The sequence below is a fragment of the Salmo salar genome, chromosome ssa20, assembly GCF_905237065.1.
Source record: "Salmo salar chromosome ssa20, Ssal_v3.1, whole genome shotgun sequence".
Classification (NCBI taxonomy): domain Eukaryota; kingdom Metazoa; phylum Chordata; class Actinopteri; order Salmoniformes; family Salmonidae; genus Salmo; species Salmo salar.
The window spans coordinates 60,192,324-60,336,502 of record NC_059461.1 but is presented as its reverse complement, the minus strand read 5'-3'; the positions used below and the strand labels follow the sequence as shown (position 1 = coordinate 60,336,502).

Sequence of the window (144,179 nt, the reverse complement as noted above, 5' to 3'; positions counted from 1 at the left end):
TCTCTCTCTCTCTCTCTGGTGTGTGTTTCTCTCTGCCCCCCCTCTCACTGTGTATGTCTCCCTGGCTCCCTCTATCTCTGTGTTTCTCTCTCTGCCCCCTCCCTTTCTCTCTCTCTCTGTCTGTCTCTGTCTTTCTCTTTGTTTCTCTCTCAACCCCCCCCCTTGCTCTCTCTCTCTCTCTCTCTCTCCCTATGCCTGGTTATATGAAAGGTTTCCACTCCTGCTGTGTTGACTAACTAACACTGAGGTTTCTGACTGATCTAGGAATATAGAATCCATCAAAATGTGCAGCATCACACAACCAATAGCAGTCACACAGCATTGGGACCAACCTGACAAAGACAATCTGACTGATATAGCAGAGAGAGACACACATAATCTCACCACCACAAAGTACTGTATGTCTTGCAGTAGTAAACATAAAATATCAGTAATAGTATGCTGCCTGGTAGTAATACTATGCTGGTGCATAGCCTGGTAGAAATAGTACAGTATGCTGTGACATACAGTAGCTTGGTAGTAACAGTATGCTGGTACATAGCCTGGTAGTAATAGTATGCTGGTACATAGCCTGGTAGTAACAGTATGCTGGGACATAGCCTGGTAGTAACAGTATGCTGGTACATAACCTGGTAGTAATAGTATGCTGGTACATAGCCTGGTAGCAATAGTATGCTGGGACATAGCCTGGTAGTAATAGTATGCTGGTACATAACCTGGTAGTAACAGTATGCTGGTACATAGCCTGGTAGTAATAGTATTCTGGTACATAGCCTGGTAGTAACAGTATGCTGGTACATAGCCTGGTAGTAACAGTATGCTGGTACATAACCTGGTAGTAATAGTATGCTGGTACATAGCCTGGTAGTAATAGTATGCTGGTACATAGCCTGGTAGCAATTGTAAGCTGGTACATAGCCTGGTAGTAATAGTTTGCTGCTCCTGTAGATTTTATTTATTTATTTCATTTTGTATTGTTTTCCTTTATTTAAATAGGCAAGTCAGTTAAGAACAAATTCTTATTTTCAATGACGGCCTAGGAGCGAACGATGAGAACGATGGGAGGATGAGTGGAGGGCAGGAGGGAGGTAGAGAGGGAGGGAGAGGAGGAGATGAGGGAGGGAGGGAGAGGAAGAGTTGAGAGAGGGAGTGGAGGGCTTGAGGAAGGGAGTGGATGGAGGGAGAGAGGGGAGAGAGGGAGAGGAGAGCTGGAGGGAGGGACAGGAGGGCTGGAGAGGAGAGCTGGAGAGAGGGAGAGGTGAGCTGGAGGGAGGGAGAGAAGAGCTGGAGGGAGAGGAGGGCTGGAGGGAGGGACAGGAGGGCTGGATAGAGGGAGAGGTGAGCTGGAGGGAGGGAGAGAAGAGCTGGAGGGAGGGAGAGGAGAGCTGGAGGGAGGGAGAGAAGAGCTGGAGGGAGAGGAGGGCTGGAGGGAGGGACAGGAGGGCTGGATAGAGGGAGAGGTGAGCTGGAGGGAGGGAGAGAAGAGCTGGAGGGAGAGGAGGGCTGGAGGGAGGGACAGGAGGGCTGGATAGAGGGAGAGGAGAGCTGGAGGGAGAGGAGGGCTGGAGGGAGGGACAGGAGGGCTGGATAGAGGGAGAGAAGAGCTGGAGGGAGAGGAGGGCTGGAGGGAGGGACAGGAGGGCTGGATAGAGGGAGAGGAGAGCTGGAGAGAGGGGAAGGAGAGCTGGAGGGAGGGAGAGGAGAGCTGGAGGGAGGGAGAGTAGGGCTGGAGGGAGGGAGAGGAGGGCTAGGGGCCCCTGTAAGTGCATGTAAATGAGATGAAGCTGTCAGTCATTCAGTTCTTTCTTTCTTCGGACTCCCCTTTTTTTATTTCTTCCCCCTCTCCGTCTCTATCACTCTCTTTCCAGATTCTTCTGTATATTTTAAATCAGTTGGAAGAACCGCATTTGGACTGTGCTGCAGTTGGAATAGTTAATGTGATATAATTAGCTCACCACTGGAGCTTCCTCAACCCCCTGTCCCCGTCCTCCCCTACACCCCTCCCTTTAAGCTGGTGTGTATGTGTAAATGTGTGTGTGTGTGTGCGGGCGCGTGCGTGCCTGTGCTTATACGTGTGTCTGATTGAAGGGGGATGGTCGCTTTGTCACCAGCTGACAGGACAGTGACAGCGTTTCATACAGATTTCACACTGCAGTCGTACCAACAGGACTGGACATTCACTGCTCACTATCCTCCTCAAACACACTGCACACTGACGGAGGAGATTGGGAGGGGTAAGTAACCATGATGAGTTACTATATTTGGCAAATTTTACAGCTCTTATTTGCTGAAAAGTTCAATAATTATTTTAATAAATGTTTTAATCTGATGATTTCAACCAAATTAGTTGTTCAGTCTTCTGTTGTCACAGTGAGTACTTCATGTAATTCTGTCTCTCCATCAATCTGTCTACATGTCTGTCTTTGGGTTGTTGGAAGACGACTGCTAGGTCAAGGTCACTGGCTGTCTGGTTTACTGTGGGCCACAAGGCTGTACTTAAAGCCTGGTACTACGGGGTTAAATACAGTAGGTGTGTGTGTGCAGGTGTGTGTGTGTGTGTGTGTGTGTGTGTGTGTGTGTGTGTGTGTGTGTGTGTGTGTGTGTGTGTGTGTGTGTCAGACGGATTATTATGCCTATCCCTGCTGTGGGAGACCGGTGCTCTGGGAAGAGGAGGAGAAAAGAGGGGAGAAGAGGAGAGAGGAGGAGAAAGGACTAAGGAGGAGAGAGAGCTGCATTGCTCTCAGGTGCAGCAGAGTGACAGTCTCATTATACAGAGAGCTGATTAGACAGAATCGATGGCAGAGTTCAGTTCAGGGCTTCATTGAGCAATTCAATTACTGCAGGCCTGTAGGACACAGGGCTTTTAACCTGATCAAGATAACCTCACTATTGATTAATCACATCAGCTTATTGACACAAGCCCATGGCTGTGTCCCAAATGGCACCCTATAGGATGCATGGCTGTGGGCAAGAGGATGGAAATGGCTGACGATTATAAATCATTCTGCTGTGTTGTTTTGTCTTGACACTGACTTACTCTAGTGTAACACCACAACAACAATGGAAGTGGAACAACACCTCGTGGATGTGGACAGTTATCATATACAGTGGATCTGTAGTACACATGGACTATATGGTGTCACAGTGAAACAGGAAGTTCTATTGGCACCAACATGTACAGTAGGATGAGCAGTTGTCCTCTCCTGTGGTGCAGATATTCCAGCCTGACTGCTCCCTGCACTGTGTGTGTGTGTGTGTGTGTGTGTGTGTGTGTGTGTGTGTGTGTGTGTGTGTGTGTGTGTGTGTGTGTGTGTGTGTGTGTGTGTGTGTGTGTGTGTGTGTGTGTGTGTGTGTGTGTGTGTGTGTGTGTGCGTGTGTGCGTGCGTGCATGTCTGGTGTGGTCTGTGTAGTAGCAGAGACAATGGGAGAGACAGGCGTTGAGACAACTGCTCAGCAGCTTGGCATGGTTTCCTTAATCCCATACAAGACACACACATACACACACACTGAACAACAACGTCTCTCCCACTGTGAGGCTACAGAGCTGTCTGGCAAGCCCACACTGCAGCGTGTCAGCATCCCAAATGGCACCCTTTTTCCTATACAGGGCACTACCAGGGGTTCTGGTCAAAAGTAGTGCACTATGTAGGAAATAGGGTGCCATTTGGGATGCAACCTATGACTCACTGTATTGTTCTACAAAACCCTCTGGTCTAGTGATGTGCGGATCAGCTGTTTATTCACCTGCACCCACTCGCAATTGCTATTATAAACTGGGCGGTTCAAGCCCTGAATGCTGATTGGCTGAAAGTCGTGCCATATCAGACCGTATACCACGGGTATGACAAAACATGTATTTTTACTCTTCTAATGCAGTAGGTAACCAGTTTATAATAGCAATAAGGCACCACAGGAGTTTGTTGTATATGGCCAATATACCACGGGTAAGGGCTGTATCCAGGCACTCCGTGTTGCGTCGTACATAAGAACAGCTCTTAGCTGTGGTATATTGGCCATATACCACACCTCCTCGAGCATTATTGCTTAAATAACCCATTCGCAGCTGCCCGACTATATGTGATAAAGTGAAAATCTGAGTCCCGCACCCGACCCTAACCCACAAACATAGACAATGTGCTATAGTCAAAGATGGTGCAACGATTGTTTGCAGGCTTTATATATGTTTCTGCTTGTAATTTCTGATTTCGTAGGCTATTTGTTAGTCAGTTTGCCTATAATTACATACATGCGCAAGCTGTGAAAATGGCCCAACATGTTTCTGATTTTAGTTCGGCTTGGATGAATCTTTTATATGGTTGATAAACACCCGTACAAATGGTATCTAATGGAGCATTTTCATTCTGTCAAGACACTGAATGAAAAAAATCAGTCTCTTTCTCCACTCCTGTTCCCTAGTCAAAATGTTGCCTACATTTTGTGTATAATTTTACTGCAAGAAATGCTTAATTCTGCAGGGGTTAATATTAAGGCTGTGTGAGAGGTTATTGACCGACAGTCAGTGTCCAGATTTCAGTTTCCATTGAACCTATGTGAACAGTAGGCTACCATTCCCTTGACCTGCCATAGTCCTATTTGAAGTCCTTGTCGGAGTGACTGTCGAATTTGCATAGTGCCTCACAATCATCACACATAATATATTATCCTCTTTTACCACTTCACCAAATCTTTCGCTGGTTACATCTAGTCTATGAGACCAGGCTGTTCCCAAACATTACTTTTCTGGTCCTCCCTTCTCTTTATTTTCAACTCTCCTTTAGCAGATTTTCTCTTATTGAACTAAACTCTGACATTGTTCTTTTGGATTGAAGTTAACTATTTCTGCCCGTTTCCAAAAGCATTTGGCAATTGGCGTGTAGGCAATTTGGAGCGTGTACAGTTAGCCAAAAGTATAGATTTTTTATAGATATTGTGTTCTATTCATTCAACCTGCACGCCACTCACCCGCCCTTCATCTTCACAATATTTAATTACCCTAAACCCATCCGCCCCATTGGTATAAGCCTAACTGCGGAAACCGCGGGCTATGAGTCAACTCGCGTCACTACTCTGGTCTTCTCTCTCTCTCTCTGACTCACTGTGACTACATCTACTATTATTGTTCTTCAAAACCTAAGGTCCTCTTCTGTCCTCACCTGGCAGGCAGCGTGACTAAAGGGAATTGTGTTTGTTCCTGTGGTGGTGAGTTGACTTGTGGTTCCTTGTGGTGAACTGTCATACATTGTAAGTCTTTTCTTTTGTTGTTTGACTGTGTTTTTCGTTCTATAAACTTCTGTGTGGTGTGACATATTTATATAATACAGGAACTAGTAGGTTTTTTTTCTCACCTGAGTAGCCTCGTTTCACTGCCAAAAGTAAAATTAAAGCATCTAGTGTTCAGAGAAATAACATCACTATGTCAAATACAGGTAGCCTAGTCAAATAATTAACATCCAATCACATTAACCGTTACTCTCTCGCGGGAATTCCGCTAATGGTCCACCAAACGTAGCTGCTGTTCATGTTGGTATCTGTACTGATGGCGCAAAAGCCATGACAGGGAGACATAGTGCAGTGGTAATGCATGTGCAAGCAGTTGCTCCCACTTGGGTACACTGCAGCATCCACCGAGAGACACTTGCTGTCAAGGGAATGCCTGACAGCTTGAAAGACGTTTTGAACACTACAGTGAAAATGGTTAACTTTGTTAAAGCAAGGCCCCTAAACTCTCATGTGTTTTCTGCACTATGCAATGATATGGGCAGCGGCCATGTAACGCTTTCACAACATACAGAAAGAAGTGCGCTGGTTATCAAGGGGCAAAGTATTGACACGTTTTTTTTTAATTGAGAGACGAGCTTAAAGTTTTCTTTACTAACCATAATTTTCACTTGTCTGACCGCTTGCATGATGACGAGTTTCTCACACGACTGGCCTATCTGGGTGGTGTTTTTTCTCACCTGAATGATCTGAATCTAGGATTACAGGGACTCTCCGCAACTATATTCAATGTGTCTTCCGGTTGAGCAATGTAGAAAGAAGTCGCACAAGGTCTCTTCTATGACAACTTTTGTAAATAATCCTCAATTTTGCCTAAATTCATACTCCTCATGACCTCAAAAGTCATTTTAATTACCCAGTAATAGAGTGTACCTAAGTTAGCATGAGCAAACCAGACACACGCTTTGGAAAATTGACTGAAAAACTTCACATTCCACCAAATGAGCTAAAATGGCTACCACCCCACCTTCATTGAAGGCTTTAATAGCCTCTCCGGGTGATACGGCTAACCCGATAATACTGTAGATCCTTGTCAGAGAGCTGGCGAAATCACGTGAAAGTTTGGCGGCAGAACTCACCGAATTGCTGAATAACTCACTGGCGGCTGCACTTGCTCCAATTCAGGCAACCATGGAAAGCATCCTGGTTCTGTAGCATCTCACACTACCACACTGGCCGAAGTTGAGGCCGGGCTCTCCGGCCACAACAACCAACTCACTACGCTGGAAACCAGGCTTGACGATGTGGCCACTGCCAACAAGTCTCTGCAGCTACAAGTGGAAGATTTGATTTTACGTTCAAAACTCCAGAATATCCTCGTGATTGGACTGCCAGAGGATTCTGAGACAGGATATCCAACCCAGTTCATGGCAGAGCTGTTCAAGGAAGTTTTGGGCGATGAGGCTTTTCCCAATCTCCCTGAACTTGATAGAGCCCACTGCAGCCTTGCACCGAAACCTTGCCCGGGCGGCCGACTGCGTCCCATCATAGTGCGGTTCCATCGATACAAAGAAAAGGAGCTCGTCCTTCGGTGGGCAAGGGAACATGGCGACATAGCTTTCCAAGGCCACAAGATCAAGTTCTACAAGGATTTCAGTTCTAGCCTGGCGAAGAAACTGGCCGCATTCAACGACATCAAGTCCACTCTATACAAGAACGGAATCCGCTTTGGGCGGATTTATCCTGCCAGACTTCGTGTCACCTTTAACGGCGAGGTCAATTTTTAAAAAAATTCTGAAGAAGCTGAGTCCTACCGATAGCACATACATTGAATGCCTGAAATACATTGAATGCTTGAATTGGGATGATTTCTCACCTGCTGTATTATGTGAGAAACATTAGTTCTAGTGACCATGTGGACACTATGGCCATCTATCGATCCATTTCGCATGAAACAATCCTATGCAAAAAATGTGCTAGCTACAGTAGGTATGTTTGAAGCAGCACATTCAGTTGAACGTCGGAAGTTTACATACACTTAGGGTGAAGTCATTAAAACTTGTTTTTCAACTACTCCACAAATTTCTTGTTAACAAACTATAGTTTTGAGAAGTCAGTTAGGACATCTACTTTGTGCATGACACAAGTAATTTTTCCAACAACTGTTTACAGACAGATTATTTCATTTATAATTCACTGTATCACAATTCCAGTGGGTCAGAAGTTTACATACACTAAGTTGACTCTGCCTTTAAACAGCTTGGAAAATTCCAGAAAATTATGTCATGGCTTGAGAAGCTTCTGATAGGCTAATTGACATCATTTGAGTCAATTGGAGGTGTTCCTGTGGATGTATTTCAAGGCCTACCTTCAAACTCAGTGCCTCTTTGCTTGACATCATGGGAAAATCAAAAGAAATCAGCCAAGACCTCAGAAAAAAAATTGTAGACCTCCACAAGTCCGGTTCATCCTTGGGAGCAATTTCCAAACGCCTGAAGGTACAACGTTCATCTGTACAAACAATAGTACGCAAGTATAAACACCATGGGACCATGCAGCCGTCAAACCGCTCAGGAAGGAGACGCGTTCTGTCTCCTAGAGATGAACGTACTTTGGTGCGAAAAGTGCAAGTCAATCCCAGAACAACAGCAAAGGACCTTGTGAAGATGCTGGCGGAAACAGGCACAAAAGTATCTATTTCCACAGCAAAACGAGTCCTATATCGACATAACCTGAAAGGCCGCTCAGCAAGGAAGAAGCCACTGCTCCAAAACCCTCATAAAAAAGCCAGACTACGGTTTGAAACTGCACATGGGGACAAAGATCATACTTTTTTGGAGAAATGTCCTCTGGTCTGATGAAACAAAAATAGAACTGCTTGGCCATAATGACCATTGTTATGTTTGAAGGAAAAAGGGGGAGGCTTGCAAGCCGAAGAACACCATCCCAACCGTGAACCACGGGGGTGGCAGCATCATGTTGTGGAGGTGCTTTGCTGTAGGAGGGACTGGTGCACTTCACAAAATAGATGGCATCATGAGGAAGCAAAATTATGTGGATATATTGAAGCAACATCTCAAGACATCAGTCAGGAAGTTAAAGCTTGGTCACAAACGGGTCTTCCAAATGGACAATGACCCCAAGCATACTTCCAAAGTTGTGGCAAAATGGCTTAAGGACAGCAAAGTCAAGGTATTGGAGTGGCCATCACAAAGCCCTGACCTCAATCCTATAGAACATTTGTGTGCAGAACTGAAAAAGTGTGTGCGAGCAAGGAGGCCTACAAACCTGACCCAGTTACATCAGCTCTGTCAGGCGGAATGGGCCAAAATTCACCCAACTTATTGTGGGAAGCTTGTGGAAGGCTACCCGAAACGATTGACCCAAGTTAAACAATTTAAAGGCAATGCTACCGAATACTAATTGAGTGTATGTAGACTTCTGACCCACTAGGAATGTGATGAAAGAAATAAATGCTGAAATAAATCATTCTCTCTACTATTATTCTGACATTTTACATTCTTAAAATAAAGTGGTGATCCAAACTGATTTAAGACAGGGAATTTTTACTTGGTTTAAATGTCAGGAATTGTGAAAAACTGTGTTTAAATGTAGTTGGCTAAGGTTTATGTAAACTTCAACTGTACACCTTAGCCAAATACATTTTAAACTCCGTTTTTCACAATTCCTGACATTTAAACCTATTAAAAAAAAAACAGGTCAGAATGGCTTCTAGTCAGACTGGTGGCATGGAACATTCGCAGTTGTGGCGGGCAAATTACCGTAATTTCTGGACTATTAAGCGCACCTGAATATAAGCCGCACCCACTGAATAAATGTTTTTTTTAATTTATTTTTTACATAAATAAGCCGCACATGAATATAAGCCGCAGGTGCCTACCCGTACATTGAAACAAATGAACTTTACACAGGCTTTAACAAAACACGGCTTGTAACAAAAATAAATAGGCTTTAACAAAACACGGCTTGTAACAAAAATAAATAGGCTTTAACGAAACACGGCTTGTAACAAAAATAAATAGGCTTTAGCGAAACACGGCTTGTAACAAAAGTAAATAGGCTTTAACGAAACACGGCTTGTAACAAAAAATAAAAAATTAGCAGTAAACAGTAGCCTACCAAGAAAGTCATTGGTCACTATCTTCCTCCTCCTGTGCACTGAAACCATCTCCTTCGGTGTCGGAGTTGAATAGCCTCAGAATTGCTTCATCCGATATTGGATCGTTTTCATTGTCGCTCTCGTCACTTTCATCCGGAGGCAAATCCCCCGCTGAGCCCTCTTCAACACGCAGCAGTCCAGCCTTTCGAAACCCGTTGATGATAGTGGATTTTTTGACAATGCTCCACGCTGTCAGGACCCACTGGCAGACTTGACCATAAGTTGCTCTTCGTATGCGGCCCGTTTTAGTGAAGGATTTCTCCCCACTTGTCATCCAAGCCTCCCACTGAACACGGAGCGCCACCTTAAATGCACGATTTACACTGATGTCGAGTGGCTGCAAATACTTTGTTGTGCCCCCAGGAATCAGGGTGACAAAATGACTACCGTAATCAGAATGATGGGAAGTTTGAGAGCGCTCGATTTAATCTAAACAGTAAACAAAAAAGTTGTTTGACCTTAACCCGTTCGGCAATTTCATTGGTCTAATGAAAGCTTCATGCCGCCAAAAAACTGAGCACGTCACAGAATGTTTTTTTCTTGGAATTTTTTTTTTGAAAGCGGGAACAATCCATATATTAGCCGCGTCATTGTTTAAGCCGCGAGGTTCAAAGCCTGGGAAAAAAGTAGCGGCTTATAGGCCGGAAATTACGGTAAGCGCCCCTGAGTATTTTCACATCTGAAGAGGCTGAATACTGATATCGCATTGCTTCAAGAAATGCACCTACGTGTTAACGACCATACTAGATTGCGAAAAGCATGGGTTGGTTTTTCATTCTAATTTTAATGGCAAAGCCATGGGAACAGCAATAGTGATTCACAAACTAGTACAGTTTTCACCCTCACAAATCATTTCAGATCCTGGAGGACATTATACAGTAGACTGCACCCTCTTCCAAACCCCTGTAGTACTTACAACTGTTTACGCCCCCTAACTGGGATGACACTAGATTTATGACATCTCTTTTAGACTCTCTCCCTAATCTTGACACCCACCGCCTCATCTTTGGCGGGGACCTTAACTGTGTTATTGAACCAAGACTTGACCGGTCTAATTCCAGAACACTTACTCCTACCGGGATGGTAAAAGCTCTTTCTACATTCATGACCCAAATGGGTTGTGTTGATCCTTGGCGCTTCCTCCAGCCGGTCACGAAAGACTTCTCCTACTTTTCTCATGTTCATCAAGCCTACTCGCGCATAGACTACTTTTTTTTAGATAGAGCCCTTCTCCCCTCAGTTAAAACTACAGAATATTCTGCGATAGTGATTTCGGACCATTCCCCCCATATTCTGGACTTAGCACTTACTCCGAATGCAAAAAAACTATCGAATTGGAGATTTAACACGGCCCTATTGTCTAACAAAGAATTCTGTGACTTTATTTCGATTAACATAGATGTATTCAATCAAACGAATAAAAATGAGGACACCTCCCCTTCTCTTCTTTGGGAGACTTTCAAAGCTGTATTACAGGGAAAGATAATTTTTTACAATGTTCATTATGTCAAACAAAGAAAGCTGAAACATCAGGAACTGGTGGACTCAATCCTGGCAATAGACCGGTAATATTCAACTTCACCATCCCCTGAATTATACGCAGGCTGAAACCTCAAACTCAATTTAATCTGCTTTCCACTGATAAAGCAGAGTTTCTGTTGCAACAAACAAAGGGGATGTACTACGAATATGGTGACAAGGCCAGCCGCCTTTTGGCACACCAACTTAAACGCCAGTCAGCATCTCATCTTATCTCTCAGGTAGAACCCAAGCCTCCATCTCACTTATACTTAAGAAAGATAAAAATCCGTCGGAAATGTGGTAGATATCGGCCCATTTCACTTTTGAATGCTGATGTAAAATTATTAGCTAAGGTTCTAGCATGCCGGTTGGAACCCTGCCTTCAGGATGTCATATCTGATGATCGTACATGTTTCATCAAAGGGCAACAACTGTTTTCCAATGTACGACCGCTTTTGAACATTATACTCTCTCCTTCTATCTCTCCAGACCCCGAAATTGTTGTTTCTCTTGATGCGGAGACGGCTTTCAACCGGGTGGAGTGGGATTATTTATTTAAGATTTTGGGAAGATTTGGTTTTGGGTCCAATTTCATCTCATGGATACGTCTGCTCTATTCTGCTCTTATGGATAGCGAACACACCAATTCTCAACATTCAAAATACTTCCCCCTCTCCAGAGGGACCCGTCAAGGGTGCCCTATGTCTCCGCTTCTTTTTGCCATGGAAAGCGATAGAACCGCTTTCCATGGCCTTAAAATTATCACCATCATTTACTGGAATCCACCGAGATGGTGAAGAGCACAAAGTGTCACTGTATGCAGATGATCTGCTATTATATATCACTAACCCTGTGAACGCTGTCTATAACGTAATGGATATTTTAAACACATTTGGCTCATTTTCAGGTTACAAATTGAACATTCAGAAAAGTGAATGTTTTTCCGATCAACCCTGCTGCCAAGCATATTCCCCTTGGAGCCCTGCCTTCCGTCTGTCGCCCTCTGGTTTTTCCTATTTTGGTGTGAATATAACACACTCTCTGGCTACCCTCCATAAAACTAAGTTAAACGAGTTAAAGCAGGCTTACAACGATGGGATAGTCTGCCTCTCTCATTAGCTGGCAGAATCCAATCTGTTAAAATGAACATTTTACCTAGGTTTCTATACCTTTTCAATGTCTTCCGATAATTTTTTACCAAGTTGGATAGGCTCATCAGTCATTTTATCTGGGCAGGCAAATGACCAAGGATACGTAGACCAATACTTCAAAGAAGGAGACAATATGGAGGATTGGCACTTCCAAATTTACTGCTTTACTATTGGGCAGCCAATATTCAAAAGATTATGGTCTGGTGTAATGCTCCAGGTACCAACTGGTGCTCATTACAGGCGCCCTCATGCCTATCATCCTTCCTTTTGCTCTTGCTTGTGCCCCACTGTCCTTGTGTCCTTCAAAGTATACGGGAAACCCCATTGTGCGCTCTACTTTGAAGATCTGCAGACAATTTCATCAACATTTGAGACTTTCTGCCCCTTCTCTTCTAAACCAAATCTGTAACAACCACCTATTTTTACCCTCCAAACTCGACCAGGCTTTTGTTTTGTTGCCTGAGAGAGGTTTGGTTTATTTCAAAGATGTATTTTTAGATGGGAAGTTTGTCAGTTTTAATGATCTCGTAGCTAAATCTAATCTGGCTCATTCTTATATTTTCTGCTATTTTCAAGCCCGTAACATTGTTCGTTCTCATTTTCCCACCTTTCATTTGACATTTTTTACATTTTTAGTCATTTAGCAAACGCTCTTATCCAGAGCGACTTACAGTAGTGAATGCATACATTTCATTTCATGCATTTTTTGGGGTTTTTGTACTTTCCTCAACTACCTCCCAAGATGTTGCTAGAGGAGCTATTGTCCCTCCCGTGGAGTCAGCAAGGTCTGACTTCTAGATTATTTGACATTATGCTGTCCCCTGAACCCTCTCCAATAAACAAAATCAAGACAGACTGGGGTAGTGAACTTGAACTTGACCTTACAGATGACTGGTGGGAGGTGGCCCTTCATAGGGTTAACTCCACATCCTCATGTGCTCGGTTAAGTTTCATTCAGTTCAAAGTCTTGCACAGAATTCACTACACTAAAGAAAAACATAGTAAATTCCTCCCAGACACGAATGACACATGTGATAGATGTTCATTCACTCCGGCAGACCACACCCATATGTTTTATTCGTGTTCTAAGCTGTCTGAGTATTGGTCTTCCTTTTTTAATACTCTCTCTAAAATTCTAGATATTGACCTGCAGCCTTGTCCTCTAATAGCTATATTTGGAGTTCCATCTTTGTTGCATAGTCTCACTAAAAGTTAAACTGTTTTTTGAGCAGTTGCCTTCTATTGATCAGGAGTAAGAATGTTGGTGAATGGGATATGGGAGGGTGTGGGAAAGAAGGGATAGTATGTTGTGATCATTTTTATTTATGGGGTGGCAGGTAGGCTAGTGGTTAGCGCATTGGGCCAGTAACCGAAAGGTTGCTAGAATGAATTCCCGAGCTGGCAGAACGACAGATTGTTACTTTGTCAGCTCAGGGATTCGATTTTGTAACCTTTCGGTTACAAGTCCAACACTCTAACCACTAGGTTACCTGCTGCCCCACATATTTCTATATTATTTCCAATTGTAAATGTATTTTATTTTTGTCTGTATGCTGCTTTTGTTGTTAAAGGTGGTTCAATAAGTATAGGGGGTAAAGGATGTATCTGTTCAATTTGTATTTTGTATTTCTTTATATGTCCAATCAAAATATATATATATACAAATATATATATTCAATGTGCGGGACAAAATTGAGGCTATGATTAAGAAGTTGGAGCTCTTCTCTGTCTGCATTAACAAGGACAACACACAGGTCTTTCCATCATTGTATGATTTTTTTGTGTGCAAATCACCTCAAGCTTACGGACAATGGCAAATGTGAAATAGTGAAGCACCTGAGTGAGTTGGGTGTGCAATTACGCAGGTACTTTCCCAAAACGGATGACACAAACAACTGGATTCGTTATCCCTTTCATGCCCTGCCTCCAGTCCACTTAACGATATCTGAACAAGAGAGCCTCATCGAAATTGCAGCAAGCGGTACTGTGAAAATTTAATTTAATCAGAAGCCACTGCCAGATTTCTGGATTGGGCTGCGCTCAGAGTATCCTGCCTTGGCAAATCACGCTGTTAAGACATTGATCCCCTTTGCAACCACATACCTATGTGAGAGCAGATTCTCGGCTAGCATGAAAACTAGCATGAAAACTAAATACAGGCACAGACTGTGTGTGGAAATGTATTTAAGACTGAGACTCTCTCCAATACAACCCAACATTTCAGAGTTATGTGCATACTTTCAAGCACAACCTTCTCATTAACCTGTGGTGAGTTATTCACAATTTTCAATTAACAAATACAATTTTATATGTAAGATGGTTAAATAAAGAGCAAAATGATTTATTATTATTATTATATTATTATTTGTGCCCTGGTCCTATAAGAACTCTTTGTCACTTCCCACGAGCCGCATTGTGACAAAAACTCTAACTCATTCTTATGTTTAATAAATTTATTGTATAGTGTGTGTGTGGCAGGCTTACAATGATGGCAACAAACAACACCTGGACCCGAGGTCACCAACAACAACAACAACAACAAAAAACTCCCTGATGCTTCGAATATTGGTGTCAGCATTCTGTGAGGACAGACACTGGAGACGAGAAGCAAGTATAGGGAGTGAACATTAATGAAACATAGACAGGAACAGAATACGGACAGCGTCTGGACAGGGGAAAACAAAAACAACAATAATGCTGACACGGGGGATGAAACAGAGGAAACAGACAGATATAGGGAAGTCAATCAAAACGTGAAGGAGTCCAGGTGAGTCCAATGAGCGCAGATGTGCGTAATGAAGGTGACAGGTGTGCGCAATGAAGGGCAGCCTGGCGCCCTCGAGCACCAGAGAGGTAAGGCGGGAGCAGGTGTGACAATAACAGAGAGTAATGTCAACAGCTCCTGCAGACAGACATACTGTGTGTGTGTGTGTGTGTGTCAGTGTGTGCCTGTGCGTGTGCCTATGCATGTTGTGTGTGTGTATGCCTGTCCACAGAGACTATTCAGCCAGTGTTTGAGTTCGATAAGTCTACACACTGAGAGATCATATAACTGCAAAATTAATGTTATCAGGATTTACAGTATGTTTAACACCACAAGCCTGAGATAACTACGCTGTGTAGATAGGAGTAACAGTTGTCTGGGTGAATAGGGAGTGCATCCGAAATAGCACCCTATTGCCTATAGTGCACTACTTTTGACTAGAAATAGAGTGCCATTTGGGATGCAACCTCAAATGTTTGTTGTCTGACCTGTACCGTAGAGGGGTGGGAAGGTGGGATCTGACATCACGCTGAGCATTCAAAAATACCTGTTAATTGCACAGCCGTTATAACATCGATACCCCCCTCTCCCTCCCCCTCTTCCCCCTCCCTTCTCTCCACCTCTCCTCCTCTCTCTCTGTCCCACCTCTCACCTCGGAAGGAAGGAATTTGCCATCTGATTGCAAAGCTGGCAGAGCATGTTGCAGCAGGTGGGACGGAGCTTGTTGTTCAGGTGAATACAGTGCCTTCAGAAAATATTCACAACTCTTGACTTTTTTTCACATTTTGTTGTGTTACAGCCTGAATTTAAAATGGATTAAATTGAGATTGTGTGTCACTGGCCTAGACATAATATCCCATAATGTCAAAGTGGAATTATGTTTTTAGATATGATCACAAATTAATTAAAAATGAAAAGATTAAATGTCTTGAGTCAATAAATATTCAACACCTTTTTTAGGGCAAGCCTAAATAAGTTCAGGAGTAAGAATTTGCTGAAGTCACATAATAAGTTGCATGGACTCACTCTGTAAGCAATAATAGTGTTTAACATGATTTTGGAATGACTACCTCATCTCTGCACCCCACACATACAATTATCTGTAATTTCAAACACAGATTCAACCACAAAGACCAGGGAGGTTTTCCAATGCCTCGCACAAAGAAGGACACTTATTAGTAGATGGATCAAAAATGTAAAAAGCAGACATTGAATATCCCTTTGAGCATGGCTAAGTTATTCATTACACTTTGGATGGTGTATCAATACACCCAGTCACTAAAAGATACAGGCGTCCTTCCTAACTCAATTGCCGGAGAGGAAGAATCCACCCAGGGATTTAACCATGAGGCCAATGGTGACTTTAAAACAGTTACAGAGTTTAATGGCTGTGATAGGAGAATACTGAGGATGGATCAACAACATTGTAGTTACTCCACAATACTAACCTAAATGACAGAGTGAAAAGAAGGAAGCCTGAACAGAAAATAAATATTCCAAAACACGCATGCTGTTGGCAATAAGGCACTAAAGTAAAACTGGCAAAAATGTGTCAATTTTGTTTAATTTTATATCCTGAATAACAAAGCATTATGTTTGGGCCAAATCCAACACAACACATCAATGAGTTCATTCTTCATATTTTCAAGCATGGTGGTGGCTGCATCATGTTATGGGTATGCTTGTCATCAGCAAGGACTAAGGTGTTTTTTAGGATAAAAATAAACGCAATAGAGCTAATCACAGACAAAATCCTAGAGAAAACCTGGTTCAGTCTGCTTTCCAACAGACACTGGGAGACAAATTCACCTTTCCGCAGGACAAAAACCTAAAACACAAGGCAAAATATACACTGTAGTTGCTTACCAAGACAACATTGAACGTTCCTGAGTGGCCTAGTTACAGTTTTGATTTAAATCGTCTTGAAACTCTATGGCAAGACTTGAAAATGGCTGTTTAGCAATGATCAACAACCAACTTGACAGAGCTTGAATAATTTTAAAATAATAATGTGCAAATATTGTATAATACAGGTGTGCAAAGCTCTTAGACTTACCCATGAAGACTCACAGCTGTAATCGCTGCCAAAGGTGATTCAACATGTATTGACTCAGGGGTGTGAATACTTATAAATGAGATACAGTGGCAAGAAAAAGTTTGTGAACCCTTTGGAATTACCTGCATTTCTGCATAAATTGGTCATAACATTTTTTATCTGATCTTCATCTAAGTCACAACAATAGACAAACACAGTCTGCTTAAACTTTTTTTAAATTATTTTTATTTCACCTTTATTTAACCAGGTAGGCTAGTTGAGAACAAGTTTTCATTTACAACTGCGACCTGACACAGACAACAACACAGAGTTACACATGGAATAAACAATAAACAAGCCAATAACACAATAAACAAGTCAATGACACAGTAGACAAAAAAGAAAGTCTATATACAGTGTGTGCAAAAGGCATGAGGAGGTAGGCAATAAATAGGCCATAGTAGCGAAGAATTACAATTTAGCAGATTAATACTGGAGTGATAAATGAGCAGATGATGATGTGCAAGTAGAGATACTGCTGTGCAAAAGAGCCGAAAAGTAAATGAAAACAGTATGGGGATGAGGTAGGTAGAATGTGTGGGCTATTTACAGATGGACTATGTACAGCTGCAGTGATCGGTTAGCTGCTCAGATAGCTGATGTTTAAAATTGGTGAGGGAAATAAAAGTCTCCAGCTTCAGCGATTTATGCAATTCGTTCCACTGGCAGCAGAGAACTGGAAGGAAAGGCGGCCAAATGAGGTGTTGGCTTTGGGGATGATCAGTGAGATATACCTGCTGGAACGTGTTGGGTGTTGTTATCGTGACCAGTGAACTGAGATAAGGCGGAGCTTTACCTAGCAAAGACTTATAGATGACCTGGAGCCAGTGGGTCTGGCGACAAATATGTAGCGAGGGCCAGCCGACTAGAGCATACAGGTCGCAGTGGTGGGTGGAATAAGGTGATTTGGTAACAAAACGGATGGCACTGTGATAGACTGCATCCAGTTTGCTGAGTAGAGTATTGGAAGCTATTTTGTAGATGATATCGCCGAAGTCGAGGATCGGCAGGATAGTCAGTTTTACGAGGGTAAGTTTGGCGGCGTGAGTGAAGGAGGCTTTGTTGTGAAATAGAAAGCCAATTCTAGATTTGATTTTGGATTGGAGATGTTTAATATGAGTCTGGAAGGAGAGTTTACAGTCTAGCCAGACACCTAGGTATTTATAGTTGTCCACATATTCTAGGTCAGAACTGTCCAGGGTGGTGATGCTCGTCGGGCGGGCGGGTGCGGGCAGCGAACGGATGAAATGCATGCATTTGGTTTTACTAGTGTTTAAGAGCAGTTGGAGGCCGTGAAAGGAGTGTTGTATGGCATCGAAGCTCATTTGGAGGTTAGTTAGCACAGTGTCCAAGGAAGAGCCTGAAGTATACAGAATGGTGTTGTCTGCGTTGAGGTGGATCAGGGAATTGCCCGCAGCAAGAGCGACATCATTGATATATACAGAGAAATGAGTCGGCCCGAGAATTGAACCCTGTGGTACCCCCACAGAGACTGCCAGAGGTCCGGACAACAGTCCCTCCGATTTGACACACTGAACTCTGTCTGCAAAGTAGTTGGTGAGTGAGGCAAGGCAATCATTTGACAAACCAAGGCAGTTGAGTCTGCCGATAAGAATGTGGTGATTGACAGAATTGAAAGCCTTGGCCAGGTTGATGAAGAAGGCTGCACAGTACTGTCTTTTATCGATGGCGGTTATGATGTCGTTTAGTACCTTGAGCGTGGCTGAGGTGCACCCGTGATCGGCTCGGAAACCGGATTGCACAGCGGAGAAGGAATGGTGGGATTCGAAATGGTCGGTGATCTGTTTATTAACTTGGCTTTTGAAGACTTTAGAGAGGCAGGGCAGGATAGATATAGGTCTATAGCAGTTTGGGTCTAGAGTGTCACCCCCTTTGAAGAGGGGGATGACCGCGGCAGCTTTCCAATCTTTGGGAATCTTGGACGATACGAAAGAGAGGTTGAACAGGCTGGTAATAGGGGTTGCAACAATGGCGGCAGATAGTTTTAGAAAGAGAGGGTCCAGATTGTCTAGCCCGGCTGATTTGTAGGGGTCCAGATTTTGCAGCTCTTTCAGAACATCAGCTATCTGGATTTGGGTGAAGGAGAAATGGGGGAGGCTTGGGCAAGTTGCTGTGGGGGGTGGAGGGCTGTTGATCGGGGTAGCCAGGTGGAAAGCATGGCCAGCCGTAGAAAAATGCTTATTGAAATTCTCAATTATAGTGGATTTATCGGTAGTGACAGTGTTTCCTAGCCTCAGTGCAGTGGGCAGCTGGGAGAAGCTGCTCTTATTCTCCATGGACTTTACAGTGTCCCAGAACTTTTTTGAGTTTGTACTACAAGATGCAAATTTCTGCTTGAAAAAGCTAGCCTTAGCTTTCCTAACTGCCTGTGTATATTGGTTCCTAACTTCCCTGAAAAGTTGCATATCACGGGGGCTATTCGATGCTAATGCAGAACGCTACAGGATGTTTTTGTGCTGGTCAAGGGCAGTCAGGTCTGGAGAGAACCAAGGGCTATATCTGTTCCTGGTTAAAAAAAAATTTATGGGACATGCTTATTTTAGATGGTGAGGAAGGCACTTTTAAAGAATAACCAGGCATCCTCTACTGACGGGATGAGGTCAATATCCTTCAAGGATACCCGGGCCAGGTCGATTAGAAAGGCCTGCTCGCTGAAATGTTTCAGGGAGCGTTTGACAGTGATGAGGGGTGGTCGTTTGACCGCAGACCCATTACGGATGCAGGCAATGAGGCAGTGATCGCTGAGATCTTGATTGAAAACAGCAGAGGTGTATTTGGAGGGCGAGTTAGTTAGGATGATATCTATGAGGGTGCCCGTGTTTACGGATTTGGGGTTGTACCTGGTGGGTTCATTGATAAGTTTAGGTCACCTAGCAGCACAAGCTCTGAAGATAGATGGGGGGCAATCAAGTCACATATGGTGTCCAGGGCACAGCTTGGGGGCAGAGGGTGGTCTATAGCAAGCGGCAACGGTGAGAGACTTGTTTCTGGAAAGGTGGATTTTTAAAAGTAGAAGCTCGAATTGTTTGGGTACAGACCTGGATAGTAAGACAGAACTCTGCAGGCTATCTCTGCAGTAGATTGCAACACCACCCCCTTTGGCAGTTCTATCTTGTCGGAAAATGTTATAGTTAGGGATGGAAATTTCAGGGTGTTTGGTGGTCTTCCTAAGCCAGGATTCAGACACGGCTAGGACATCCGGGTTGGCAGAGTGTGCTAAAGCAGTGAGTAAAACAAACTTAGGGAGGAGGCTTCTAATGTTAACATGCATGAAACCAAGGCTTTTACGGTTACAGAAGTCAACAAATATGAGCACCTGGGGAGTAGGAGTGGAGCTAGGCACTGCAGGGCCTGGATTAACCTCTACATCACCAGAGGAACAGAGGAGGAGTATGATAAGGGTACGGCTAAAGGCTATCAGAACTGGTCGCCTAGTACGTTCGGAACATACAGTAAAAGGAGCAGGTTTCTGGGCGCGATAGAATAGATTAGGTATAGTGGTAGGTATAGTGGCCCAAAATAGGTATAGTGGCCCAAAATAAGTATAGTGGCCCAAGAAATTGGCCGATGGATCTATTCAGCTAACAGTCCAATATGCTCTAGACAGCTAGCGGGCCGCGGCTAGCAGCTAGTGGGCCGCGGCTAGCAGTCTAGCAGATGGGCATTCAAGGGTCGTCGCGACGTAGGGGCCAGTGGAGTATCCCCTCGGGCAGATTACGTTGTGAAGGATCAGCGGGGTTCCGTGCCCCGTACCGGCAGTAGAAGGGGTCTGGGTATTGTAGCCCAGGAGTGGCTGATGGGCCTCTTCAGCTAGCTGGGAGAATGGGCCTAGCATGGGCTAGCTCCAGGCTAATTGGTGCTTGCTTCGGGACAGACATTAGCCAGGAGTAGTCACTCAGAGAGCAGCTAGCTAGCTGCGATGATCCAGGTGAAAAGGTTCAGAGCTTGCATTAGGAATCCGGGGATATGGAGAGAAAATAGGTCTGGTATGCTCTGGTTTGAGTCGCGTTGTACAAACTATCGAGAGCTTTTCGAGCTAAAGGTTAGCTGATGACCGCTAGCAGTGGTTAGCTGACTACTAGTTAGTAACTAATGAGCTGGCTAGCTTCTGTTGGGGGATTCCGGTTCCGAGGTAAATAAAAATACTTTTGAAAAAAACAGATCCACACCACATTGGGTGAGGCGGGTTGCAGGAGAGTATTTTGAAGTTGAGGTTTAGAAAAATATAAAAAAGAAATGCGAAGAAAAAAATATAAAAAGATATATACATGGGACACGACAAGTCGAAGGACAAAGACGTCTTACTGCTACGCCATCTTGGAATTGTATGATCTCGTCTCATTGATTGGACTCCAGGTTAGCTGACTCCTGACTCCAATTAGCTTTTGGAAAAGTCATTCGCCTAGGGGTCACATACATTTTCCAACCTACACTGTGAATGTTTAAATTATGTATTCAATATAGACAAGAAAAATACAATACTTTGCGTGTTATTAGTTTAAGCACACTGTGTTCATCTATTGTTGTGGCTAAAATGAAGATCAGATAAAATGTTATGACTAATTTATGCAGAAATCCAGGTAATTCCAAAGGGTTCACTTTTTCTTGCCACTGTATTTCTGTATTTCATTTTCAATAAATGTGAAGAGTTTTGTTGAAACAGGTTTTCACTATGTCATTATGAGGTTTTCTGTTAAATCCATTTTGAATTCCGACTGTAACAGAACAAAATGTGGAATAAATCAAGGGGTATAAATATTTTCTGAAAGCACGGTACATTTCCAGTGTATAGTGCCTGTGCATGTGTGTGTGTGCCTATGCATGTGCACATCTGTGTTCCTATGCGTGTGTGTGGGCAGCCAGCTGCTCACCCACTCGCCTGACTCTACCTCACCGTAATCACAGAGCAGCAGCATGGAAATAACATGCTTGATAATGGGACAGACAGACAGTGGTCTAATATAGCAGTATTTCAGGTCATGTTCAACCCCTCTCTTTCCATTGTCATTTCAACTAGCGCCTTGATCATCTCCGCTCACACATACTTCTGGATGTTTGAGAAGTTGTTTGGGAAGTTGTTTAGGTTGTGACTTCAGGGATGGAGGTGTCCTGTTGTTATGGTGTATAACCTATTTACCTATGTGCCCCAAATGGTACCCTATTCCCTATGTAGTGCACTACTTTTGACCAGAGCCAATGTGGTGCACTATATAGGGAATAGGGTGCTATTTGGGATGTAACCTATGTGTAATCTTTGTTCTTCCTTCTCTCCTGACTGGGATAAAGAGTCTGACATTAGACCCCAATGGCTGTAATTATTTGTTCATGTCAGCACTAGTTTATGCACCAGTTTATATGCAAAAGCAGCTCTTATCACAGTGTAATATCTAACACAACACACTAGAACATGTGTGAGTTTTTTCAAGGTCTAGCCTGTTCTCAAAGATAAGGGTGACACATTGCAATAAAGCATAATGAGATTCAATTCTATTTTTCCATCTAAAGATTGAAAGCTAGTCTTCAGTAGTAATCTCTGTTTTAGGCCTGATGCTACCAGCTGCTGTTAGCCACAGATAAACCAAATGAGATGCAGGTCCAGTCTCCTGGGTATTCTAAGGATAACAGTTAACTGCGCTCTGAAGATTAGAACAATTAATTCACTATGGCTCAATTCCAATAGGGCCTGGTCAAAGTAGTGCACTAAATGGGGAATATGGTGCCATTTAGGACGTAACCTGTATTGATAATCTGTGGTCCCTGGGGGAGGAGGAGGAGGGTCTAGCCAAGCCTCTCCTCCATTGTCTTCTGGGGCCCTCCCAAATGGTACCCTACTCTCTATATACATTTTTGACCAGAGTCCTGTAGGTTGGTTAAAAGTAGTGCACTATATACGAAATAGGGTGCCATTTGAGACAGCCTGGTTCTTCTGTATCACATTCACATCCCTCAAAGACTTTCAAATCCTCTCACTTTTCAATTTCACTCTCTCTCTCTCTCTCTCTCTCTCTCTCTCTCTCTCTCTCTCTCTCTCTCTCTCTCTCGCTCTCTCTCTCTCTCTCGCTCTCTCTCTCTCTCAGACCTAAATCAAACGTTTCAGTAAACCATCTGGTTGCCGTGAATTTGACAGTCATTTATAGGCAGTTAATTGGTAAGTACATTTCTGTATTTCATATTGCAGTATATCTACTGTAATCTAAATACAGTATCAAAGCAAGCACTGTGTTGAGGGGAGATGGGGTTTGTATTTCACAGTATTTTGCTGTAATTACATGGTATTGCTGCAAGCAGGTTGCTTGGTAGTACTATGTTTACACATTGCAGCATTACAGCACATTACAGTGAACATTTGGTGTTTTATATCACTTGCACTTCTAGAGACTTAACAAAGGCTTCCAAACTGGCAGCGACCACAGGGCAAAAAATACCAAAAGGACATGGCAAAATTCTCAACCCTGCTGTCATTCCAATCTGTCCCCTATACCTTTGAAGTTGATGGGGCACTTTAACACTCAAGTTAAATTGGTACATCCTTCTCATTAAAGGGTGCAACAAATACAGCCAATTACAAGGCACACCTCAAAATATGTTAATGAGCCAGAAACAACAATACCATGCACCTACTAGTGGTCAAATGGTTTTTGGTGCTCCAGAAATATGATATGGTACCGGAAAGTACTATCATTAAAATCCAGACAGAAAATATTTACACAAGAAGCAACCTAATATCACACAGTCAACCTCTCATTTCATTTAGTAAGTTCACCATTCTGCCGTTCTCACTGTTAAACATCGCACAGTGTTCAACACAACGGCTCTTTATGTCAATCATTTGATCTGATCAGTCAACACCTTCAAATAATATTTTTGCAGGAATCTCCTCGCGAATGATTTTGCCGAAGATTGTTAGATATTAGTTAGATATTTTTAACAATACACAAACTAATAAATTAAAACCGCTAACGTAACAAAAATGGTAATATGAACCTCAACCACAAATACAGACTAAAATAAAATATGACTGAAGAGAATGGGAAAACAACTCAATAACAAAATATTGTTTCTGTGGGGTGGAATTACTGTACCATTCAAAATAAAGCAATTCTTTCCCTGCCAACAACATGTTGCCACAATGGACCATCATTTACAGTATGCTGCAGTAAAATGTTTCACAATATTTTCCTGTTGGTAATACGAATATGAAGATAGCAATTAATGATGCTGGATCAGGATACAGAGGAAATGGCAAAGAGGAGAGAGAGAGAGGGCACAGAAAAGAGAGAGACAGAGAGAGAGATTGAGATGCAGAGATGGGGCAGTGGTGGAAAAAGTACAAAATGTTCATACTTGAGTAAAAGTAAAGATAACTTTTTAAAAAAATGACTCAAGTAAAAGTGAAAGTCATCCAGTAAAATACTACTTGAGTAAAAGTCTAAAAGTATTTGATTTTAAATGTACTCAAGTATCAAAAGTAAAAGTAAAAATTATTTTAAATTCCTTATATTAAGCAAACCAAACGGAACAATTGCATTTTTTATTTACAGGTCGCCAGAGGCACACTACAACCCTAAGATGTAAATTACAAATGAAGCATTTGTGTTTAGTGAGTCTGCCAGATCAGAGGCAGTAGGGATGACCAGGGTTGTTCTCTTGATAAGTGTATGAATTAGGCAATTGTCCTGTCCTGCTAAGCATTCAAAATGTAACGAGTTCTTTTGGTTGTCAGGGAAAATGTAAGGATGTAATGTAATTATTTTCTTTAGGAATGTAGTGGAGTAAAAGTAAAAGTTGTTAAAAATATAAATAGTTAAGTAAAGTACAGATACCCCCAAAAATACTTATGTAGTACTTTCAAGTATTTTACTTAAGTACTTTACACCACTGGATGGGGGGGGGGGGGAGCAGGGAGGAGAGAGACAGACTTTATCATTTTATTTTTAGTTATTGTGACTACTAATTTATTTCAAAACACCACAGAATCCTCTTCTGAGCCCCCCCTCCCAAGAGAGAGAAAGAGAGAGATTGTTGGGAGGGGGCATAACACGGAACATCTGTCCATGCTCTCTGGAATGCTGGGAATCTGCAGGAGAATTTAAAAGGAACGGGAATGGAATCGGAATATTGAGTCAAGGACAGAGGTATTGCTGCAATGTTCTACAAAAGAGTGTTGTCTCATTGTGGTATTTTATTCATTGTCCTTGGGTGGTGTAAATATTGTGACTGTTGCGTAAGAGTATCATTTGAAATGTAATGTCTGACATCCAGCCTGCGTCCCAAATTGCACCCTATTTTGTATATAGTGCACTAATTTTAACCAGAGCCCTATGGATGCAGCACCAGATATGCTTATTGTCTTGTTTGGGTAGGTGATCTTAGAGGTTTTACACAAGTTTGAAGTTAAGTGAAGAGAAGTCTCTCAGACTTGGCTGAGCACAACAGTAACATGTTTTGTTGTCAGGCAGCAGGCCCTCAACCATACAGCCACATGTTGCAGCTGGCTGTATGGTTGAATCCCCCCTCTGTCCCTCTCTGTTCTATAGGAACCACAGTCTTTTGACATTCCTCTCCTGTCCTGACAGTCAGTCTGGTTCATTCCACTGATTAGAGAGAATATAGAGGAAAGGCAATACTCTTGACAGATGAAAATATGCTGTGCAGCCTTGTGGTAATAGCAGTATTTAGCTGGTGGTTAGCATGCAGTGTTAGGAGTGGTGTCCCAGTTTACTGAGAGATTTATTACTGAATGAGCCCTCATATCAGACCCTAAAACCGTCTGCATGCTTCCCATCCGAAACAGTTCAGAACAGTTTGTGCATATATTATGACAACATTTTGTGACGTTTTGTTTTGGTCTTCGGCAAGGTTTTCTTCTGCTGTTCAGGCACACATTTATTCTCAAGGCAAGCTGAAGTCGGTAAGTCGGCCAAGTCTACGCCCCTTCGTCTGTGATTGGTCAACAGTAGAGATTGTTCAATGAAATGTTTGCTGTCATTCCACGAGAGACTAATAGTTTTCGAGCAAATTTATTTCACTTGAAAAATACTGCATTAAACATCGAAGTTAGATATAATATTGCGCTACTAAGATCTTGGCAAAAATATCAAAATGTACAACAGATATCTTCAGTTATCTTAGATTAATTCTGACAATTTTTTCTGGATATAGCGTCTCAAGATGGACAAATAGTACTATATCCGCCTTTTTCTTGTTTTTCAAGCATAGGTATTTTAAGGGCGTATGCGAGCGCACTCGTTCGGTTCGCCTAAGGCGCCAGCCAAACCGAAGCATGCGGATGCCTTAATTTTTCTGTGATTGGGTCATGACCCCTGTCAATCACAACCTTGTCCAATAAGCTCTGTTAGAGGGAGGGAAGTCAGGTTTCCTGTCTATATACTGTACATCAGCAGAAGACGAACAGGTGTGGGGTAAGAAACACATCTTAAAGGAAAATGAAATAGAAATACCCAGTAGAAACATTGTAATCAACTATAGAGAAACAGCAGTCTCCTGTTTCTGGCCCTGGCATGCTTGCATCTGTAGCTGTTGGTTGTTTTTGGCAGCCTCTCCTAGGCCCTCCGACCATGTCTTCACATAGCTGTCGCAGCAGCCTGCGGTATGGGGAAACGGCTCTAGATTGCTCACCGCTCACCAGCAGAGCAATATCCCATCAACCCTGCCTCCTGAATCACACACACACAGACACACACACAGACACACACGCATAAGTACACGCACACACATACACAGCTGTTGTAAGATTATAGTTCACGGCTAGATAATAGGTACTGTCATTACATTAGCCAGTTAGGATTGAGACAATTAAATAAGCTGTTGTGTTTGATGTATTTAGTCCCTAGTGCTCAGTGTGACTGTGACTTTATGTCAGGTCATGTTCAGTTCTCTGACTGACCCTGCAGATTCCATGGCTTCTATGGCAATGTCCCAAATGGCAACCTATTTCCTATTTTGACTATAGCCCAATAGTGTGCAATATGGGACGTAGACAGGGTCTAAACCAAGCTCCGCATAGCACGGCTCGACTCAACTGCTTTTCAGCCCAGGTGCCCTCTTTTCTGTCATTTAGTCTTTCCTCCTCTCTCACTCTCGCTCTCTCTTTCTCTGTGGAAAAAAAACAAGTCTGTTTTCCAGCAGGGCAGCGAGAGCCTCCTTTCGAAACATCCAGATATGTTTGACTAGAGCTGTTCCCACTCCTAACCCTAACCCCTGGTCAGGCAGAACCTGGAACAGACAGACCCCGGTTGTGTGCCATTTTGGACGCAGCCAGGACCTCTTCACCTCAGCAGCTGAGCCAGATGAGACCAGATGAAGATAAAGGCAGCCTTTCACTAAAGCAGCCAATTGTTCAACGTGTTCCTCCAACTGTTGCCCCAATGTTGTTCATAAGAGCTGTCAAAGGGAAGAATGAGTTCCCCCCTCTTCTCCTCTCCTCTCCCTCTCCCTCTTCTACACTTAACAAAAACATAAACGCAACATGTAAAGTGTTGTTCCCATGTTTCATGAGCTGAAATAAAAGATCACAGAAATGTTCCATACACACAAATAGGTTATTTCTCTCAAATGTTGTGCACAAATGTGTTTACATCCCTGTTAGTAACCATTTCTCCTTTGCCAAGATAATCCAATCACCTGACAGGTGTGGCATATCAAGAAGCTGATTATACAGCAGGATCATTACACAGGTGCACCTTGTGCTGGGGACAATAAAAGGCCACTCTAAAATGTGCAGTTTAGTCACACAACACTATGCTACAGATGTTTCAAGTTTTGAGGGAGTGTGCAATTGGCATGCAGATTGCAGGAATGCCCACCAGAGTAGTTGCCAGAGAATTTAATGTTAATTTCTCTACCGTAAGCCGCCTCCAATGTTGTTTTAGAGAATTTGGCAGTTTGTCCAACCAGTCTCACAATTGGAATGCGCAGAGATACTGTGAAGAGATCCTGAGGCCCATTGTCATGCCACTTATCTGCTGCCATCACCTCATGTTTTAGCATAATGCATAATGCACAGCCCCATGTCGCAAGGATCTGTAAACAATTCCTGGAAGCTGAAAATGTCCCAGTTCTTCCATGGCCTGCATACTCACCAGACATGTCACCCATTGTGCATGTTTGAGATGCTCCGGATCGACGTGTACGACAGCGTGTTCCAGTTTCCGCCAATATCCAGTAACTTTGCTCAGCCATTGAAGAGGAGTGGGACAACATTCCACAGGCTACAATCAATATCCTGATCAACTCTATGCAAAGGAGATGTGTCTCGCTGCATGAGGCAAATTGTGGTCACACCAGATACTGACTGGTTTTCTTATCCATCCCTCCACTGTTTTTTTTAAGATATCTGTGACCAACAGATGAATATCTGTATTCCCACTCATGTGAAATCTATAGATTAGGGCCTAATGAATTCATATCTATTGACTGATTTTCTTATGTGAACTGAAACTCAGTACATTTTTTGAAATTTCCTTATATGAAGTGTAACTCAGTAAATTATTTGAAATTGTTGCATTTTACATTCATATTTTTGTTCAGTATAGTTCAGGGAGAGTAGCTCCATTTATTTAGTAGCAGGCTACTGAACTGGTTGGAGTTTTCCTGCTTTTTGTCTCGTTCCAAAGTCGTGCCCTTCTGCACACAGAGGTCAGAACTCAGACGACAGTCTATCATAGCAGTCCGTATAAGACACTGTAGTAAACAAAAGCGATGTATTATGCAGCTTTTTATCGGCTTGTTCAGACAACAACAAAGCCAACGCAAACACAGATAGGACCACCAAGGCCACTAAGGAATGTCATTCAACCTAGCAGCACGCAACAGAACCAAAGGGGACCATTCTATCTAATGTACACTCGCCCCATATCTCTCTAGTTACACTGTATATTTACCAGACACTCTTATCAAGACCGACATACAGCAGTGAATGAATACATTTTCATACTGGTCCCCTGTGGGAATCAAACCCACAACCCCCCATGGCATTGCAAGCACCATGCTCTACCAACTGAGCCACACAGGACTTGTGACTCTTTTCAGTTTCAATCGCCATTGAACACTATTGTATGTGAAACAACCCAGGAAAATCGCTATACAGTGCCATTGGAAAGTATTCAGACCCCTTGACTTTTTCCACATTTTGTTATGTTACAGCCTTGTTCTAAAATGTATTAAATTATTTCCCCCCCTCATCAAGCTACACACAATACCCCATAATAACAAAGCAAAAACAGGTATTTAGACATTTTTGTTAATTTATAAAAAAAATATAAAAAAATATCACATTTACATAAGTATTCAGACCCTTTACTCAGTACTTTGTTGAAGCCCCTTTGGCAGCGATTACAGCCTCGAATCTTCTTGGGTATGACACTACAAGCTTGGCACACCTGTAATTGGGGAGTTTCTCCCATTCTTCTCTGCAGATTCTCTCAAGCTCTGTCAGGTTGGATGGGGAGTTTCGCTGCACAGCTATTTTCAGGTCTCTCCAGAGATGTTCGATTAGGTTCAAGTCCGGGCTCCGGCTTGGCCACTCAAGGACATTTAGAGACTAGTCCCTAAGCCTCCTCTGCATTGTCTTGGCTATATGCTTAGGGTTGTTGTCCTGTTGGAAGGTGAACCTTCGCCCCAGTCTGAGGTCCTGAGCGCTCTGGAGCAGGTTTTCATCAAGGATCTCTCTGTACTTTGCTCCGTTCATCTTTGCCTCGATCCTGACTAGTCTCCCAGTCCCTGCTGCTGACAAACATTCCCACAGCATGATACTGCCACTACCATGCTTCACCTTAGGGATGGTGCCAGGTTTCTTCCAGACATGACGCTTGGCATTCAGGCCAATGAGTTCAATATTGGTTTCATAAGACCAGAGAATCTTGTTTCTCATGGTTTGAGAGTCTTTAGGTGTCTTTTGGCAAACTCCAAGCGGGCTGTCATGTGCCTTTTACTGCGGAGGGGCTTCCGTCTGTCCACTCTGCCATAAAGGCCTGATTGGTGGAGTGCTGCAGAGATGGTTGTCCTTCTGGAAGGTTCTCTCATCTCCACAGAGGAACTCTAGTGCTCTGTCAGAGTGACCATCGGGTTCTTGGTCACCTCCCTGACCCTTCTCCCCCGATTCCTCAATTTGGCCGGGCAGCCATCTCTAGACTGAGTCTTCGTGGTGCCAAACTTTTTCCATTTCAGAATGATGGAGACCACTGTGTTCTTGGGGACCTTCAATGCTGCATAAATGTCTCTGTCTCTCGACAAAATCCTGTCTCGGAGCTCTACGGACAATGCACCTGAGGTCAATTTCGAGTCTCATAGCAAAAGGTCTGAATACTAATGTAAATAAGGTATTTCTGTTTTTTATTTAGAATACTTTGCTTTGTCATTATGGGGTATTGTGTGTAGATTGCTGAGTTTTTTTAATGTATTTAATCAATTTTAGAGTAAGGCTATAACGTAACAGAATTTGGTAAAAGTCAAGGGGTCTGAATACTTTCCAAAGCCACTGTATGAACTATTTTACCCAACGAAAACATCTTAACCTTTACTATGTACTCTTAGAAAAAAAGGTGCTATCTAGAACCTTAAAGGGTTCTTCGGCTGTCCCCATAGGAGAACCTTTTGACAAACCCTTTTTGTTTGCAGGTAGAAACCTTTTGGTTCCGGGTAGAACCCCTTTGGGTTCCATGTAGAACCCTTTCTACAGAGGATTCTACATGGAACTCAAAATGGTTCTACCTGGAATCAAAAAGTGTTCCCCTATGGGGACAGTCGAAGAACCCTTTTGGAACCCTTTTTTCTAAGAGTGTCTTTTTTCCTTACAACTATGGCACATTTCATTTAGATATGACAATACTGTGGAAGCATACAGTAACAGTAGTGTTTCCTGTGTTTATGACTGTTCTCTGATGTTTATATGTACTAGTATGTTAAGGCAGGGCTGGTTGCTCATAAACACCTTAAATTAGATGTACGGAGTGCCGTGACAACAGCAGAGCATAGAACAGCTTTCAAAGAAGATGGCTGGAAACTATTGTTGACAGAGAAAGATGGCCATGGGCGGATAGCAGAGTTTTTTATGAATGAAAGTAAGACTGGGAGGAGGTCAGAGTGCAGCAGGGGCTGATTTCTGATTATGGCTTCGAGAGAGAGGAGGAGAGATGATGGGGGAGGAGGATGGGTTAGGAAGATCAGGGAGAGGGGGTGAGGAGTGGTGAGAAGAGGGGGTGAGGAGTGGTGAGAAGAGGGGGTGAGGAGAGGGTATGAATGAATGAAGCTGCTCTCTCTCTCCCCTCTCTCTCTCTCTCTCTCTCTCTCTCTCTCTCTCTCTCTCTCTCTCTCTCTCTCTCTCTCTCTCTCTCTCTCTCTCTCTGTGGAGTGGATTCCAGGGTGATTTACAGAAAGTGAGCTCCTTTGGTCTACTTCCTTAACTACTGTAGCCTATCAGGAGGCCCCTCATAAATGCAAACAACACACACTCAGCCAATCAGCAGACAGCAGCAGTAGCGTACCCCCCTAATGTGTGAGTGTGTGTTTACTATTCATATCACCCTCTGAGGAGCTCTATATGACAGGCTTCTAGTTAGTTCTAAGAGTGAATCTATATCCTACTGAGTGTAGGCAGAGCTTTGTTCCCCCTGGACTTCTCTGGATCAGAGGTCAGGTTAGTTCAGACTCCTTCCTATGCTAGTCTGATGTCGTGCAGAGCTGCCATCAATGACTCCTGTCTGTCATTCAGTAATGGACAGCATATGGCAGAACTAAAGTAGATTAGTTATGACTAACTTCAAATTTACATTTTTTTTTGGGGGGGGGGCACAAACAAGGCACTATCATTATGGCAAATACTTCACATACCTTATTATATCTCGGTTTGACACTTTTCCCTACAACATAGCAACATATCTTTGACCCTGAGAGGATCCTTTGGAATTCCTTATCTGTGCTATCTGTGTCTTTATATTTTAACCAGCTACAGCAGGATATCAAGGCATGGTGCCGCTCCTCCTCAGTAGTAATCTGCTCTACTGCGCCTCAGGAATGACTGCCATGCTGTTGCGTCCAGATAGGATGACACACACACGCACACACAAAACACACACTCTGAGTCCAGTGACAATACAGCCATGAGGTCACTCTGTCTTCACATCCGAACATGTTGTGTTAGCTGGAACCACATATTACCTTGCTCTCTTACGGTGCCAAATACCGAATACTGCTCCTCTCCATTACTCCCTCTCTCACTCCCACTTCATCTTTCTCCCTCCTACAGTATCTCTTCTCTCCTCCCCTTTCCACCTCCCACACAAATACACACACTCACTCTCACACTCCATGCCCTTACGCATATTCTGAATGGCTTAGTCAGAGCGCTAGCAGCATGCATAGAGGTAGCCAGCGCTAACCTCCACTAGCCCCTGAGGGAGGACAGATAGAGGGATAGTTGAGATGACAGTGTTGCCCTGCAGAGGAAGACCTGCTTGAAATGCTGACTGGAAACACAGTGGCTGCACTTCTGACAAGAGACTCTTCTACTCTCTCTCTTTTCTCTCTCTCTTCTACTCTCTCACTTTTCTCTCTTCTCTCTCTCTTTTACTCTCGCTCCTCTGTCTCTTCTGAGAGAATCTCCTAGTCCTTCACTCTTTCTCCTGCTCTCTCTTGTGTCTTAAGAGAACTTTGGTTCCACTAGGACGCTTTCTCTCTCTAGTGTTTTTGCGATGATCTCAGTTTGTCTGTTTAGACAACAAACATGACTATTTTCCACCTAACAGGTAAGACTCTACTTGCATCTCAAATGGCACCCTATTCCCTATATAGTGCACAACTTTTGACCAATCCCTATCGGCCCGGGTCAAAAGTAGTGCACTATAAAGGGAAGAGGGTTCCATTCTCTGTCTGTTTGTTTTCTGTTTTCATAGCACTTTGAGACAGTTTTTTAAATATATTTTTTTTAATTATTATTATTTATTGCAGATTGATTGTAGCTTCCATCAATGTAATTGTTTGCATCACTTCCAATCCCCCATATATCTTTTTGCAAATATATATATATATATATATATATATATATATATATATATATATATATATATATATATATATATATATATATATATATACAAATATATATATATATATATATATATACAAATATATATATATATATACAGTTGAAGTCGGAAGTTTACATAAACCTTAGCCAAATACATTTAAACTCAGTTTTTCACAATTCCTGACATTTAAACCAAGTAAAAATTGTCTTAAATCAGTTAGGATCACCACTTTATTTTAAGAATGTGAAATGTCAGAATAATAGTAGAGAGAATGATTTATTTCAGCTTTAATTTCTTTCATCACATTCCCAGTGGGTCAGAAGTTTACATACACTCAATTAGTATTTGGTAACATTGCATTTAAATGGTTTAACTTGGGTCAAAATGTTTCGGGTAGCCTTCCACAAGCACCCTACAATAAGTTGGGTGAATTTTGGCCCATTCCTCCTGACAGAGCTGGTGTAACTGAGTCAGGTTTGTAGGCCTCCTTGCTCGCACACACTTTTTCAGTTCTGCCCGCAAATGTTCTATAGGATTGAGGTCAGGGCTTTGTGATGGCCACTCCAATACCTTGACTTTGTTGTCCGTAAGCCATTTTGCCACAACTTTGGAAGTATGCTTGGGGTCAATGGCCATTTGGAAGACCCGTTTGCGACCAAGCTTTAATTTTCTGACTGATGTCTTAGGATGTTGCTTCAATATATCCTACATAATTTACCACCCTCATGATGCCATCTATTTTGTGAAGTGCACCAGTCCCTCCTGCAGCAAAGCACCCCACAACATGATGCTGCCACCCCTGTGCTTCACGGTTTAATAAATAGATATGCCGATAGTGGACAACCTTGTTTTACTCCTCTTGACAGTTTAAAACTTTCTAAGAAGTAGCCATTATTTATTATTTTACACCCAGGGTTACTATACATGACTTTAACCCATTTAATAAGATATCCTCCAAAATTGAAATGTTCCAGGCATTTATATATAAGCTCCAGTCGCACTTTATCAAAAGCCTTTTCAAAGTCAGCTATGAATAGCATGCCTGGTTTCCCAGTTTTTCATAGTGTTCTATTGTTTTCAGTACTTGTGTTATATTATCTCCAATGTATCGTCCATGTGAAAAACCTGACTGATTAGAAATAATAATATCTGACAATACCTTTTTAATTCTATGTACTATACATTTTTTTGTTTAATTTTTGCATCACACACTGAAGTGTAAGGGGCTTCCAATTATTTTCATGGACTGGATCTTTATATTTACCACTTGTATCCTGTTTCAGTAATAACAAAATCAGACCTTCTTGTTGAGTGTACGATAATCTACCATTTACATAGGAGTGGTTATATATACTCCAAAAAAGTTTGGTATACCTCAACTGATATGCCATCCAGCCCTTGGATGTTTCACAGACTTAAAGGCTTTAAATGCATCAACAAGTTCCTCCTCTGTAATTTCACCTTCACATGAGTCTTTCTTTACAGCTGTTCATTTTACATTATTAATAGAAAAAAAATCCATACAATTAGCTTTGGTTAGAGAACATTTACATTACATTTACATCATTTAGCAGACACTCTTATCCAGAGCGACTTACAGTAGTGAACACATACATTTCATACAATTTCATACATTTTTTTTTCTGTGCTGGCCCCCCGTGGGAATCAAACCCACAACCCTGGTGTTGCAAACACCATGCTCTACCAACTGAGCTACAGGGAAGATGCAGGAGACTGAAACAAAAACATATGCTTAAAGTACTTTGCTTCCTCTTTCAAAATATAATTTGGTGAATCATGGGTGACTCCATCATTTGTAACAAGTTTCAGTAAATTATTTTTGGTGGTATTTCTATGTTGAATATTAAAAAATAATTTTGTGAATTTTTCCCAATATTCCATACAGTTTGCTTTACTTTTATAATATATTATGCTTGATCTTTCTTGAATGAGTTCCTCCATTTCTTTTTGTATTTCCTCTAATTTAATCTGGTACAGATTTTATTGCTATCCATCTGTTCTGTTAGACCTTCTATTTCCTTTGCTACTATGGACTCTTTTGACCTAAATAGCTTTTGTTTTAGAGCTGAGTACTGCATTTCATGGCCTCTAAAGGCACATTTAAAAGTGTCCCATACAATAAGGGGATCTGTTGTACCTATGTTATGTCGGAAGAATTCACTTATAAATTCCTCTGTCCTAGATAAAAACAAGTTATCATCCAATAGGATATGATTAAATTTCCAATATACTCGCCAACGTGGAAATTCAGTAAGAGTAATGTATATGCTAATTATCTGATGGTCCAACCACATTCTGTCCCCTATCAACACTTTTAAACTTTTGGTGCCAACGAGAATGACATAAGAAACTAGTCAAGACAACTAGGTTGATTGAGCCTCCGCCATGTATATCTCACTAGGTTAGGATATTTAAGCCTCCATATATCCACTAGTTCCAATACATCCATGACATTTGAGGGTGATCGTTTGTAATGTGATTTCCTTTACGGTCCATAGAGATTTCCTTTACGGTCCATATTTAAAACAGTATTATAATCTCCCACCATAATAATAGAGTCTTGTATTGTTTGTAGGGTTGATAATTTATAATAAATATTTTCAAAGAAATGTGGATCATCATTATTTGGTCCGTAAAGGTTAATGAGCCATATCTGTTTATGGTCCAATAACATATTTAAAATCATCCATCTACCTTGAGTATCTGTTAGGACAATTTGCGCATTCGGATCAAAATTACTGTTAATTAATATCATCCCCCCTTTTGAGTTTCTTTGCCCATGGGAGAAGTATATTTCATCCCCGGGCCTTTTTCCACACAACTTCATCTAAAATTGTTGAATGAGTTTCCGGTAAACAATAGATATTACATTCCTTCTCTTTAAGCCCGGTAAATATTGTTTGTCTTTTCTTATTATCTGCTAAGCCATTACAATTATAACTGGCTATACTTATTTCACCAACTACCATAATGAGATACAAGTTTCAAATATATTTATCATAATATATGTTTGTAAATTTACCATTAAAAAGTATCTTAGTGATTGAGTGTCCATATAGCTGTACCATAATATTTGCATTTCCACTAAGTAACTATCATGTTTCAGGTAAGACCCAGATGCAGACAGTGTCAAAGTAACAAAAGTTTATTACTAGTACAGGGGCAGGCAAAACGACAGGTCAAAGGCAGGCAGAGGTCAGTAATCCAGATAGGGTACACAAGGTACAGAACGGCAGGCAGGCTCAGGGTATGCAGAATGGTCAAAACCGGGAAAACTAAAACAGACAGGAGCAAGGGGGAAAATGCTGGTAGGTTTCACGAAACAAAACGAACTGGCAACAGAAAAACAGAGAACACAGGTATAAATACATTGGGGATAATGGGGAAGATTTGCAACACCTGGAGGGGGGTGGAGACAAGCACAAAGACAGGTGAAACAGATCAGGGTGTGACAGTAACCCTCCAATTGTTCTCCACTATTCCACCCGCTAAAGTCCCTCCCGAACCCAAGTTGGGTTGTCATTCCAGTGACCGGCAGGCCACCCCCGTCCCCCCGGATCCCTAGGCCCCCCAAAAGGCCAAGACCCATCCTTTGAAAAGAGCACACGGTGCCACCCACAGAACAGAAGTAGATCAACTGCTAAAAACATTTCCAATGCTCTCACCTCAATTTGCTTTATATATAGCTATTAAAAACTATATATATTCCAAAATCTTGTGTATCTTAATTTCCATAATGAACTATTAATATGCTTAATAATATCGACAGTTCATGCCCTTTGAGACTGTTTCCCTCTCTGACTTCCAGGTCTGTCTGATTTGTTAGTCCTGGTGTCCTCACCGTGGGTTAATATGAGCTGTAGAGGTAAAATGTTGTAGGTTTCTTAAATCCAGGAAAATAGTTCAGATACAATGAAACAATAGATTTAATTCCTCAGTTGTGGGATCTGTTTCACAGAATAAAAACATGTAGAGACTAGGGTTGAATATTTCCTTGAGAATCAACCAATTTTTCTTCCTGAGAAAATTGCAAGAAATTACTGGGCTTCCCGGTATTCCCGTTCAAATCGGAAGTGCTATTTAAAAGCATATAATACCAGCGAAAAAAAATCTGACATGATTATACCACACATGGCTAAATATAGACTACACATGAATCTAACGATTTCTTGATTTTATAACTCAAAGTTCTCCTAGTCACCACACTATTTTGTTGATGTAGCCTAGCTTTAATGTAGGCCTATGAAGCACTGTTGGCCGACTGGTAAAATATTCTGTTATTACAGTATAGTTATAACTAGGCTACATTCATTTTAGCCTACCTTTGACTGAAATATGCATCTTGGTCATTTTCTCTCCCTTGCACATGGCTATCGGGGCAATTTGGGAAAGTTTTGGCTGTTTATGATAACTCGCTTATCTTATTGTGGTGATTTTGTTAGAGAGAACATATCTGATTCTCCGCTAATCAAACAGATAAGCTCTAGCAGAGATTCAACACCATGGATAGCCATGCGGTTGATCATTGCCCACGAATCTAAACCGGCCGTGCATTGTGTGCCTTTCAAACGTAGAATATATTTGACATAAAAGCTAACATTTTCTTATTGCATTCATTATCATTCGTTAGCCTAAAAATCTATAATATTTCTAGCAATTTCTAGTCAATGGTCAAGGTCTTGTTTTAAAATGTTTGTCACAGAATAAAATGAATCGTGAGACCTCTGGCTACACATACTTGGACTATATAATGAAACTAAATAAAGAAGTCAAGCTCCTGAGATTATTCTTTTCCATTATCATGAACTGAACACCTCCCTCTGCAACTGGATCCTGCACTTCCTGACAGGCTACCCCCAGGTAGTGAGGGTAGGCAACAACACACCTTCATGGCTGTGCACGACTCCAACATCATCATTAATACGTTTGTTGACAACATGACGGTGGTAGGCTTGATCACCGACAACAATGAGACAGCTTATAGGGAGGAGGTCAGTGAACTGGTAGTGTGGTGCCAGGACAACAACCTTTCCCTCAACGTCAGCAAGACAAAGGAGCTGATCATGAATTACAGTAAACAGGAGGGCCGAGCATGCCTCCTTCCACATAAACGGGCCTGTGGAACTGTTTGAGAGCTTCAAGTTCCTCGGTGTCCACATCACTAAGGAATTAACATGGTCCACACTCACCAACACAGTCATGAAGAAGGGACAACAACACCTCTTCCCTCTCAGGAGACTGAAAAGATTTGGCATCGGCACTCAGATCCTCAAAAGTTATACAGCTGCACCATTGAGAGCATCTTGACTGGCTGCATCATCGCTTGGTATGGCAACTGCTTGGCATCCAACCACAAGGCGCTACAGAGGATAGTGGGTACAGCTCAGTACATTACTGGGGCCGAGCTCCTTGCCATCCAGGACCTCTATACCAGGAGGTGTCAGAGGAAGGCCCTAAAAATTGTCAGACTCCAGCCACCCAAGTCATAGACTGATCTCTCTGCTACGGCACAGCAAGCGTTACCGATGCACCATGTCTGGAACCAACAGGACCTTGAACAGCTTCTGCCCCCAAGCCATAAGACTGCTAAATAGTTAACCAAATAGCTACCCGGACAATCTGCACTGAGCCCTTTTGCACTAACACTTTTGACTTATGACATACACTGCTGCTACTGCTTATTACCTAACTGTTGCCTAGTCACTTTACCCCTACCTATATGTACTGTACATATCTACCTCAATTACTGCATACCCCTGCACTTCGACTCTGTACTAATTTCAGTTTATGTGACAAAACAAGCAAGTATAGTGTAGAGAATCATTGTACCATCCAAACCGCTATGAAATATATTGTCTATAACCAAACATATTGTATTTTCAGGTGTTTGAAGCTGGTGTACAAAACTGAAAGTAACAGATGCAAAAATTCAACTTAAAGCGAGAAGCATAGAAATATAACACATAGAACAGATCTACCGCTTCTTAGACTTGCTTTCATTTCTATGTGAATTTTGTCGGTTTAGCCAAAAAGTTCCATATGGCAGTTGTCACGTCCTGACCAGCAGAGGGAGTAGTTGTTTAGTATTTTGGTCAGGACGTGGCAGAGGGATGTTTGTTTTGTATGGTGGGGGTTTTGTGTGTGTTAGAGAGGGGTGTTTGATTTATGTGTTCCTGGGTTTTGGGTGTATGTTCTAGGTTAGTTGTTCTAGGTTGTATTTCTGCGTGTTGTCTAGTTTAGGTTTTCTATGTTTAGGTTTGGGTGCTGGACTCTCAATTGGAGGCAGGTGTTTCTCGTTGCCTCTGATTGAGAGTCCTATATATGGGTAATTGTTTGGTTTAGTGTTTGTGGGAGATTGTTTGTTGTTTTGCCTGTGTGAGCGTTACAAGACTGTTTTGTTGTTCGTTGTTTTGTTATTTTGGTGTTCACTTTGATTTCAAATAAATATCAAGATGAGCATCCACATTCCTGCTGCGTTTTGGTCCTCCATTCCAGACGACAATCGTGACACATGTTAAATTTTCATGCTTAACACAAAAGACCCCTTCACTTTTTCCACATTTTGTTAGGTTACAGCCTTATTCAAAAATAGATTAAATATACACTGCTCAAAAAAATAAAGGGAACACTTAAACAACACAATGTAACTCCAAGTCAATCACACTTCTGTGAAATCAAACTGTCCACTTAGGAAGCAACACTGATTGACAATAAATTTCACATGCTGTTGTGCAAATGGAATAGACAACAGGTGGAAATTATAGGCAGTTAGCAAGACACCCCCAATAAAGGAGTGGTTCTGCAGGTGGTGACCACAGACCACTTCTCAGTTCCTATGCTTCCTGGCTGATGTTTTGGTCACTTTTGAATGCTGGCGGTGCTTTCACTCTAGTGGTAGCATGAGACGGAGTCTACAACCCACACAAGTGGCTCAGGTAGTGCAGCTCATTCAGGATGGCACATCAATGCGAGCTGTGGCAAGAAGGTTTGCTGTATCTGTCAGCGTAGTGTCCAGAGCATGGAGGCGCTACCAGGAGACAGGCCAGTACATCAGGAGACGTGGAGGAGGCCGTAGGAGGGCAACAACCCAGCAGCAAGACCGCTACCTCTGCCTTTGTGCAAGGAGGAGCAGGAGGAGCACTGCCAGAGCCCTGCAAAATGACCTCCAGCAGGCCACAAATGTGCATGTGTCTGCTCAAACGGTCAGAAACAGACTCCATGAGGGTGGTATGAGGGCCCGACGTCCACAGGTGGGGGTTGGGCTTACAGCCCAACACCATGCAGGAATCCAATTGAGCACATCTGGGACATCATGTCTCACTCCATCCACCAATGCCACGTTGCACCACAGACTGTCCAGGAGTTGGCGGATGCTTTAGTCCAGGTCTGGGAGGAGACCCCTCAGGAGACCATCCGCCACCTCATCAGGAGCATGCCCAGGCATTGTAGGGAGGTCATACAGGCACGTGGAGGCCACACACACTACTGAGCCTCATTTTGACTTGTTTTAAGGACATTACATCAAAGTTGGATCAGCCTGTAGTGTGGTTTTCCACTTTAATTTTGAGTGTGACTCCAAATCCAGACCTCCATGGGTTGATAAATTGGATTTCCATTGATTATTTTTGTGTGATTTTGTTGTCAGCACATTCAACTATGTAAAGAAAAAAGTATTTAATAAGATTATTTCATTCATTCAGATCTAGGATGTGTTATTTTAGTGTTCCCTTTATTTTTTGAGCAGTGTATTTTTTCCCTATCAATGTACACACAATTTCCCATAATGACGAAGCGAAAAGCGTTTTTTAGACATTTTAGCAAATGTATTAAACATAAAAAACTGAAATACCTTATTTACATAAGCATTCAGACCCTTTGCTATGAGACTTGACATTTAGTTCAGGTACATCCTGTTTCCATTGATCATCCTTGAGATGTTTCTACAACTTGATTGGAGCCCACCTGTGATTGGACAAGATTTGGAAAGGCACACACCTGTCTATATAAGGTCCCACAGTTGACAATGCCAGAGCAAAAACCAAGCCATGAAGTCGAAGGAATTGTCCGTAGAGTTCCGAGACAGGATTGTGTCGAGGCACAGATCTGGGGAAGTGTACCAAAAACCTTCTGCAGCATTGAAGGTCTCCAAGAACACAGTGGCCACCATCATTCTTAAATGGAAGAAGTTTGGAACCACCAAGACACTTCCTAGAGCTGGCAGCCCGGCCAAACTGAGCAGTCGGAGGAGAATGGCCTTGTTCAGGGAGACTCTGACAGAGCTCCAGAGTTCCTCCATGGAGATGGGAGAACCTTCTAGAAGGACAACCAACTCTGCAGCACCACCATTCAGGCCTTTATGGTAGAGTGGCCAGACGGAAGCCACTCCTCAGTAAAATGCACCTACAGGATTCTCAGACCATGAGAAACCAGATTCTCTGGTCTGATGAAACCAAGTTGAACTCTTTGGCCTGAATGCCAAGCGTCACGTCTGGAGGAAAACTGGTACCATCCCTACGGTGAAGCATAGTAGTGCCACCATCATGCTGTGAGGATGTTTGTAAGCAGCAGGGACTGGGAGAATAGTCAGGATCGAGGGAAAGATGAACTGAACAAAGTACAGAGAGATCCTTGATGAAAACCTGCTCCAGAAAGCCCAGGACCTCAGACTGGGGCAAAGGTTCACCTTCCAACAGGACAACAACCCTAAGCACACAGCCAAGACAACGCAGGAGTGGCTTCAGCTAGAACCCGGACTTGAACCCGATCTAACATCTCTGGAGAGATCTGAAAATAGCTGTGCAGCAATGCTTCCCATCCAACCCGACAAAGCTTGAGAGGATCTGCAGAGAATATTGGGAGAAACTCTCCAAATACATGTGTGCCAAGCTTGCAGCATCATACCCAAGATCACTCAAGGCTGTAATCGCTGCCAAAGGTGCTTCAAGAAAGTACTGAATAAATCCATTTTAGAATAAGGCTATAACGTAACAAAATGTGGAAAAAGTGAAGGGGTCTGAATACTTTCCAAATGCACTGTATTTCCATCGCATTTTCACCACTATTTGTCAAAATGGCAATCAAGCATCGATCATCACGTAACCAGAATAAGACCCTCTGCATTTATTGGAAAGGAGCATGAAGCTTATACCATGCATTTCAAGGTCGCGTTGTCACGTCCTGACCAGTAAAGGGGTTATTTGTTATATTAGTTTGGTCAGGACGTGGCAGAGGGTATTTGTTTAGAGTGTTTCGGGGTTTGTTGGGCTATGTGTTTTGTAGAGGGGTGTTTGATTAGAGTGTTCCGGGGTTTTGGTTTATGTTCTATGTTAGTATATTTCTATGTTCTCGTCTAGTATGTTTAGTTTATTGATTTGGCCTTCAATTGGAAGCAGCTGTTCCTCGTTGCCTCTGATTGAAGGTCCTATGTATAGGGGTGTTTTGGTAATGGGAATTGTGGGTAGTTGTCTCCTGTTTAGTGTCTATGCACCTGATAGGACTGTTAGTGTCGTTCGTTGTGTTTTGTATACATGTTTTGTTTGTTTTTCCTTCTTTTCACAATTAAAGAAGATGAGTATACATTTTCCCGCTGCACCTTGGTCCACTCATTACGACACCCGTTACACGCGTGTACAGTTTCAGTATAAAGAATGCGTGCGCTTTGAATAAATGGCACATTTTTCTGTGGAAGTAATTACGGTAGGCTACAAATACGCACACGTCCTGAGCGTTGATTATTGATCATGCAGATAGTAGAGCAGAAGGCCATAGCCAAGATAGATTTAAACATTGCATATCATTTAACAGTTCCATTCCACATCACGTTATTCATGGTAATAATTTACTATAATTTACCGGTTTCTCGCAGTTATTTATCACAGAAAAAGGGAATGGGTTTTGGCGGTAAATCCTGGTAAATCTCGGTAACCTGGACGTGGCAGGGGTGTGGTAGGGGTCGTGGCAGGAACGCAGTCTGCCTGTCAGCACAGCTGAATTGTAGAGAACATGTTAGAGGCTCTCCATCTTGGCAGTGTAGAGACGTTTTTTAATTTTTAAGCCAATTTCCTGCTATTCTATAAATGTCTCTATGGAGCTGAGAGAAATGTTTGCAGTTTTAAAGATTATTTCCTATCATTCTATGCATTTTGCCATGGCTAATGCTGTGTTATTTTGCTCAAACATAAGAACAAAATCAATACCACAAAATTCATTGTTTGGGGAATTTTCAATTCTCCCTGACTGTCTAGCTTTTATTTTGGTGATTGTTAGTTCTCAAAGATGAAATGATATACAGGTCCATTATCTTTTCTACATACTATATCTGTGTTTAGTTGTTTAACTGATTTTTAATCCCCAAAATTTGTAAAAAATGTAAAGCACTGTTTGGGCGACCTGAAAAACACTTAACGTTAGGCGACCCGCCCAAGGATTTCAATGGCAGAAAAGATCCCTGCACACATGTGTTGGTGTCACTGTGTTCCTCTCCCTCCATGTGAATATACTGTGTATTATTGTGAGTGTGTGTGTCATCCTATTTGTATGAGGCTGTATGGTTTGAGGCTGGATTCATATTGGGTTTAGATCAACCATACGAATAAATAATCATCCATTACACCATACAGATCAACCATACCAATAAATAATCATCCATTACACCATACAGATCAACCATACTAATACATAATCATCCATTACACCATAAAGATCAACCATACTAATACATAATCATCCATTACACCATACAGATCAACCATACTAATAAATAATCATCCATTACACCATACAGATCAACCATACTAATAAATAATCATCCATTACACCATACAGATCAACCATACTAATCAATAATCATCCATTACACCATAAAGATCAACCATACTAATAAATAATCATCCATTACACCATACAGATCAACCATACTAATAGTGGCATTACTATTGTAATGTGGTTGTTCCACTGGATATTATAGGTGAATGCACCAATTTGTAAGTCGCTCTGGATAAGAGCGTCTGCTAAATGACTAAAATGTAAATGTAAAAATGTACATAATCATCCATTACACCATACAGATCAACCATACTAATCAATAATCATTCATACAGATCAACCATACTAATCAATAGACTTCAAGCTGTCCATACATACTGAAGGCAAAGTTCTTCTCCAGGGAATATAAGGACAGTTGCAAAGGCATTCATGACTGTGTTTAAGCTGTACCAAGACCTCACAGTTGGGGTTAGTGTATCTATCTGTGAAATGTAGGGAATGCAGTTACTGATGTAACTTTGTTGTCAGCTTATTTGGAAAGAGCAGTCTGAGAAAAGCCTCCCTTTGTACCCTGAACAGATGTTTATCCCCTACACAGAGTGGAGTGCTTATGGAATGTGCGTGTGTGTGTGTGTGTGTGTGTGTGTGTGTGTGTGTGTGTGTGTGTGTGTGTGTGTGTGTGTGTGTGTGTGTGTGTGTGTGTGTGTGTGTGTGTGTGTGTGTGTATACATCAGCTGCTGGGCAGAATAGCTAGATTCCTGTGTGCAGAGATGTCACTGCTCTAGTGTTTGAAACAGATCCAGACTTGAACGTTGCGACTGCAGCCAGATGTTCAGATTCACAGCTAGCAGCTCCTCTCTGGGGGCTATGTCCCACATGGCACCCTATTCCCTACATAGTGCACAACTTTTGACCAGAGCCCTATGGACCCTGGTCAAAAGTAGTGCAATATATAGGAAATAGGGTGACACTTGGGACACAGCCTGGACATTAGCTCTGCTGGACTCTCTGGCTTCACTCCGGCTGTAGTTAGTTCACTGCTAGTAGGAGAGTCAGAAGGGGAAAGAAGAAACACACTTACAAAATACTAGCTTGGTATATCTGTGCTTAAAGGTAAAGTTATTACTATTCTTTTAGTTGAAATGGATGTGTGTGATGGATCTGAACCTGAGGACAGCAGGCAGTCTTTGAGCAATGTCACTGTGAGATGTTTATGGCTTGGAACTAATGCGTTTTCTTGTCTGTTTGTTTAATGCAGTATTTTCTTTAATCTATTCTGTATCTTCTCTAATGCCATATCTTCTTTGTATCTTCTCTGATGCAGTGTCTTCTCTAATGCAGTATCTTTTCTAATGCAGTATCTTTTCTAATGCAGTATCTTCTCAAATGCAGTATCTTCTCTGTATCCTCTCCAATGCTGTATCTTCTATATTGCTGTATCTTCTCTGTTTGTTTAATGTTGTAACGTTATCTTCTCTCTTTGTTTAATACTGTATTTTCTTAGTTTTTAATGCTGTATCTTGTTTCAGGTGATCTGCTGTTTGATCTGTTTGAAAGTTGGTGTTGCTGATCCAGGTGCTGAGGTGGTCTGAGAGGAACATGGCAAATCCATATAGCTCTTACATCAGACAGCAGTCCCTCTGGATCTACCTGACCACCAGTCACATCACCAGACTACCTGTTCCCTAGTAACACACCGTAACAGACTGTAACAGACTGTAGAGACAACATGGACACAGTTCTGATGGTTACTCTGGAGGAGCGACAGTCTCTGGTCATGTCAGCATCATCTGGTAGGACCATCTCACCACAGACACAGCCACTGGCACAGACACAGGTACAGCAACAGACACAACCAGAGACACAGACACACCAGTCCTCCTCAGAATGTGCTTCAGAGCCTTCTCATCATGACGATAGCTCCACAGAGAGCAGTGAGGATGTTTGTTTGCCTGGACCTCTAAGCCTGGAGCTGTCGAAACTGGAACTAGACCACCAGGACACACCCCAGCAGGATAGGGAGGCTGGTAGTGACTATAACAGGACTGGAGCTCCTGGGATAGAGGGAAAACTAGCTGTTAGTATTGGAGATCCAGGAGGGCCAGCAGGGCCAGCAGAGTATGGTTCTGATGTCTCCCCTCCTGACCCTCTAGACCCTCTCTGGATTGTCTGTCCAGCGGGTCTCCTCGGTGAGCCAGACAGTGTGACATCACCATCGCCTGATGATGCCAATAACAATGGATTGGATTTACACAGCACTTCTCCAGCTGAGGACCCCTGCCTTGCCTCCAATGTTCCTTCTCCTAGGATAGAGGGAGATGTGGATGTTCTTGCTCCTAAGATAGAGGGAAACCTGGAGGTTGAAGACAGTGACAGACCTGTAGAATCAGGGCATTCCCTGGATGCTAACCTCTCTGGTCAGCTAGAGGACATAGAGCTGGGGCATACCTCGCCCAGACAGACCGAGAGCGACATGGAGCTAGAGGAGGAGTCACCCAGATGGACAGAAACAGACAGCCAGCCTGAGGACCACTCAGAGGGGCCTGTGGAGAACAGACATGTCCCTACTGATCTGGAACACACAGAAGACAACCATGTGCCCTTCCCTCTAGGACATATCCATACCCTTCTGGTCCAATCAGAGGCAGAGGTCAGCCATGTCACTATCTCTGTGGTCCAATCAGAGACTTTTATCTCCATTCCTTCTCTAGTGGTCAGTGTGGACAACAACATGGATCCCTTCAGACCTCCCTCCCTCCCCCTGGCCCTCTCTGAGGCCCCCTTGGCGGGGCTAGGCCTCTGCGATCACCCCGACATCATCAAACACAGACCTAGCTCCATCACCTTCTCAGACTACACCTGTAGTCCCTCCACCTGTCATTCTAGCACCGACCACAGTGTCTTCATCAATGACAGCTCCGACTGCAGGGAGTCTTCCTCAGAGGAGGATGATGAAGGTGATGTTGATGAAGATGGGGATGATAACGACATATTCCCAGAGCTGCTTCAGAGCAGGGAGTTCCTGGTCAGTCGGAGGAGAAGGAGCAGCACCAGAGACAAAGTAGTTAAGAAGAGAAGTTCTCTGAATCCCCAGGCTGAGGCACCAGTCAGGTCTACAACCAACACTACAGCCAGCTCCCACCTCTCCTCCTCTTCTTCCTCTAAAAAACAGAACCACGGCGGCTACGAGGCAGAGACTGAGACCAGCAGCACAGAGGTAGGCTACTGTTTGTTCACAGTCATTACAGACATTACAGTATTTTAGAGATACAACTGTCAAGATAGTACCACCTATATTCCTCACATATTGATGTAATATTCATGTCTTTGTTGAATGGTTCAGTAGAGATGTGTTTGAAAGTTTATGTCAGGGTTAGGCACTGTGTACTACCTAGTTTAACACCATTAGATGCAGTATATTAATATACATTGAATATTAATATAATCCAGCCTGTTCTCTCAATGAGGAGATGTGACTGTTGCTCCCCCAGGCTGTGTATTTCCTGCCTCCTGGCCAGGAGCCATATGTATCAAGGGTCTCAGAGTGGGAGTGCTGATCTAGGAGCAGTTATGCCTTATAGATGATAATGAATAAGATTACATGGACAGAGTTCCCCAGGCGCTGAAGACGTGGATATCAATTAAGGCAGCCCCCCCCGCACCTCTCTGATTCAGAGGTGTTGGGTTCGATGTGGAAGACCCAACCCAAGTTGTACAGCTGACTAGGTATTCCCTTTCCTTTACTCTGAGATGCTTGATACAAAAAGGCCCCAGATGTCTTCCATTATTTAATTCCACTTGGGCTCAATACAAACACAGTGCTTTGCTATACAAACACTTTCAATAGTCTGCTCCCTACTAGTTACCAGGCAGTGACTCCATCCCTCCAGGTTTACTAGTTACCAGGCAGTGACTCCATCCCTCCAGGTTTACTAGTTACCAGGCTGTGACTCCATCCCTCCAGGTTTACTAGTTACCAGGCAGTGACTCCATCCCTCCAGGTTTACTAGTTACCAGGCTGTGACGCCATCCCTCCAGGTTTACTAGTAACCAGGCTGTGACTCCATCCCTCCAGGTTTACTAGTTACCAGGCAGTGACTCCATCCCTCCAGGTTTACTAGTTACCAGGCTGTGACTCCATCCCTCCAGGTTTACTAGTTACCAGGCTGTGACTCCATCCCTCCAGGTTTACTAGTTACCAGGCTGTGACTCCATCCCTCCAGGTTTACTAGTTACCAGGCTGTGACTCCATCCCTCCAGGTTTACTAGTTACCAGGCTGTGACTCCATCCCTCCAGGTTTACTAGTTACCAGGCAGTGACTCCATCCCTCCAGGCTTACTAGTTACCAGGCCGTGACTCCACCCCTCCAGGTTTACTAGTTACCAGGCAGTGACTCCATCCCTCCAGGTTTACTAGTTACCAGGCTGTGACTCCACCCCTCCAGGTTTACTAGTTACCAGGCAGTGACTCCATCCCTCCAGGCTTACTAGTTACCAGGCTGTGACTCCACCCCTCCAGGTTTACTAGTTACCAGGCTGTGACTCCATCCCTCCAGGTTTACTAGTTACCAGGCTGTGACTCCACCTCTCCAGGTTTACTAATTACCAGGCTGTGACTCCATCCCTCCAGGTTTACTGGTAACCAGGCTGTGACTCCATCCCTCCAGGTTTACTAGTTACCAGGCAGTGACTCCATCCCTCCAGGTTTACTAGTTACCAAGCTGTGACTCCATCCCTCCAGGTTTACTAGTTACCAGACAGTGACTCTATCCCTCCAGGTTTACTAGTTACCAGGCTGTGACTCCATCCCTCCAGGTTTACTAGTTACCAGGCTGTGACTCCATCCCTCCAGGTTTACTAGTTACCAGGCAGTGGCTCCATCCCTCCAGGTTTACTAGTTACCAGGCAGTGACTCCATCCCTCCAGGTTTACTAGTTACCAGGCAGTGACTCCATCCCTCCAGGTTTACTAGTTACCAGGCAGTGACTCCATCCCTCCAGGTTTACTAGTTACCAGGCTGTGACTCCATCCCTCCAGGTTTACTAGTTACCAAGCAGTAACTCCATCGCTCTAGGTTTGCTAGTTACCAGGCTGTGACTCCATCCCTCCAGGTTTACTAGTTACCAGGCTCTGACTCCATCCCTCCAGGTTTACTAGTTACCAGGCTGTGACTCCATCCCTCCAGGTTTAATGGTAGTTACCAGACTGTGAGTGACCCCATCTTCTAAGGTTTACTGGCCTTTAAAAGTCTCTTCTGGACGTTGATGAATCATGTTCACATCATACACCTATGGTTTACTTGTGTCAGAGACACCAGATCTCTAACAGTGCATAACTGTGTCAGAGACACCAGATCTCTGTCATTCCTCAGCTTATCCCTCTGTAGATAACGACATATAATGTAACCCTAATTTAACTAGGCAAGTCAGTTAAGAACAAATTCTTATTTACAATGATGGCCTACCGGGGAACAGTGGGTTAACTGCCTTGTTCAGGGGCAGAATGACAGATTTTTACCTTGTCAACTCGGGGATTTGATCCAGCAACCTTTCAGTAACTGGCCCAACGCTCTAACCACTAGGCTACCTGCCGCCCCAAGAATAATAAAATACCAACCCTAACCCTGGAGATTAGAACATACAGTAAAACAGAGGGGAAAGGTTAGGTAGGGAACACTCCCACTGACTCTGCTGATAGACCTTGCAGGCTTTACAGGCTGTATGACACAACACTGGGAATGGGCTGTTTGTGAGCATAAAGGTTGTTTGGGGAAAGGGAGGAGGAATGCTTTAAATACCTGGAACTGGTTTAAACTGGGCCTTGGTCTAAATAGGAAACCGGGTGCCATTTGGGACGCAACCAGGGGCTCTGACAGGCAGCACTCCTGTTTGTTTTTCAGACAGTCCATTTGAACTACAGCTTTTCATACTAGCCATCTGAGGGCACCATTGCTACATAGTAATCTTGCGTGGCCTATGCACACGTCTCTCTAGCTCTCTCTCCCACTCTCTCTCTCTGTGCATCAGTCAGTTGGTTATGGTATGTTTGTGTATACTGTAAAAAGACATGTTACTGTGATGTTGTTTATCTTTATCTAGTTTAGAAGTGAAAGGATTCTACTGGTGTGACTCAGTGCAGCGTAGAAGCCTGTTCTCACCAGGCGATAGACCTGGGAACTTAGCAGGTAACTCCTAGAAAGTTAGGAGAGAATGGGTTATAAGTTAGGAGAGAATGGGTTTTAACTATTTTTCAGCTGAGTAGCCTATTAGCCTAGCCGTTGTTCCCTTTCACATGCCCCCTGCTCCATTTCTACCCCAATCATCAATCCAATCCAACCCAATCAACCCTCTCCCTGCCTGGTGATCTATGCCTCTCTCAGTGGGTGGTATGGTCCAGGCACAGTGCCCAGAGCTCACACACTTCATTCCTCATTATCATGTCAAAGACCTGGCCTTGGGGTTTACAATGTGGCCAATTTACCCTGATGAAGATATCTTCCCTCTCACATTAGCTTTCCCCTGAAGATAACACTAGTGTCTGTCTCATGCCGACAGCATTGCCATGGCATCAGTGTTTTTCACTATTTATGGGGCCAGAAAGAGGAGGTAAAAGGAATCATGGCTAGTGTCTCTCTCAGCTTCAAGCCTTCTCTGAAATTCCACTCATTCTGAGGAAAATGTCCGCATTCCGAGGCGGGCAGGCAGCACTGTGTGGCTGTCAGAGAGAAGAGAGACAGTAGGAGACATTGTGTTCTAGTGTGTTCCAGATATAGCACAGAGAGACAGACAGATAGACAGATTGAGGCGTTTCCCCTGTCAGAGGTGAAGCAGCTGACCCGAGGTGGACTGACTTCTGCTCTGATCACTACTAGTAACACCTTTATGTTGTAGGAATTCTCTAGATGCATTACCACCTCTAGTTCCCTGTCTCTACATTGATTATTGTTTGTCCTGAACTGTATTTCCTATATTTTCTTGTCCATTCCCATTTTGTTTTCATTCTGATGAAGGCCGTTGGCGGCCGAAACGTCATGGCTTTAACTTGAACTAGATTAAAAAAGCATCACGATTTTAATTGTGAGGGAAAATCACGCCTATTTACTGTATGTTGTGACTGAGACTCACTGCCTCTACATTGAAGCAGGAAGAACAGGAGGCCAATGGGTGGGTCACACCTATCTCCACCTGAGGAGCCTGTGGCTCAGACACCAGCACTACTACAGTAGGTCCTCTAGAGAACACACTCAATAGGATGATTGTTAGGAGAGGGGTTTTAATGCAGAATGGAGAAAGAGCTGGGCGCACAGGGGCTCCTGGGGGCACTAACAGACAGAACACAGAGCCAGGGGCCAAGGGGCTCCAGGGGGCAGGGGCTCCAACAGACAGACAGACACACTCAGAACACAGACAACAGTTCCGCAGTTTAATTCCAGGAAATTCATGAATGGCTTTGTGTCGGCTGCTTGTCTTCTGAGTCACACTGTTGCGCAACAAGGATCTCAAAGAGAGAGAGAGACCTTAACCTCCAGATCCTCTAACATGTTTGTCTCTGGATGTGTCCCTATATAGTGCCTATGGGCCCTGGTCAAAAGTAGTGCACTATAAAGGGACTAGGGTGTCATTTGGGACACACCCAGAGACAAACATGAGCTGTGTTAGAGAATCTGGACTGTAGGTTAAGATCTGTGTTACTGCGTGATGACTTCTAAGAACTAGGTGGTGAAGATATCACATTTCCCTCTATGCTGGTCTGTACTGTTTTTAGTTGTCACCTGGTGCTCATAACCTTCTCTAACTATCTGAACGATTTCAACGTTATTATCCAGAGAATTAAATCTTACCTCTCTGAATGATCAAACTTGTTTCCTGTCCAACTACGGAGTAGTGATTGTTGTAGTCCTAATTAATTGACCTTTGTACCTGATAACTGCATGCTCCGGTTTAGTACATGGTGACACAATATGAATCTATAGGTTTCTCCAGTGTTGTCTAATAACCGTCTCCCCCCTGCCTTTCTCTTCCCCCAGGATACTCCCCTGGTCCAGCCTCAGACCCCGTGGTGTGAGTCTATGAGCCAGCTGATGAGGAAACTGGACCAGCTCAACCTGGACATAGAGGAGGCTCTGAGTGCATCATCGTCCCCCTCGGACACACCCTGCACAGCACGCAGACAACAGGTCAGTCACACACACACCCTGCACAGCATGCAGACAACAGGTCAGTCACACACACACCCTGCACAGCATGCAGACAACAGGTCAGTCACACACACACCCTGCACAGCACGCAGACAACAGGTCAGTCACACACACACCCTGCACAGCACGCAGACAACAGGTCAGTCACACACACACCCTGCACAGCACGCAGACAACAGGTCAGTCACACACACACACTGCACAGCATGCACACAACAGGCACACACACACACACACACACACACACACACACACACACACACACACACACACACACACACACACACACACACACACACACACACACACACACACACACACACACACACACACACACCCTGCACAGCACGCAGACAACAGGTCAGTTACACACACACCCTGCACAGCACGCAGACAACAGGTCAGTCACACACACACCCTGCACAGCATGCAGACAACAGGTCAGTCACACACACACCCTGCACAGCACGCAGACAACAGGTCAGTCACACACACACCCTGCACAGCACGCAGACAACAGGTCAGTCACACACACACCCTGCACAGCATGCAGACAACAGGTCAGTCACACACACACACACACACACACACACACACACACACACACACACACACACACACACACACACACACACACACACACACACACACACACACACACACACACACACACACACACCCTGCACAGCACGCAGACAACAGGTCAGTTACACACACACCCTGCACAGCACGCAGACAACAGGTCAGTCACACACACACACACACACACACACCCTGCACCACACGCAGACAACAGGTCAGTCACACACACACCCTGAACTGCACGCAGACAACAACTCAGTCACACACACACACCCTGCACAGCACACAGGCAGACAGCAGGTGACATGACCATGTTAATTGAAATGCAAGCCGTGTACTAACTAGTGATACATATGGGAAATCTATACATTCCTCTGCAGCCTATCATGATGGCACATGCTTTTTCATGCTCTCTGCTGTCTATAATCAATTTACTGAGCTTTGTGAATAGGAAATCCTGATGGATTATTGTTATAGTCATTCAACAGGTGTCTAACAGGACTATAAGTCCATGCTGCTATATCATGTACTTTACAATACACATACATTCACCTAGCTAACATACATTTAATCTAGGAACCATACTAGATTCAGGATTGCACCCTATTCCCTTTATAGTGCACTACTTTTGACCAAAGCCCTATAGGCCTTAAGGATAACTGTGATATATGTTGATAATCTGTACATACAGCATGTTGTCATACAGTGGAAGCTGTCTGTCTGGGACACTATGGCCATTGTCAGGCTGTCTTTGATTCTGCTTCTCTGAATGCTGCAGGCGTCCATTTTATGATGTGAGAGGAGGGAGCTGGCTGTTAGAAAAGCTGCTATAGTGTGTAGTGTGTCTAGCAGTAGTCTGGCCAGGGTGGTGGGCCAGGCGGGGCAGAGACAGACAGACAGCCATTGTGTGGAGATGTTGTTACCGGGACCTTGTAGCTCTGGTCCTACATAAGACTCCTCTCATGGAGGCTTGCATCATGAAATACCCCAGCAGTTAGTTAGCAGAGGGCAACAACAGAAAGAGGCCTGTATGGTTCTGTATGTGATCAGCACAGAGGTCTTGTTGTGTGGGTAGAGGAGGTTGTTTGTATGATTGAGCACATTAGGAATGGTTACAGAGTGGTTAGCAGAGGGGCACATGCCTGAAGGGATCACATCAGCAGCCATAACACACATTCAGAGAGACAGCTTTAACTAACGTCAGGAAGCCGCCGGCGGAGGAGACCACACGACATCTTTATTAGAGGGACTTGACAAGGACACACTCTTTGTCCTTTCAGAGGACGATTAACAGGCTGCCTTGTCTCTGTCTGTCACTGTCTGTCCGATAGAACTTTGAACTGAAGACTGCGTTCCCTGCCGCTGACCATCCCAGAGACAGACTGACAGACTGACAGACAAACTGGCAGATAGACAGACAGACAGACAGGTAGGCAAGGATCCAGTGTTAACGGTTGTTATTGTGCTGTTGTTGCAGTGTGGAGCTGTGTCTGGGACGGCAGTAAACCAATCTCTTAATGAGAAGGACAGTACACTGTTGCAGCGAGGGGAACCAGACACAGGAGAATGTCCCAGACAGGACCAACACAAGACCACGGCCCCTCGTATCTCAGCCATAGGAACCAGAGTCAGGACCAAGAAGACAGTCGTAAGTTCCTCAGACTCTCCCTCCTCCTTTCGACTCCTGCTTACTCTGTGCCTGTCTGTCTGGGTCTGGGTGAAACAATGTGATATAGATATCATAAGCGAGCTCTCAGTGCCTTCAGAAAGTATTCATACCCCTTAACTTATTCCACATTTTGTGGTGTTACAGTCTGAATTCAATATAGATTAAATAAAAATAATATCTTACCCATCTACACACAATACCCCATAAAGACAAAATGAAATATGTTTTTAGAATTTCTTTCAAGTATAAAAAATTAAATACAAAAATACAGTATCTCATTTACATAAGTATTCGCACCCCTAAGTCAATGCATGTTAGAATCACTTTTGGCAGCGATTACAGCTGTGAGTCTTTCTGGGTAGGTCTCTAAGAGCTTTGCACATTATAATTTATAAGACAGCCATTTCCAAGTCTTGCCATAGATTTTGAAGCCGATTTAAGTCAAAACTTTAACTAGGCCACTCAGGAACATTCAATGTCATCTTGGTAAGCAACTCCAGTGTATATTTGGCCTTGTCTTTTAGGTTATTGTCCTGCTGAAAGGTGAATTTGTCTCCAAGTGTCTGTTGGAAAGCAGACTGAACCAGGTTTTCCTCTAGGATTTTGCCTGTACTTAGCTCTAATCTGTTTATTTTTATCCTAAAAAACTCCCTAGTCCTTGCCGATGACAAGCATACCCATAACATGATGCAGCACCACCATGCTTGAAAATATGAAGAGTGGTACTCAGTGATGTGTTGTGTACAAAAACTTTGTATTCAGGACATAAAGTAACTTTTTTTGCCACATGTTTTGCAGTTTTACTTTAGTGCCCTGTTGCAAACAGGATGCATATTTTGAAATATGTTATATTCTGTATAGGCATCCTTCTTTTCACTCTGTCATTTAGGTTAGTATTTTGGAGTAACTGCAATGTTGTTGATCCATCCTCAGTTTTCTCCTGTCACAACCATTAAACTCTGTAACTGTTTTAAAGTCACCCTTGGCCTCCTGGTTAAATCTCGGTTTCCTTCCTCTCCGGCAACTGAGTTAGGAAGGACGCCTGTATCTTTATTGTGACTGGGCGTATTGATACACCATCCAAAGTGTACTTAAAAGCTACACCATGCTCAATAGGTGCCCTTCTTTGCGAGATATTGGAAAACCTCCCTGGTCTTTGTGGTTGAATCTGTGTTTTCCCTGCTCAACTGAGAGACCTTGCAGATAATTGTATGTGTGGGGTACAGAGATGAGGTAGTCATTCAAATATCATGTTAAACACTAGTCTTGAACTTATTTAGGCTTGGCATAACAAAGGGGCTGAATAATTATTGACTTAAGTTCCCAAAATATATTTCCACTTTGATATTATGGGGTATTATGTGTAGGCCAGTGACATAAAATCTCAATTTAATTCATTTCATATTCAGGCTGCCTTCAGCTAGCTACAGAAAGTATTTTAAATAGATTTACTCTCTGCTAATTTAAACAACATTCCTCTTATTAGCTGTCCACAGCAGAGCTGTCCGTTGTATCCTCTTCTGTTCCTTGTTTGACACAGTGTGTACACAGGAAGTGTGTGTGTGAGTGTGTGTGTGAGTCCCCAGGTCAGGTGTTAGTCTGCCTATTAGACAGGTTTAGCAAGGGAAACAATGGAGAGGTGGGGCTAGGTATGTTTTGTGGCGGCTCTGTGGAAACCCTGCTAACGGCCTGTGTCTGTATCGGTACCATGTCTGGATGAGGATCAGATTCGATAGGTGAATGACTAATTAGATTGGTGGGAACAGGACGATGTGGCGTTGTGCTCTCCAGTCCTGATGCAGTCTGCTTCTCAGAGTCTCAGAGCAGATTACAGAGTCAGAAAGCTGCGGAACACCACCAAGGTCTGAGTCAGAGACAGCCAGGCTGCATGGAGACCACCTTCACACTGTACACAATGTCCTAACTCTAACCCGCTGTCACACTACTGCACAATGGTTCCAACGTCTGGCCGGGGAACACTGTGTCTCCTTGTGTGTGTGTGTTCGTGTGCACGCCATGCTCTGTAACACTGACCTCAGTCCAGGGTTAATGATAAGCAAAGGATTACTCTTCTATAAGCCCCAGGCTGACTCCAGAATCTAGACCAGCCCTACCGCATGCATGCATACACACACGCATGCACACACCCCTCAGCCTTTTACATGAGAGTTCTGGAGTGGGTGTGAAAGCAGTGGAGAGAGAGAATGTGATGTTAGAGTCTAAGCTGCTGCTGTCATGATGAGGGGCTCAGAATAACCTGACCATGGTAACTAACTACTGCAGCATGTCATGTGACTGGAAGGTTATGAGCTGATAGAGAGGCTACATCCCAAATTACCCCCTATTCTTTATATAGGGCACTACTTTTGACCAAAAGCAGGGCACTATATAGGGAATAAGGTGGCATTAGGAACGCATACAGAATGTTTGAAGTCAGCTTTTGACAGGACGTTGTTATGGCTGTTCCCCCCGACCCTGCCTGTCTCTAGGTTAGGGTCACAATTTTTCGGGTGGTCTTAACATGACCCCTGTTGTATTGACATGCAGATTCCCATCCACAATGGTTTGCTAGATGGAAAGGGTATTTTATCCTTAACATTCTGGTTCCATCTCCACCTGAACCTAATGCATAGTGACTGTGAGGTATGTGTTATTTGTTGGATACGTGACGGTGAGTCCGCCAGGTATGTGGCGGGTTTGACACGTGAGGGTGAGACCGTCAGGTGTTTTGTGTTGGAATGTCCTGCAGCACATGTTGCTGTGTTCCTGTGTGTCTCAACATGACTGCAACTGCAGCATGTCACGTGTGCCCTGAGACCTGACACTTCTAATAGAGACAGATAGTTCTTCCTCAGAACCTGGCAGGATGGAGCTGGTCTGATGGCCCTGGCAGACAGAGGGTCAAAGCATCAAAAGACACACAGACAGACACACACACACACAACCTGAGACAAAAATGGCATAGCCCTGTAATCCCCCAGCTGCCCCCAGCTGCCCCTGATAAGAAGGTCTTCTTATTGGTTGTGACCCATTGAGGCAGTGTTCTAAATATAGCCAGGTGTTTTCCTGTCTGTCCAGGGGTTGGATAGAGGAGGGGAGGGATGAGGCTGGTCTACTGTTCTACTGGCTAGTCTACTGGTCTACTGGCTAGTTTACTGGTCTACTAGCTGGTCTACTGGTCTACTGGTCTACTGGCTAGTTTACTGGTCTACTAGCTGATCTACTGGTCTACTGGCAAGTTTACTGGTCTACTAGCTGGTCTACTGGTCTACTGGCTAGTTTACTGGTCTACTAGCTGGTCTGCTGGTCTACTGGTTTACTGGCCTACTGGCTAGTTTACTGGTCTACTAGCTGGTCTACTGGTCTACTGGCTAGTTTACTGGTCTACTAGCTGGTCTACTGGTCTACTAGCTGGTCTACTGGCTGGTCTACTGGTCTAATGACTGGTCTACTGGTCTACTGGCTGGTCTACTGGTCTACTGATCTACTGACTGGTCTACTAGTCTACTGATCTACTGGTCTACTGACTGGTCTACTGGTCTACTGACTGGTCTACTGGCTGGTCTACTGGTCTACTGGCTGGTCTACTGGTCTACTGACTGGTCTACTGGTCTACTGGTCTACTGGCTGGTCTACTGGTCTACTGACTGGTCTACTGGTCTACTGACTGGTCTACTGGTCTACTGGTCTACTGGCTGGTCTACTGGTCTACTGGTATACTGACTGGTCTAATGGTCTACTGGCTGGTCTACTGGTCTACTGGTCTGCTGGTATACTGACTGGTCTACTGGTCTACTGGCTGGTCTACTGGTCTATTGGTCTACTGGCTGGTCAACTTGTCTACTGGTCTACTGGCTTGTCTACTGGTCTACTGGCTGGTCTACAGGTCTACTGGCTAGTTTACTGGTCTACTGGTTTACTGGTCTACTGGTTGGTCTACTGGTCTACTGGTTTACTGGTCTACTGGTCTATTGATCTACTGGTCTACTGGCTAGTTTACTGGTCTACTGACTGGTCTACTGGTCTACTAGCTGGTTTACTGGTCTACTGGCTAATTTACTGGTCTACTAGCTGGTCTACTGGTCTACTGGTCTACTGACTGGTCTACTGGTCTACTGACTGGTCTACTGGTTTACTGGCTGGTCTACTGGTCTACTGGCTGGTCTACTGACTGGTCTACTGGTCTACTGACTGGTCTACTGGTCTACTGGTTTACTGGCTGGTCTACTGGGACACCTTCTAGGTCGCCCAACGATATCTTTCTATCCCTTATTTTTTTCTTAGACTTTGAGAGTAAAACTAGGGTTATTTTCCCAGGGACATAGATGTTATTTTACAACCAAGACACATTTCTGAATGTTGTGGAGAGAGATGGATTCAGTCCTGTGAGTTTCAGCCCGTAGTTACGTGTTATGAGTTAGGGGTTGTGGATCATGGCTATACCTTGGTGTAGAGGCCCAGAGGGAGTCTCTAGAGCTGGGCTGTTAGAAGCCACATAAGAGTAATGGCCGTGGAGAGACGTTATCCATCCTACCCTGCCCTGAGCTATGATGAGAGGCCTGGATCATTACATATAACATAGACTGCATCCCACATGAGACATCATTCCCAATATAGTGCACCAGGTTTGTCTAAGGCCCATGGGGCTCTGATCAAAAGTAGTGCACTATGTAGGGAATAGGATGCCATTTTGGAGGCAGCCATATACAGCTATAGGTTTGGTTATATAATATCAGACATGGGTTTGGGGGTTCTCTGCCTGTTTCTGTGAACAAATGTGATTTGTGCATGCCAAATGAAGCACAATGAATGATTGGTGGAGTAACCTCAGACTTCACTTTGTGGGGTTGGGAGTGTTCAGGACTGTTAAATCGCTCCCAAATGCAACCCTATTCCCTTTATAGTGCACTAATTGTGCCATTTTGGACGCATGGGAGTGTACTCTACGTAGAACACAGGGCTTCGTGTGGGGCTGGGAGTGTACTCTACATAGACCACAGGGCTCCGTGTGGGGCTGGGAGTGTACTCTACATAGACCACAGGGCTCCGTGTGGGGCTGGGAGTGTACTCTACATAGACCACAGGGCTCCGTGTGGGGCTGGGAGTGTACTCTACATAGACCACAGGGCTCCGTGTGGGGCTGGGAGTGTACTCTACATAGCCCACAGGGCTCCGTGTGGGGCTGGGAGTGTACTCTACGTAGAACACAGGGCTCTGTGTGGGGCTGGGAGTGTACTCTACATAGAACACAGGGGGAAAGGGGGGAGTTTGGAAATGCAGGAAAAAGAACGTGAGGAAATGCATGATGGGGATTATGTAATTCCTTCCAGATTTCGTGTGAACTTTGTACATCCTCCCATTGCCAGCTACAATGTATAGCAGCATCTCAGATAGTACTATTGTAGAGCATGAACATGTCCCATAGCCTGTTAGATTAGGAATGTTTTCCACTTGTTTTGTCTGAACTAGTTTCTTTTATTTAGTCAATGCAGCAGACAGGTAGACCAGACCCGTTATCAATCACTAAAGACCAGACATGTCAGTCCATATAAAAATGTTGGTTGTTGTAGCAGAGCTAGCTTCCTTATAGGGCTGTCTTCTTTCTTTGTCTTGTCACCTGACCCCTGACCTCTAACCCATAACCCGACATGTGGTGGATGCTCAGAACTGAGGCGGCGTGGTATAACCATAGAGGATTCTAGTGTCCAAAAGCCTGTTTTAGCATGGGCAGCGCTATTGAGGACTTTCACCATTTTGAAGTAGTAAACTGGGTGAGACTTCCTATGGTTTATGGAAGAATCACATAATTCCATCCAGGTCACCAGGAGGGATCAGACAATACATTATACTTGTGAGCAAACATTCCATATCTGCAGGTGGCAGTAAATCGCCAACCTTGGCTTTATACCTGTTCAAACAACACATTCCAGGTGGCAGTGTGCACCCTTTGTTTGCCAACTCATAGAAGTTGTAGAAGAAGAAAATGTACCACTTCAAAATGGAGATGACCTCAATGGTGCGCTGCCCATGCTCTCACAGACGCCATAATGGGACATGCACAATAATGCGATGTCTATCTAAGTCTATGGGTATAACTATATCAATGAAGAGGAAAATGGAAGGACACTAACAGGACTTTATTTTATTTTTATTTTATTTCACCTTTATTTAACTAGGTAGGCTAGTTCTCATTTGCAACTGCGACCTGGCCAAGATAAAGCATAGCAATTTGACACATACAACAACAGCGTTACGATGGAATAAACAAAACATACAGTCAATAATACAGTAGAAAAAAGAAAACAAAAAGTCTATATACAGTGAGTGCAAATGAGGTACGATAAGGGAGTTAAGGCAATAAATAGGCCATGGTGGCGAAGTAATTACAATATAGCAATTAAACACTGGAATGGTAGATGTGCAGAAGATGAATTTGCAAGTAGAGATACTGGGGTGCAAAAGAGCGAGATAAATAAATAAATACAGTATGAGGAAGAGGTAGTTGGATGAGCTATTTACAGATGGGCTACGTACAGGTGCAGTGATCTGTGAGCTGCTCTGACAGCTGGTACTTAAAGCTAGTGAGGGTGATATGAGTCTCCAGCTTCAGTGATTTTTGCAGTTCGTTCCAGTCATTGCCAGCAGAGAATAGGAAGGAAAGGCGACCAAAGGAGGAATTGGCTTTGGGGGTGACCAGTGAGATATACCTGCTGGAGCGCGTGCTACGTGTGGGTGATGCTATGTTGACCAGAGAGCTGAGATAAGGCGGGGCTTTACCTAGCAGAGACTTGTAGATAACCTGTAGCCAGTGGGTTTGGCGACGAGTATGAAGCGATGGCCAACCAACGAGAGCGTACAGGTCGCAGTGGTGGGTAGTGTATGGGGCTTTGGTGACAAAACGGATGGCATTGTGATAGACTGCATCCAATTTGTTGAGTAGAGTGTTGGAGGCTATTTTATAGATGACATCGCCGAAGTCGAGGATCGGTAGGATGGTCAGTTTTGTGTGTGTTTGGCAGTTTTATGTATGTTTGGCAGCATGAGTGAAGGATGATTTGTTGCAAAATAGGAAGCCGATTCTAGATTTAATTTTGGATTGGAGATGCTTAATGTGAGTCTGGAAGGAGAGTTTACAGTCTAACCAGACACCTAGGTATTTGTAATTGTCCACATATTCTAAGTCAGAGTTGTCCAGAGTAGTGATGCTGGACGGGCGGGCAGGTGCGGGCAGTGATCGATTGAATAGCATGCATTTAGTTTTACTTGCATTTAAGAGCAGTTGGAGGCCACGGAAGGAGAGTTGTATGGCATTGAAGCTCGTCTGGAGGTTAGTTAACACAGTGTCCAAAGAGGGGCCAGAAGTCTACAGAATGGTGTCGTCTGCATAGAGGTGGATTAGAGAATCACCAGCAGCAAGAGCGACATCATTGATGTATACAGAGAAGAGAGTCGGCCCGAGAATTGAACCCTGTGGCACACTCATAGAGACTGCCAGAGGTCCGGACAACAGGCCCTCCGATTTGACACACTGAACTCTATCAGAGAAGTAGTTGGTAAACCAGGCGAGGGAGTCATTTGAGAAACCAAGGGTGTCGAGTCTGCCAATAAGAATGTGGTGATTGACGGAGTTGAAAGCCTTGGCCAGGTCGATGAATACGGCTGCACAGTAATGTCTCTTATCGAGCCAGCGGGGTGGTGGCACTGGAATCCTCATCTCTCCCAAGTGGACATTCTCTCTTTCTCCCCTGACCCATCTGTCTATCTCCTCATTTGAATTCCATGCTGTCACAGTTACCAGCCCTTTCAAGCTTAACATCCTTATCATTTATCGCCCTCCAGGTTCCCTTGGAGAGTTCATCAATGAGCTTGACGCCTTGATAAGTTCCTTTCCTGAGGATGGCTCACCTCTCACAGTTCTGGGTGACTTTAACCTCCCCACGTCTACCTTTGACTCATTCCTCTCTGCCTCCTTCTTTCCACTCCTCTCCTCTTTTGACCTCACCCTCTCACCTTCCCCCCCTACTCACAAGGCAGGCAATACGCTTGACCTCATCTTTACTAGATGCTGTTCTTCCACTAATCTCATTGCAACTCCCTTCCAAATCTCCGACCACTACCTTGTATCCTTTTCCCTCTTGCTCTCATCCAACACTTCTCACTCTGCCCCTACTCGGATGGTATTGCGCCGTCCCAACCTTCGCTCTCTCTCTCCCGCTACTCTCTCCTCTTCCATCCTATCATCTCTTCCCTCTGCTCAAACCTTCTCCAACCTATCTCCTGATTCTGCCTCCTCAACCCTCCTCTCCTCCCTTTCTGCATCCTTTGATTTTCTCTGTCCCCTATCCTCCAGGCCGGCTCGGTCCTCCCCTCCTGCTCCGTGGCTCGACGACTCACTACGAGCTCACAGAACAAGGCTCCGGGCAGCCGAGCGGAAATGGAGGAAAACTCGCCTCCCCTGCGGACCTGGCATCCTTTCACTCACTCCTCTCTACATTCTCCTCTTCTGTCTCTGCTGCTAAAGCCACTTTCTACCACTCTAAATTCCAAGCATCTGCCTCTAACCCTAGGAAGCTCTTTGCTACCTTCTCCTCCCTCCTGAATCCTCCTCCCCCTCCCCCCTTCCTCCCTCTCTGCGGATGACTTCGTCAACCATTTTGAAAAGAAGGTTGACGATATCCGATCCTCGTTTGCTAAGTCAAACGACACCGCTGGTCCTGCTTACACTGCCCTACCCTGTGCTTTGACCTCTTTCTCCCCTCTCTCTCCAGATGAAATCTCGCGTCTTGTGACGGCCGGCCGCCCAACAACCTGCCCACTTGACCCTATCCCCTCCTCTCTTCTCCAGACCATTTCCAGAGACCTTCTCCCCTTCCTCACCTCGCTCATCAACTCATCCTTGACCGCTGGCTACGTCCCTTCCGTCTTCAAGAGAGCGAGAGTTGCACCCCTTCTGAAAAAACCTACACTCGATCCCTCCGATGTCAACAACTACAGACCAGTATCCCTTCTTTCTTTTCTCTCCAAAACTCTTGAACGTGCCGTCCTTGGCCAGCTCTCCTGCTATCTCTCTCAGAATGACCTTCTTGATCCTAATCAGTCAGGTTTCAAGACTGGGCATTCAACTGAGACTGCTCTTCTCTGTGTCACGGAGGCTCTCCGCACTGCTAAAGCTAACTCTCTCTCCTCTGCTCTCATCCTTCTAGACCTATCTGCTGCCTTTGATACTGTGAACCATCAGATCCTCCTCTCCACCCTCTCCGAGTTGGGCATCTCCGGCGCGGCCCACGCTTGGATTGCGTCCTACCTGACAGGTCGCTCCTACCAGGTGGCGTGGCGAGAATCTGTCTCCGCACCATGCGCTCTCACCACTGGTGTCCCCCAGGGCTCTGTTCTAGGCCCTCTCCTATTCTCGCTATACACCAAGTCACTTGGCTCTGTCATATCCTCACATGGTCTCTCCTATCATTGCTATGCAGACGACACACAATTAATCTTCTCCTTTCCCCCTTCTGATAACCAGGCGGCGAATCGCATCTCTGCATGTCTGTCAGACATATCAGTGTGGATGACGGATCACCAGCTCAAGCTGAACCTCGGCAAGACGGAGCTGCTCTTCCTCCCGGGGAAGGACTGCCCGTTCCATGATCTCGCCATCACGGTTGACAACTCCCTTGTGTCCTCCTCCCAGAGTGCTAAGAACCTTGGCGTGATCCTGGACAACACCCTGTCGTTCTCCACTAACATCAAGGCGGTGACCCGATCCTGTAGGTTCATGCTCTACAACATTCGCAGAGTACGACCCTGCCTCACACAGGAAGCGGCGCAGGTCCTAATCCAGGCACTTGTCATCTCCCGTCTGGATTACTGCAACTCGCTGTTGGCTGGGCTCCCTGCCTGTGCCATTAAACCCCTACAACTCATCCAGAACGCCGCAGCCCGTCTGGTGTTCAACCTTCCCAAGTTCTCTCACGTCACCCCGCTCCTCCGCTCTCTCCACTGGCTTCCAGTTGAAGCTCGCATCCGCTACAAGACCATGGTGATTGCCTACGGAGCTGTGAAGGGAACGGCACCTCCATACCTTCAGGCTCTGATCAGGCCCTACACCCAAACAAGGGCACTGCGTTCATCCACCACTGGCCTGCTGGCCCCCCTACCTCTGAGGAAGCACAGTTCCCGCTCAGCCCAGTCAAAACTGTTCGCTGCTCTGGCACCCCAATGGTGGAACAAGCTCCCTCATGACGCCAGGACAGCGGAGTCAATCACCACCTTCCGGAGACACCTGAAACCCCACCTCTTTAAGGAATACCTAGGATAGGATAAAGTAATCCTTCTAACCCCCCCCCCCCCTTAAAAGATTTAGATGCACTATTGTAAAGTGGTTGTTCCACTGGATATCATAAGGTGAATGCACCATTTTGTAAGTCGCTCTGGATAAGAGCGTCTGCTAAATGACTTAAATGTAATGTAAATGTAATCGATGGCGGTTATGATGACGTTTAGAACCTTGAGCGTGGCTGAGGTGCACCCATGACCAGCTCTGAAACCAGATTGCATAGCGGAGAAGGTACGGTGGGATTCGAAATGGTCGGTAATCTGTTTGTTAACTTGGCTTTCGAAGACCTTAGAAAGACAGGGTAGGATAGATATAGGTCTGTAACAGTTTTGGTCTAGAGTGTCACCCCCTTTGAAGAGGGGGATGACCGCGGCAGCTTTCCAATCTTTGGGAATCTCAGATGATACGAAAGAGAGGTTGAACAGGCTAGTAATAGGGGTTGCAACAATTTCGGCAGAATCATTTAGAAAGAGAGGGTCCAGATTGTCTAGCCCGGCTGATTTGTAGGGGTCCAAATTTTGCAGCTCTTTCAGAACATCAGCTATCTGGGTTTGGGTGAAGGAGAAATGGTGGGGGCTTTGGCGGGTTGCTGTGGAGGGTGCCGTGCAGTTGACCGGGGTAGGGGTAGCCAGGTGGAAAGCCAGGCCAGTCGTAGAGAAATGCTTATTGAAATTGTCAATTGTAGTGGATTTATCGGTGGTAACAGTGGTTGCAACAGAGCAGTGGGCAGCTGGGAGGGTGTGCTCTTATTCTCCGTGGACTTTACAGTGTCCCAGAACTTTTTTGAGTTTGTACTACAGGATGCAAATTTCTGTTTGAAAAAGCTAGCCTTGGCTTTCCTAACTGCCTGTGTATATTTGTTCCTAACTTCCCTGAAAAGATGCATATCACGGGGGCTATTCGATGCTAATGCAGAACGCCACAGGATGTTTTTGTGCTGGTCAAGGGCAGTCAGGTCTGGAGTGAACCAAGGACTATATCTATTCCTAGTTCTACATTTTTTGAATGGGGCATGCTTATTTAAGATGGTGAGGAAGGCACTTTTAAAGAATAACCAGGCATCATCTACTGATGGGATGAGGTCAATGTCATTCCAGGATACCCCGGCCAGGTTGATTAGAAATGCCTGCTCACAGAAGTGTTTTAGGGAGCGTTTGACACTGATGAGGGGTGGTCGTTTGGTCGCAGGCCCATTACGGATGCAGGCAATGAGGCAGTGATCGCTGAGATCTTGATTTAAAACAGCAGAGGTGTATTTGGAGGGCGAGTTAGTTAGGATGATATCTATGAGGGTGCCCGTGTTTACGGATTTGGGGTTGTACCTGGTAGGTTCACTGATAATTTGTGTGAGATTGAGGGCATCAAGCTTAGATTGTAGGATGGCCGGGGTGTTAAGCTCACCTAGTAGCACGAGCTCAGAAGATAGATGGGGGGCAATCAATTCACATATGGTGTCGAGGGCAAAGCTAGGGGCAGAGGGTGGTCTATAGCAAACGGCAACAGTGAGAGACTTGTTTCTGGAAAGGTGAATTGTTAGAAGTAGAAGCTCGAATTGTTTGGGTACAGACTTGATAGTAATACAGAACTCTTCAGGCTATCTTTGCAGTAGATTGCAACGCCACCCCCTTTGGCAGTTCTATCTTAGCGGAAAATGTTATAGTTAGGGATGGAGATTTCAGGGTTTTTGGTGGTTTTCCTAAGCCAGGATTCAGACAAGGCTAAGACATCCGGGTTGGAAGAGTGTGCTAAAGCAGTGAGTAAAACAAACTTAGGGAGGTTTCTAATGTTAACATGCATGAAACCAAGGCTTTTATGGTTACAGAAGTCAACAAATGAGAGCACCTGGGGAGTGGGAGTGGAGCTAGGCACTGCAGGACCTGGATTAACCTCTACATCACCAGAGGAACAGAGGAGAAGTAGGATAAGGGTACTGCTAAAGGCTATACGAACTGGCTATCTAGCACGTTCAGAACAGAGAGTAAATGGAGCAGGTTTCTGGGCACGATTGCATAGATTCAAGGCAAGACAAAGGTAAGGTAGGATATGAGTACATTGGCGGTAAACCTAGGCATAGAGTAATGATGAGAGAGATATAGTCTCTAGAGACGTTTAAACCAGGTGATGTCATCACATATGTAGGAGGTGGAACAACATGGTTGGTTAAGTCATATTGAGCCGGGCTAGAGGCTCTACAGTGAAATAAGACAGTAATCACTAACCAGGACAGTAATGGACGAGGCATATTGATATTAGAGAGAGGCATGCGTAGCCAAGTGAACATATGGGTCCAGTGAGTGGTTGGGCTGGCTGGGGACACGGCGATTCAGACAGTTAGCAGGCCGGTGCTAACAAGCTAACAGTTAGTAGGCCGGGGCTAAACAAGCTAGCAGTTAGCAGACCGGGGCTAGCAAGCTAGCAGTTAGCAGACCGGGGCTAGCAAGCTAGCAGTTAGTAGACCGGGGCAAGCAAGCTAGCAGTTAGCAGACCGGGGCAAGCAAGCTAGCAATTAGCAGACCGGGGAATCTGGGCTGTTGAGGGACAGACAGAAGTCTAGGACAGTCTTTGAAGACCCTGTGAGTAAAAGACAGACTGGTATCTCCATTGAGGCCATTCAGTCAGTTCTAGAAGGCTAATTTTCATCACAGCTTTATTTGAAGATGTGGGTCAGAGCCTGTTATTAGATCTATTATGTTAACACACGTCAGTTCAGAGTTTCGACAGCCCCATGGGCACGGGTCAAAAGTAGTGCACTATATATTGAATAGGGTGCCATTTGGGACTCACACCTAGTTTCCTCTGTCTGCAGAATGAGATGAGATAATTGGTTAGAGTACAGAGATGAGAGAGACACTGAATTGCTTCTGTTCTCCAACCCTATGACTGAAGAGGACAGAAATGTAATAATGAAGTTTGACCCTGTTATGCTGAATCTCACAGTCAATAAGCAGGGATACTTGGTAACAACATCAGTCCCTTCACCTCATAGTGTTCTGCCTGAGACCGAATATTGCCTGTATGTCTCCACCTGTTAACCACCTCACTCCTCTGCTGTTGGACAGAGATTCTACTCTCTGTAATAGATGTGTTTCCTCATACTGTAGGCTGCTCTCCCATGTGTACATCCCAAATGGCACCCTATTCCATTTATAGTGCACTATTCTGGCTGTGGCAAAGATCCTGTCCAGCCACACATGGAGATCCACAACCACCAACTGACCTCTAAAATCACAACATATTGTTTCTGGAGACACACAGGCCTAATTCCTTATGGTGAGTGCCAATGAGGATTTAACCAGGTCTTTTTACCCAAACTACTCAGACTTCTGTTTCTATCTATGTGGACCGGCACCCGTGTCTCACTGGGCCATGGCTCCGGAGGACCTGCCATGACTTGGGGCCAAGCCCAGGCCACTGGTACTTTTCAACAGGCATTTACATAACAAACGTTAACTGTGAACTTTAACACCTTCTCACAAAGCAAAAGTCTTGAATGAGGCAGAGGTTGTTGATTCTGCTCACCACAAGTCGTTAGTGTCACACTCCTGATGATAACGTTACAGCTTACATTAACATTAAACACTGGCGACCCACTGGTGTGGGGGTATGTCTCAAGGTAAAACACCATATTATAGTGCACCCTGGTCAACAGTATTTCACTTTTATAGAGAATAGGATGCCATTTGGGATTATAGCCATGTGTTTAGTCTAAGTTGGTCTAATAACACTAGATAGAGGATGTTATAAATACTAAAGTGATGTACAAACATGAGCCAGCTGTCCATATTGAACCAGCCATCAGGTCTCTATGGTAACACAGTAAAGCAGGCAGCAGGCTGATAGATCAGTCATTAACCCTTAACTCTTTATGGCTGTGGCATTACTAGGATACAATTTAGTTCATTACTCCTCTCCTCTCTGAATATATCCTCTGTGACATTACTAGGATACAATTTAGTTCATTACTCCTCTCCTCTCTGAATATATCCTCTGTGACATTACTAGGATGCCACTGATACCTGACTTGTACTTCACTGTTGTATTTATAGCATTTTGAAAAGTTGTTTGTGTATTCTTCAACCAATCTGTTTTGTTGTTTGTATAAGACAGCCATGCAGTTAGAGCGGTATTGAGGGCTGCAGTACACTCTGTTGTTGACTGACTAACCATTGTCTGTTTCTCTTTTTCTTTGCAGATGTGCTGTAAGATGACCAATGCAGGAGCAGGTAAGTCTTTTTTCATGTGTACATGTTTCACCAGGCTGTGTGTTGAATCTGGGACGTGACCCAAATGGAACCCTATTCCCGACATAGTGCACTACTTTGGACCAGAGCCCTATGTGCCCTGTTCAAAAGTAGTGCACTATATATGGAATATGGTGCACTTTGGGACATATTCACTGTCTTTATATTGTCTTTAGCAGCCCTGGTTAGCTCTTTGAGTCCAGGGTCTGCTCTGTTAGCCCAGGGTCTGCTCTGTTAGTCCAGGGTCTGCACTGTTAGTCCAGGGTCTGCTCTGTTAGTCCAGGGTCTGCTCTGTTAGTCCAGGGTCTGCTCTGTTAGTCCAGGGTCTGCTCTATTAGTCCAGGGTCTGCTCTGTTAATCCAGGGTCTGCTCTATTAGTCCAGGGTCTGCTCTGTTAGTCCAGGGTCTGCTCTGTTAGTCCAGTGTCTGCTCTGTTAGCCAGGGTCTGCTCTGTTAGTCCAGGGTCTGCTCTGTTAGTCCAGGGTCTGCTCTATTAGTCCAGGTTCTGCTCTGTTAGTCCAGGGTCTGCTCTGTTAGTCCAGGGTCTGCTCTGTTAGCCCAGTGTCTGCTCTGTTAGTTCAGGGTCTGCTCTGTTAGTCCAGGGTCTGCTCTGTTAGCCAGGGTCTGCTCTGTTAGTCCAGGGTCTGCTCTGTTAGCCAGGGTCTGCTCTGTTAGTCCAGGGTCTGCTCTGTTAGTCCAGGGTCTGCTCTATTAGCCAGGGTCTGCTCTATTAGTCCAAGTTCTGCTCTATTAGTCCAGTGTCTGCTCTGTTAGTTCAGGGTCTGCTCTGTTAGTCCAGGGTCTGCTCTGTTAGTCCAGGGTCTGCTCTGTTAGTCCAGGGTCTGCTCTGTTAATCCAGGGTCTGCTCTATTAGTCCAGGGTCTGCTCTGTTAGTCCAGGGTCTGCTCTGTTAGTCCAGTGTCTGCTCTGTTAGCCAGGGTCTGCTCTGTTAGCCCAGTGTCTGCTCTGTTAGTTCAGGGTCTGCTCTGTTAGTCCAGGGTCTGCTCTGTTAGTCCAGGGTCTGCTCTGTTAGTCCAGGGTCTGCTCTGTTAGTCCAGGTTCTGCTCTGTTAGTCCAGGGTCTGCTCTGTTAGCCAGGGTCTGCTCTGTTAGCCAGTGTCTGCTCTGTTAGTCCAGGGTCTGCTCTGTTAGTCCAGGGTCTGCTCTGTTAGCCAGGGTCTGCTCTGTTAGCCAGGGTCTGCTCTGTTAGTCCAGGGTCTGCTCTGTTAGTCCAGAGTCTGCTCTATTAGTCCAGGTTCTGCTCTGTTAGTCCAGGGTCTGCTCTGTTAGTCCAGGGTCTGCTCTGTTAGCCAGGTTCTGCTCTGTTAGTCCAGGGTCTGCTCTGTTAGTCCAGGGTCTGCTCTGTTAGCCAGGGTCTGCTCTGTTAGTCCAGGGTCTGCTCTGTTAGTCCAGGGTCTGCTCTATTAGCCAGGGTCTGCTCTATTAGTCCAAGTTCTGCTCTATTAGTCCAGGGTCTGCTCTGTTAGCCCAGTGTCTGCTCTGTTAGTCCAGGGTCTGCTCTGTTAGTCCAGGGTCTGCTCTGTTAGCCAGGGTCTGCTCTGTTAGTCCAGGGTCTGCTCTGTTAGTCCAGTGTCTGCTCTGTTAGTCCAGGGTCTGCTCTGTTAGTCCAGGGTCTGCTCTATTAGTCCAGGTTCTGCTCTGTTAGTCCAGGGTCTGCTCTGTTAGTCCAGGGTCTGCTCTGTTAGCCAGGTTCTGCTCTGTTAGTCCAGGGTCTGCTCTGTTAGTCCAGGGTCTGCTCTGTTAGTCCAGGTTCTGCTCTGTTAGTCCAGGGTCTGCTCTGTTAGTCCAGGGTCTGCTCTGTTAGCCAGGGTCTGCTCTGTTAGTTCAGGGTCTGCTCTGTTAGTCCAGGGTCTGCTCTGTTAGCCAGGGTCTGCTCTGTTAGTTCAGGGTCTGCTCTGTTAGTCCAGGGTCTGCTCTATTAGCCAGGGTCTGCTCTATTAGTCCAAGTTCTGCTCTATTAGTCCAGGGTCTGCTCTGTTAGCCCAGTGTCTGCTCTGTTAGTCCAGGGTCTGCTCTGTTAGTCCAGGGTCTGCTCTGTTAGCCAGGGTCTGCTCTGTTAGCCCAGTGTTTGCTCTGTTAGTCCAGGGTCTGCTCTGTTAGTCCAGGCTCTGCTCTGTTAGTCCAGGGTCTGCTCTGTTAGCCAGGGTTTGCTCTGTTAGTCCAGGGTCTGCTCTGTTAGTCCAGGGTCTGCTCTGTTAGTCCAGGGTCTGCTCTGTTAGTCCAGGGTCTGCTCTGTTAGTTCAGGGTCTGCTCTGTTAGTCCAGGGTCTGCTCTGTTAGTCCAGGGTCTGCTCTGTTAGTCCAGGGTCTGCTCTGTTAGTCCAGGTTCTGCTCTGTTAGTCCAGGGTCTGCTCTGTTAGCCAGGGTCTGCTCTGTTAGCCAGTGTCTGCTCTGTTAGTCCAGGGTCTGCTCTGTTAGTCCAGGGTCTGCTCTGTTAGCCAGGGTCTGCTCTGTTAGCCAGGGTCTGCTCTGTTAGTCCAGGGTCTGCTCTGTTAGTCCAGAGTCTGCTCTATTAGTCCAGGTTCTGCTCTGTTAGTCCAGGGTCTGCTCTGTTAGTCCAGGGTCTGCTCTGTTAGTCCAGGGTCTGCTCTGTTAGCCAGGGTCTGCTCTGTTATTCCAGGGTCTGCTCTGTTAGTCCAGGGTCTGCTCTATTAGCCAGGGTCTGCTCTATTAGTCCAAGTTCTGCTCTATTAGTCCAGGGTCTGCTCTGTTAGCCCAGTGTCTGCTCTGTTAGTCCAGGGTCTGCTCTGTTAGTCCAGGGTCTGCTCTGTTAGCCAGGGTCTGCTCTGTTAGTCCAGGGTCTGCTCTGTTAGTCCAGTGTCTGCTCTGTTAGTCCAGGGTCTGCTCTGTTAGTCCAGGGTCTGCTCTATTAGTCCAGGTTCTGCTCTGTTAGTCCAGGGTCTGCTCTGTTAGTCCAGGGTCTGCTCTGTTAGCCAGGTTCTGCTCTGTTAGTCCAGGGTCTGCTCTGTTAGTCCAGGGTCTGCTCTGTTAGTCCAGGTTCTGCTCTGTTAGTCCAGGGTCTGCTCTGTTAGTCCAGGGTCTGCTCTGTTAGCCAGGGTCTGCTCTGTTAGTTCAGGGTCTGCTCTGTTAGTCCAGGGTCTGCTCTGTTAGCCAGGGTCTGCTCTGTTAGTTCAGGGTCTGCTCTGTTAGTCCAGGGTCTGCTCTATTAGCCAGGGTCTGCTCTATTAGTCCAAGTTCTGCTCTCTTAGTCCAGGGTCTGCTCTGTTAGCCCAGTGTCTGCTCTGTTAGTCCAGGGTCTGCTCTGTTAGTCCAGGGTCTGCTCTGTTAGCCAGGGTCTGCTCTGTTAGCCCAGTGTTTGCTCTGTTAGTCCAGGGTCTGCTCTGTTAGTCCAGGGTCTGCTCTGTTAGTCCAGGGTCTGCTCTGTTAGCCAGGGTTTGCTCTGTTAGTCCAGGGTCTGCTCTGTTAGTCCAGGGTCTGCTCTGTTAGTCCAGGGTCTGCTCTGTTAGTCCAGGGTCTGCTCTGTTAGTTCAGGGTCTGCTCTGTTAGTCCAGGGTCTGCTCTGTTAGCCAGGGTCTGCTCTGTTAGTCCAGGGTCTTTCAGGGAGCATTCCAAGTTTAACAGAGGTGGTTTGGTGAACCATTCTCAGGTGATGAGTAACCTTGCATGAGACCTGAAGTATTGCATTAGCTCCCGGAGCCAATGCCTAGACTTTAGCTCAGCGGGCTAACACTGTATTTTAGCATGCATAAGACCTGCATGGTTTCAAAACCAGTCAATCACATAAGGCTTGCTGCTAGTGCTTTTTCCACAGGGTGGTATTGCTGTTGCTCTGAAACAATGTGGTATTGCGTTACGGATGGGGGCAGGTGTGCCAGCCACCATCCAGGTTTCACTCCCCAGGAGTGTCTGCAGAATGTCCAGAGAATGTCCCTCCCGACATACAGCCTGTCAGGCTTTTATTTTAAAGGCCTATTTATACTGACTGCATGGCTTGGCGAGACGCAGTTAAAATTAGGAGGCATGCCAGATCATTGTTACTAGTACTACATAGTTACTGCTGAAGGAACTATTTGTCGTGTCGTGATGTGGCCCTGGGGGCAGCTGGGGGATTACGGGGCGATTCCATTTCTGTCTCAGGTTCCACTCTCACATGAACTCTATGAGCGCGCGGGGGGGTGTAACAGGGGGTATGTCAATAATGTACAGGAGACCCTGTTCACATTCCATCACTCTCCCCTATAGGTAGGAATGTCTGCTGTGGTCTGGCTGTAATATATTACGCGCTCTTAACAGACAACTTTACAGCTCTGTGAATGAACACCACTCACACCTGGGTAATCTAGAGTGACGTATCACTGCTCACAGCTACAGCACGCTAACCCTAGAGTAATGGTTGTAAATCTATAGACTTTATGTAGTATTTAGCTTGTTGATGACTTCAGTAACTGTTTGTCAACACAACCAAGACATTTCCTTCCCCATGGTCCTGTTGATGTCATAATTTAGTACAGTGTGTTTCTACCATTGCTTTCGTAGTGTACAGTATATTTAACCACGAGACTCTCGACATGCCGTTTTCCTTTTAGAACCATATCATGGCTGAAGTAAGCCAGACCAAAGTCAGTGTCAAAGTCAATGTGATGTGGTCAGAATCACTAACAGAAAGAGAACCGTAGTTAACAGAACATCTGTGTTCAATAGAAACACAGGTTATGTCTCAAATGGCACCCTACTCCCTATATAGTGCACTACTTTTGACCATAGCATATATGGGGCTCTGGTGAAAAGTAGTGCACAATACAGGGAATAGGGTGCCATTTGAGACACACACAGTCAGGGTAATAACTGTGAGTAGGATGATGATGATGATGACGTAAAAAGATGAAGCTAACTCTGAGCTCTGATATTCTCTCGCCTATGTTTGACAGCTGTACCGTGGAAACTGTAGAGACTGTATGATGTCATGTTACGGGACCAGATGGTCTGCAGAATCTATGGATGTATCCAAATGTCACCCTACTCCCTATATAATGCACTACTGCTGACCAGAGCAATATGGGCCCTATGGGCAGTCATCATAACCACCAGTTAGTTCACCTCTGTATAGTGACATAGTCCAGCCGAGGAAACTTCTCTGGGCCCATATCCCAAATAGCCCTGCATGTGACTAAACACACCACGTACACATACACACCACACACGAGCACTGTCTAGGGTAGAAGTTAGGGTGGTCAGCTCTCTGCGGTAGAGGTGAAGAGAATCACAAGTCAGACAGAAACTTGAATCCTCATCTCTCTGAAACATGGCCTGTGTGGCCTGACTGTATTTGATGTGTAATCTCCATAGTTTATGGACTTTAAACTGTATACCGATCAATCAGTATATCTTTTGTATATCTGTTGCTATGTTCTCACAAGCATTTCACTACACCTGCAATAACATCTGCTAAATATGTGTATGTGACCAATACAATTGGATTTTATTTTATTTGATGTTGAGAGGAAACTTGAAGCATCTATGGGAAAACGCCAGACCTTTCTGTCCGACTCAAAATATTTTTTAAACCCCAGACCTTTCTGTCCGACTCAAAATATTTTTTAAACCTCAGACCTTTCTGCCCCACTAGAATGTTTTTAAACCCCAGACCTTTCTGCCCCACTAGAATGTTTTTAAACCTCAGACCTTTCTGCCCCACTAGAATGTTTTTAAACCCCAGACCTTTCTGCCCCACTAGAATGTTTTTAAACCCCAGACCTTTCTGCCCCACTAGAATGTTTTTAAACCTCAGACCTTTCTGCCCCACTAGAATGTTTTTAAACCCCAGACCTTTCTGCCCCACTAGAATGTTTTTAAACCTCAGACCTTTCTGCCCCACTAGAATGTTTTTAAACCTCAGACCTTTCTGCCCCACTAGAATGTTTTTAAACCCCAGACCTTTCTGCCCCACTAGAATGTTTTTAAACCTCAGACCTTTCTGCCCCACTAGAATGTTTTTAAACCCCAGACCTTTCTGCCCCACTAGAATGTTTTTAAACCTCAGACCTTTCTGCCCCACTAGAATGTTTTTATACCCCAGACCTTTCTGCCCCACTAGAATGTTTTTAAACCCCAGACCTTTCTGCCCCACTGGAATGTTTTTAAACCCCAGACCTTTCTGCCCCACTAGAATGTTTTTAAACCCCAGACCTTTCTGCCCCACTGGAATGTTTTTAAACCCCAGACCTTTCTGCCCCACTGGAATGTTTTTAAACCCCAAACCTTTCTGCCCCCTGGAATGTTTTTAAACCCCAGACCTTTCTGCCCCACTAGAATGTTTTTAAACCTCAGACCTTTCTGCCCCACTAGAATGTTTTTAAACCTCAGACCTTTCTGCCCCACTAGAATGTTTTTAAACCTCAGACCTTTCTGCCCCACTAGAATGTTTTTAAACCCCAGAATATTTTTTTGTTTCCCCTCAGCTCCCAGAAGGACAGGCTCAGGGACAGGGTCAAATCCAACAGCTTATTTTTAGAACATTTTACCAACATTTAACAGTCGTCTGTAAAATCACCTTGGCTGACCTGCTCTCTCAAAGTGAGGAGACTGTCTATCACTGTCCTAGACCACACACACCCATACAAACACACACACACACACACACACACACACACACACACACACACACACACACACACACACACACACACACACACACACACACACACACACATCTCCTCTCTGAATATATCCTCTAATCTGTGTTGACTGGTGCAATCTAAAGACCGTTATTCTGTGGTTCTGTGAAAACAAAGGAAGAGCTGTGTGGAAAGGGTTCATTCTCTTAATAAGACACTCTGTGTCAGAAGGCTCCATTGGGTTATTAAGATACTGCGTTCCTCACACCTCTCTGTGAATGACTCCAGGGCAAAGCATCCAACAACCTGGCTGACTTCCCTCACCAGGAAAAAAGACACGTCTTTAAGACTCTTTGTACAACTGTCTTTCTTCTTTAGTTTATTTCCTCTTTACGCTTCAATTTCACCTTGCTATAATAAGGACTTGAGGCATCCTGCTGGATCTACTGGCTCTACTGTCAGACTGCTGCTTTGATCAACTCTACAGAGTACTGACTGACTGGTTAACCATGGAGGAGTCCTCATCATCATGCACTACATGATTACACCCCCAACATGTCATCCTCACGTGAGATCAGCCTATACCCTGGTTTAGTCATAAATAGCGAATAGCTGTGAGTAGACATAATCTTTTTGAGGTTTCTTAATCAAATAGATGCTAACTGTCCCGTTTTGTTTATATGGGATTTACTATAGAGTTCTGCACCATTAATATGAACTTGGCTGAAGCTGAGTGTAGTCAATCGATGCTGCCTCAGGGACCATTCCTAGAACACTAGGGATCACTAGAACAGGAACATTAGGCCTCACCGCCCCATCTGAGATACCTAGTGCAGCCCTCATCCTCCACATACAACACCCATTCTGCCAGTCACATTCTGTTAAAAGTCCCCAAAGCACACACATCCCTGGGTCCCTCCTCTTTTCAGTTCACTGCAGCTAACGACTGGAACGAGCTGCAAAAAATGCTCAAACTGGACAGTTTTATCTCCATCCCTTCATTCAACGACTCAATCATGGACACTCTTACTAACAGTTGTGGCTGCTTCGCGTGATGGGTTGTTGTCTCTACCTTCTTGCCCTTTGTGCTGTTGTCTGTGCCCAATAATGTTTGTACCATGTTTTGTGCTGCTACCATGTTGTGCTGCTGCCATGTTGTATTGCTACCATGTTGTGTTGTTATGTGTTGCTGCCATGTTATGTTGTTGTGGTGTCTCTCTTGTTGTGATGTGTGTTTTGTCCTATATTTTTATTTTATTTTGTATTTTTAATCCCAGCCCCCATCCCCTAAGGAGGCCTTTTGCCTTTTGGTAGGCCGTCTTTAATAAAGGTTAAATAACATAAATAAATAAAGAACACTTGGGAACACTATCAGAGATAATGTGGAATAATACTGCTGTAAAGTTCTACATTCTGCCAAGCTGTTTCTTCTCCCCAGACTCCCATAACATGGCTGTAGTCAGTGTGATCATTCATCTTGGTGTGAAACGAGGTCTGTGCTGGCTCAGTCAGTATATACACTATTCTAAATCACTGCTATGGGTCCTGGGTCCAGATGACGCACCAGTGCCTGTTATATAACTCCAGGCCAGGCTGCTGGTAATCATCCAGAAGATTTGTCTTTCTGTCTTTGTTTGACTCATCTCTGTTCCACCATAGGCACATCACATCGCTCCCAGCTGCCTTCTCAAACCTAGGACTCTTCCGTCTTCCCTCTCTCTCCTTCTCTCACTATTTCTTTCTCGCTCTCTCTGTCTCGCTCTCTCTCTCTCCCCAGCCTCACTCTCTCCCCCTCTCCAACCTCTCTCTTGCTCTTCCACCCTAAAACCTTTTCTCCTCTCTCCTTTCTCACCCTCTTTGCCCTCTATCAGTGACCGTAGACAACTGTAGCCTCTCTGCTATTTTACTAGAACGCTCCCAGGCTGTCACACACACACACACACACACACACACACACACACACACACACACACACACACACACACACACACACACACACACACACACACACACACACACACACACACACACACACACACACACACACACACACACACACACACACAGTATTGATGATGAGGGAGAATGGGGTATCACCTGTAGAACCGTAAACAGAACAGAGGCAGAACTTAGTCTGAGGGCGAGCATGTTGAACTCAGACAGTCCCTATCTTACTGATGTGTTCATGATCACATCTATGTATGGTTTCAGTCAAGGTCATGAGGGGGACAGAGGGTGAAGAGGACTGAGGTGGAGTAGGTGAGGGGAAGTCTAGTAGAGGGTGTGTGTGAGTGAGGGTGGTTGGGGAGTAAAGTGATAGCTGGTACTCACCAGGCCCGGTCGGAGAAGATGACCTGCATCAGATCTGGAACAGAGATGTCAGGACAGATCTATAGATTCTATACAGAAATACATGACATATTCCCTACATAGTGCCATACTTTTGACCAGAGCCATATGGGCCGTGGTTAAAAGTAGTGCCCTACATAGGAGAATAGAGTGTAATGGGTGAAGTGGGTGAAGGATCCCCGGCTGGATGAAGATATTGTTGCTGTGGCCTGAATAGAAAACAGGTGTTCTCTCCAAGGTGGCCTATATTCAGTAAAGGCACTGTGTGCGCTCGTATGTGTTTTCCATGGAATGTGACCAGGACATTCAGCATTTTGATCCATTTAGCGACCTTAAAATACTATAATAGACAGCAGGTCTGGACTGTGTTGATGTGTCAGTAGTGGCTACACTCAGAACTTGGAACTCTTGGAAAACCTGTTTCCATGTCATTATACTGTTATTCACTCCCCCTCCTCTCATTGGCCAGCACGGTCCGATCTATGACATCATGTGTTATATTTACTAGCCGGTCGTCATGTGTAGCTTTATAAAGAACTCCTCCTGACCAGAGCATGAAACATTCCACACAGGGAAAGATGGAAAATAACTTGTGGTTTCCTGAGTCCACAGAGCAGCCAGACTGTTTGACAGAAGAAAAAAACTGTCCGAGGTTTTAAAAAAACTCTCTCCTAAATATGCAGTCATTAGAGAGACTATTCTTCATTAGGCCTGGGAGAAGATGTGAGGAACTACTTCAAACTACAACTAGAAACCTTCATTAGTAACATTGTATTTAAGCTTTTGTCATTTGAAATGCAACATTACTTCTGATGACTCCTATCCTGGATAAAACCATGAGCATGGCCAGGAAATCCACATCATTATAAGAATGAATTACCAAATCTGCAGTAACAGTAAAAGGTTTGGACAACCCTACTCATTCCAGGGTTTTATATTGTAGAATAATAGTGAAGACATCAACACTATGAAATTACACATATGGAATCATGTAGTAACCAAAAAAGTGTTAAACAAATACAAATATATTTTAGTCAATCCGGAAAATTTCAAGAACTTTGAAAGTTTCTTAAAGTGCAGTTGCAAAAACCATCAAGCGCAATGATGAACCTGGCTCTCATGAGGACTACCACAGGAAAGGAAGACCCAGAGTTACCTGCAGTGGATAAGTTCATTGGAGTTACCAGCCTCAGAAATTGCAGCTCACCATCAGCCTCGGAGACACATCTCACCATCAACTGTTCCGAGGAGACTGCGTGATTCAGGCCTTCATGGTCAAATTGCTGCAAAGAAACCACTACTAAAGGACAAAAATAAGAAGAAGTGACTTGCTTGGGCCAAGAAACACAAGCGATGGACATTAGACCGGTGTAAATCTGTCCTTTGGTCTGATGAGTCCAAATTTGAGATTTTTGGTTCCAACTGCCCTGTCTTTGTGTGACGCAGAGTACGTGAACAGATGTGTGGTTCCCACCGTGAAGCATGGAGGAGGAGGTGTGATGGTGTGGGGGTGATTTGCTGGTGACACTGTCTGTGATTTATTTAGAGTTCAAGGCACACTTAATCAGCATGGCTACCACAGCATTCTGCAGCGATACACCATTCCATCTGGTTTGCGCTTAGTGGGACTATCATTTGTTTTTCAACAGGACATTTACATAAAATACACATCCAGGCTGTGTAAGGGCTATTTGACCAAGAAGGAGAGTGATGGAGTGCTGCATCAAATTACCTGGCCTCCACAATCTTCCGACCTCAACCCAATTGAGATGGTTTGAGCTGGAATGAGTTGGACCGCAGAGTGAAGGAAAAGCAGCCAACAAGTGCTCAGCATATGTGGGAACTCCTTCAAGACTGTTGGAAAAGCCTTCCAGGTGAAGCTGGTTGAGAGAATTCCAAGAGTGTGCAAAGCTGTCATCAAGGAAAAGAGTGGCTACTTTGAAGAATCTGAAATATAAAATATATGTTGAATTGTTTAACAGTTTTTTGGTTACTACATGATTCCATATATGTTTTTTCATAGTTTTGATGTCTTCACTATTATTCTACAATGTAGAAAATAGTAAAAATAAAGAAATACCCTTGAATGAGTAGGTGTGTCCAAAGTTTTGGCTGGTACTGTATGTAATCTATCCTTCACAAAACATTATCAATCCACCCCCTTTCCTCTTCCGTCTCTTTCTCTTTGTCTGTGTGAGTGTCCGTGTGTGCGTGCATAGGTGTGTGTGTATGCTGCATATGTGCGTCTGTGTGCGTGCTTTGGGATAGGGGGGTAGGGGGGTTCAGTGCTAATAGAAGCCAGGTGGTACAGACAGTAAATGGGTTCCCATGGATTATAGTGGCTAACAGAGCCTTAACAGATCCAGGCTTGACAATTACATGCCATGTCATTCTCCTCTTGTTTAACAGTGAAGAAACAATAGTCATGTTAGCTTGGCTTGCCAGTTACACTTTCTCTCTTCAGGCCACTTTGTAGGCCTTTGAGTGGTCACTCAAAGTCACTATTACAATCCTGAAACTAACAGTCTATTACAGTCTAATACGACTAAAAGTTACATACTTTAGCAGCAGGCTGACTTTAGATGGTTCTGTCATGCTGTTCATGTTTTGTGTGACCCCAGGAAGAGTAGCTGCTGCTTTTGCAACAGCTAATGGGGATCCTAATAAAATACCAAAACCAATGGTTTGTGTGAGTCTGTGTGTGTGTTTGTGTGTGTGTAGGCTCTCTCTGGAGAATACTGCTCCTACTCTCTAACCCCTAATTCTTCATCTAAACCTACATACAGACTACAAGTTGCTCCTCTGGAAAAATAGCATCTTGGGAATATATGTTCAGGAAATGTGTAGTGCATGACTGAGACGGACCTGTAAGAGTGGGGGGAGTTCCCTGGTGCGTCTTGTTTCCATTCGGTTGTGAGTGTAATCTCCCCGACTATTGAGGGGGCGTGGCATGGGACCTCATCATCCAATCACAGAGCAAAATAAGCTTCCCCACATCTGGGATTTTCCCACCGTGCCGATAGGACAACATTCCGAACACGCACACACGCACGCACGCGCGCACGCACCCACGCACGCACGCACGCACACACACACACACACACACACACACACACACACACACACACACACACACACACACACACACACACACACACACACACACACACGATGCAAACGATGCAAACATGTGAGAGAGAGAGAGAGAGAGAGAGAGAGAGAGAGAGAGAGAGAGAGAGAGAGAGAGAGAGAGCAAAGAAGTAAACTAGCTCTCTGAGAAGTTGCCAGTTTCTCAACGAGATGAGAAGTGAGTGGTTTGTGAAATGGCCTGTCCAAAACAAACATTCAGAGAATCAGAGATGAGATGAGGGGAGAGGGGGTTGATGATTGATGATTGATATTTCCTCTCTGCATCTTCCTCCCTCCCTGCTTCCCTCACTCCCCCCACCCCTACTATCGCTCTCTGTCTCAGTCTACCCATAATATTCTACAGAGATAACAACAACCTTTGTTCTGGGTGGTAGAGGGTTTCAAACCAAGGTTGGGGTCAATTCAGTGTGTGCATGTGTGTGTGTGTGTGTGTGTGTGTGTGTGTGTGTGTGTGTGTGTGTGTGTGTGTGTGTGTGTGTGTGTGTGTGTGTGTGTGTGTGTGTGTGTGTGTGTGTGTGTGTGTGTGTGTGTGTGTGTGTGTGTGTGTGTGTTCCTGCAGGCGGCATTCTGCCCAATGGGGCCTGAACAAGTGGAGCTGAAAATTGTAACAAGCAGGTCACTGCTGAGGAGTTCTATGCATTGCACAGTTATTAGCCTTTAAAGAGAGAGCAACAGTGAGTTGTTCTCCAGTAAGATATAGCCTGGTGCTGACCCTGCAGTGTGTTGTTCTCCAGTAAGATATAGCCTGGTGCTGACCCTGCAGTGTGTTGTTCTCCAGTAAGATATAGCCTGGTGCTGACCCTGCAGTGTGTTGTTCTCCAGTAAGACATAGCCTGGTGCTGACCCTGCAGTGTGTTGTTCTCCAGTAAGATATAGCCCGTTGCTGACCCTGCAGTCTGTTGTTCTCCAAATCAAATCAAATCAAATGTATTTATATAGCCCTTCTTACATCAGCTGATATCTCAAAGTGCTGTACAGAAACCCAGCCTAAAACCCCAAACAGCAAGCAATGCAGGTGTAGAAGCACGGTGGCTAGGGAAAACTCCCTAGAAAGGCCAGAACCTAGGAAGAAACCTAGAGAGGAACCAGGCTATGAGGGCCAGTCCTCTTCTGGCTGTGCCGGGTGGAGATTATAACAGCACATGGCCAAGATGTTCAAATGTTCATAAATGACCAGCATGGTCAAATAATAATAATCATAGTAGTTGTCGAGGGTGCAACAAGTCAGCAACTCAAGAGTAAGTGTCAGTTGACTTTTTCATAGCCGATCTTTGAGAGTATCTCTACCGCTCCTGCTGTCTCTAGAGAGTTGAAAACAGCAGGTCTGGGACAGGTAGCACGTCCGGTGAACAGGTCAGGGTTCCAGCAGGTCTGGGACAGCAGGTCTGGGACAGGTAGCACGTCCGGTGAACAGGTCAGGTTTCCATAGCCGCAGGCAGAACAGTTGAAACTGGAGCAGCAGCACGGCCAGGTGGACTGGGGACAGCAAGGAGTCATCATGCCAGGTAGTCCTGAGGCATCGTCCTAGGGCTCAGGTCCTCCGAGAGAGAGAAAAGAAAGAAAAGAGAGAAAGAGAGAATTAGAGAGAGCATATTTAAATTCACACAGGACACCGGATAAGACAAGAGAAATACTCCAGATGTAACAGACTGACCCTAGCCCCCCGACACATAAACTACTGCAGCATAAATACTGGAGGCTGAGTCAGGAGGGGTCAGGAGACACTGTGGCCCCATCCTATGAAACCCCCGGACAGGGCCAAACAGGCAGGATATAACCCCACCCACTTTGCCAAAGCACAGCCCCCACACCACTGGAGGGATATCTCCAACCACCAACTTACCATCCTGAGACAAGGCCGAGTATAGCCCACAAAGATCTCCGCCACGGCACAACCCAAGGGGGGGCGCCAACCCAGACAGGAAGACCACGTTAGTGACTCAACCCACTCAAGTGATGCACCCCTCCTAGGGACGGCATGGAAGAACACCAGTAAGCCAGTGACTCAGCCCCTGTAATAGGGTTAGAGGCAGAGAATCCCAGTGGAGAGAGGGGAACCGGCCAGGCAGAGACAGCAAGGGCGGTTCATTGCTCCAGCCTTTCCGTTCACCTTCACACCCCTGGGCCAGACTACACTTAATCATAGGACCTACTGAAGAGATGAGTCTTCAGTAAAGACTTAAAGGTTGAGACTGAGTCTGTGTCTCTCACATGGGTAGGCAGACCATTCCATAAAAATGGAGCTCTATAGGAGAAAGCCCTGCCTCCAGCTGTTTGCTTAGAAATTCTAGGGACAATTAGGAGGCCCGCGTCTTGTGACCGTAGCGTACGTGTAGTTATGTACGGCAGGACCAAATCGGAAAGATAGGTAGGAGCAAGCCCATGTAATGCTTTGTAGGTTAGCAGTAAAACCTTGAAATCAGCCCTTGCCTTAACAGGAAGCCAGTGTAGGGAGGCTAGCACTGGAGTAATATGATCACATTTTTTGGTTCTAGTCAGGATTCTAGCAGCCGTATTTAGCACTAACTGAAGTTTATTTAGAGCTTTATCCGGGTAGCCGGAAAGTAGAGCATTGCAGAAGTCCAACCTAGAAGTAACAAAAGCATAGATTAATTTTTCTGCATCATTTTTGGACAGAAATTTCTGATTTTTGCAATGTTACGTAGATAGAAAAAAGCTGTCCTTGAAACAGTCTTGATATGTTCTTCAAAAGAGAGATCAGGGTCCAGAGTAACGCCGAGGTCCTTCACAGTTTTATTTGAGACGACTGTACAACCATCCAGATTAATTGTCAGATTCAACAGAAGATCTCTTTGTTTCTTGGGACCTAGAACAAGCATCTCTGTTTTGTCCAAGTTTAAAAGTAGAAAGTTTGCAGCCATCCACTTCCTTATGTCTGAAACACAGGCTTCTAGCGAGGGCAATTTTGGTGCTTCACCATGTTTCATTGGAATGTACAGCTGTGTGTCATCTGCATAGCAGTGAAATTTAACATGATGTTTTCGAATGACATCCCCAAGAGGTAAAATATATAGTGAAAACAATAGTGGTCCTAAAACGGAACCTTGAGGAACACCGAAATTTACAGTTGATTTGTCAGAGGACAAACCATTCACAGAGACAAACTGATATCTTTCCGACAGATAAGATCTAAACCAGGCCAGAACTTGTCCATGTAGACCAATTTGGGTTTCCAATCTCTCCAAAAGAATGTGGTGATCGATGATATCAAAAGCAGCACTAAGATCTAGGAGCACGAGGACAGATGCAGAGCCTCGGTCTGACGTCATTAAAAGGTCATTTACCACCTTCACAAGTGCAGTCTCAGTGCTATGATGGGGACTAAAACCAGACTGAAGCGTTTCGTATACATTGTTTGTCTTCAGGAAGGCAGTGAGTTGCTGCGCAACAGCTTTTTCTAAAATTTTTGAGAGGAATGGAAGATTCGATATTGGCCGATAGTTTTTTATAATTTCTGGGTCAAGATTTGGCTTTTTCAAGAGAGGCTTTATTACTGCCACTTTTAGTGAGTTTGGTACACATCCGGTGGATAGAGAGCCGTTTATTATGTTCAACATAGGAGGGCCAAGCACAGGAAGCAGCTCTTTCAGTAGTTTAGTTGGAATAGGGTCCAGTATGCAGCTTGAAGGTTTAGAGGCCATGATTATTTTCATCATTGTGTGAAGAGATATAGTACTAAAACACTTTAGTGTCTCCCTTGATCCTAGGTCCTGGCAGAGTTGTGCAGACTCAGGACAACAGAGCTTTGGAGGAATACACAGATTTAAAGAGGGGTCCGTAATTTGCATTCTAATGATCATGATCTTTTCCTCAAAGAAGTTCATGAATTCATTACTGCTGAAGTGAAAGCCATCCTCTCTTGGGGAATGCTGCTTTTTAGTTAGCTTTGCGACAGTATCAAAAAGAAATTTTGGATTGTTCTTATTTTCCTCAATTAAGTTGGAAAAATAGGATGATCGAGCAGCAGTGAGGGCTCTTCGATACTGCACGGTACTGTCTTTCCAAGCTAGTCGGAAGACTTCCAGTTTGGTGTGGCGCCATTTCCGTTCCAATGTTCTGGAAGCTTGCTTCAGAGCTCGTGTATTTTCTGTATACCAGGGAGCTAGTTTCTTATGACAAATGTTTTTAGTTTTTAGGGGTGCAACTGCATCAAGGGTATTGCACAAGGTTAAATTGAGTTCCTCAGTTAGGTGGTTAACTGATTGTTGTCCTCTGACGTCCTTGGGCAGGCAGAGGGAGTCTGGAAGGGCATCAAGGAATCTTTGGGTTGTCTGAGAATTTATAGCACCACTTTTAATGCTCCTTGGTTGGGGTCTGAGCAGATTATTTGTTGCGATTGCAAATGTAATAAAATGGTGGTCCGATAGTCCAGGATTATGAGGAAAAACATCAAGATCCACAACATTTATTCCATGGGACAAAACTAGGTCCAGAGTATGACTGTGGCAGTGAGTAGGTCCAGAGACATGTTGGACAAAACCCACTGAGTCGATGATGGCTCCGAAAGCCTTTTGGAGTGGGTCTGTGGACTTTTCCATGTGAATATTAAAGTCACCAAAAATGTGAATATTATCTGCGATGACTACAAGGTCCGATAAGAATTCAGGGAACTCAGTGAGGAACGCTGCATATGGCCCAGGAGGCCTGTAAACAGTAGCTATAAAAAGTGATTGAGTAGGCTGCATAGATTGCATGACTAGAAGCTCAAAAGACGAAAACGTCGTTGTTGGTTTTTTTTTATTGAAATTTGCTATCGTAAATGTTAGCAACACCTCCGCCTTTGCGGGATGCGCGGGGGATATGGTCACTAGTGTAACCAGAGGGTGAGGCCTCATTTAAACACAGTAAATTCATCAGGCTTAAGCCATGTTTCAGTCAGGCCAATCACATCAAGATTATGATCAGTGATTAGTTCATTGACTATAACTGCCTTGGAAGTGAGGGATCTAACATTAAGTAGCCCTATTTTGAGATGTGAGGTATCACAATCTCTTTCAATAATGGCAGAGATGGAGGAGGTCTTTATTCTAGTGAGATTGCTAAGGCGAACACCGCCATCTTTAATTTTGCCCAACCTAGGTCGAGGCACAGACACGGTCTCAATGGGTATAGCTGAGCTGACTACCCTGACTGTGCTAGTGGCAGACTCCACTAAGCTGGCAGGCTGGCTAACAACCTGCTGCCTGGCCTGCACCCTATTTCATTGTGGAGCTAGAGGAGTTAGAGCCCTGTCTATATTAGTAGATAAGATGAGAGCACCCCTCCAGCTAGGATGGAGTCTGTCACTCCTCAACAGGCCAGGCTTGGTCCTGTTTGTGGGTGAGTCCCAAAAAGAGGGCCAATTATCTACAAATTCTATCTTTCGGAAGGGGCAGAAGACCGTTTTCAACCAGCGATTGAGTTGTGAGACTCTGCTGTAGAGCTCATCACTCCCCCTAACTGGGAGGGGTCCAGAGACAATTAATCGATGCCGACACATCTTTCTAGCTGATTTACACGCTGAAGCTATGTTGCGCTTGGTGACCTCTGACTGTTTCATCCTAACATCTCCAGTAAGATATAGACCGGTGCTGACCCTGCAGTGTGTTGTTCTCCAGTAAGATATAGCCTGGTACTGACCCTGCAGTGTATTGTTCTCCAGTAAGATATAGCCCGGTGCTGACCCTGCAGTGTGTTGTTCTCCAGTAAGATATAGTCTGGTGTTGACCCTGCAGTGTGTTGTTCTCCAGTAAGATATAGCCCGGTGCTGACCCTGCAGTGTGTTGTTCTCCAGTAAGATATATCCTGGTGCTGATCCTGCAGTGTGTTGTTCTCCAGTATGATATAGCCTGGTGCTGACCCTTCAGTGTGTTGTTCTCCAGTATGATATAGCCTGGTGCTGACGCTGCAGTGTGTTGTTATCCAGTATGATATAGCCTGGTGCTGACCCTGCAGTGTGTTGTTCTCCAGTAAGATATAGCCTGGAGCTGACCCTACAGTGTCAATCAGCCTGAACCCTATACTAGGGCAGAGCAATGAGCAGTGAATGTCCTGGTGGAAATTAAATAATGTTATCCCAGCTGGACGTGGAGAGAGGGAGAAAGAGAGAGTGGAGACAAAGTTGAGCCCAAAAACTACCATGGGATTTGCGTGAACAGCAACCTTGGGAAAATCCTCTGCATTATCATTAACAGCAGACTCGTACATTTCAATGTACGAGAAAACAATGTACTGAGAAGGCCTGCTATAGAAATTGATGGAAAATGGTGTAGGGGGAAAAATATACGACATTATAAAATCCATGTACACACAATCCATGCACACATTTCTTTCCACAAGGCCGGGGGGTGAGACAGGGATGCAGCTTAAGCCCCACCCTCTTCAACATATATATCAACAAATTGGCGAGGGCACTAGAACAGTCTGCAGCACCCGTCCTCACCCTATTGGAATCTGAAGTCATATGTCTACTGTTTGCTGATGATCTGGTGCCTCAACCAAGGAAGGCCTAAAGCAGCACCTAGATCTTCTGCACAGATTCTGTCAGACCTGGGCCCTGACAGTAAATCTCAGTAAGACAAAAATATTTGTGTTAAAAAAAAGGTCTAGTTGCCAGGACCGTGAATACAAATTCCATCTAGACACCGCTGCCCCTAGAGCACACATAAAACGATACATACCTCAGCCTAAACATCAGCGCCACAGGTAACTTCCACAAAGCTGTGAACGATCTGAGAGACAAGGCAAGAAGGGCTTCTATGCCATCAAAAGGAACATAAAATTTGACATACCAATTAGGATCTGGCTACAAATACTTGACTCAGTTATAGAACCCATTGCCCTTTTTGGTTGTGAGGTCTGGGGTCCGCTCATCAACCAAGAATTCACAAAATGGGACAAACACCAAATTGAGACTCTGCATGCAGAATTCAGCAAAAATATCCTCTGTGTACAACGTAACACACCAAATAATGCATGCAGAGCAGAATTAGGCCCAGACCCGCTAATTATCAAAATCCAGAAAAGAGACGTTAAATTCTACAACCACCTAAAAGGAAGCAATTCCCAAACCTTCCATAACAAAGCCATCACCTACAGAGAAATGAACCTGGAGAAGAGCCCCCTAAGCAAGTTGGTCCTGGGGCTCTGTTCACATACACAAACAGGCCCCACAGAGCCCCAGGACAGCAACACAATTAGACCCAACCAAATCGTGAGAAAACAAAAAGAGAATTACTTGACACATTGGAAAGAATTTACAAAAAAACTGAGCAAACTAGAATGCTATTTGGCCCTAAACAGAGAGTACACAGTGGCAGAATACCTGACCACTGTTACTGACCCAAAATTAAGGAAATCTTCTAATTATGTACAGACTCAGTGAGCATAGCCTTGCTATTGAGAAAGGCCGCCAAAGGCAGACCTGGCTCTCAAGAGAAGACAGGCTATGTGCACACTGCCCACAAAATGAGGTGTAAATTGAGCTGCACTTCCTGACCTCCTGCCAAATGTATGACCATATTAGAGACACATATTTCAAAGAATTCGGGGGAAAAAAACATTACAACACTGTATATGGACATAATATGACATTTGAAATGTCTTTATTCTTTTGGAACTTTTGTGAGTGTAATGTTTACTGTTAATTTTGTATTGTTTATTTAAGTTTTGTTCATGATCTATTTCACTTTCTTTGGCAATGTAAACATGTTTTCCATGCCAGGGGCCAGGGGCCAGGTCAGGAGTCCGGACTATCCATTATAGAAGCTGTCTGTCAGTTTTCAGCTGGTCGTTGTGTATTATAGATCTGAGAGAATTGTATTACTGTATCACTGCCTGCTGAGGTTTAGCTAGGTTGACATTATATGATAGGTCAGACATAGGCTGAACAGGGAATAAGACAGTTATTACTTTTACACTGTACTTTTACTCATGGCGCCCCCAGGCCATTAACTCCATAAAGCGGTTTATGTTTTTGTATATGAAAGCCATTGAAGACACATGGAGTACTCTACTACAGACTGAACCGGTTGTTGCTCCCTGTCCTCTGTCACAATAATATCTGGAGTTGAACTTAATATGATATTGACACAGCAAAGTCACTATAATGTCTGGTGTGATATTGACACAGCAAAGTCACTATGATGTCTGGTGTGGTATTGACACAGCAAAGTCAATAAGGTTTACCTTTCCTCTCCTTCAGGGGGGTTTGACCTCTGATAGGTTAGTGTATCAGAAACAAAAAGACACTTCATTTTAACTCACTTCTTTAAATTGTATTTTTACATAAAACCCAACATATTTATGAATCCATTTTGATGTAGCCCTAATTCCAATTTTGCTGTAACATTCCATGGTCATTACCTATTAGTCACAAGAGTGAAAGCTCTGTTAAGTGTAGTGAAAGCGAGAGTAGCCTGGTGAGTGAGAGGGAAGAAGGGAGGGAGGGAAGTGGAGGGGTGAAAGATAGAGGTAGGGAGAGAGAGCAGCTAGTGTAGTCTATCTATGCATATAGACTGACCGTCACCGTGGTGGAAACTTCAAACAGCCACACATCTGGTCCTAGCTTTGTCCGGCACGGGGGCTGCCGAATCGTCCGGTCGATCCTTTCCTAGGGAGTGAGTTAAATATCGTTTAACTGAATGACTTGGCAAAGATGGATCCTTAATACGGAACATGTATCTGTTCGTTGGTTAACTGTATGGCTGGTTAATTCATGGTTACTCTCTGTGGCAGTAACTCAGTACTAATCAGGCGAGGAAGCATCGCCGCGAGCGCAGGTGGTAAATCCAGGTGAATGAATCAATAATTGGTTCATGAGGACCGGGATTTGATTTATTATGGTGGACTCACGGATTTACTATGACAACTAAGAGCAAGTCGATGAAACTGAAGCTGCGGCGGTGTTTCAGTGAGACGCTGCGCGATTCCACGTCGAAAGCCTGGGATCTACTATGGAAAAATGTCAGGGAGCGAAGACTCGCAGGTCAGTCTCCAAAATGTATCGGTGTAGTATTGAATACACACAATATTTATTTTATTTGTTGTAAGAAAGTACCCATTCTTAATTTTGTTATATTTAAAAAAGATATTTTACAGATTTTAGCACAGAACTGTTTCTAACATGGTTTTATTAAACAAATAGCTTAATAAGCCCATTAAATTACAAAACTGGCCATTGTAGTTCATTTTCTAATCACAATGAATCAAGTGAATGTAAAGAGAAATCAACAGTTGTTATATTCATTGATTCTTGAAGAATATATCTTATAAATGCCTCATATGAGCTTAGTTCAACTCTCACACCGCATCAGAACCCAAAATATAGGCTTGTTTTACTGCAACGTCTGTTAACAAAGTTAATGTCAATAAAAACGATATAGCCTCAAAACAACAACAACTATAATTGTGACATCATGGATGGTCAGTCCTTGCATCCATAGCTCTGTCTATGTGGTCATTTATCCACCCTCATCCCTCAGCTTTTTAACTAATCAGGGACGGGGACAACGCGTTGTTATTGTTTCTACTGCTGATTGGTGCTTTAAACTATTCATCATACCGCTCATTTGTTGTTTGACACAGGGAGCACAATTCTGATCTTTTTTTCACGAATTGGTTTTTTGACTTTTCACGTCAGATCTTTTTCAGAGCTGATCTGATTGGTCAATAGACCAATTAGTGAAAACAAGATCAGAATTGGGCTGTCTGTGTAAACGCAGGCTATATGTACAGAATACATTCTGCACAGTTGTCCTCATAATTAATCTTCTACAATAATCATATCCATTAACACTTGTTCACCAGGTCACTTACCTTAGTTTCACATGGGATTTACCTCCCTCTTATTTATTCGTTTGTTTAAGGATCTTCTAATTTACAATAATCATTTGAATTTCCCAAAACAATTTGTAATACAGTTTGACTTCTTGTTCACTTCTGGTTGGTTATAATGATTCATTTGGATGAAATTAAAACAATATCACAAAATATGTGAATAATGTTCTCACGTGTAGCAGCAAAGCAAGACCCATTATTATTCCAATGTGAATTGGAGCTAAGCGTGTAGGAGAGGTTTGAAACTGTGAGTTCGAGATCAGACTCCCGAGCTGTACTTAATGGTCATAGGATGTTTCCTCGATTAGTTTGCCTCATAATTCAAATGTGAAGATTATTCATCCCAAATATCATTCCCTATATAGTGCACAACTTTTGACAAGGGCCTATACGGTTCTGGTAAAATGTAGAGCACTATACAGAGAATAAGATGCCATTTGGGACATCCACTGATAGTTATTTCCTTCAGGTTCCTTTCTGTCAGATTTAAAATACAGCTGGTGCTGCTTGCTGGGAGAATGATATTGTATTTTCCAAGGAGCTGCTGAAGCATGGTCTGTGTGTGTAGAGAGTCGAGTACACCACTAGGTGGTGCCTGTCAAATTATCCATACAGTAGGACAGTCCAGTAGTCTAGTAGGTTATGAAATATCTGAGAGGGATTCCATTCTCCATCTGTATTTCACTGTTATAATTATGTTATAATGTTATGTGATGGAAGTTGATCTCAACTGTCCCTGGAGATGGTAATTGAATCAGATTGGTGCACCTGTCTTCTTATTGCATCGCTATGGGCCGGTTTCCCGGACACAGTCCTAGACTATATAGCACTTTCAATGGAGATTTTCCATTGAGTTTGGTTTTTAGTCCAGGACTAGGCTTAATCTGTGTCCGGGAAACCTCTGCTAGAAGCATATTTTATTGCTACACTATACTGTAGGTGCTATGTGTGATCATCCTTCACAATATTGTCTTTGTCTTGTTTTAGAAGCATGTCTATCTCTGTTTCTGTGTATTTCATTTTGTTTAAACCCTGTCAGTCCATCTCAACTGTGCAGTACTGAGACCCCTCTCTGATTTAACTGCCTTTAGAGCCCTGTGGCTGCATTGTTGCTTCATTGTTGCTGCGTTGTTTGAAAGGTTGACACATTAATCCAACATTCTATTCCATATTTGTATCCTGGTGATATGCCATGGTGCCATGCATCTAGCAGCCCAGCAATTGGACCTCCTACTAGCCTTGGCCTGCTGTCTGTTTAGAAGCACTCTAAACAATGAGGGGCCGTTTATGGGCTGGGCTGGATATAGCTGAGTGTCTGGCCTGTGTGTGTGCATGCGTTGATCAGACCTGGCTGACTGCTTTTAACTGTCATAATGAGTCATAATTCTAACACATCTATTACATTTCTATGAGACCACTGAGTACCAGCACCTCTTTGGCAATGGTCTGGTCATAGAGATGCCTGTTGGTTGTGTTTTTACTGAGGAGTAATTCTAACATCTATTACATAAACAATAGTTACATGTCCTATAATCCAGCTCCATGAGAAGACCTGGCTGATATTGAGGGTCGTTTAAGCAATAAGGCCTGAGGAGGTGTGGTATATATTTTTATGCACGATGCAACGCGGAGTGCCTGGACACCGCCCTTAGCCATGGTATATTGGCCAAATATCACAACCCCCCGAGGTGGTCACCAACGTAATTAGAGCTGTTTTGTCATACCCGTGGTATTCAGTCTGATATACCACCAACAACACACTGATATAGCTTTCAGGGCTCGAACCACCCACTTTATAATGAGGGATATAGGCTCTCTTCAGTTAGCACCTGCTCTGAACATGTGCTTGGCATGAATAAGAGACTCCCAGCCAAGACTGCAGTTGCTGTGTCCTCAAAGTGAAAGCACCTGCTACATTCATATCTGTCCTAGGGTTTCTCTCTCTGAAATGTCCTCAGTTCTTAGAATCAAAGAGGACATTCCTACTGCAGCCCAGCATCAGACCCAGTCCAAAGGGTTCATTATTTAGATCATGGGGTGGAATTCATCCGTCATTCTGAGGCTACCACAGGACAGGAGCCAGACCAAAGCCAGAGCCATGCAGGGCTACCAGCGTCTATCTCTGAGTCACTCGCCACATCAAACCAGACCAGAGCCTAAACATTTACCCATTTGACTCTATTCTCTGATCAGTCCTGGTTCCAGCCACCTAGTAATACTACCTCCAACCTAGCACCACAGAGCACCTAGCACCACAGAGCACCTAGCACCACAGAGTACCTAGCACCACAGAGCACCTAGCACCACATAGCTCAGACTACAGGAACGCTCAGAACAGTGCAGCCACCCAACACACTAGAGACAGGGACCTCCACCCCCTCACTTCCAGGAACTAACACCCTGTGTGTGTGTGTGTGTGTGTGTGTGTGTGTGTGTGTGTGTGTGTGTGTGTGTGTGTGTGTGTGTGTGTGTGTGTGTGGGTGTGGGTGTGGGTGCGTCTGTGATTAACAGTAGAGTCAACACACAAAATAATTTGCACAATGTCACAGCACCACCCAATACCTCAACAAACAGCTTATCCACAGTACCACAGTGTAACAGCTCCTGGTGTAGCCAGTCAAAGCCAGAGGTAGTGCATGAACGCATGCAGAGGGTTGGGGGGCTCTGAAGTGAGCTAGGGGTGAATGGTGGTCTTTGTTGCCCAGGGAGGGTCTTGCCAGCCAGAGGGACAGGGGCTGTTTGACTGTTTGGCGCATCCCAAATGGCACCACCCTATTCCCAATATAGTGCACTACTTTTGACCAGAGCACTAAAGGGAATAGGGTGCCATTTGGGAGGCTGTTTAGCTTGGTGGTGTGCTTACTAGCAGCCCCAGTCCTACTCCTGCCCCTGTCCTGTTCCAGTCCCATGTGGAGCCCTGTGCTGCAGGACACAGGCAGGCTGTGTGTTGAGAGGGTGGACACCACCAGAGTGGTGACGGGGAGTGAGTGGGTCTGTTCTGTTAGGATGTGGACTCTATTTTAAGTGTGAATGATGACTTCTGTTGTTCCATCCTGTTCCAAACGCAAAAACACTACTGGAAGGTTATCAAGTCTCAAAATCTACTTTTATTACTATTTAGTTCACTGTTGTCAACTTCACTGTTGACAACTGTATCTTATCATCATATCTCATTCTCAAGTGTTGCGGCGGTAGCCTGGTCCAAGATCTGTTTAGTGCTCTTACCTACTCGATTGTCATTGTCAAGCCAAACATTTTGGTATGACAGTTCCATAAGGAGTTGGCAAGAGAGCAGAAACAGTCTGACACTCGGGCTATTGTAGTGGGGCTGTTTTAATGAACCAGAAAGCTTATTAGGGTCTGTATTAACCAGTTGTGTAGAGTTGAGATTCATTATAATCCAGGTGTTTAGGCTCAATAGTTTCTTCTTCACAAGGTGCCACAGGCTTCCTGTCCTGTTGACCCCCACTGTGAATGGAGACGGGCGGGGAGTGGTGTTGGAGAATGGGCGTGGGCAGGGGCCTGGGGGTGGGGAGGGGGTTGTTGTGGAATGGTGGGGGTGGGGAGGAGATATTAGCATTCTCCCTCTCATTCATCTCTCTCCTTCTCTTCACTCTTTTCATTCTTTTTCCTCTGTCTCCTCAGCATGGCAAAGAGACACACTTGTCCTGACTAAACTTGGCACCTGTGTGCAGGTCCACACTCCACAGCGTAGGATTGTTTTGGGCAGGGCGGGTCCTAACAATACTGTTATTCTAAGCCCTCCCATTTCCTCCTCCCTGTCTTGTCCTCCTGCCTCCCTCCTCTCTGTGCTTACTCAGTTCACAGGCTTTCTTCTGGTATTTATATTTCCCTCCAGACCAGCGTTCAGGCTTTCAGTCGGTTCCTCTCAGCAAGGTGGGCAGTACTCCAAGTACTGATCTGCCACTGGCTGCTGCTGTCTGGTCACCTGACCTGGAGAGGTGTAGTGTTGTGCTGGCACTCCTCCTCCCTCCCCTCTAGCCTCTCAGCTCTCCTTCCGAGCCCCAGCCTTTCAGATCACACTGGGCTGCTAGCGCCTGGATGTGAAGCCTTCTGCTGCTGGATCCTGTCTGAGAGAGTGTGTTTATCGGTCAGGGGCCAGTGTAGTGTGTGTGTGTGTGTGTGTGTGTGTCAGTCTAGCAGTGCCAGTGCTGTAGTAGTAGTCATGTACAGGGATCTGTCTTACAGAGACTCTGAGCCCCAGGGGCCGGGCAGTGAGTGTCTGGGCAGCAGTATGAGTCAGGACAGCCAGGACTGTCTGGGCAGTATGACCCAAGAGAGCCAGGATATCTACCTAAGGATGGACCACCACCGCCGTCGCTCCGGATACCGCCTGGGACGCATCATTGCCCGGCAACAGCTACTCCGGAGGATAGCTGGAGGTAGGAGGAGGAGTGATAGCTCTGGTTCAGGGTGTTATGTACTGCTTGCTGACAGCCTTAAGCTTCAGCAAGACACACGTAACGCCCAGGACTAGAGCTAGTTGAGTAGATACTGTAGTAGGAGTGGTGGTGGAACCTCTAAGTATGAGCACTTCTGGACACTCATAGTATTATGATGGTGGATGTTGACCATATGAAGGCTGGTGAAGACTGACATTGTGAAGGACAATCAGATAGTTCCTAGTTCCTCTGTGAAATTCAGCGACAGAGAGCCATAGTCTGTCGTGGTTATCTAATCAGCCTATAGCTTGATCTAGCAGCAGCCCCGCTCTGCTAGTGTGTGTGTGAGGACATGAGCGCTAGCTAGTGTCTGTCAGTGTGTAAGGACATGGCAAGGTGCTGGACTCTGTCAGTCAGGAAGTAACTCTAGTGTTGCTTAACTTAATAACACATTTAGCAAGCTGTGTAAAGGGTGACTAATATTGTTGTTCTAGACTAGCACACCACAGTGTTCCTACATTCCAGAGGGTTGATTATGTGCTCTATTCCCTAGGTATGTAAGACAATGTGTCATTTGGTGTGGTAGCTGTGTTGTTGTATTGATCCTAAATAAGATACACAAGTTAAGGCAACACAGTAAGCCCAGTGTGTTGGGAGCATGAAACGCTATTCCTTATCAGCCCCACCTTCAGAAAGTATTCACACCACTTGACTTGTTCCACATTTTGTTGTTTAACAGCCTGAATTTAAAATTCATTCATTATAGATTTTGTGTCACTGGCCTACACACAATACCTGATAATGTCAAAGTAGAATTATGTTTTTAGAAATGTTTACAAATTAATTAAACACTTAAAGCTGAAATGTATTGAGTCAATAAATATTCAACCCCATTGTTATTGCAAGACTAAATACGTTCAGGAGTAAACATTTGCTTAACAAGTCACATAATAAGTTGCATGGACTCACTCTGTGTGCATTAATAGTGTTTAACATGATTTCTGAATGACTACCTCATCTCTGTACCTCACATATACAATTATCTGTAAGGTCCCTCAGTCAAGCAGTGAATTTCAAATACAGATTCAACCACAAAGACCAGGGAGGTTTTCCAATTCCTCGCAAAGTGGGGCACCTATGGTAGATGGTTAAAAAAAAGCAGACATTGAATATCCCTTTGAGCATGGTGTTAGTTACACTTTGGATGTTGTATCCATTAACTTCAAAGATACAAGCGTCCTTCCTAACTCAGTTGCCAGAGAGGAAGGAAATCACTCAGGGATTTCACCATAAGGCCAATGGGGACTGGATCAACAACATCGTTATGTTTGTGGCAAATCCAACAAAACACATCACTGAGTACCACTCTTCATATTTTCAAGCATGGTGGTGGGTGCATCATGTTATGGGTATGCTTGTCATCGGGAAGGACTAGGGAGTTGTTTAGGATAAAAATCTATGGAATAGAGCTAAGCAAAGGCAAAATCCTAGAGGAAAACCTGGTTCAGTTTGTTTTCCACAAGACACTGGGAGACAAATTCATCTTTCAGCAGGACAATAACCTAAATCACAAGTCCAAATATACGCTGGAGTTGCCTACCAAGACGACATTGAATGTTCCTCAGTGGCCTAGTCACAGTTTTGACTTCAATCGGCTTGAAAATATATGGCAAGACTTGAAAATGACTTTCTAGCAATGATCAACAACCAACTTGACAGAGCTTGAAGAATTCTTTAAAGAATAATGTACAAATATTGTACAATCCAAGTTCTTAGCGACATACCCAGAAAGACTCATAGCTGTTCATGCTTCTACACCTGCATTGCTTGCTGTTTTGGGTTTTAGGCTGGGTTTCTCTACAGCACTTTGTGACATCAGCTGATGTAAGAAGGGCTTTATAAATAAATTTGATTGATTGATTGATTCTCGCTGCCGAAGGTGATTCTAACATGTATTGACTCAGGGGTGTGAATACTTATGTAAATTAGATATTTCTGTAGTTCATTTTCAATACATTTGCAAACATTTTGAAAAACATGTTTTCACTTTTTCATTATGTAGGTATTGTGTGTAAATAAGTGAGAAATAAAAAACTCTTTAATCCATTTTGAATTCAGGCTATAAATCAAAATCAAATCAAATCAAATTTATTTATATAGCCCTTCGTACATCAGCTGATATCTCAAAGTGCTGTACAGAAACCCAGCCTAAAACCCCAAACAGCAAGCAATGCATGTGAAAGAAGCACGGTGGCAAGGAAAAACTTCCTAGGAAAAACTCCCTAGAAAGGACAAAAACCTAGGAAGAAACCTAGAGAGGAACCAGGCTATGAGGGGTGGCCAGTCCTCTTCTGGCTGTGCAGGGTGGATATTATAACAGAACATGGTCAAGATGTTAAAATGTTCATAAATGACCAGCATGGTCAAATAATAATAATCATAGTAGTTGTCGAGGGTGCAACAAGCACGTCCGGTGAACAGGTCAGGGTTCCATAGCCGCAGGCAGAACAGTTGAAACTGGAGCAGCAGCACGGCCAGGTGGACTGGGGACAGCAAGGATTCATCATACCAGGTAGTCCTGAGGCATGGTCCTAGGGCTCAGGTCCTCCGAGAGAAAGACAGAAAGAGAGAAAGAGAGAATTAGAGAGAGCATATTTAAATTCACACAGGACACCGGATAAGACAAGAGAAATACTCCAGATGTAACAGACTGACCCTAGCCCCCCGACACATAAACTACTGCAGCATAAATACTGGAGGCTGAGACAGGAGGGATCAGAAGACACTGTGGCCCCATCCGATGATACCCCCAGACAGGGGGTATAACAAAATGTGGAATAAGTCAAGGCTTATAAATACTTTCTGAAGGCACTGTAGCAATACAATAGAGAAACTAACGAACTGATTAAGCAATAAGATCTATGTGACTAGAAGATAATGTCCCTGGCAATAGCCAGCACAGTAAGCAATATGAATGAGTTTATGGTCAAACAATGACTGACTTGACCTTCAGCCTTCGTTACTCTGCTGCTGTTATCTGCTCACAGGATTAGTCAACTATGTGTGCCTGTGTGTCTGTGTGTGTGTCTGTGTCTGTGTGTCTGTGTGTGTCTGTGTGTCTGTGTCTGTGTCTGTGTTCCCTGTCTTCAGGTCTGTCATTAGGGTTCTGTTATGTCCAACATGAGTCCACAGAGAGAGTTTGACCTGAGAGGAGAGGAGCTGCAGTCCTTCCCTGTTCCTCCCTGTGTCTTTTGTCTTTTACCCAGAGTGCTGTGGATGGCTTAGCTGAGGGTGGAGCATGTTTGGGAGAGGGGGTATGCATTACAACAGAGGTGATGTAGGTGGGTCTCCCCTCCTCCTCCCCCTGCAGGTGTGAGAGGCAGGCTGTGGGCCCAGAAACTGGATCGAAGCTTGGCCACATTTCACCTCAGAGTAGAGCAGAGAACTCTCCATCAGTCAGCAGTAAAGCCTCAGGAAGAGTTTAGTCCTCATTTAGTCACTGTCCCTGGCAGGAGTCATAATATACACTGTCTGTATTCTCAGAGTGAGATAGATAGCTGGCCTCCAACATCTCAGAGGAGTCAGTGGATTCATGTTTAGCTGTTTTTGTGGACAGACAGACAGATCGACAGATAGAGAGGCGAGACACTGGAGTTATTGTTGTTTGACTGATTGATGCAACTAGACTGTGTGGTTCTGTGGAGGTATGTTTCAGCTCTGTTTCATGTGGAGTTATCGTGATGACCTTGGGTAGAGGAGGAAGAGGCCTGTAGAATCATGTGTCTGGGTCTGACTGCTCAGATCAAAGCTGTCTGGTATGTGTCAGCTATTTAGGTCAGAGATGATGATAGCAGAAAATATGGTATGTTGTCGTATTGGATCTAACTTTTCTTTTTGTCAACATAAGTCTAATCCTTATATGACTCATGGCTGTCACAGTCATGGAAATGATCTTAAAGGCTCTCTCTGTTGAGAAGATAACCCTTTTTCCCTGCTATAAACACCTATTGTATCTTAACACATAGGAGAAGGCATTTACTTTGTGGAATCATATTCTTAGGCTTAGGGTTAAGAATAGAGATTGTCAACCCTAGAAACGTAATATTTGCTTTGTCCTTTGTAAACCTCACACATTATTATTCGCTTATAAGGCATGTATAAAATGAATAAAACAAATACTGATATTGTATGAAAAAAAAGATGGAAAATGATATTATTTTGTACTAATACAATTGCTCAGAGAAAGTAATGCAAAAAAATCTCAAGATATGGGTCAAAATTATCTGCACCCCTGTTGTCAATACTCCAGCATCCTCCCCTTGAGAGGATAACGACGCTGAGCCTTTTTCTCTAATGTTTTATGAGACTGGAGAACACATTGGGAGGGATCTTACACCATTCCTCCATGCAGAATCTTTCCAGATCCTTGATATCCTTTGACTGCGCTTATGGACTGCCCTCTTCAATTCAAACCACAGGTTTTCAATGGGGTTTAAGTCTGGGGACTGAGATGGCCATAGCAAAATGTACATTTTGTGGTCAATTAACCATTTCTTTGTGGATTTTGATTAGAGCTTGGGGTTATTGACATGCTGGAAGATCCACTTGGTAAAGTTCATGATGCTGTTGACCTTGACAAGGTCCCCAAGACCAGTGGAAGCAAAATAGCCCCATAACATCAAAAATCCACCACCCTATTTTACTGTAGGTATGAGGACCTTTTCTGCATATGATTCTGTTTTGCAACGCCAAACCCACCACTGGTGTGGCCAAAGAGCTCTATTTTCATGTCATCTGACCATAGCACCGGTTCCGATCCAAGTGCCAATGCCGTTTATCAAACTCCAGGCAGTGTGGGCGGCAGGTAGCCTAGCGGTTAGAACGTTGGTCCAGTAATTGAGAGGTCGGATACCCGAACCGACAAGGTGAAAAATCTATCCATGTGCCCTTGAGCAAGGCGCCATACTACTTTGGCTGACCCTGTAAAACAACACATTCACTGCACCTATCCAGTGTATATGACAATAATACATATGTCTCTCCCATTATTTGTATAATAAAAAATACAGTTTTTTTGCCCATCTTTATCAAGGGATCCAATAATACCGGGCCCCACGGTACATTATGAAGGTCTGACTTTGTCCCCAGAATGAACTTTATTGATCCATCGAGATGTCACAGGCTTTACATAACACACATTACAAACATATAGGGCTGGTTTCCTGGACATGGACTAAAACACTGTTTCAATGGACATTCTTCATTGAGCATGCTATTTATTCCAGGATGTCTGCTAAACTGGCCCATAAAGTGTGGGTACTATGAATGCACTGAACTTTTTGTCACAGACAGTGGTGTTAGAGTCTGTCCAGTGAACTGACCTTCTCCATGCCCTGTTGTGGCCTGTCTCCAGTGGACCAGCTCCATTGACATAGCAGGCTAGGAGAGGGAGGGACTGTGGTACCACATCTGGGTTCAAATACTATTTGAAATCATTTTAAATACTTTATCTGTGCTTGATTGAGCTTACCTGGCTTAATGGACCAATAGTGCAAAAAACCTGCAAACCTCTTCTATCATGCAGGCTAGAACAAACGCTCAAAGTATTGGAAACATTGCAAATACTATTTGAAACCAGGTCTGGGGGTTACCAGGCCATAGTGGCGGGTAGTGTAACAGACTGTGGGAGGGAGTGACTGGGAGCTACTGGGAGTTTGTATAGTTTCCCCCAAAATTCCAGGGAAGCTTGTCCAGCGATCTTAGTCATGCTTCCCATCTGATGGCATTGCAGTGACACTCCAGCTACGGATGTGTGGGAGTGTTTGTGGGTCCTATTCAACTGCTGTAGCCATACCATACAAGTGAGTTGCTACAGTGTACGACATTCCCAAACCCGTTATGCATTATCTAAAGGTTTGGCAGAGTAGGCCTATAGAGCAGTGACGGTTCTAGACCATTTCAACTGGGGGGGCCAAGCTGGGGCCAGTTGTACTGTTAGAGGGACCAGTTACATTAGGCGTTATTGTTGTCATATCGTTTTCTTCACAAAAATTATTTCAAACTCCACATTTAGGAGGTCCAGACTTGTTGTCACAGGGGCACTGCCCCCCCCCCCCAGAACCTCTAGTGCTATAAAGCAGTGACTGTGGTCCAATATCTATCAGGTTTTTCCTGCCCCACAGAGTGAAGGAATTAGCCTTTGATTCTGCAGCAGGGTATGAGTATGAGGCCAGCCTCTCTGCAGCAGGGTATGAGGATGAGAAAAGCCTCACTGCAGCAGGGAATGAGGATGAAGCCGGCCTCTCTGCAGCAGGGTAGGAAGATGAAGCCAGTCCCACAGCAGCAGGGTATGAGGATGAGGCCAGGTACTTTCCAGCAGGATATGAGGATGAAGGATTTGGAACTCAGCCTATGTGTATGAGGGAAGAGGCCTGGGTTCTATTCTAGAGGAATGTGTCTCTTTCCTGTCAATATTACTGCAGCCCAACTCTATGTCTCTCTAGATCTGTACAGCAGACTGACTGCATCTCTCCCTGTATTTGCTGCTTCTGCTACTAAGGTAGTGGAAAAACCCAACACTTCACACCCAAATGTAACTATATAGGCCCTCTGTGTCCAATTCCCCTGTACTCACACACAGACTCACACTCACACACGTGCTTGTCCGCCCCTTTTTCCCCCTCTGCCGGTACACACTACCCCCTCTGTCCACAGTCAATGACCTTTTCATGCCACCATGGAGGGAAATTTCCTGCTAGATTCTTGATTTGCTTACTTGAATTCCTTGCTAAATTCCTCAGTCTAACGCCCAAAGTTATTTTCATACTAATTACAAGTTGCTTAGAGGTTGTTCTACTGGCAAACCCATTGTAAAATACTCGGTCTCCACAGAGCAGAGAGGAAGCCAGAAGATTGGTCAACTGTAAGTCAGAGCTAATGCAACAGTCATGGTTAGATCGCTAGCGTTGATAATGTCTGGAGTAGTGGACATTGGTGCTTTGGACCTGGTATGTTAATCAAGACTCAATTCCTGAGAAACTGTCTGCATATTTCTATCTCTTTAAATCTCTACCTATGTCTATATCTATACCTGCACCTGTATCCGTAGTGGTGATATACTGTAGATGGCTGCCTGGGCTTTAAAGACTGGCTGAAATGGTGCTTTACTGTGGTAGAACACTAAACCATGACGAAAGGCTGGCTCGCTGACACCGTTTGTTTTCTTCATGTCTTCACTGAGGGGTCTATGTTTGGTACAGGTCTTCCTGTTCAGTCTGACCTACTAGCTGACCCCCGAGCCTGACCCTCTAGTGACCCTTCAGAACAGCCCTCTGACCCCCCCTGTGAATCTCTTGTTGCAGCCAGTGGCTCCATTCTCTCTCTGTGAAGACCATTAGCTCTCTCCCTCTGTCTCAGGGCTCAGGACACTGTTGGCACCTCACCTACTGGTAGGAGTTACAGCCTGGCAGCTGTATAGTAATATCCTGGAGTGAATCTATCTGTCTGTCTCCTCAGGAGGACTATGATAACTACCAGTGTGGACTGAAGGTGCAAGGTTGTTGTGTACATTACGTGACTTGGTGGTTGTGTACAGCAGCTATATGACTTGGGTTATTATGCATCATAGAACCAGGCTACAGGCCTGCTAGACACCCCGATGAGCCTCAGTAAAATATAGCCATGTTGATCATATTAATGATACCTTAACAGGAAGGAGCCTATTTCAACTCCACGTTTACCCAGAGGTCCAGAGTCATGATGAAATGCTCTATCATGTGCATGTACACATGGTCTAATACTCCAGTATGTATTCATGGTACAGAATAGATGTATTCTGTTTAATGGGAAATTCCCTGAGGACCTATTTAAGTGTCTTTGTGTCACAGGGAGGATCATGTTCCATACTGCTTAGTGACGACACAGACTGTAATCTGTATGACCATATCACTGGTATGCAGATGTCACAGTCAGATCTCATGACTATAGTGGAGCATGGTGCTGCCTCTGATGCTGATGTGCCTAGCCTTGGGAGCCCAGGTTTCTACGGTGACGTGAAAGCCTGTGACAGAACCTACGTTGTGCCCTACTCAACACGACCCTGATGGTGGCAGACAAGGACTTCTTATCTATATCTATAGGAAAAGTGATGTGACGCACAGGCTACGGCCTAAATGATAACCCTGGTCCCAGTTAGCAGCAGTCATGCCTCTCCTACAGCCTGTGTGTTTAACCTGACAACTGTCATGTGCAGACCAGACCAGTCATAGAGCAGGCTAATGATTGACTACATACCTGATTTCCAGTGTAACGATACACACAAGTCATATATTAACAGAACCAGGCTGGAAAATTCTCACTGCTCAGCTCAACTCAAAGGTCAATCACATTCCTGAGGGGAAATGCTAAAATAATTCCACAATACAAAGTGTCACAAATCAAGTCAATAACAATGTATACAATGAACACATTATATCTCAGTAACAGTTACTGAAATAGGACTTTATTAAGATTATTTATTAACTGAGGACTGTGATTGTGTCTGTTGAAAGTGAAGTCCAGGGCTCTGTTGATCTTTACATTAACCTGAGCTGGAGTGTGTGTTTGTATTTGTGTGTGTGTGTGCTTGTATGTGTGTGTGTGCGTGCGTATGTGTTGGAACAGAAACAGGATGGAATAAGATGTTAGAGATGAGAGGTTATTGGTTGTGCCTCCTGGTGATTCAGTAGCCTGTCGTCACTGTTCCACTCGGTTTCCTCAGGTCACTGGGTTCATCCGTTCTGCTGCCCTCCTCTGGTAGTGATGTGTAACAGCACTACCACATGGAGAGTGTGTGTGTGTGTGTGTGTGTGTGTGTGTGTGTGTGTGTGTGTGTGTGTGTGTGTGTGTGTGTGTGTGTGTGTGTGTGTGTGTGTGTGTGTGTGTGTGATCCCCTAGCCCTGTCCGTGTGATAGCTGTGGTTCTGGGACAGAGTTAACAGAGTCTGTTTGTCTGTCAGTAATTCATGATGATCTTTCTCCAGTTGTATTACACAGCTCATGGAAAACCAAATGACAGTGTTTGCTATGCTATCAAAGACAGGACAATTACAGTATACAGGCTTACATTATGACAGGGAAACAGCATTGCCAGAAACAAACATTATATTACCTTATGTACGCACGCACACACACATGCGCACACACACATGCGCACACACACTCACACACAGACACACACACACACACACACACACACACACACACACACACACACACACACACACACACATGCGCACACACACACACACACACACACACACACACACACACACACACACACACACTGCTTATAATAGGGGACTGATTTACAGAGGGCTGCTGTCAAAGTGGAGCACATGCATGTCCATTAGCAGGAGGACAAGGTTACTAACTACATAGAACCCAGCTGTGTTACATACTGCACTGGAGAGGGAGGGGGAGGAGGGGAGGAGAGGGAGGGGGAGGAGGGGAGGAGAGGGAGGGGGAGGGAGGAGGGGGATAGGGGGATAGTGACATCTGATAAATCCCAGAGCAGACAGGACTGAGGATGGAAGGTAGGAGGGAAGAGAGAGGGAGAACAGAGAGAGAGAGAGAGACAGTCAGTAAGGCTGTTGTAGTGGTGGCAGCAGTAGCAGGAGGACAGCCAGGCTTGCGGTGGTGTGGTGTGGGGACCATCTCTCTCTCTCTGCCTGGAGTCTGTTTCCTCTCCCTGTATCTGGACCCAGAGACCCACCAATGCCAACAGGTACCTCTCTACACTCTCTCTCTCTACAGCCTGCCCTATACAGTACCTCTGGCCACAGGTATTACACCTCTCTACTCTATATCTCTCTGGCCTCACACAGGTATTACACCTCTCTACTCTATATCTCTCTGGCCTCACACAGGTATTACACCTCTCTACTCTATATCTCTCTGGCCTCACACAGGTATTACACCTCTCTACTCTATATCTATCTGGCCTCACACAGGTATTACACCTCTCTACTCTATATCTCTCTGGCCTCACACAGGTATTACACCTCTCTACTCTATATCTATCTGGCCTCACACATGTATTACACCTCTCTACTCTATATCTCTCTGGCCTCACACAGGTATTACACCTCTCTACTCTATATCTCTCTGGCCTCACACATGTATTACACCTCTCTACTCTATATCTCTCTGGCCTCACACAGGTATTACACCTCTCTACTCTATATCTCTCTGGCCTCACACAGGTATTACACCTCTCTACTCTATATCTCTCTGGCCTCACACAGGTATTACACCTCTCTACTCTATATCTCTCTGGCCTCACACAGGTATTACACCTCTCTACTCTATATCTCTCTGGCCTCACACAGGTATTACACCTCTCTACTCTATATCTCTCTGGCCTCACACAGGTATTACACCTCTCTACTCTATATCTATCTGGCCTCACACATGTATTACACCTCTCTACTCTATATCTCTCTGGCCTCACACAGGTATTACACCTCTCTACTCTATATCTCTCTGGCCTCACACAGGTATTACACCTCTCTACTCTATATCTCTCTGGCCTCAGACAGGTATTACACCTCTCTACTCTATATCTCTCTGGCCTCACACAGGTATTACACCTCTCTACTCTATATCTCTCTGGCCTCACACAGGTATTACACCTCTCTACTCTATATCTCTCTGGCCTCACACAGGTATTACACCTCTCTACTCTATATCTCTCTGGCCTCACACAGGTATTACACCTCTCTACTCTATATCTCTCTGGCCTCACACAGGTATTACACCTCTCTACTCTATATCTCTCTGGCCTCACAAAGGTATTACACCTCTCTACTCTATATCTATCTGGCCTCACAAAGGTATTACACCTCTCTACTCTATATCTATCTGGCCTCACACAGGTATTACACCTCTCTACTCTATATCTCTCTGGCCTCACAAAGGTATTACACCTCTCTACTCTATATCTATCTGGCCTCACAAAGGTATTACACCTCTCTACTCTATATCTCTCTGGCCTCACACAGGTATTACACCTCTCTACTCTATATCTCTCTGGCCTCACACAGGTATTACACCTCTCTACTCTATATCTCTCTGGCCTCACACAGGTATTACACCTCTCTACTCTATATCTCTCTGGCCTCACACAGGTATTACACCTCTCTACTCTATATCTATCTGGCCTCACACAGGTATTACACCTCTCTACTCTATATCTCTCTGGCCTCACACAGGTATTACACCTCTCTACTCTATATCTATCTGGCCTCACACAGGTATTACACCTCTCTACTCTATATCTCTCTGGCCTCACACAGGTATTACACCTCTCTACTCTATATCTCTCTGGCCTCACACAGGTATTACACCTCTCTACTCTATATCGATCTGGCCTCACACAGGTATTACACCTCTCTACTCTATATCTCTCTGGCCTCACACAGGTATTACACCTCTCTACTCTATATCTCTCTGGCCTCACACAGGTATTACACCTCTCTACTCTATATCTATCTGGCCTCACACAGGTATTACACCTCTCTACTCTATATCTCTCTGGCCTCACACAGGTATTACACCTCTCTACTCTATATCTATCTGGCCTCACACAGGTATTACACCTCTCTACTCTATATCTCTCTGGCCTCACAAAGGTATTACACCTCTCTACTCTATATCTATCTGGCCTCACACAGGTATTACACCTCTCTACTCTATACCTCTCTGGCCTCACACAGGTATTACACCTCTCTACTCTATATCTCTCTGGCCTCACACAGGTATTACACCTCTCTACTCTATATCTCTCTGGCCTCACACAGGTATTACACCTCTCTACTCTATATCTCTCTGGCCTCACACAGGTATTACACCTCTCTACTCTATATCTCTCTGGCCTCACACAGGTATTACACCTCTCTACTCTATATCTATCTGGCCTCACACAGGTATTACACCTCTCTACTCTATATCTCTCTGGCCTCACACAGGTATTACACCTCTCTACTCTATATCTCTCTGGCCTCACACAGGTCTGTGGATTTGTCATGCTGATGTTCAGTTGAATAAATCTGCTCTTTGTCTCTTAGACAAACAACAACAGAAGGTAAAAAGGCTATGTTTGATGTCCTCGCTCTTCTGAGAAAAGAAAACTACTGAGTTAGGTATAGTCATTGAGAAGCTAGTTCTTCTGTCACTATTCTGGAACTTAGTTGTCTGGTATGGGAGTGTTTCTATGTCCTCATGCTGAACTACTAAAGTTATCTCTTAACGTTAACAACTTACACTCTGGATGCATCCCAAATGGAATCATATTCCCTACATAGTGCACTACTTTTGACCAAAGCCCTATGGGCCCTATATAGGGGATAGGGTGCCATTTGCGCCGTTTGGTCTGATCCCTGAACAGAGAGGAGGGGTGGTGGTGGTACACAGTGTGTTGAGAGGGGTGACAGACTTGTTGAAATGAAAAAGGAAATCTCCAAAAGCCAGAGTTGATGTTTTTCTCTCCTCCGTGAAGGGCCTCCAAGATAGCTGTCAAAACAACTTTAGCATGTGTGGGAAAATGGTCCCACTCCAGCGCCTGGAAGTGTTTATGTAGAATTTGGGGCTGAGGTTGGGGGATGGACCGGAGCTGGGTGCTGGGGTTATAGAGCAGGCTGGGGTTTGGGGCTGAGGTTGGGGGATGGACCGGAGCTGGGTGCTGGGGTTATAGAGCAGGCTGGGGTTTGGGGCTGAGGTTGGGGGATGGACCGGAGCTGGGTGCTGGGGTTATAGAGCAGGCTGGGGTTTGGGGCTGAGGTTGGGGGATGGACTGGAGCTGGGTGCTGGGGTTATAGAGCAGGCTGGGGTTTGGGGCTGAGGTTGGGGGATGGACCGGAGCTGGGTGCTGGGGTTATAGAGCAGGCTGGGGTTTGGGGCTGAGGTTGGGGGATGGACCGGAGCTGGGTGCTGGGGTTATAGAGCAGGCTGGGGTTTGGGGCTGAGGTTGGGGGATGGACTGGAGCTGGGTGCTGGGGTTATAGAGCAGGCTGGGGTTTGGGGCTGAGGTTGGGGGATGGACTGGAGCTGGGTGCTGGGGTTATAGAGCAGACTGGGGTTTGGGGCTGAGGTTGGGGGAAACACTGGAGCTGGGGGCTAAAGCTTGAGAGTGATGACTGTATGTATTTCGTTAGAACGCATGGCTGATTGATTTGTGTTCTGTTTGGAGCTGCTGGCTGAGTGGGGCAGAGGTGTGAGGGGCCGTGGAGAGTGTAGAAGGACAGGATCTGTAGAGGTGTTCTCTCAGCCCTGCCTGGGGTCGTGAGGTTTCCTGGTACAGGCCTCTCTTCCAGGACTTGAGAAATGGGTTCATGTGGGTCAGGGTGAGGTTGAGATCTGGGCAGTACTATTGTCAGGAGTAGTGGGGAGACGGGAACACCACTACCCTGTGAGACCAGACCACTGCCCCATCCTTCTCTCAGCCATGAACAGGTCTGTAAATCACAGTGGTGGTTGAAGAAATGGAAAGCCCTGGTGTATCTCTGAGATCAGGACCAGTCTTCACCGTGTAGCAGCACTGATTTAGAACATATGTGATGTCTGCTTTTTGAAAACAACTTGAAGTAACACCCCATGTCTTTAACCCCCTGCGGAAACATCATTCTAGAAGGTTCACTGGGTTTAAACTAAAGGGGTAGCAGCCATGTAGGGAAGTCAGAGTCAGAAGGGTTTTTACATCCCTGTGGGCGCTGGATGTTTTGGTGCTGTTGTCATAGTAGACTGTGGTGGGTGTGTGAGTGACTGTCAAGGTATGTTGTTGTATGTGTCTTTGTGTCTTGTGTAGTTGAGACATGGTATGTGTCACTGTGTTGTCTAAGGTAGCTATTGTTCTAATAGTATTAGTAGTCTGCTCTGTGCTGGGTGAAAGGGTTGGTGACTATGTTGGAAGATCGAGTCAGTTTAAGAGCTGCTATCCTGCCAGATGAAAGGCTGGTCTTTCTGGGTGATCTTCTGAGCTGTTCCACGGGGTGAATGCAGTGTTGCTACAGCTGTGCTGTTCTTCTTTCATCTCCATACCAGAGTATGTTAGCGAAGCTGGAGTGGAGCGAGATTCCCAAAGGCTGGAAGCGTCAGCCTTCTCGCCAGCTCCAATTTCGCTCCAGTAGCGCTCACTTCACAAGCTCAGAGAATGCCCGGCCCAGCATGCATCTGTAGTCTACTTGTGTGCTGCTATAGCCCCTTGCTTTAGCTACTGTCATGGAGTTCACTAAATATTTTCATAAAGAAACTGATAGAACACACAGGTGCTAAATCAATGTGACAAAGATGAGGACCAAGAGCAAGATAGGAAAGGGAAAGGGGATACCTAGTCAGTTGTACAACTGAATCCATTCAACTGAAATGTGTCTTCCACATTTAACCCAGAGTGCAGTGATGTAGTGTCCACAATTAAATAATCATTGTGGAATCTGAAAAGACAAGTATCCTGAAGCATGATGGTGTACATACTACGTACACATGCTAAAAGAAAAGAACGACTAGGTGGATAGATAACTAAGTGTGTCATTGTAGCAAAGTATTTATAAACTAAACATCAGATGTCTTAAAAGTTGTGTTCATTTTTGTTCTATTATCTACACAATAGGCCATAATTGATTTTGACTCAATAGGCCTGGCATATTGCCACTGTCAAGGAGCTTTCCGTATTGGTTGGGTTATTTTGCCTAAAATCCTTTAGGCCTACCTATAGGAACATAAAAACAACACCTCTGCATCTCTGGCCAGCCTGTCAAGAGTGGCCAAAAGGGTGTTAATCATCCCCAGTGGCTCTGCATGTGTAGAGAGAATATTCTCCGCTGCTGGCCGGCTCTCTAGGCACCGTCACATGAGCCTTAAGACAGACTCTGGCCAAACACCTGTTTCTAAGAATCTATTCAAGTTCACTGTCAACTGAGCCTAATAAGGCATTTTTCGATTCATTTAATTACATTTTAGTCATTTAGCAGACACTCTTATCCAGAGCAACTTACAGTAGTGAATGCATACATTTCATACATTTCATTTCATGGATTTTTAGTTTTTTTGTACTGGCCCCCCGTGGGAATTGAACCCACAACCCTGGTGTTGCAAACACCACGCTCTACCAACTGAGCCACAGGGAAGTCACAGCCTCGTTGCGCAATTTATAGACTATAATGATTTAATAAAACAAAATGTTGTTTAAATGCCGAGCTCTTTATGTCCCCACCAGCCTATTGTGTCACCAGTAAATGTTTCACAATGTATTTCTTTGTAGAATAGCCTTGAAATAATTGTATTCATATAGCCTAGATAATGTCTGGCTCCTGACCTATTTAGAGTGTTTATATGCTGTTTAATGTGACATGTAGCCTATTTGAAACGATGTTCGCTTCTTACATTTACCTTTACATGTTTATTAAACGACTTTTCATTCAAATCATATGGTTTGGTTTCAAAATCAAAACCAAGTGGTAGAGCTAGGTAGTCAGAAAATAGATGGGTGTTGGTTCAATTGTGATTTTAATGATTAGAGCGAATTTGGTGGGGCTGTTTTTTTTTCCTGTGAGCGCGGAGTGGTTTTTAGCGGAGCGGTTGGAAAGGACATGCTCAGTGAGCAATGAGCGGGATTTCCGACGGCTCAACTCCGCTCACATACTCTGCTCCATACATACAGTACGGGATTTCCGACGGCTCAACTCCGCCCACATATTCTGCTCCGTACATACAGTACGGGATTTCCGACGGCTCAACTCCGCTCACATACTCTGCTCCATACATACAGTACGGGATTTCCGACGGCTCAACTCCGCTCACATACTCTGCTCCATACATACAGTACGGGATTTCCGACGGCTCAACTCCGCTCACATACTCTGCTCCATACATACAGTACGGGATTTCCGACGGCTCAACTCCGCTCACATACTCTGCTCCATACATACAGTACGGGATTTCCGACAGCTCAACTCCGCTCACATACTCTGCTCCATACATACAGTACGGGATTTCCGACAGCTCAACTCCGCTCACATACTCTGCTCCATACATACAGTACAGGATTTCCAACAGCTCAACTCCGCTCACATACTCTGCTCCGTACATACAGTACAGGATTTCCAACAGCTCAACTCCGCTCACATACTCTGCTCCATACATACAGTACAGGATTTCCAACAGCTCAACTCCGCTCATACACTCTGCTCCGTACATACAGTACGGGATTTTCGACAGCTCAACTTCGCTCACATACTCTGCTCCATACATACAGTACAGACCCTTCAGAGAAAATGACTTCTGACCCAGTCGGCAGGCTTCGGGCCTGGTATGCATCCCAAATGATTTCCTATTCCCTTTATAGTGCACTACTTTTAACCAGGGTCCATAGGACTTTGGTCAAATGTATTGCACTATATACACGCTTAGAAAAATGGGTTCCAAAAGGGTTCTTTGGCTGTCCCCATAGGAGAAGCCTTTTTGATTCCATGTAAAATCCTTTTTGGTTCCATTAAGAACCCTATGTGGAAATGGTTTTTACATGGACCGAAAAGGATTACCAAAAGGGGTTCTTCAAAGGGTTCTGCTATGGGGACAACCGAAGAACCCTTTTCAGTTCTAGATAGCAACTTTTTTTCTAACATTGTAGGGAATAGGGTGCCATTTGGGACAAGACCAGGTCAACAACAGCAGCCTGCATTCTTCAGATTTGTAGTTTATGTCCTCCTGTTATCCTGCTGTTGACACTGACAATCAATAAGCTCTCTCTCTCTCTCTCTCTCTGTTTCTCTCTCTCTGTTTCTGTTTCTCTCTCTCTCTGTTTCTCTCTCTCTCTCTCTCTCTCTCTGTTTCTCTCTCTCTCTCTCTCTCTCTCTCTCTCTCTCTCTCTGTTTCTCTCTCTCTGTTTCTGTTTCTCTCTCTCTCTGTTTCTCTCTCTCTCTCTCTCTCTCTGTTTCTCTCTCTCTCTCTCTCTCTCTCTCTCTGTTTCTCTCTCTCTGTTTCTGTTTCTCTCTCTCTCTCTCTCTCTCTCTCTCTCTGTTTCTCTCTCTCTGTTTCTGTTTCTCTCTCTCTCTGTTTCTCTCTCTCTCTCTCTCTGTTTCTCTCTCTCTCTGTTTCTCTCTCTCTCTCTCTCTCTCTCTCTCTCTCTCTCTCTCTCTCTCTCTCTCTCTCTCTCTCTCTCTCTCTCTCTCTCTCTCTCTCTCTCTCTCTCTCTCTCTCTCTGTCTTTTTCTCTCTCACACCCTTTCTCTGTCACTCACTCACTCACTCACTCACTCACTCACTCACTCACTCACTCACTCACTCACTCACTCACTCACTCACTCACTCACTCACTCACTCACTCACTCACTCACTCACTCACTCACTCACTCACTCACTCACTCACTCACACTATCTCTCACTCATTCACTCACTCACTCACTCTATCTCACTCCCACTCACTCTCTCGCCACACATGGTGTTAGGTAGATTAGCGAGTGAGTGGCAGTGGCACCTCCTGGTACGGTTGCGATAGAGGGGTATTGTATGGAAGTATTGTATGGAAGCTGTGGTATGGGGGCATGAGGGGGATATTGTGTGTAGTGGTGGTGGAGAGGATGTAGCCCTGAGGGTGGCAAGGGGACCATGATGGAGAAATGGGGGGAGGTTAATTAAAACCTGAAATGGAAAAATAGACCCACGTTGTTCCCACGACACTGGTAGAGTGACTTGGGGGCTGGGCCTGAAGCCGGGGCTTGGAAGATGGTAGGGGGTATGGGGACGGGTGGGAGGGTGGGAGGGGAAACAGGAGGAGGGTTACGGCAGAACCTGCGGCTAGGCTATATTATTAATCCATCTACTGCCTCGCCAGCACTCTGCTAGGCTCTCACTGGACCTACTACTGCCTATTTCTGCTTCTATGTGCAACTACCTAAGTACAACCAGTCACTCAGGCTACAAACGACCCTTTATAGACAATAATTTAAGCCTCACTTAGCTCTTCCTATTGTCCATGCACAATTGAACTCTATTAGACAAGGAAATGTTAGACAGAGACAGGAGGAAATGTTGGCTTGTTTCAGACATGAGACATCTGAGGTGGTGGTTGTGGTTGACTAGAAGAGGCTCACTGTTTCCTCCTGTCTGTCTGTCTGCCTCAGGCTGTTAATGTAAGGTAATGTGATCACTGAGTATGTGTTTGTGCTGTTACTGTAAGGTAGTGTGATCATCATTGTGTGCAGCAGTAGTCTGTCTGTAACCAGGCTGCTGCCACTCCTGATGCCTTCCCCAAGGTAGTCAGACAGCAGGGGAGCAGTGCACCAAACTAGTGTTTTCATAGCCACAGCTCTCGCTCGCTCTCTCTCTCTCTCTATCTATAATTTCTCTTCTCTCTCTCTCTCTCTCTCTCTCTCTCTCTCTCTCTCTCTCTCTCTCTCTCTCTCTCTCTCTCTCTCTCTCTCTCTCTCTCTCTCTCTCGTGCCATGTTAGACGCTGCCTGAGGATGCCAGTATGATTCATGGCTGCTGATTGTTGACGGTTTATGTCATGGTTTTATGTCATGCTTTGGTTTTCCCCACTTTAGCTGCCCACGCTTTTCCTTTCCGTCGATTTGCTGGAAAAACATCTGGACTCCAAGAAACTCCCCCTCCACCCCATCTTCCCTCCCTCCCTCCCTCTCTCCCTCTCCCTCCCCTTCCATCCTCCTCACTTACTCCCCCCTCTAAAGTGAACAATGTCCAGCTCTCTGGCCATGTGACAGGGAGGAGGTGGTAGAGGGGTAAGATGGAAGGTCTGGGATGAGTAAAGGCTTCTCAAGCCACGGGTCCAAACTATACTCTTTCTCATGTAGCGTTTGATTGTAGTGATGAGGTTTCATTGGGATTACATCTTTGGAGAGAAAAGTCCCACATTGCACACAGGCATTAGTACACACGGCTCCTGTTGCTTGGCTCCTGGCATGATGTTCTCTGCCAAAAATGTGCTGAAAGAGATGTAGTGGGCAGAGCTGGGTAGGAGGGTACCAGGGGGTAGAAGAGGGATAGAGGAGGGGTAGTGGAGGGATAAGGGGTACAAGGAGGGGAGAAAAGTGGGGCGCACCAGAAAGGGGTGGAGTTGGAGAGATCAGGGGGTGGCCACATGGCTGTTTGGGGGTAGATGTAAAGAGAGAGTGAGAGAGAAAGTAGGAGAGAGAGAAAGAGAGGAAGAGAGAGAGAGAAGGAGAAAGGGAGAGGGGGAGAGAAAGAACAAGAGAGAGAAACAGAGAGAAAGAGATAGAAAAGGGAGGTTTGGATGTGAGAGGAATCAGTAAAGATCAGTATCTCTGAGCAGCAGGCTGTGATCCTAGAGTTGGAGTCTAACGTTACTTGCTGCTGCGTGGGAAGAGGAGAAAGATGCCCAGAAACTCTAAAACGTCTCTAATACGTCTGTAGAACGTCTGTAGAACCACCATATTGGAATGTGTACATCCTAATGACTGTATGATGAAGATAACCAGTGAGTAAACCACAAACTGTTTGTTACAGTCTGATCATTACGGAGTTGAGAATATTTAGGATTGGACTAATATAGGGATAATTTATCTCTCAAGTGTAACTCTACTTCTTTAGAATTTGGACAAGTCTAATGTAGTGATTGTATTTTTTTTTAACAAGGAGCATGTTTCTTTATATCATGTTATATAGGCGTTGATCTACACACTTAACAGTTAATCAGTTAGCTTTGTTACCTGCCTGCATCATTCCGAACTCATGCATCTCTGTCATGTTGTTGGCGGCCAGCCAGCCAGACAGGGTTAGGGTTAGGGTTAGGGCTTGCACTAGCAGGTTCAGCTCAACCCTCCACCAGCCACTCTCCAAGTCTGCATCCCTATGGACCCTGGTCAAAAGTAGTGCACTATATTATAGGGAATAGGGTGCCACTTCAGACGCACGCAGACCAAGTGTGCCATCGCTTCCCCTTAGGACAGTAGCTATCTGCCTGTAGATCTGATGTTCCATTCGTTCCATAACAAAATGTTCCTACTGCACTGACTGTGTCCCAAAAAGCTATGTATGTACTATATATTCAATAGGGAAAGTAGTGCACTATATAGGGAATAAAGTGCCATTTGGGACACTGCCAGGGAATGTTCCTATAAAGGGAATGATGTTGCGTAAGGAGAGGAAGTAGTATCCCCTGTAGGGATAGGTTAGTCGGCCACACACAAACACACACACACCTTAGTAACAAACGTACTGCTGGTGGCATTCTGGACCTTTGTCCCTCCACCGTGCTGGGTTTCATGTCATTGTTGCGGTGCAACATTACACTGTACACAGTTTTACAGCCATGGTTGTGTAGTAACAGGCAGTTCCCGTCCTGACTCGTTGCCAGACCAGGGTTACATTCCAAATGGCACCCTATTCTCTGTATAGTGCACTACTTTTGATGGGCCCTGGTCAAAAGTAGTGTAATATACATGGAATAGGGTGCCATTTGGGACGCAGGCCAGCCTTTTCTCCCTGGAGAAGGTACGTCGGAACGTCGGTTGGAACAGAATGTCTCGAGATTCTGTTACAGAATGCCCAGGACAGGACAGTGGAATTCCCAGATCATATTCCCTGTTCTGTTGCCAACAGTCCCACCTCCGGCGAGAATGGAGATGGAGGCACTCTCACCATGTGGTGCAGTAGAACAATATGGCTCTACTGTACTCAATACAATGTACAACTGGCAGGACAGGCTAGTCGGAAGAGAGACGAAGACCTGAACTCTACTGTACTCAATACAATGTACAACTGGCAGGACAGGCTAGTCGGAAGAGAGAGGAAGACCTGAACTCTACTGTACTCAATACAATGTACAACTGGCAGGACAGGCTAGTCGGAAGAGAGAGGAAGACCTGAACTCTACTGTACTCAATACAATGTACAACTGGCAGGACAGGCTAGTCGGAAGAGAGAGGAAGACCTGAACTCTACTGTACTCAATACAATGTACAACTGGCAGGACAGGCTAGTCGGAAGAGAGAGGAAGACCTGAACTCTACTGTACTCAATACAATGTACAACTGGCAGGACAGGCTAGTCGGAAGAGAGAGGAAGAGCTGAACTCACGGAAAGTCTTAGTTCTTTCACTTCAGTGACCTCTGATGCTGCTATCTTAAGACTAGTGACAGTGACCGGAGGTTTTCCTTTTCTATCATGTGTCCTTACAACACTGCACTCAAAGACTTGTATTGAGATAGAGTTGGCCAGGTTAGTGTCAGTTATCTATGGGAGATTTCCCATGTTGACTCAACCTGTGATGTGACCCTGTTATGGAGGCCGTTGGAGTAAACCGGGATCTGACGTGGGTGTAGAAGTAAACATGGACGTTGTCATCCAAGGACACTCTCTACGTCCCAAATAGTACCCTAAACCCTTTATAGTGCACTACTTTTGACCAGATCTATATGGAGTCATAGAGCTCTGGTCAAAAGTGCTCTACTATATAGGGAATAGGGTGACAGTTGGTACATACCGTCTCCCGCTGGGAACTGTTAATATTTATTCAATTGGTGGTCAGACTTGTCGGTCTATGGACCAAAGTCCCTAGTCATTGACATGTGGACACAGCGCTGTAATGATACAGGTTAGACACAACACAGGTGAGTCACAGAGAAGATGGTCACTGTGTTGGAGAGAGGGGGTGGGGTACAGTATAGCCACAGACCGGGGTCAGGAGAAAGGTGGGGTAGAGACAGGACAGATGAAGTTACAGTGAAAGGTTATCTCTGTCACAGACCGTTCTATATGGAGACCCAGGTGGGATGAACTGTGATAAATGACTAGTGCGTCACGGAGCGTCAGACAAAGACAGGGGCGGGAACAGACCTGCCGGGATACCTCTTTTGAGTGGAGTGGTCCTCTGTCCTCTTTATTCACACTAGACATATTGTTGAGCTGACTGTCGAGGGATATGGACTGGAGGATGTTCCTATTGTGTTGATCTGCTGTGATATTAACACTAGCGAGTCAGTCTACACACCGACGTGCCTGGAGTATACTGCTTCGCTGCACTAGGCTATTGTAGCAGCTTCACTGTGGAGTTGGGATCATATTGGAACAGGAGGACAGGTTTGGGATCTGAATAGACTTCTATAACAGACCTGTCTGTAGTGCCAGTCCCGGGTAGGTGAGAATATTTTCATTCATAGTAGATGGGAGAGAATTGGAAAGTGTTTTTGAATTTTACTAGGTCATCTTCTATCTCCGTGTTTGCTATAGTAGCCTATCGATTCTGTAGTGAGAGTGGTGTGTTGGCTGAGAAGTGAGAGGGGTCTGGTGTGTAAGTTGAGGAGAGAGAGGAGTGAGAGTGAGAGAGAAGTGACAAGAGTAAGTGAGAGTGAGGGAGGATTGACAGGAGTGAGAGAGGAGAGAGTGGAGTGAGAGAGGAGAGAGAGGGTCTGTTCTGTTAGTTAGATGTGAGAGGTCTGTCTGCTTCTTCAAGAGTTCGGAGCCAGAGAGGGGACATCACCCCTCAGGTGTCAGCAGGGTCAGGTCATGACCCCACAACAGGGGTCACCACTAGGGGTCACCTGTAAGGGACAGGGTTAGGGTTATTATAGGACAGCTGCTCTATTACAGGACAGCTGTTCTGTCAGGAGGCTGGCTGGATACTTAAATTAAACATTGTCATGCTGAAACAAGAAGGGCCTTCCCCAAAATGTTGCCACAAGGTTGGAAGCACTGAATCGTCTAGAATGTAATTGTATGCTGTAGCATACACAAAAACGCTACGGAATTAAGGGGCCTAGCCCGAACCATGAAAAACAGCCCCAGGCTATTATTGCTCCTCCACCAATCTTTACAGTTGGCACTATGCATTCAGGCAGGTAGCGTTCTCCTGGCATCCGCCAAACCCAGATTCGTCCGTCAGGTCTGCCAGATGGTGAAGCGTGATTCATCACTCCAGAGAACGCGTTTCCACTGCTCCAGAGTCCAATGGGGGCGAGCTTTACAACACTCCAGCCGACACTTTGCATTGCGCATGGTGATATTAGGCATGTGTGCGGCTGCTCGGGCATGGAAACCCATTTCATGATGCTCTCGACAAAAAGTTATTGTGCTGACGTTGCTTCCAGAGGCAGTTTGGAACTCGGTAGTGAGTGTTGCAACCGAGGACAGGCGATTTGTACGCGCTACGTGCTTCAGCACTCGGCGGTCCTGTTCTGTGAGCTTGTGTGGCCTACAACTTCGCGGTTGAGCCGTTGTTGCTCCTAGATATTTCACAATAACAGCACTTACAGTTGACCGGGGCAGCTCTAGCAGGGCAGAAATTTGGCACCAACTGACTTGTTGGAAAGGTGGCATCCTATGACGATGCCACGTTGTAAGTCACTGAGCTCTTCAGTAACGCCATTCTACTGCCAATGTTTCTCTGGAGATGGCATGGCTCTGTGCTCAATTGTATACACCTGTCAGCAACGGGTGTGGCTGGAATAGCCGAATCCACTAATTTGAATTGGTGTCCACATACTTTTGTATAGTGTATCTAGAGAACATCAGACCGCCAGTCCAGGACAGTTTGATCTGCTGGCTATGCTTTGCTATGATACCTATATTTAGCATGATTTCTTCTGTTTGACAAGTCTAATATTTTGTAAAACTGAGATAAAAACACACACAACAAAAATGCAGTGTTGAGACGATAAAAATGATAGATATGATTTTTAAGGTGCAGTTTTAGAAATATATATCCCATGTCTTCCTGATCCTGATCCACCGGTGTATGCTGACTTGTATTTATGTCGCCCCTCTCAGAGCTCTGTGGTCAGGTTATAGCCCTATAATCCAAGCTAGAAGAGTTAGAAGCTTAGAGACCAGACCTCAGATAGTCATATCAGGTTTTATGTCGGTCTTCCTGAGGGACCAACTATGTATGACCTTAGTACTAGTTGAAGTTGAAGTTTTATTGTCACATTCAGTACAGTGAAATGCTTATCTTGCATACTATCTAACAGCTATATGGTTTCAATCTCAACTCTGCTTCTGTTTTTTTGTTCTTCCAAGAGAACAACCTTCCATGGTGAGTGCTGATGTTTGCTGATGGGTGTTTTAGTCCAACTCATCATAAAGGCATTCGACAGGCTGTATTTTTGTTGTTGTTGACAAAAAACATTTTGACAAATGAATGGATTTCCTTCCCATAATTGATAAAACATAAAAGTTAAATTGTTCAGTGAAACAGTGAATACCCCCTACCCACCAATCTATGTTGGACATACTGTTTATTTCTGTTACTCTGACTGACAAGACATGTTTTCTTCTGTTTCAGAACTCGAGGCGAAGGAGGCGTGTGATTGGCTACGAGCGGCAGGATTCCCCCAATACGCTCAGCTCTTTGAAGGTAGTTAACTCAATCAGCCAATAACACACCATAACAATGCAACACTGGCACTGGTACGCGCGCTCACACACACACACACACACACACACACACACACACACACACACACACACACACACACACACACACACACACACACACACACACACACACCACACACACACACACACACACACACACACAGTTGTCTGTCAGCTCTCCTCTCCAGTCATGTATTATTGTGAGAGAGAATGGTTTGATCATAACAGACATATTATAATAAGGTAATAAAGTCATAATAGACCAACTATAAAACAAAAACGGGAGTTTGAATTTGAAATGTAACCTCTGTTGTGAAATGAGCTACTGTTGATTTTAACTTTGATGTAGAGTTTCTATATGAGGAGGGAATTATCTGGCATAGTCTGGCTTCCTCTTACACTGCCCTGCCCAACCCAACCCAACCCAACCCAACCCTGTCCCCTGTCCCCTCTCCTCTCATGTCCTCTCCTCTCATGTCTTCTTCTCTCATGTTCTCTTCTCTCATGTACTCTCATCTCATGTTTTCTCCTCTCATATCCTCTCCTCTCCTCTTATGACCTCTCTTCTCATGTCCTCTCCCCTCCTCTCAAGTCCTCTCTTCTCATGTCCTATCCTCTCCTCTCATGTCCTCTCCTCTCATCTCATGTCCGCTCATGTCCTCTCATGTCATATCCTCTCCTCTCATGTCCTCTCGTCTTATGTTCTCTCCTCTCCGCTCCGCTCATGTCCTCTCCTCTCATGTCCTCTCTTACCCTCTTATGTCCTCTCATGTCCTCTCCTCTTATGTCCTCTCCTCTCCGCTCATGTCCTCTCCTCTTATGTCCACTCCTCTCATGTCCTCTCCCCTCTTATCCTCTCATGTCCGCTCCTCTTAAGTTTTCTCCTTTCCTGTCATGTCCTCTCCCCTCATGTCCTCTCCTCTCATGGAGGGAGGGAGGGAGGAGAGAAAAGTGACAGTGAGACAGGGGTACTGCAGAAAGAGAGAAAGACTCGGCTGGTCTTTGGCCTGGATAGTTACTGGCTAGATTTACTACCCAAACATGTCCAGCACACTAAAACAAAGAGGTCATGAGAAAAAGTTTTATCATCATGGGTTAGAAGCAGCCAGCTCTCCTCACCACTACTGCGATTGGATCAGTGTGTTTGGAAAGAAGCAGCTACAGTCTCCACTGCTATCCACATTTTGTCCCCTTGTATTCAGCTATATACAGCCTGCTCACTAAAGGAAACAACATTTTCCAAGACTGTAGTGTTTCAATTCAGGTGACGCTGTTGTATTGAGGTAGACACTGATGAGTAGACATGAATATTGAGTATAAAATAACCGCATTTTGAAACCATTTCACAATTCCTGCCGGCTGCGGCTCCCAGCACCCAGATCTGTCTGAGTGTATTCTGATATCTGTGTTTCTCCTTATGTGACAGACCATGCTACGTTGCTTTCATAAAACAGTTAATGGTACCACATGAATGCAGTGGAATGTAATATGGAGGGTCTGGAGTGAATCTGTGTCTGCGTCCCAAATGGCACCCTATTTCCTACATAGTGGACTATGGGCTCTGGTCAAAAGTAGTACACTATGTGGGCAATGAGGTGCCATTTGGGACGCAGCTGTGTGTTACATAACAGGAGGCCAATACCCAGAGACAGACGTAATACTGCTGCTGCTACTGCTCAACGTCTCAGCGCCGGTATTTGGGCAAACCCTGTCTCTCTTCATTACCATCTCTCTCTCTCTCTCTCTCTCTCTCTCTCTCTCTCTCCCTCTCCCACTCCTGGATAGCTCTCTGGAAACAATGTGCTTTCCTTCTCAGAGCTCTTCTGTTTAACTTCCTGAGTTAAAAAGTGCCACGTGTTTCCAGCCTAGCTGCCCTATTAAGGAGCTAGATAACTACTGAGGAGAAATGGTTTTAACGTTAATCTGAGAGCAGCGTTTAATCTGGAAATCTGTTTCCTCCTCCTCAGACTCTCAGTTCCCCATCGACATCTCTCCTGTGAAGAAAGACCATGACTTTCTGGACAAAGACCTGGTGGAACCCCTCTGCAGGTGACTGGATTAAACCTGGTTGGACTTTCCATACTGCTTCCATACCGATTGCAGTGTCATTCAGTTGACGTTGAATGTGTGAGATTGTATGACAGTCGGTAAGGTAACGCCAGAGAGAGCTGAGTGTTTGAGCCTCAGGGACGTGAAATGGATCTACATCGCTTAAACTGACAGAGCGATAATCACTGTGAACAACAAGCACGTCACACATCTAAGAGTCCTTCACTAAACAGATGTCACAGAAAAAAACAACAACACAACAGATTAGCCAACCTGGCAGACCAGAGGGGTATGCAGCAAAGTAAGATCAATGCGTTAGCCAGCTAACTTAAATATAGTGAAATAACTTTTTATTTTATGTTAAGATAAAATTGAAATGGGCATTGTCTACTTGACTCATGAACCAGAAAATCAATAGTTATTTCTGGTTGTTTGTCTGGCTAACTGCTTTGTTGTATACCCCTCTGTGCCCATTTTAACCTGCTTCTGTCTGGCAAGACTAGTAGTCAAGCTCAACCTCACCATTGTTTCCCCTCTGCTATGCCAAGACATTAACTGTCTCTGATTGGGTTCAAAACAGCCCTTTAGTTCCCCATGTTGCCCTATATTGCTATGGAAACTTTCCCCAGAGACTGTCAGCAGAGAGAAGGGCTGCGTCTGAAATGGCACCCTATTCCTTATATAGTGCACTACTTTTGTCCAGGGCCCATAGGAATTTGTCAAAATAGTGCACTATAAAGGGAATAGGGTGCTATTTGGGATGAAGCCAAGGTAGGAGGAGGGAAGGGCTGCCTTCACAACCTAACACACTGTGACGCTAAACAACACTTAAGCAACTCATCTACATTCCAAACTAGCCCTGGAGACAATGCCTCCCAGCTCCCACCTCGCTATCACTCTTTCTCCCTGTGAGTGTCACCCCCCTACACCATCCCTGACTCTTCTTTATGGTCACCTGGAGCCAAGGGACAATGTCTGCCTGTCACTGTGTGGTGAGCAGAGTAACACTTCCTCCCTTCACACTGACCATGGAGCTGAGAGGAACCGATAGATACAGTATGTCACGCTCTCCACTGCTGGTTTCTCTTTGATCCCTGGTTATTCAGGCTCTATTATGCTCTATAGTCAAAGCTTTTTAGTCTTTAGGAGTTAGGGGCCCTCAACACTCTCTATAGGCTCTACAGGCTCCAACAGCTTCTGTAAGGATCATGGGAACTAACCTGAAATGGCAACCTATTCCCTATAGTGCCATACGTTTAACTAGAGCTCTATGGGCCCTTGTCAAAGTAGTTTACTATATAGCTCTGCTACATCTGAAAGGGAAAGAGAAAGGTGGATACATAGTAAGTTGTACAACTGAATTCAACTGAAATGTGTCTTCCACATTTAACCCAACCCCTCTGAATCAGAGAGGTGCGAAGGCCGGCCTTAATTGACATGCACGTCTTCGGCTTTTCACTGTCACTGAATCCACATAAACCCTGCATGGGACAGTATCTGGAGTGGTAAAACGTTATGACTATCACATCACAAAACTTCCATCAAGCACCATTTTCTCCTTTTTCCGTGGGATTGGTTAGGAATGTGTTGTCATGTTTTCCTCTCGTGTAGTTGTCGTTGTTGTTGTTGTTGTTGCTTTAGGCAGGGCAGCTTGTTGGCCTGAGTGTCTCTGCCTTATTTACCTCTACAATAGGCCAGCCTGCCCTACTCTCAGCCAGCTAGCTGTCCCACAGCCCCCTACTCCCCTACTCTCAGCCATGCTAGCTGTCCCACAGACCCCTTCTCCCCTACCTTCAGTCAGACTAGCTGTCCCACAGGCCCTTACTCTCCTACTCTCAGTCAGACTAGCTGTCCCACAGACCCCTTCTCCCCTACCTTCTGCCAGACTAGCTGTCCCACAGGCCCTTACTCTCCTACTCTCAGTCAGACTAGCTGTCCCACAGACCCTTATTCTCCTACTCTCAGTCAGACTAGCTGTCCCACAGGCCCTTATTCTCCTACTCTCAGTCAGACTAGCTGTCCCACAGGCCCTTACTCTCCTACTCTCAGTCAGACTAGCTGTCCCACAGACCCTTATTCTCCTACTCTCAGTCAGACTAGCTGTCCCACAGACCCTTATTCTCCTACTCTCAGTCAGACTAGCTGTCCCACAGACCCTTATTCTCCTACTCTCAGTCAGACTAGCTGTCCCACAGACCCTTATTCTCCTACTCTCAGTCAGACTAGCTGTCCCACAGACCCTTATTCTCCTACTCTCAGTCAGACTAGCTGTCCCACAGACCCTTATTCTCCTACTCTCAGTCAGACTAGCTGTCCCACAGGCCCTTATTCTCCTACTCTCAGTCAGACTAGCTGTCCCACAGGCCCTTATTCTCCTACTCTCAGTCAGACTAGCTGTCCCACAGGCCCTTACTCTCCTACTCTCAGTCAGACTAGCTGTCCCACAGGCCCTTATTCTCCTACTCTCAGTCAGACTAGCTGTCCCACAGGCCCTTATTCTCCTACTCTCAGTCAGACTAGCTGTCCCACAGGCCCTTACTCTCCTACTCTCAGTCAGACTAGCTGTCCCACAGACCCTTATTCTCCTACTCTCAGTCAGACTAGCTGTCCCACAGGCCCTTACTCTCCTACTCTCAGTCAGACTAGCTGTCCCACAGACCCTTATTCTCCTACTGTTTGTGAGGTATATTGTACAATTCCATTGTTACATTAGCAACTTGTGGGTGAGATTGAATTGAAACCAACTTTAACAGTTATGGAGCTGTTTAGAGCTTGTTAGCCCAGAAAATATCAACAGGGACGTAGTTTCCTTTGTGTTTATGAACTCTACTGGGTAGAAGGAGAGAGTGACTAAGAGGGAGCACGAACAAGAAGTCTGTGTGCAGCTGAGGAAGCAACATAGACTAGTCCGTTAGGTGTTGCTGGAGAATTTCTGTGAACCACAGGCGAATAGACTAATGACTACCACAGCAGGCTACCCTCAGCCCCTCAGGACCTCAGCAGTCTTCACCAATTAGGTCCCTGTCAGGGAGAGAGAGGCCAGAAGCAGACAGACAGGCAGGAAGATAGAGAGAGAGAGGCCAGAAGCAGACAGACAGGCAGGAAGATAGAGAGAGAGAGGCCAGAGCATCTGCCCATTAAGCTATTAGCCACAGTTAGCAGGCATGATTAGGTTTGGACTGTCCTGGCTGTGTAGTCGTCAGCCCCACAGTCATTTAGCTCCTGGACTGGAGAACAGATCAAACTACGCTGGCTTACTGTGTCTATTCCTGGTGACTTCTCTCGGAGAGAAGGATGAACTCTGATAATGTTTTTGTTTACATCCATTTGGCTTGTTTCTCTTCCAGACGACTCAACACCTTGAACAAGTGTGCCTCTATGAAACTAGACGTCAACCTTCCTAAGAAAAAGGTAAGTAGAGGTTTTAATTATTATTATTATGATCCTGTTCAGTTGCGCAGTGATAAATGTATAACACTTTTAGTCAATGCAAGGACATTATGTATACCTTCCTATGGTATTATGGTAATAGATACTGAAGATATCGGCCAACACAAAACTACTCCTCCTCTTCGCCCTCTATCCTTCCATCCCTCTATCCTTCCATCCCTCTATCCTTCCATCCCTCTATCCTTCCATCCCTCTATTCTTCCATCCCTTTATCCTTCATCTGTCTATTCTTTCATCCCTCTATCCTTCCATCCCTCTATTCTTCCATCCCCCTATCCTTCCATCCCTCTATCCTTCCATCCCTCTATCCTTCCATCCCTCTATCCTTCCATCCCTCTATCCTTCCATCCCTCTATTCTTCCATCCCTCTATCCTTCCATCCCCCTATCCTTCCATCCATCTATCTTTCCATCCCTCTATTCTTCCATCCCTCTATCCTTCCATCCGTCTATTCTTTCATCCCTCTATCCTTCCATCCCTCTATCCTTCCATCCCTCTATTCTTCCATCCCTCTATTCTTCCATCCCTCTATCCTTCCATCCCTCTATCCTTCCATCCCTCTATCCTTCCATCCCTCTATCCTTCCATCCCCCTATCCTTCCATCCCCCTATCCTTCCATCCCTCTATCCTTCCATCCCTCTATTCTTCCATCCCTCTATCCTTCCATCCCTCTATCCTTCCATCCCTCTATTCTTCCATCCCCCTATCCTTCCATCCCTCTATCCTTCCATCCCTCTATTCTTCCATCCCTCTATCCTTCCATCCCTCTATTCTTTCATCCCCCTATCCTTCCATCCCTCTATCCTTCCATCCCTCTATTCTTCCATCCCTCTATTCTTCCATCCCTCTATCCTTCCATCCCCCTATCCTTCCATCCCTCTATCCTTCCATCTCTCTATTCTTTCATCCCTCTATCCTTCATCTGTCTATTCTTTCATCCCTCTATCCTCTATCCTTCCATCCCTCTATTGTTCCATCCCTCTATCCTTCCATCCATCTATCCTTCCATCCCTCTAACTCAGATCCTGTGATATGTGAGATCTGTCCATTGTTGTATTCCCTAAAGGATGTACTACTTCTGACCAGTGCCCTGATCAAAAGAAGTGTACTATAAGGAATAGGGTGCCATTTGGGACGCACACATCACCTCTTCCTTCAGTGTGGAGGGAAGCCCCTCTAGGCTTCAGGATGTTTCCTATTGGTTTATTTATGGCTGTAGAACCAGATAAATGCTGTTATATCGTCATGATTATGTGATCGATATAGAACTGTAATGTGATTATAACTGAACAGACACATCCTCTGGCTCTCAGATGACATTTGCCTCTCCTTCCTGGAACAGATACAGATACAGACAGGCTGTGATGTCACACCCTCACAGATCTCACAATATCTAGATACAGCTGTCCCATCAGCTTATAACTACTACCAATCAGTCAGATTGTATCTTGTTACCATGTGTTGATAACAGTGTACTGACAGCGCTATGTGTCTTCTCCCTTCCTGTGTGTCCAGAGGGAAGACTCGGATGAGTGTGTTTATGTAACTGTTAACAGGTTTAGATTTCTACCTGACTAGGTGATCATGTGTTGATAATTGATTTTGTGTTGTCTTCCTGTGTATTCAGAGTGAAGACTCTGATGAGGAGGACCTGTTTGCCATCAGTGACAGATGGACGTTTGAGTGTACGAGCCGCCGCTGGTCCAGACTAAAGGGGGAGGGGCAGAGTCCCAGGGAGGGGGAGGGGCGGGGCCTGCAGACCACCACCAGTAGCGAGAGTGTTCTAACTGACCTCAGCGAACCAGAGGTCTCATCTCTCCACAGTGAGGGCAGTGGGGGGAGTGGCCACCAGGCTGTGAGCACAGAGGACTCAGACTGCTCTAACCGGAACTACTACGACTCTGCAGCCATGCCTGAACCTGACTCCACCTCCCTTACCCTACCACACCTCCCTAAGCACCTCCCCTACTACGGCTCGCTGCCCGCCAAAAACGGCCGCGCCAGACGGACCCGAGCCAAGGACTTCCTGCATCGCATGGAGACGCTGGCGCTGGGTAGGGGGCATTGCAAGAAGTTGGTGATCAGCGCTCCGGTACTGCAGACAGAGCCGCAGGCCCTGAAGACGCTGCGCTGCGCGGAGATCACCAATGGGGACGGGTCGGGGGCGGAGGTACCCACTGGGGGACCAATCCTAGGGCTAACCCCCCAGTGCCCCTCCAGCAGCGAGGGCAGCCACTCCAGCGGCAGCACTGTCTCCTCCCCCAGTCTGAAGGAGAGGAAGCCCCACTCCCAGCGGACGGACCGGTCCGACGCCAAGCGCAGTGGCATGTATCTGGAGGACTTAGCCGTGTTCTCCAGCCTGCAGCAGATCAGTGGCGTGGCCCAGGGGAAGAGGGGCGTGGCCGAACACAATCAGCGTAATGAGTTCCGCTCCTACGAGGACCTGGTGGTCCACATCCCCAAAGACCACAAGCCTGGCACCTTCCCCAAGGCCCTGTCCATAGAGAGCCTCTCCCCCACCCTGGGGGCCTCTGTCCCCTGGCACAGTGACAACGTCAACCCCCTGGAGCCCCAGTCCAACCCCCACCCTACCTCTAACCCGAGGGAGTTCTACCACCGCCCGCTCACCCAGTTCTGCCCGCGGGGCAGTAGGATCAGTGTGTACGACAACGTCCCTGGGTCTCACCTCTATGCCTCTACTGGAGACCTGCTGGACCTGGAGAAGGAAGACCTGTTCCCCCACCTGGATGACATCCTGCAGCACGTCAACGGCCTGCAGCAGATAGTGGACCACTGGTCTAAGAACATTCTGCCCTCTGCAGGCCTGGATGGACAGGGGATCCAGCCTGCAGGTCTGAAGTCATCCAGCCAGATCACACTGGACTTTGAGGGGACGTCTGTTCTGGAGGGACAGAGCACATCCAGTGACGGGGACAGAGACGGCGTGTCCCTCATTGAGACTCACTGTACAGGACACAGAGAGAGGAGGGACTCAGGGGTGGGAGCATCACTAACCAGACCCAACCGGTAAGAATCATAGTCCTCAAATGATTATTAACATCTCAGTGTTTAGTACCTTGTAGTTATTTCCATACTGACAGTGCTAAATACTTAACCTCTATGGGACCCCTTCCCGTTCTCATCCCGGTAACGGGATTGCTTGACAAGATAGCATGGCGCGAAATTCAAAACAGCAAAAATCTAATAATTTCAATTTCTCAAACAATCAACTATTTTACGCCATTTGAAAGATAAACATCTCCTTAATCCAACCACATTGTCCGATTTCAAAGAGGCTTTACGGCGAAAGCATAAAAATAACTCCATGTTGTTTGCGCGTTCAGTAAGCTACTCAAAATGTAGGACGCACGAGGAAAATGTCACGACGAAAAGTAAAAAAAAAAAATCTATTTACGTTCGTTCAAACATGTCAAACGTTGTATAGCATCAATATTTAGGGCCTTTATAACGTGAAACTTAATAATACTCAAAACGTCCGCCTTTTAGAGGTGAAGTCTAGTGAATGATTTGTGGCTAGTTTCAGTTGTTTGATACATTTACAAATCTTCAAGTTGACATCATTGTCCAAGCTTGCATCCCAAATGGCACTCTATTCCCTACATAGGACAGTATGCAGGGAAAAGGTGCACTATGGGGATCTGGTCAAAAGTAGTGCACTATATAGGGAATAGGGTGCAATTTGGAACGTATACTAACTGTTGTCCTCTCTCTCTCTGGCATTAGTCTGCGATGGCCCAGCTTCCAGATGTCCAACCGGCTCAGCCACTCAGTGGCCTCGCTCCAGATCACCAACCAATCAGCAGGCCAGCTCAGCCTTCTGCAGAAGTTCTCTCTCCTCCGCCTCACTGCCATCATGGAGAAATACTCCATGTCCAACAAACACGGATGGACCTGGTGAGTACAATCAATCATTCAAGATAAGCTTGTCAAGGCTGCACCCTATTCCTGTGTGTGAGTAGACATGGGACTCATCCTGTGTTCTCTCTCTGTCAGGTCAGTTCCAAAGTTCATGAAGAGGATGAAGGTTCCAGACTACAAGGACAAGAATGTGTTTGGTGTTCCTCTGATCGTTCACGTCCAGCGCTCTGGTCAGCCCCTCCCCCTCAGTCTGCAGCAGGCCCTCCGATACCTTAGGAGCCAGTGTCTAGACCAGGTAGACTGTCAGTAGTCTGTAGACTGTCAGTCCCTCTCTCTGTAGAACCGGTCAGTCTGTCAGTGTCTGGACCAGGTCTGTCTGAACGTTCTGCTCTACTCCGTCTGCAGGTGGGCCTGTTCCGTAAGTCTGGTGTGAAGTCTCGTATCCAGGCGCTGAGGCAGATGAATGAGTCGTCTCCTGATGATGTCAGCTACGAGGACCAGTCAGCGTACGACGTAGCAGACATGGTCAAACAGTTCTTCAGAGACCTGCCTGAACCTCTACTGACCAGCAAGCTGGGAGAGACCTTCCTACACATCTACCAGTGTAAGGACTGATACACACACACGCACACACACACACACACACACACACACACACACACACACACACACACACACACACACACACACACACACACACACACACACACACACACACACACACACACACACACACACACACACACACAGACAAATCAAACTAAGGTATCTCTCCCATGGTTGGAAATGTCAACCACTATCTCTGTCTCACTCTCATTCCCTCTCTCTCCTCTCTTCTCCTCTCCTGTCCTCTCCTCCTTCTATTCATCCCTCCCTCTATCCCTTCCTCCCTCTCCTCCCTCCAGATGTTCCTAAGGACCAGCGGTTGCAGGCTGTGCAGACGGCCATCATGCTGATGTCAGACGAAAACAGGGAGGTGCTCCAGATGCTGCTCTGCTTCCTGTCTGATGTTACCTCCTCTGTGGAGGAGAACCAGATGACTCCCATGAACATCGCTGTGTGTCTGGCCCCATCCCTGTTCCACCTCAACATCCTGAAGAAGGACAACCTCTCACCCCGGTACACTACACGCACACACACACACACACACACACACACACACACACACACACACACACACACACACACACACACACACACACACACACACACACACACACACATATATAGACACACACATATATAGACACACACACACACACACACACACACACACACACACACACACACACACACACACACACACACACACACCGGTACATCACCTTATCAGCTCTAAAGTAAGACCAAACGAGGCACCATGGACTGTTCCTTCAGCAGTGTGTATAATGGACTGATACAACTATAACCCACTGGGTCTTGTATTTGGGTCACCTTGCTGTGCTATATAATAAATAATGATCCTATATACAGTATGCCCTCCTTTTAGACTCACCAGTGATGATGTCCTCCTAACTAGGTCTCTATGAAGACTGATGTTAACCAGGTGGGAGTCTGGCTCAGGCATCAGGGGTTCAACTACAGTGGAATAACTAACTACAGTAGACTGGCCATTTGGTTATTGCCTGTTTTTATTAAGAAGGTTCTGGAGTTCCAGGGTACTCTTTAAAACACTGTGTTTTATGACATCACGCTGTGTACAAACAGAAACCTCTCATTTAACTAACTGGTGGAACTGATTCTTTAAGGATTACAGGATCAAAGGGATAGCATGCAGAGAGAGATGTTGAGATGACCGGGAGGAGGGAAAGGAGAGAGAGGGAGAGGATGGCAGGGAGGAGGGAAAGGAGAGAGAGGGAGAGGATGGCGGGGAGGAGGGAGAGAGAGGGAGAGGATGGCAGGGAGGAAGGAGTGGAGAGAGAGGGAGAGGATGGCGGGGAAGGAAGAAGGACAGGAGAGAGAGGGTGAGGATGGCAGGGAAGGAAGGACAGGAGAGAGAGGGTGGGTTGGGAGGGAGATTAACTAGCTGTATTCAGTGGGAGAGAGGGAAAAGGTTAATGCGTTCATTTGGCATCTCGGCTGATGGGCTCTGGCTGCTGTGTTCATAATTGTCTCATTACCCATGATCCTCTGCTGTGTTAGTAACTGTTAATCATGATCCTCAGGGCCATGCAGAGGAAGTACACAACAGGACGCCCTGACCAGAAGGACCTGAATGAGAACCTTGCTGCGACGCAGGGACTCGCCCACATGATCATAGAGTGCAACCGACTGTTTGAGGTAATAGACCTGAATAGAATACAGTAGAATACTTCATTAGTAATCAACAATGCTACTAAGATGCCTTAGATACATTGGATGTCATAAAATGTTATAAGTCTCATTATAAAACATTATAAAGGCTCATACCTGCTGACAGGTAAGATATAAAGCATTATTCCTTCAGCCTTTTAAGTGTTATCGAACCATTTAAAAACATGTTTTGTCATTTATCAGACACTCTTATCCATAGCGACCTGATCTCTGATTGATCTTTCTTCTCTGACCAATCAGATTCCCCACGAGATGGTGACTCAGTCCAGGAACTCGTACGTGGAGGCGGACCTTCACGCTCCCACCTTAGAGGAGCTCTGTAGACAGCAGGAGGAGGACGATGTGTCCTACCAGACAGAGGCCAGACCCTGCCAGACACACTCAGAGATCAGACCGCAGAACCTGTACCAGAGCTACATAGAGAGCAGGCTCCAGGAGCTCCTGAAGGAGGTCAGAGAGAAGGCTAAGGGCTGGGTGTCCTGCACCAGCTCAGACAACACTGAGCTCTACTGTAAGAAGGTGGGTGATGGGAACCCTTTGCGGCGGTGGCGTGTGGCGGTGGAAGTGGAGGCCCCTCCCTCGGTTTTGTTGAACCGTGTGCTGCGAGAGCGCCACCTGTGGGATGTGGACCTGCTACAGTGGAAGGTAGCTGAGACTCTGGACAGATACACTGAGATGTTCCACTATGTCCTCAACCGCATGCCCCCACACCCCAGCAGAGACTTCCTGGTCCTACGGTGAGTGTGTGGGTTTGCGTGTGTGCGTTTGTATTTAGAATTTTGACATTTACATTTCAACTTAGAGGAAAAGTGAATACCCAAGAGCATGTTAAATGCTATGTTTGTTGTTTCTGTAGAGCACACATCAACATAAAGCCCTGTCTGTTCTACCTGTCTGTACTGAATGACGCTGACTCTGTCTGTCTCTGTCTGTCTCTCTTTCTGTCAGGTCGTGGAGGACTGACCTTCCCAAGGGGACGTGTGCATTGGTGTGTGTGTCTGTAGAACATGAGGACTGTCCCCGGGTCGGTGGGGTGAGGGCCGTGGTTCTAGAGTCCAACTACCTTCTAGAACCCTGCGGCTCTGGGAAATCCAGACTCACTCACATCTGCAGGGTGGACCTCAAGTGAGTCCACACCTAACATACCTTATAAATATAGTTGATTCTTTTCAGAAGATTGTGTAGTTGTTATTGTTGTAGTTGTTGTTGTTGGATTTGTTTGAACCTGACCATGTGTTGTTGTTGTTCCAGGGGGAGGAGTCCAGAGTGGTACAACAAGGCCTTTGGTCACCTCTGTGCCGCTGAAGCTGCTCGTATTCGCAACTCCTTCCAACCAATCAGCACAGAGGGGCCAGAGACCAAGATCTGACATTAGAGTCTTCCGTCCTTAAAGCTAGACCCACACATACCTGGAGGGAACTAGACCCAACCTGGCTTAGCCTAGAACTAGTGTAACCGAGTTGGATTTGTAACCTCACTCCCTAGCCTGAAATGTTTCCACCTGTGCTATCGAACTGCTAACGTTTCGGTAGCATAATTGGCTAAGTCGTTGTCAAGATGCTGGTCAAGGACCAGTAGGATTTGTGAGTGAGGAAGCTATACCGAGGAAGCACAGTGACGTCTGTTACACTAGAGTAAATTATGTCTGGTGCTAGACCCATCCATGCCTTCCATGGCCTGCCAACCATGTCTGGTGCTAGACCCATCCATGCCTTCCATGGCCTGCCAACCATGTCTGGTGCTAGACCCATCCATGCCTTCCATGGCCTGCCAACCATGTCTGGTGCTAGAGGAGTATATATTCATATATTCATAGAGTCCTGAAGCCAATAGGCAGAGCTGCAGCGCTAAAGAATAAAATAGACCATGCTGACGAATGGTTAAAACCAGTGGGTGGCAGCCCTATCACATCTGACCGCCGAACATCAGTCGTCATTTTCTATTTATTTCCTGACGATTCTACATGTTTAATCACCACCGTTTGTTGAACCCCAGCAGGTGATCTACTGTTACTGTGCAAAGCTAACGTTCATGTTGGTCTGTCTTGAAATGTGATGCCAGAACACAGAGACCGAAGAGAGTATGGAGCTTCTCTGGACTCTCTGCACAATGACACAAGAAGACCTCCTTAGGTGCTGGATGTTATTAAGACGTTATTATGATGTTATTATAAAATTATTAGAATGAACCTATTATTATTATTATTATTATTATTTGTATTATTATGACCGAAAAGAGAACAGAATGATGCTCCCAATGTCCATTAGTATTTAGTATTACAGTTATGTCTAGGACATTTAAGCTCTTCAAGGCTTCTGGGAAGCTGTATGTTATTTGATTCATGTAAAATGTAATGCTTTATGTTAGATATGCTGTGTGTGCACGCATGTGTCTGTATATATCGGTGTGTGTGAAAACATACATACAAGCATACTAGCTGTATATACTGTATATTTGAAAGGCTTAATGCTACAACTTATATATTGATTCCTGCATTGTGTCATTGTTATTGTAAATCATACGGTACTAATCTGTAAACTGGTTTTACTGGGCTTTAACAGTGCTGTGTGTGCCTGAATGGCTGTAATGTTATTCTATATGACCTTAGTGTTTAAGGTTGAAAACTATGTCTGCATCCTAAATGGCACCTTATTTCCTATATAGTGCACCACTTTTTTACCAGAACCCCCATAGGGCTCTGATCTAAAGTAGTGCACTATATAGGGAATAGGATGCCATTTGGGACAGAGCCCATGTGACTCAGGTTTGATCTCCAGACCTGCTGTAGAGAGCTGGCTGGACTGAGCTTCAGTTTAGTTCCAGAGACCAGATTTTTTAATTAAACAACGTAAAAAAAAAAGTTTATATTGCGTGTTTATTCTTTTTACAGACAAATGCAATTAGAATGGATTAGAATAGAAACTTAATTGCTCTAAGGGAATTTGCTTCATTGAAAGTCGCTCTCTTTTCACTCCACTTGCAGTTTGTTATTTTCAAAGTTGTATGTTCCACTAGTCAACACCTCACCTCACATGGTGTGTTCTCTACTTCACATCCCAAATGGCACACTATTCCCTACATAGTGCACTACTTTTGACCAAAGCCCTGGTTTGGTGCCATGTGGGATGCATTCTAAGCCTTTACTCTATACCACCCTGCATCCAACAGCTGGCTTGCCTCTGAAGCTAAGCAGGGTCAATCTTGGTTGGTCCCTGGATGGGAGACCAGATGCTGCTGAAAGTGGTGTTGGAGGGCCAGTCAAACTTTCTTTTGGTAAAAATAAGCAAAAAACTGATCCTAATGCCCCAGGGTAGTGATTGGGAACATTGCCCTGTGTAGGGTGCTGTCTTTCAGATGGGACGTTAAACAGGTGTGCTGACTCTGTGGTCACTGAAGATCCAGGGCACTTATCGTAACAGTTAACCCCGGTGTCCTGGCAAAATTTCCATCATGGCCACCTAATCATCCCCAGCTTTGAATTGGCTCATTCATCACCCCTCCTCTCCCTCTCTTCTGTAACTTTTCCCCAGGTTGTTGCAGTAAATTAGATTTTGTTCTCAGTCAACTTATCTTCAGGGAATTTGTCTTAACCAAACCCTCAAAAAAACATCTATAACAATCTACTGGCCTCCCAGCATTCTAATGACCTTTCACCCCTGACCCCACATAGCTGTTCCACACCATAGAGAACACTCATGTGATGTCAGGGACACCGCCAGCAACAATATACCAGATCATGTTTACATACCTCTCTCCCGAATACCACAACACCACACACAGTCACAGGCCGCCTAAAAAAGACATGGAGAGGGATGAATGAGGAAGAGATGAAGAAGGCAAAAACCGCCTGGGATGAGGTCAAGAAAACCGCCCAGAACAGAGTTAGCTGGAGATGAGCACCGTCGAGGCTCTTTGCTCAACTAGGAGCTGAAAGGAATAAGTCAAGTAAGTCAAGACCCAGTCTGTCAGAATACCTCTCTCCCATGCACTCTCCGTCAGAACAGACACTCCCATTCACTCTTAGACCAGGACAAGTTAGAGCTATATTAGTCATAGAAGGGTTCTAACCCCCTTGTCTCCTTATAGCAGCATGCTAGGCAGTGAGTTGGCCCTATTTCTGTTAAGAACACAATGACCGGGGCCTCCCGAGTGGCGCAGTGTTCTGTGCCAGTAGAGATTCTGGGTTCGAGTCCAGGCTCTGTCGCAGCCGGCCGCGACCGGAGGACCCATGGGGCAGCGACAATTGTCTTAGCATCGTCTGAGTTAAGGGAGGGTTTTCCTGGCAGGGATTTCCTTGTCTCATCTCGCAATAGCGACTCCTGTGGCGGGCTGGGTACAGTGCACGCTGACATGGTTGCCAGGTGCCCGGTGTTTCCTCCGTCACATTGGTGCGGCTGGCTTCTGGGTTAAGTGGGCATTGTGTCAAGAAGCAGTGCGGCTTGGTTGGGTTGTGTTTTGGAGGACACACCTCTCCGTACGGGAGTTGCAGCGATGAGACAAGACTGTAACTACCAATTGGATACCGCGAAATTGGGGAGAAAACGGAGTATAAAAATAAATAAATAAAAAAAGAACACAATGACCAGCGAGGCCTGGGAGCACATAGTGGAATGTAATCAGGGAGAGAACAGAGTGATACCAAACTTTTCCTTTAAATGGCACCCAGTTTTTTTAGAGGGTGGAAGACAAACCTGCCAATGTGCCCTTGAGCAAGGCACTTAACCCTAATTTCTCCAGGATCGCCGTTGATAATGGCAGACCCTGGCTGTGACCCCACTCTCTGAGGGTGTCTCAGGGGGAGTTAGGATATGCCAAAAAAATAATTTACAAATCCCACGTGTATTAATACACACTTATGCATGTGTGAAATAGGACAAATATAAGCACCCACCAAATGATGATTATTATTTATTATTTACAGGATGTTGTTGCTCCCTGGTGGTCATACTGTGTATTACAACCTTTGGTCTGTTTATCTCACAACTCAGGGGTTGTTCATTTTTAATTTGTGTTTCATACATATGGAATACGTTTTATTGAAATAATCAGATTAATGATGGAGGGATCACAAAAGATGGCTTATCCCAAATTGACCCCTAGACCCTATGCCCTGTGCACTTGTGGCGATATGAGAGGATTTTACTGGCAGAGAAATACGGTAATAGCTCCAACTTGCACTCTGATAGGCTAGGTGCATGTTTCACCATACTGCATACACCAATCAAGTGCATAGGGCACACGTGTCAAACTAATTCCATGGAGGGCCAAGTGTCTGCGGGTTTTCGCTCCTCCCTTGTACTTGATTGGTTAATTAATGTCAACAATGAGTAAGGAACTCCCCTCACCTGGTTGTCTAGGTCTGAATTGAAAGGAAAAATCAATAACCGTAGACACTCGGCCATCCGTGGAATGAAGTTTGACACATTTGGGATTGGGCCATATATATAGCTTCCTCCCATCTTCACTTAAATAATGTATTCATTTATCCACTAGATAGCATCATCTGATTTCTGAACAATACAGCTTCATCAAACAGACTGGATTCATAAGGTTACAGATTTATTTTGCGTCCCAAATGCCACTCTATTCCCTATATAGTGCATTACTTTGACCAGGGTCCCATCCCAAGTGGCCCCTATTCCCTACATAGTACACTACTTTTGGCCAGAACCCCATGGGCCCTGGTCAAAAGAGGTGCACTATATAGGAAATAGGGTGCCATTGGGGACAAAATATTAGTAACTTCCCCCAAACCTGTTATTTCTGTTCTGTCTGTTCTTCTGTAGTTCTGCAGGAAGACTCTCCAAGGTCACTTCCACATCTACAGACTGTTCAACGAGCTGCGAGACACCAGGAGTCCTATTTACATAATGAAATAAAAGACAAGTAGACAGCCTTACCCGTGTGTGTGTGCGTGCGTGCGTGTGTCTTCTCTTTCTCTCTCTCTCTGTGTGTGTGTAGTTTTGTGCAGAAATTACACAAGGAATAAGGGTGATTAATTAAAAGTATTTGTTCTAATGATTTGAAGCTGTCTGGAAGTAAAAAGAAATGGTAAGAGTAGCGTCCTCCCATTGTATGACTCATATAACTCAGAGAATGAGTCGCAAACGGCACCATATTTAGTGCAAGTTTGACCAGAGCCTAGTGGACTATAAAGAGAAATAGAGTGCCACTTGTATTTAGGCTACCTGTAATAAAACAATTATTCAAACTACCCGCAAAGCTTTTCACAATCTAATCTTTAATAAGGTGCTTTCTCTATTGTGTTACTGGCGCTTTCACTAAAAAGCCTTTGAGTAATCTTTTCCTCCCTTCTATTGGCTACTGCTTTGATAAATGAAGTTTAGACAGCAATAAAACAACAAAGATGGACTGATTCACAACCAATTCAACTGTAAAGGCTTTGTTGAATCCCTTTAAAGTATTCTCTCCTAAAATTACATACACCTCATGTGACGCGCTTCTTCCCGCAGGCAGGGGGCAACATGACCGAGCTATAGCCTAGAGACCCTGCAGCGGTTGCGGCGCTGTTCAGCTTCAATCTGTTCAGATTAACGGAAGACGTCTGCGTACAGGGAAGGACACTGCTCGTTCTACCCTCAGTAAATGATTACCAGATTGCGGTTCCTATTCGCGCACGGCAGAGAGAGTGGATGTAAACAATATAGAGGTTTCCCTTTCGTCAGGCTCTTCCAGAATCTTCTATTTTGTATCCTAATTAATTGATGCAGTTGAACAGCGATTAAAGCAGGTGATATCGATCTGGTTGAAAGGACATGACAAGTGAGAGGCCGGCGGTGAAGATGCCGGGAGCTGTGTCTCTTTCGGACCGTGAAATCCCCCCGGGTCATGGGCAGCAAGTGTGCTCAGGTACTGGGAAAATAATGGTATCTGGCTCGGGTTCTATGGTTCTACCGGGCGGGATAATCAACCCGCAGGTGCCCATCCGGAATATCAAGATGAAATTCGCGGTTCTGATCGGATTGATCCAGGTGGGGGAGGTTAGCAACAGGGATATCGTGGAGACTGTGCTCAACCTGGTAAGGAAATATAAACCATATCAGCAACAGCATTTTACACATGTAACACAACATCATCAACACGCACAGAGCGCTACATTGTACCACCATAATAAAGGGTACGGGTCTCAGTGGATGACTCGATGCCTGGCAAAACGGGGGTTGCAGCTTCTGCATGTGTTCTGTTCTGTACAGGTCTGACATTGTAGTCTAGAAACCCTGTAACTAGAGATTACAGATAGGGTGTTATTAGAGATGGGGTTCATTCTTATTGGGGATTGAGGCATTACTCTGAACTCTTATGGAGTGTGACCGTTTCCTCATTTGAGTTTGTGCTTGTTAGACAACACTTCAACATCTGAAGATGACTACTAACATAACATGACCCATTTGCAATATTTAGAACACACAGATCAGGTACATGGTGCCCAGATCAGATACATGATGTGGTGGATGGGACCACAGAAGGTGCCGCACTGGGCAAAAACTGGTTGAACCAACGTTGTTTCCACGTGATTTCAACCCAAAAAATAAAAGTGACGTTGAATCAAGGTGGGAAAACTGATATAATTTGCAAAAAGTCATCAATGTAAGGGCATTTCATTTTTTTTTCACACAAGTTTTTAACCTAAATCCAATGACATGGTGACATTTGTTGTTGATTTTACATTGCATTCACAACTCAATTGACAACTCAACGAAATGTAAATCAAAACTAGATGTTAAACTGACGTCTGTGCCCAGTGGGGTGTGTCTGTCTGTATGTCTGTCTGTCTGTGTGTTCATGCATGTGTCTGTTTGTACAGGGCAGAGATTTGTGCTGCTGTGGTCTGGCTGCTAGACCCATTCCACCTGTATGCTCTGTGATCACCAGGGGAACAAGAAACACACCAGATAGCCCCAGCACACTGTCACATGTCTACAGCCCCTCTGCATCAGATGCAGACTCATGCCATGGTGTTCACAGACTTACTTGACCCTTTTGCTCTGTGGTGAGCATAGTTCTTTCACAATACTGTATCAGCCACCACAATACAATCCATGATCATGACCATATGGACCACAGGGATGGCAGTAGCTCAGATTGGAAACATGATATGAATGTTTACAGCAGATAGACCAATCTGTCAACAGGCTTCAGCTTAGTGGAGTTGAACTTGGCACTCAGTGTGAAATTGAGACTAAACTGTGATCATTTTCAATGGGGAAGATTCCTCTGTAGTACAATAACATGTCTTCAATAGATGCTGATGTAATAATGGCTTTATAAAATACATTTGATTGATTGATTTGACATATATATATATATATATATATATATTTAACTACTTTAGGTGGACATTGGCTAGTGAAGGCTGGTAGTAACAGTAAAGCCTAACTGTGGCTGATGCCTAGTTCAGACTTCACCAATCAATCAATCACATTTATTTATAAAGCCCTTTTTACATCAGCCGATGTCACAAAGTGCTGTACAGAAACCCAGCCTAAAACCCTAAACCGCAAGCAATGCAGGTGTAGAAGCATAAGAGGCAACCTTAATGGTAGCTGTTGCAGGTATGAAGATGGAACCAGTCCATTCAATCATCATATTTCACTAATAGTTCCCATTTGGCCTCTTAGGCTTCCTGTCTAATATATCTGGATAAATGGTGAAATATTAGTCCTACTAGGCTATAGTTGTTTCATATGATAGCTTTCATTTGTAGCGAGATGTGTTGAATGGAAAATCTGTCTTTATTAACCATCATCCATCAACTCCTTGTAGAAGTGGAAATTGTAGATGAGTCTCAAATGGCACTCTATTTCCTATATAGTGCACTATGTTTGACCAGAGCCCTATGGTCAAAAGTAGTGAACTATAGGAATAGAGTTCCATGTGTGTACATACTGTGTTTCATGTGATGCTTTTTAGTGCTGCATGTCAGGAGGTGTGTTTTTAATGTGCCCCTGGTATGATGAAACAGTGTGTATGATGGTGAACAGTTCTGTATCGAGAACATTCCATTTCTTTCTGAGTAATGTCTCCTCTCTAACAAATGGTTCCATTAACACGTCTCTGTCATCAGGCAGGACAAACTACAGTACATGAGAACTAGAATGAATAGCATAACTCTCAATTAGAGATTGTTAAAGAGCAAAAATGGAATCTAAAAATGTGATTGCTGTAATGGAAAACAGACACAAGCAGGCTAGGGTAGAGATGTAGCATGCATTCCAAATGGTACCCTATTCCTGATACAGTGGACTACTTTTGACCAGTATACTATAAAGAGAATAGAGTGCTATTTGGGACGCAACATATGAGTGTGCAGGGCTGCATCTGTCTGTGATTCATATCCCCACAGTTCACTTGAGGTTGGATGACCACATACCGTAGCAGCACGGTCTCAATTGGAGAGAGACCGTGGGATGGAGGGAACATTTTAGCATAATGCTAATATAATGCTAATCGTGTCTCTCATGTATGTATGAATGAATGATTCAGAGGGTCAGGACTCTGAACAGAGACCAGTCTGATTACAGAACAATGGAGAGAGAGACGTGGAGAGACAGAGAGCAGAGTCAAGTAGGATCAGGGTGACAATGATGAGTGGATGAAAGGAGGAGTAGGAAGATGTGGAGGAGGTGGAGTAGGAGGGGAAGAGAGATATAGGTCAAGTTCGACTAGATTTGCAGGCGTTGCATTGAGTCAACCAATGGTTGCGTGCTATGTCATCACTATGCAGTCGGGCATCAGAGGGTGATATCATGTGATGTGGTTAGCTGATATGTTAAAAATACAGTACCTATCCAGGCATTGTAAGATCTTGCATGTATCTGCAATGTATTTGGGAAGGAACTCGACCATAGTGATCTATCGTATGAGGCCTTGTAAAAACCTTGTACACATTATCTTGATGTGTACATGCATCCTGAACATATGGACTGGCATGTTGAATCTAGCTAGTGTTATGAATAACTAGGGAATTTAGGGAGGCAGGTAGCCGAAGTGGTTAGAGCGTTGGGCCAGTAACCGAAAGTTTGCTAGATCAAATCCCCGAGCTGACAAGTAAACAATCTGTCGTTCTGCCTCTGAACAAGGCACTGTTCCTAGGCTGTCATTGTGAAAAAGAATTTGTTCTTAACTGACTTGCCTACTTAAATAAAAGGTTAAATATGGCTGAGAAGTGAAGTTGGCCATCCCTCGATCTAGACTAGGGCTATGTCCCAAATGACACCCTATATAGTGCACTATGGGACCTGGTCAAAAGTAGTACTGTACACTACAGTATAGAGAATAGGGTGCCATTTGGGATGCAACCTAGATGATGGAACACCACTCCTGGGTCTTAAAGGGCTAAACTCCATTCTGACACATCAACTGCACACCGTCCTGTGGAGGAGAATAATGAACCTCCTATCAGACAGATGCTACAACACTGTGTTGTGATGCTATAAGGCAGTATCCTGCCCCACGGTGCCACCTTCCATCATCTCAGCTCATTAGGCCTGGTTAGCTCGTTTATCTTCTCTATAGAAGCCAGTCTGAATAAAGCTCTAAATAAGATAACGTGTCATAATGAATTAGCTCTCCCCTCTAGGTGGGTTTCATTCAGCAGGGTTGTATTCATTAGTGCACAGCGTAGCAAAACGTTTTGCAATGGTAAACGTTTTGTAAACGAAAATGACAGTTTCTTATTGAAAAAGTTCAGGTCTGTTTTCTTCCGTTTGGTTTCTAGTGAATACTACCCAGGAATTTGATTGTTTAATGAGGGGTGAGATTAATCAGGACTTTTTCACTTAGCAACATTCAGATTCAGTATTTAATAGTCACATGTACAGGGTTGCAGGTGTGATTGCTGGGTACAGTGGAAATCTTAGGCTTCGAGTTCCAAGTGGGGGAAAAAAAGTATTTGATCCCCTGCTGATTTTGTACGTTTGCCCACTTACAAAGAAATGATCAGTCTATAATTTTAATAGTAGGTTTATTTGAACAGTGAGAGACAGAATAACAACAAAAAAATCCACAAAAACGCATGTCAAAAATGTTATAAAATGATTTGCATTTTACTGAGGGAAATAAGTATTTGACCCCTCTGCAAAACATGACTTAGTACTTGGTGGCAAAACCCTTGTTGGCAATCACAGAGGTCAGATGTTTCTTGTAGTTGGCCACCAGGTTTGCACACATCTCAGGAGGGATTATGTCCCACTCCTCTTTGCAGATCTTCTCCGAGTCATTAAGGTTTCGAAGCTGACGTTTGGCAACTCAAACCTTCAGCTCCCTCCACAGGTTTTCTATGGGATTAAGGTCTGGAGACTGACTAGGCAACTCCAGGACCTTAATGTGCTTCTTCTTGAGCCACTCCTTTGTTGCCTTGGCCGTGTGTTTTGGGTCATTGTCATGCTGGAATACCCATCTACAACCTATTTTCAATGCCCTGGCTGAGGGAAGGAGGTTCTCACCCAAGATTTGACGGTACATGGCCCCGTCCATCGTCCCTTTGATGCGGTGAAGTTGTCCTGTCCCCTTAGCAGAAAAACACCCCCAAAGCATAATGTTTCCACCTCCATGTTTGACGGTGGAGATGGTGTTCTTGGGGTCATAGGCAGCATTCCTCCTCCTCCAAACACGGCGAGTTGAGTTGATGTCAAAGAGCTCCATTTTGGTCTCATCTGACCACAACACTTTCACCAGTTGTCCTCTGAGTCATTCAGATGTTCATTGGCAAACTTCAGACGGGCATGTATATGTATTCTTGAGCAGGGGGACCTTGCGGGCGCTGCAGGATTTCAGTCCTTCACGGCGTAGTGTGTTACCAATTGTTTTCTTGGTGACTATGGTCCCAGCTGCCTTGAGATCATTGACAAGATCCTCCCGTGTAGTTCTGAGTTGATTCCTCACCGTTCTCATGATCATTGCAACTCCACGAGGTGAGATCTTGCATGGAGCCCCAGGCCGAGGGATATTGACAGTTCTTTTGTGTTTCTTCCATTTGCGAATAATCACACCAAATGTTGTCACCTTCTCACCAAGCTTCTTGGCGATGGTCTTGTAGCCCATTCCAGCCTTGTGTAGGTCTACAATCTTCTCCCTGACATCCTTGGAGAGCTCTTTGGTCTTGGCCATGGTGGAGAGTTTGGAATCTGATTGATTGATTGCTTCTGTGGACAGGTGTCTTTTTTACAGGTAGCAAGCTGCGGTTAGGATCACTCCCTAATCTCAGCTCGTTACCTGTATAAAAGCCACCTGGGAGCCAGAAATCTTTCTGATTGAGAGGGGGTCAAATACTTATTTCCCTCATTAAAATGCAAATGAATTTATAACATTTCTGACATGTGTTTTTCTGGATATTTTTGTTGTTATTCTGTCTCTCACTGTTCAAATAAACCTACCATTAAAATTATAGACTGATCCTTTCTTTGTCAGTGGGCAAACGTACAAAATCAGCAGGGGATCAAATACTTTTTCCCCCCACTGTAAGTGAATTAAAATGATGTAAATGGTAATAAAAACAACAACAATATGAATATAAATAGCACTATATACTATGTACAATAACAACTGTAGCAGTGATGAGTAAATAAGGCAGAGTAAATACTGTTGAGGGGGTGGGGGGGAATGACCATAGGGGGAGCAAAATGACCATTGAGGGAGTGTGGGCACAAAAAAAAATGTAAAACCTGTTTTGATCAGCAGGCTGTTCTTCTCCTGTAGTTTGTCCCAGCAATTCATTAAATATGTAATAACACATCATGTTCATAAAGTGCTTCGCTGAAACCCAATCGTGCTAAGATCAGGGACCAGTACATAGTGTATTTACATTTGCATATTCTGGATATTACTGAATAGGTCAGAAAACTAGTCATCTAGAATATGATTATTCTGGTCAGCCAGCGCAGAGCCCAAGCACCATTCTGCCAGGCTGGTGGTGTCTCTGGGTGGCAGCTGGCACGTTGCCTCACTTCATATCC

At 44.9% G+C, this 144,179-nt stretch overlaps 2 protein-coding genes across 7 annotated transcripts in view; both read left to right on the top strand.

Annotated features, from left to right (window-relative positions):
• The first annotated feature begins 32,303 nt into the window (after positions 1-32,303).
• Positions 32,304-134,070, top strand: LOC106580986 (stAR-related lipid transfer protein 13). Of its 4 annotated transcripts, XM_045703702.1 has the most exons (17): positions 32,304-32,713; positions 45,310-46,997; positions 51,807-51,956; positions 54,037-54,207; positions 68,754-68,784; positions 119,422-119,493; positions 121,481-121,562; positions 124,910-124,973; positions 126,641-128,040; positions 128,758-128,928; positions 129,028-129,187; positions 129,298-129,496; positions 129,798-130,011; positions 131,058-131,172; positions 131,446-131,942; positions 132,154-132,330; positions 132,457-134,070. In XM_045703702.1, exons 2-17 carry the CDS (start codon positions 45,510-45,512, stop codon positions 132,572-132,574), a joined length of 5,109 nt encoding a protein of 1,702 aa, XP_045559658.1. In that variant the 5' UTR covers positions 32,304-32,713; positions 45,310-45,509; the 3' UTR covers positions 132,575-134,070. The 4 variants fall into 4 exon arrangements, with proteins under 4 accessions (XP_045559658.1, XP_045559659.1, XP_045559661.1 ...); XM_045703703.1 differs by lacking the exons at positions 32,304-32,713; positions 45,310-46,997; positions 51,807-51,956; positions 54,037-54,207; positions 68,754-68,784 and adding an exon at positions 94,739-95,135; XM_045703705.1 differs by lacking the exons at positions 32,304-32,713; positions 45,310-46,997; positions 51,807-51,956; positions 54,037-54,207; positions 68,754-68,784 and adding an exon at positions 116,564-117,275.
• A 3,681-nt stretch (positions 134,071-137,751) lies between these two features.
• The window catches only part of LOC106580977 (neurobeachin), a 344,141-nt gene continuing 337,713 nt past the window's right edge, over positions 137,752-144,179 (top strand). For all 3 annotated transcript variants that reach the window (XM_045703701.1, XM_045703700.1, XM_014162593.2), the window contains exon 1: positions 137,752-138,245. In XM_045703701.1, coding sequence (XP_045559657.1) covers positions 137,982-138,245 — 264 coding nt within the window. In that variant the 5' untranslated portion in view covers positions 137,752-137,981. The remainder of the gene's footprint in view (positions 138,246-144,179) is intronic.

Bases quoted from the DNA above. Each gene is read 5' to 3' on its own strand.
- LOC106580986 (XM_045703702.1), top strand. From the start codon at position 45,510: ATGGACACAGTTCTGATGGTTACTCTGGAGGAGCGACAGTCTCTGGTC. The intron at 54,208-68,753 runs GTAAGTTCCTCA...TTTTCTTTGCAG, and splicing joins TCAGGACCAAGAAGACAGTC to ATGTGCTGTAAGATGACCAA. The intron at 124,974-126,640 runs GTAAGTAGAGGT...CTGTGTATTCAG, and splicing joins TCAACCTTCCTAAGAAAAAG to AGTGAAGACTCTGATGAGGA.